This window comes from Varanus komodoensis, unplaced genomic scaffold (assembly GCF_004798865.1).
Source record: "Varanus komodoensis strain SLA01 unplaced genomic scaffold, ASM479886v1 scaffold8, whole genome shotgun sequence".
Lineage (NCBI taxonomy): Eukaryota > Metazoa > Chordata > Lepidosauria > Squamata > Varanidae > Varanus > Varanus komodoensis.
The window spans coordinates 16,896,936-17,041,114 of record NW_025336481.1 but is presented as its reverse complement, the minus strand read 5'-3'; the positions used below and the strand labels follow the sequence as shown (position 1 = coordinate 17,041,114).

At 44.1% G+C, this 144,179-nt stretch overlaps 3 protein-coding genes across 5 annotated transcripts in view; 1 reads left to right on the top strand and 2 right to left on the bottom strand.

The window, feature by feature from the left end:
• Nucleotides 1-75,497: 75,497 nt before the first annotated feature.
• On the bottom strand, nucleotides 75,498-86,177 carry TAB1 (TGF-beta activated kinase 1 (MAP3K7) binding protein 1). Its single transcript, XM_044454716.1, has 11 exons — nucleotides 86,120-86,177; nucleotides 84,184-84,320; nucleotides 83,863-84,016; nucleotides 82,109-82,195; nucleotides 81,403-81,541; nucleotides 80,962-81,075; nucleotides 78,346-78,457; nucleotides 78,088-78,232; nucleotides 77,472-77,694; nucleotides 76,860-77,016; nucleotides 75,498-76,141 (listed from the first exon to the last, which is right to left on the bottom strand). Exons 1-11 carry the CDS (start codon nucleotides 86,150-86,152, stop codon nucleotides 75,934-75,936), a joined length of 1,509 nt encoding a protein of 502 aa, XP_044310651.1. The 5' UTR covers nucleotides 86,153-86,177; the 3' UTR covers nucleotides 75,498-75,933.
• A 7,280-nt stretch (nucleotides 86,178-93,457) lies between these two features.
• Nucleotides 93,458-128,863, bottom strand: SYNGR1 (synaptogyrin 1). Of its 3 annotated transcripts, none has more exons than XM_044454720.1 (4): nucleotides 128,354-128,863; nucleotides 107,892-108,129; nucleotides 98,359-98,504; nucleotides 93,458-93,911 (listed from the first exon to the last, which is right to left on the bottom strand). In XM_044454720.1, the coding sequence occupies exons 1-4, from the start codon at nucleotides 128,450-128,452 to the stop codon at nucleotides 93,693-93,695; spliced, it is 702 nt and encodes a 233-aa protein (XP_044310655.1). In that variant the 5' UTR covers nucleotides 128,453-128,863; the 3' UTR covers nucleotides 93,458-93,692. The 3 variants fall into 3 exon arrangements, with proteins under 3 accessions (XP_044310655.1, XP_044310653.1, XP_044310654.1); XM_044454718.1 differs by having other exon boundaries at nucleotides 93,458-95,241; nucleotides 128,354-128,847; XM_044454719.1 differs by lacking the exon at nucleotides 93,458-93,911 and adding an exon at nucleotides 95,248-95,800 and having other exon boundaries at nucleotides 128,354-128,856.
• An 11,177-nt stretch (nucleotides 128,864-140,040) lies between these two features.
• Nucleotides 140,041-144,179, top strand: part of RPL3 (ribosomal protein L3) — an 8,742-nt gene continuing 4,603 nt past the window's right edge. The window contains exons 1-3 of the mRNA XM_044454717.1: nucleotides 140,041-140,069; nucleotides 142,155-142,347; nucleotides 143,262-143,430. Coding sequence (XP_044310652.1) covers nucleotides 140,067-140,069; nucleotides 142,155-142,347; nucleotides 143,262-143,430 — 365 coding nt within the window. The 5' untranslated portion in view covers nucleotides 140,041-140,066. The remainder of the gene's footprint in view (nucleotides 140,070-142,154; nucleotides 142,348-143,261; nucleotides 143,431-144,179) is intronic.

The following is a 144,179-nucleotide window of genomic DNA, read 5'->3' as shown; positions in this document are numbered from 1 at the left end:
ACCAAAATTATTCCAAAAAAAGACAGTGCTGTGCCCAGGATAGCAAATATGTCCACTTACTTGGGAATAAGCCTCATAAAAGACAGTGGGCCTTGCACAGCGTCACAGGCCTCACACTCTGAGTGAAAGGCTATGCAAACAACATTGTAACCCAATGTATGTATGCTCAGATGTATCAATGAGTTTCACTCCTAAGGAAGCATAGAAAGGATTTTAGCCTTAATGTAGGCACATATCAGATTAAGACACATTCAGCCAAAAGGAATCTTTTAGATGAAATGTCTTAAACCCAGAGAGTGATGCTATTTCAACACTCCAGTTTGGGATCCAAAAGTAGCCATTTCTGGAGGTGACAATGAATTCCTGCTGGGGTGTGACCCTCAGCAGATGTCCATGGATGCTCTCTGCTGATGCTGGCTGGACACATAAATATTCCGTCTCCTTGCCTGCACAAGCTGTATCCCTGTCCAAGCAGCAGCTCCTCTTGCCCCATCTTTTGCTGATCAGGGAGCTGCCATGCCATTTCTGACTACCCAAGAGTCCCCCAAATCCCTTCAGATCAGGGCCAGCCCTACCATTAAGCAGAGTGAAGCAACTACCTCAAGAGGCAGATGCTGGACAGCAGCAGTGGCAGATGAATGTGGCAGCTGCCAGGTGGTCCCTCAGGCACTCTTCTCACTTGGAAGCCAATCTCTTGGTTCAGCACAGGCTGTCCTGCCTCGTCCAAACTTGCCTGCTGGTATGCAGCAGTGGTAAAGTAAGATTCAAGTGCCAGTCTGGTTGGCTTCCACATGTGGAAGAGAGTGATGTCCTCAAGCAGCAAGAGATCTTGGGCAGATATTGGCACCAATTATTTACATTCATACATGCAATGCAATTTCTGAAGTTCAACAAACACCCAATGATGTACCTACTTTATTTAATATTTATGGTGATGGCTTACTACACCCTACTTTCAAAAAACTACAAGGGCATCTGGAGCCATCACTGCTGCCATTTTGAAAAAGTCACCTGAAATTTTGTAGCACCTGCCTGCTCTTCTGTTCATTAAATGTTTGAAGATACCAGAACAAACAAACAGGCAGAAGCATTCACAACCTGGGGAGCAGGGCAGTTTCACACATATAACTCAAGAGGCTTCACACCTGTTCAGCACCTCCTTGGCATTCAGCATCATGAAGGGTTGTGATATGGCTGAGAGAAATGGAGGCTGGGTTTCAATAACACAACAACCCACACTCAAGGGCTGAGTATGGGCTGAGAGTGAGTTGTCAGTGAACCATGGGCTGATGTCAAAATGTTTGTTATTGTGTTGTCTGAACCCAGCCATGCTAACAAAGCAAGGTTTGTTAGCCATCAACAACCTATAGGTCTCTGTACATGGGCTCTCTTCCTAGGTTGCTCACAGTCATTTCTCTATTTCCAATATTTCTCTTGGGAGTGTCATGACTCATAATGCATTTCTCATGCTGCCTGAAACTAGAGATGTAACGCACAAGGTATGCATGTTACAAACAATGCTTGTGTACACTCTGTCCCAGCAGAAATTTACAGTTGCAGCAGCAGGAGAGTATGTAAGAATGTGCCTTGTGTTCCTGGTCTTTAGACTTCATACTAACAGGCCAGCAATTAATTTGAAAGAAGAAATGAAGCACTACGTAGCCAGCATAGCTTTGGCCCAATTCTAACATTAAAGTCACTTGGTGGAAAATCCCTGAGAATTGTTCCCACATCGTGGCAGCAAGAAGAAATGTATAAGATTTGTGTAGCTATATTATGCATTGCCTAGGCTTATGCAGTCACACACCACTAAACACATTGTATTCAACAATAAGAACTCCCTTATTTCATATACTTAGATATGCAGAAATCTTTCTCTACAAACACTGAGGATCTGAAAAACTGTTTAAAAGAACTAAGTGGCATTAAGCTACCAGGCCACAACCCAGTGTGACCAGAACAAGTCAAGGACATCCCAATAAACAGAGGTGGGCCACTTGCAGCCCTCCCAGTGTTTTGGCCTACAGCTCCTACGATTCCTCACCACTAGCTATGCTGCCTAGAATTGAAAGCTGGAATATCTGGATGACTGCAATTTGCCCTCCCCGCCACATAATGTCCACATGCTCTGATGCACCCTTGCTACGACGTCAGAGTTTTCTGACATTCAGAATACACTTTGGGCTGAGCCCTGACATGGCTACCTAAAAGGACGTCCATTTTTGCCTCTCTGTCCTTTTCAGGTCTGATAACTGGTTTGCTAAATTGCAGCATATTCTAGCATAGGATGCATTGTACAAAAATGCAATTTAGAAGTATAAAAGTGTATTCATATCCTTATTTTAGTTTAGAAGTTATTCAGTTAGTTATGGTCCTGAAAGCTGGACAAGTCCACTACCTGAACACTTCAGTCTTGAGAACCGAAGTGCATACACTCCCTAAACACCTTTATCTCTGGAGTGACAGATGTGCCAGCCAAGGTTAGGCTAGAGGAAGCAATACTATGCTAGACAATGCAAGTAGATGATAGAATGTGGAGCTTGCTGGTTTGTTGTTTAGATTGTATGCCCTTGGGGGATAGAGAAATTTAACAGACTGTAATCCTATGGGGGGGTGAAGCTTTTCTTTGGCATCAGCCAAGGCTTCACCCTCCTGCAGCTGGTTTCTCAAAGAAAACCTCTTGATTCAAGAGTCATTGCTGTGTTAGCATCTCCCCTGAGATGAAATGGAATTTGGGATATTTTTCCGCTCAGGTAAAATGAACACGAGAATATTTTTGCAACAGATGTGAAACTCTGTTGCATTGACGGTGGCTAGATGTCACCCTTAATACAGTCTTACAGCTAAATAATAACCACAATCTAGTGCTGATTAATTTGTCCCTGTACAGTAATTTGTACAGTAAGAAGTGGGTGGGGAGGAAAGGGAAAGCAGAATTGTTAGAGGATATGCTGCTGATTATGGCTCATCACTGTCGATCTCCATGCAGGATGCTGGCCTGTAGTGGGAAACAGACCTCAGAATTCCAAAGAAACCTTGAATGAGATTGTGCAAAAAAGGGAGACTTTGCAACCCAATGACCAATTACAGTGCAGATGAATGTACTTTTCATTTTGCAGATGACAACATGAAAACATTGCTCACCTTTGCTAGTTTCATTAGCCATTCAATACTGCTGCTCATGATTTATTCTGCATGTTTTATCTGCTCTCAAAGAGTTTTAGTAAACAAGATAGGCCGGTATTTGATTCCCCCACCCCATGCACCCACCCAAATTACAAAAGGTGATAGACGCTGAGAGATTGCCTTGCCTACCGCCCCCCCCCCCCCCGGCAAGTTAAGACAAAGCTAAGATCTGAGCCAGGAACCTCTTGGTTCACACTCTGCAGCTGCCCTATCAGGAGTGAGGGGCACTTGAGGGCAACAGTGCTGATAGCATAAAAGAGAATTCTTTTCTCAGAGAGGCACTTCACTTCAGGGTCGGATGGCATTTTGAAGCCATCTAGCCCATTTTTCCTTTACCATTTCCTCAGGCCAAGACTGCCATGCAAGAAATGCCACAGACTTGCAGGTGCTTGATGCCAAAGTTCATTAGGAGATGAAACACCACCCCTGCAATTGAAGAGTAATAGGGTGCAGATTACTCCCCTTCCCAAAGCTTCTTGAATGATTCAGACAACTGACAACATTGCTTCAGTCTGGACTAAACCCCACTGATTGTCCCCATGGAGAAAGGTGGTGCCTGCAGCAGGAAGCATTCTTGATGCATCCTCAGAATAGGATCTGCACAGGGTGGCCAAATGCAAAAAGGGCCAAAAGTCCTGCCCTCTTTGTTAGTGGTGTAGAGATATTACTATATATGGCACCTCCCTGAACAGAACATTATGATGGGCCCAAGTGACAGTCTTCCAGATACAAGCTTCCCATTTTCCCCTGCTGTCTCATCTGCCTTTTTCCATGCCACAGAAAATACATTACGGAATAAAAGATGGAATAGCTGTGCACACAATGCTTCCTGAGTGTTACTGCTAGTCTACTAGTGGCGTGGGAGATGGAATTCGAGTGGGGGTAGCCTGCCACCGAAAGATCTCTCCTACACAACTACTAAATGTACACAGGCCCTGTCAGGCAACCCCAAGGAAACACCATCTCTTTATGAACCAAAACAGCTGCCTTTGCTTTTTATTATTTCCCTTTCCTATTGCATCATTTATTGATTTCAGCATTTAACCATGAATGGAACCAATTAAGAGATTAAATATATCTGCTTTCCCTATGATTTAGCAGTTGGATCGCACAACTTCCAGTGTGCTTATTACTAATGGGATTAACTATCCCAAAGTCCAGCTCTGTCCTGCAACCTGGTTACTTAGAAACAGAAGCTAGAATAGGACTACTGTTGGCAGGGACTGTATTGGTTTAGTTCCCATTGATGATGGTAAAACATTAAAAGGTATATGCAATGAGCAAACTTACACCCCCTGCTTTTAATTTATCTGTGCACAACCCAAAGAACTCTGGTTATTGGGTGGGCTAAAATTGCACCAAAATATATATGTGCCATCTTAGGAAGCATCAAGGTAAGACCAAGCTTGCTCCCCTCTGATAATGCTGAGTCTCACTGAGAAGGATCCTTGCAATACGTAGCTGGATTCTCTTTCCATCCTACCCAGTACACTGACAAGGATTTGCTCATTTCTTTCTATTCCCAAGGACTTGCCAGGAAATAAATATTTCCCTGTCAGAACTAGTCTGTTTAGTCCTGTTTAAATCCCTATTTAAAACGGAAGCCTTGTATTTCACAGATGTCAAAAGGAAGTTTTATCAAAAACAGTACAATACACTTTCCCCTTTTCTTGAACAACTAGAATCCTGGGTGAAATAATTGGGATCACTGGGAACTATGAGAGAAACACTTAAAATCCCTGAGGATCTTACTGGAAAGGAGAGAAAAAGTCTCCTAGCCCTTTTTGTGAGCAATGATCCCTCATCACTTTGCCTTCTCTTAACAGCTCATCTCCACATTTACATAAGACTGACAAAAATACAAATTTAAAAAGTTAACCAATTACGTGTGCAAATTTCTTGTGCATTTTTAAAAAGTAGAAACCCATTGACAGTCTTCAATGTGCTGCTTAGCCACTTTTTCAGTGGCTGTCAACTTAACAGATCGTGAACTAAGGATATGGGGAGAAAGCCACACATTAGAGAGATTCCCAGATGCAGTGAGGGGAAATGAACCTTGGATATTGGTAGGACAGCTGTTACACGTAAGCTCAGCTAGAACGGCAAGTGATTCTTGTTGCTCTTGCCAAATAGTCTGCCCAATGCTTCCTTGTACCTGTGACTGGGTTGGTCATCCTGGTTCAGGCAACACAGCAACTCGGTGTGCTATGGGTACACCAAGCCGTGAGTTGCTAGAATGGCTTGTTGCTCACAAACAAGACATCCTGCAGGATGTGGACATGGTTTGAATGATACGACAACCCACCATGATGGGGTTTCTGTCTCATACAATCTCAGTCAGTCAGTATCTTCAAATTACCTGCTGAGCTGAAACACTTGAACCCATTTTTGGTTTATAAGTTTTTGTTTAAGCTACACAACCTTAAAAATGTATTCAGTTTTCACTTCTAATTGGTGCAAGAAAGAAAAGTTTAGAACCTGCCTTCTTTGAATCTAAGTTATTATACATCTCTGCTTCTAGCCATCTTCCCATGCAGTTAGCAAATGAGGCCAAGTGTGGTATACACTAGAGATTCTCTTTCCCCTCCTCAAAACTTGCTCTGCTTTTTTGTTTAGAGCTGTCAAGTGATTTATATCATCCTGTACTCACATCCAGGATATAAAGGAACTTAAGAAAACAGGTCAGCAATTACTGGCATTACAGTTACGTTTGGGAGCTAGACAACTGGAGGATGCAGACCATACAAACAACTTTGTTATTCTTTATCTGGGCATTGGCAACTGCTTAAAATGATCTTCAGCAGTTCCTATTTTATGCCTTTGGATCATATCCATACAGCTCAAACGATGGTGCATTGCTGCTGCGACCACTGATGCAGTCAAAAGAGCTTAGACCTTCTTCTTAGTCACCATTTAGGACACTTCAGAAATGAAACAAAGTTGAGACCACAATACCTTCAGGCACATCATACAAAAGTCAGTTTAGAACAGTATTCTGATTAAAGATATTTTTGGCACTTAAGGAAGAAAAGCAGGTGCCTGGCCATTTTTCCCCAGATTATTTTTGCTCTAAAAAGTTTGTTTCTGCACTATCGAATAGATAATGCCCTCCACAGAGTTTACCAAACAGATTAAAACCAAAAGATTTAAGTACATAATTAAATCTACCATACAAAATTGAACAGCCACAGAATACGACCAAAGTAAAGTAGGGTATATAGTGGAGCAAAGATCTAAAAAGTATTAAAACATTTTAGCACTAGCACAACTAAAAAGCTAGGTAGAATAAAAATGGTTTTCATCTGGCACTGAAAATGCTATGATGCAGGCACCAGGCAAACCTCCCTGGAGAGGACATTCCATAGCTAGTGTCCCACCACTGAAAAGGCACTTTTCTTCATAAAATCTAATAAAAATAATAAAACATATCTATGGATTACATGAGGGCTCTCTTTTGGCCTGATGCATACAATGTTAGAAAAATGATTTTAATTCATGCAAGAACAAAAACTTACAGAGTGCAATCTATGCTTCTGTGAGTAAGCCCCACTAGACACAGCTGGCTGAATCCAGATGTAGCCATGCTCAAAGCAGACCTATTGAAATCATGCAGTTTCCCCACTGAGTTGTATTTCCAGGTTACGACGCTGTTGTTCGCTGGTCTGTTCTGACTCAAGCATACGGAAGCTTCCTACGTTCTCCTTGCGATTGTTAGGATATTGCACATTGTCAGAGAGGGACCTTCACAGAGTCTGGCATTCAGACTCCGCCTGTACTTCATGCTGGTACAGGCAGATCGTTTCCTTAAAAATCACAAGCCTCATACGGTATGTCTTTTCTGAAGATAGTAAATGACTCCCACGTTGAAATGACTCCAGTATTTCCTGGTCAAAAGCCCTAGAAATTAAATTTGGATCACCAATTGTACCTTTACTCCAAAACTGCACAAGGGGAACAGTCTATGCAACCATGTCCTTCTTATTTTCAGTCACCTTTGCAGGAAGACTTTGCCCGGGTAAATTTTTATCCACAATCTGCAGTCTCTTTTAGGTGCTCCCTGGTCCCTCCTTCCAGAACCTGGAAGCACCTGGGCTTCTCTCTTCAGTTGCTTCTCCTTATCTCTAGCTGCTGCAGTCAAGGTTAATGAATAAAGAGGGACCTGTGCAGTCCATTCTGCTTGCTGCACCTTGGGAAGAGAGCTTTGCTGCGAAGAGTGAAGCTAAGCTGAATCAAGAGCTAAGCTAAAGGAGGAGGGAGTGCATGTGGAGGTTGAAGGACACCAAGCCCTGCACACTCAGCTTCTAGCTGCAGCCTTCCACAAGCTAGCATTCTCCAGATGCATTAGACTACAGATGCCATGATTTCAATTAATTCATCTGTTGTTCTGTATCAACCTGCCCCTTTGTAATGCCCTCCAGATAATTGGGATTTCAAGCGCTGACCAGCAGGGCCAATTGTCAGGAATGATAGAAGTTGTAGAGCTGAACATCAGGAAAATATTTTTATTTATTATTTACACTTGTATGCCACACCTCATAGCCATGAGGTTCTCTGAGTGTCATATATCACATTGAGCAGCAACAATTAAAGCAATTCCATATAAGTAATGCATAATAAAACAATAAAATAGAAGAAAAAATACTAATTTTAAAAAGTACCAGTCAGGGGAGACGAGCTCATACTATTTATAAACTCTGTGAAAAGGAGACAGCTGGAGACAAAACACAGAGGCTTCAAAATGGATAGAAATTGCCACTCCTGGATGCTCCAGACTGCTCAACCACACATTGCAAGCATTAGAATGTGTGCATTAAAACTGGCAGTGGCTACTTCTTGTAGGAAAAAAGCAGGTATGGGAAAGGACAATGTTTAGTGGAGAAGCAGATGGTGGATGTGTGTTTAAATATCCCTCCCAATGCACTTCATGTTTCTTCCCTCCTGGCACACATGCTGCTCCAGTGCTTTTTTCCTCATGATATTCCTCTAGATATGTTTCTTGCAAGAGATTTCATTATGACCAAAGAGGAACTGTGATCATTTGTGCTGCCCAAGTAGTTTCATCTTTGCTAGATATTAGAATACATGCAGTTCTCTCCTGTAAATTTCTGTTACATCAACTGAAAAGGCAGTCTTCAATTGGATGATGTAGCCCTCGCAGGTCAATTCAGGCTACCACCACCTTATTTTACTGCCATATTTATTGCAAATAATTCCATGTTTTCATTGTTTATTTCTTACTCTGCATTTGATGGAACAGCCTTTGGATTTAATGGGGCCATATATCTTCACTCTGGTACAGAAAGCTTAGTTGTATTTTAAAGACTGGTCCTTGGTGCCAGATATAAATTCAAAAAAATGTTTTTCTTAAGACAAAGCAGGAAGCTAGCTGTCCTTGTCTAAGCCCTACTTATTAATGAACACTCTTTAAAGACATTCATTCTCATTTTTCAAAGAAAGCGATCGTCTTGGCTTTCACGGAATTTGCTCTGTACAGCTATATAAGGTAAACATGATCAGTGCAGCAACTTTTTTTGTAATATAATTGTGCAAATGTCAGAAAGAAGGCCTGTGACAGTGGAGGAGGGGGAATTCAGTTGTAAAACTTTTTAGAGCGCCTTGGTGCAGAATTTCAGCAACATCAGTAGACAACGATACTACTTTCTAGATCAGTATTCCCCATCCTGGTGCCTTTCAGATATTTGCTCTACAGTTCCCATCTTCCCCAGATAGTCATATAGGCTGGGGTTGATGGGAGCTACAGTCCTAAACATCCAGAGGGCACTGATTTGGAGAAGGCTGTCTCATGCCATGCCATTCTGAAAGGCCTCCCGTTCTTCTGCTGTGACAAGCAGAGTGGGGCCCGGGGCAGGCTGAGGACTGTTATTCTTTTAAAGTGGGGTTTAGAAAGCAAAGCAGTAATGATTTTTGCTTTGTGTTGTTTTTTGGCTGGAGGGCTGATTCTGGTCGCAGGACTTGGAAAGAGAAAAGTGGCAGCGCTACAAACCCTAATGGCAGTACTACTGTGGGAAAAACAGGGGGGCAGACCTCTCTTCCCTCACACACTCACATGCACGCGCACACACAGGTCACCCCCTCACTTGAGGTTTGGCACCAGGCTCACTTTCCCACAGTAGCAGCTCTATTACTGCTCCCCCCCCCCCCTGCACAAACGCTTATTTCCCCTCTGTTTCAGGCCACAGGGGTCCCTGGCTTGGCAGGCTGCGGCTCCTTCTCTCAAGCAGTTCATGCTTGGTGAAGCCAGTCCTATGCAAAACACATTATCAGTCTCTCTCCAGCAGTCTCCCTCCACCCCCCACTGTCCCCCAGATTCAGTACACAGAAAGAGGGAAACCTGATGCCACAGTCTACTCTGGGGGGTCTCGCTCTCCTCTTCCCTCCCTTTCCCTCCAGTCACAGGCCAACTGCAGCAGGGTGAGCACAAAGCATTGCTTTTCCTCAAGGGAGTTTCACTTGATCAGAGAAGTGGCCTTATTTGTTTTCTCAGCCTTCTTTTGTTCTCCATTTCCTCCTGGGTTCTCCCAAGACCAGACAATCACCTCAATTCCAGCTTTATATGCAACAGTCCTTCCCTCCGGCCCCAGCTTTAACGAATCATACAGTTAGTCTAAGTGGAAAAGAATGAATATCCAGCAGCAACGTATGTGGTCAAGAAAGCTCGGGCCAGTTTGCTGAGATGACGCTCTCTGCCCACCAAGCATTTTCTGTTTGCCGGAGAGGCATTATCTGCAAATCATGCCCTCTGACTCAAGGGTGTGGAGAAAGCAGATTGGGATCTACTGTTAGGTCTCTGGATGATTTGCAGTAGCTCAACAAGCCTTTCTGACTCCTGTTTGTTTAACAATAGCAACAAATAAAAAAGGTTTCCCGTCCCTGAATTAGGCCACTGAAATGAAGAATGCTTGGGAGAAAACTGGGAGTGGGTTTTGTGAACCGTGCTAAAAACCAATTCAGTTCTGGTACCAAAAACAAATTCTTGGGCATGTGCCCAGAGGTACCCTTTCCTTCATCCTAGGCTTGATCCCTCTGCATTTCGATCTGGTTGGTGGATCTTGGGGTTCTAAGCAAAGAATCCAAAGCAGAACTTGTAAGCCTAAAACCTAGTACCCCGCCTTATCAATAGGATAAAATGTCTGCACAGGGTAGCTGATTACGAGTTTTTCCCACAATACTAATAGGCACAACACACCTGAACATAGATTTACAATTATTAAACTCAAAGCAAACATTTTGTAGCATGTAAACCTCACAAAGCTGTATATTGGGAAGCCCTCTTAATTCTTTTAAATGAAAAAATGAGTCAATATTTTAAGTGAGTTCATGGTTCAAAGCAGTATGTAGAACAGAGGGGAACATGTAGCTGCAGGGGTTTCTCATCTGGCCCACGGAGGTTTTGGCTCCCTCTGTCCTGCCCATGCTCTTCCCATCAGAAATCTACCAGGGGATTGGGAAGGGGAGGGGGATGAGTTTCTGATAACTGATCATGGGTAACAGGGATTCTCCTCTCCTAACTCCCTGCAGGCTACAAGAAGAGTCAAATGGAGTTTAGGTTTGACAAGGGCTCTCCAAAGCTGCTTTCTCAGCACACCAAATTTGGTCACATCAAGGAGCAACACATTCTCAGGCATTTGACCCTCCAGAAGTCATTAGACTGCAACTCCCATCATCCCCCTCTAATGGCTATGTTGACTTGGGCTGACAGGAGTTGCAGTCCACCAATATCTGTTCTACACACAGATACACACCCACTTTAGGGGAATTCAGGTTTTGCCTTCAGACCTAAACTTCTAGTAGTAGGCAATGAGAGAGCCAGGAGTAGGGTTCATATTCCTCAAGAAGCAATCAAGCACCCTTCCAGCAATTAGCATAAATCTGAGAAACTCATCTTTCATAGAGAAACAGTGTAAGGACACTGCTGTCCAGAAACTACATTTCAGGACAGGCACTGGACTCTCTCCCTCTCTCCATTAGGCAGGATGTTCTTTATCTCTTTAGAAATATAGAGTAAGATTGGGGTGTAGCTGGAATATTTGCTGTCTAAATAACATTGTGTTAAAAGCTTGTGCCTCCTCTATACTTTGTTGAATAAAATTTCCCTTCCTTTCTAGGTGTTGTGTGTGCTGCTGTGAATGCAAAACCAGAGCTTGTTCTCTCCCGCCATATACGTTAAGCTGCAGCTAAATATTCCAAACCATTTGAGACAATCTGGTGAGCAAGCACCTCCTTTTGAGGTGTGCTGCTCCCCACGACTACATGGCAAAACCATATGTACAACCACTCCAGAAATTACCGTATTTTTCACTCTATAAGACGCACCTGACCATAAGACGCACCTAGTTCTTAGAGGAGGGATCCATGGAAAGCTTCCTGATAATCACAGGCACATTCCCCATCACTTCCCCATGGGCTTCATTAAAAGACGGGTTGCCATTTGAAAACACACACTGACCTGTGATTAACAGCTCTCACCTGCGCTGGAGGAGGGGGGCGGAGCAGGGCGCGCCGAGCGCGTGCCAGCCAGGTGTGGTGCAGCCGGGCCGGCAGCGGTCTTCCGGGCAGCACGGCGGCAGGTCTTCCCAGGCGGTGGGGGTGAGTAGTCCTTCTCTCTGTGCAGCTGGCGGGTTAAAGCCCGTGGCTCCTCCTCCTCCACACCGCTCCCCAAGTGGCACAGCTCTCACCTGCGCTGGGGGGGGGGGGTGAAGCATCACGCGCCAAGCGCGTGCCAGCCACGTGGTGCAGGTGGGCCAGCAGCATCCCGGGCATCGGGCACACACACATTTGCTCTATAAGATGTACAGACATTTCCCCTTACTTTGGGGGGGGGGGAGTGAGTCTTATAGAGCGAAAAATACAGTAAATTGAAGAGCAGTTTGCACAGAGGAAATCGCATGGACAAAATTTGGCCCATATATACCCCTTCCCTTGTCTCAGCAGTTTCACTGGTGGGGTCAAGCAAGTGTCCCGCTAGCTGGGAAAGCTATTTGCAGGTGGGTCGTCATGGCTGAACACATGACTCAGCAGCAGGAGAGAGCTCTGGCATGAAAGCCACCTTTGTTTCCATAGCATGCCGATGCTTTGCTGAAATAGACCCATACATCATGTGTCATCGCCATAATGCAGCAGATGCCACATTTCTATGGCCCATAGACAGGTTTTTCTAGTGGTTTCACATCATCTGTGTGCCTGAAAGCTTGTGGTAAAACACACACTCATAAGCCTCAATTAAATTGCAGCTCCTGGCTGTGGGTTTACTTATTTTCAGATATACAAATGCCCTTCAGCTGCTGACAGAAAATGCAGCTGCAACTGTGGCAAAACAGCAAGGACCCATCTGGCAACGCAGACACTCCTTTAGAACAGAGCAACCACACGGCCCCACTTTACCTATTTTGGTAGCAACCCACTAGTAGCCAAGCAAATTGTTTCACCAAGCTCAAGAGAACCAAATTTATTTCCAAATACTGTTTTAGCAAGCCTCTTCTGCTTTTTTAGCAAGCCTCTTCTGCAATAAAGCAACCCTGTACATAAAGTAAACAAAATCCTTCACTGTGTCCATTCTGTTCCAAGATTCATGAATTCCATTATATGTATTCTCCAAAACAGCTTAGCTTGGCTGGGTGCCCTCAAGATATTTTGGACTTCAACTCCTATAGGCTCCAACTAGCACAGCCAATGGTCAAGAAGGGAACCTAAAATATAGCCTGGAGTGCTCCAGGTGGGGGAAGGCTGCTCTATAGTAACACTCCCACTCCGTCCCCAAGCTTTAGCAAACATTGTTAGGGAATGCAATGGAAGTATCCTGTGGTTACTGGATTTGTTCAGCTTGGGAATTCTTTCAAGAACACCTACTTCCACAAAGACGGCAAGTGGAAGAGAAAGTTCAAGTAGACAGCAAAGCCTCTATGATTCCAATTGCTGAGATAGAAATCAACAGGACCAAAGAGTACTATCCCCAGAATTCCTCAATATTTACAGGAAACCAGAAAATGGCTCTTCTAACACACAGTCCGTGAATTATGAAAAAGCTATATATTTTTTTCTTTTAACTTAGGCAAAAGCCAACCTAGGCTCGGCCATTCCAAATGCAGGTGTGGTCCCAGAAACAATGTCAGGAACTGAGGGAAGAAGATTATCCATTGGGATCTTGAAATACAAAGAAATAATTCATAAAATAAACAGGTTGCTTAAGAAAATAGAGGCAAGCAGCAGTAGAAAAATAGCCAAGCACAAGCATGCAATGGTTCAAAGGGTGGGTCAACTCTGATTTGATTGCAACAGTACAACACACATTTCTCCCCATACTGCCTTACTTGGTCTTCTAGCACAGGGTTAGGGAACCTTCAGCAAATCTGGTTTCAAAGATGCTCTTGGAGGCAGCATTTCAGCGGTGGCCACAGGCGGAGGCAAGAGGTTACAGCCAAACTGCCGACACCTCCAGCATAGCTTGGCTTGAAGTTCTTACTGCCACTAACTAAACACTTCAGGATGAGTGGGTGGGAAACGGCAAAGCCAGGAGACCACAGTACAATTTTGGTTGGATAAAAGGGTGGATGAAAGGCGTGGGGCCAGAGAAAAGGGGGAAGCCATCTGAGGTGAGATCCCAGGGGAAGTGGATTTAGCCTGTATTACTATTACATCGCAATGCAATTATCTCCCAACATTTTTCCTCCTGTGAGGAGCCCAAGGCCAAGGCAGCTTATATTTATTTTTGAACTTATTGTCTGCTAAATCAGCCCAAAGACTCTCGGAGTGGATCTGAGGGTCTGTGACCCTGGGCCCAAAGACACCCAGTGAGCTTTATGGCTGAATGGGAACTAGAACCAGGTCCCCAGTCCAAAACATTAACCACCACCACACTGGTTCTCATAGAACAAAGGCTCCCCACCCTGTCCTAGGATTGCAGCCTAGCACTGAAGATGATGGAATCAGTGGGAAGGTGGGCTGGATGAAGCTCCCAACTTATTTAATGAGGGTTCTATGTAAGGAACAAGAGAAACCATGCAAGACAGACAGGTGCAAACATCACAGACATCCACTTACTAGATAGTGCGAGGCCCACTTCACTCAGTGCAGAAGAGAACAGCCTCCAGATCACCACCACTACCTGAAAGCACCTTTGCTGCACTGCTTCAAGGGCCTTTGTATATTCAGAACACCAATAAATATATTCTGCAGTACCTCAGCCTTTGCAGATTCCTGCCCTTTTCTGCACTTTGCATACCTATTTTGCTTGCAGAAGAGTTCTGAAAGAACCAAGAGGCTTTCACATGCTCAATTTGTGCATTGGCTAGCCCAACAGCTGCATCCCTAAGAGGAGTGTGTGGGTGGGTGTTTGTATGTGTGTAGCATAGCACCCAATTTATTAGGATCAGCTTGACAGTCACAGAATCATGAACTGGAAAAGAACAGAATATTGAGTAGCATGCTGGATTTGGGGAGACCTGCCATTTCGTAAGACAAGAAAAAAAAATGGACACATGTCCCCAAGCATCCAGGAATTTGTTGTCCTAGCACAAGTAGTAACATTTTATCTCAGTGTCAACAAGCCAGTTTTAGCAATGCTCATGTTCACAGGAGCAGGACTTCTGTAAAGCAAATAATCTTAATTGGCCCTGCAAGACTAAGCCATCCCAAAATATTTTGCAGCAGGGATAACTCACAATAATATATGGTTGCTGGGCAAATCCATTTGCCCGCCCCAGCTAAGCTCAAAGGAAGCAATGAAGTCTTGGGACAGGGGTGGCAGCTGATATCACTGCCCTGCTGAATTCAAAGTACCCAGCATGTCAACTCTCAGCCATGACTGGGTACAACTCCTATGGTGGTTGCAAACTTGGAGCAAATTCAACCTCTGAGCAGCTTTTCACCATTACAGCACCATGATACCAGAGTCTGTAGCTGTCTTTTAAGTTCTCTCTTGAAGTATTAAAGTCCACAAGTAGTAAAAAACACCCCACATTCTCCCCAGCACAGCATTTTGAAATGGCACTCCCAGGAAAAGTAGTTTCAGCAGTTTTACTGGTAGGCTCCATTGGTAAAATAGGGAGAAACTGCTGAGCTAAGCAAGCAGGGAAGAATTGGAAAGGGCAGGGTTATCTCTCCCACTAATAAAAAAAACCCAATCTATGAAGATCTTGATATGGTGAACAAAGAAGGGAAGAGGAATAGCTAACAGCACTGTTAATTAATAACTATGCAGCACTTAATTGCACTGCCTCTGGGGCAAAGAAGTTTGGTTCAACCCTGAAGTTTAGTCATTAGCTTCCTTTATGAGGGTACCCATGGTCAAAGAATGCTTGGCCTTCTTCTAAAGGGCTACCACAGCTCTCCAAGGACTCCAAAATTACTCCAACTAGAATGTGGCCAAGCCTGCTAACTTCCTCCTGTCACTAATCACAGCATGCAGATAACACCATGGCAGGTTTGACAAGGACATTTCTCAAGTCTCCACGGTTTTACCCTCTTCCTCAGGGCCAGGGGGCAGAATAAGGCTGCTCTGATGTGGTGGAGAAAGCTTTTGCTACAGGGTCCTTTCTCATGTGCAACAGACCCTACCTCTTCGGTTGCAAAGCTCTGCCATGTCTCAGGGTCCAGATTAGGGAAGACACCATGGGTAGGCATGGCTGGGCATTTGCCAAGGGTCCATACCTCAGCAGGGGCCCACTGACAAGATTCCCCTCCCCACCAATCTTGAACCTTCTTCCTGCTATTGTAACCTGCCTGTTCACCAGCCTGTCACTCTGGGCTAGGCAACAGTGGAGGGAAAATGGAGGAGCAGAAGCTGCAGCCGACTAGTTCCCTGGCTCTCTGGTTGTCCAGCAAGCAGGTGGTGAGGATGGCAGTAAGAAGGCAGGCTCACGGATGGATGGAGACCTTTGCGATGTCTCGTACAGTGGCAGCCCAAAACTCAGAACTGCTCCAGATACCCAATGCTCCCATTTAGTACTGAAGCACTAAGCCAGACAAAAAAGGTAGGGGAGGTAACAATTTATGCAGTGGGGGCTGTGTACTGTCCACAGAGAATATAGTTAATGGAGGGAGTTTGTCTGAGCACCAGAAAATAGATTTTATCAGAGGAGGAAGATTAAGATAACAAACAGTATGTTACTCATCCTAACTCTGCCATTTGGAGCACCAAGGATTATCTCCACCCCCATGTGGCTTTAGAGGTGCCTGGAGCATCAAGACACCTGATGCTACACTTACCTTCTTCAGCCATAATGCAGTCAACCATGACCTTCACCCTTTATCAATCCCAATAATCCTACACCTGTTCCTGAACACCCCATTAAGCAAGATAAGGGAATACCACCTTCCCAGGAAACCTCCCAATTGTTCCGTTAGGAGGTAAGGGATCTTTAACACTTTAACCCTTACAGCACAGTTCCCAGGACTCTTTGGGGGCAAAACCATAACATCACAGTGGTGTCAACAAGCCCTAGCATTCAAATGGGACAAATCCAATACTTAGCACTCTTCCTGAGCTAGTTAACAAGGTACATGGAAGATTCAGCTGGCTTTTCAAGGCAGATCAAGGTTTGCTAGAGAGTTGTTTTCTCATAGCCTTGTTTGCAGTTCAGCCCTAATTATTCTTAATGTTATAATAAGTATCCTAATGTAACTAAAAGCAACATAGCAATTACACAAAAAAGATTGTAGACTAGCAAAGGGATTTTATGCAGCGTGGCTATTTTAACGGGTGTCTCCAACACTGTGGCTTTTGAAATTAGCAACAGGTGCACTTCAAGGAAACGTCCTTCAAACCCAAACATATTTATAGGCAGGCAAGTCCATCCCACTAATTTTGACAAAACTTACTGTTAACAAGGGTTAGTAGTGCCTGAGGTCATTGATTTTAATAGGCTTAGGTGCACCCAACCCTGCACAGGAGTAGACTGCAATTGTGCTCACTTGCTTTTGAGACCAAGCACAGTGCCATGGAAACCAACAGAATTGCCTCCCTGGGAATTAGTGGAGGTGGGAAGATGAATTCTGGCTTCAGGAGCAACTTTAGAATCATTTCTATACTGGACAATCTGCACTCACCACTTTTCCCTCCCAAACTCCTGCATTCTTAATCACTTCTATGATTTTATGCAGTAGATTTCCCTCAGGGCCAAAGATTTGGACCAGATGATCTTTGAGGATGCTATGAACACTCTTATCTACCTCCCTGGCAGATAGAATAAATTCATTTGCTCTGTTTGCTTGTGGCTGACCTACGCCTGTTAAAAGCATAAAAGCCTGCCTTGAAGTTGTCTAATTACTTTGTAAACAGTTTAAGGATCAGGTTCCTGAAAAACAAAACATACCAGTCTTCAAACTAGGTAGCACTACCGGTGTCTAATGAATTGCTCCCTCTTAATAACAGCATATGGCGCACCTAACATATGTACCTTTGAGACCTCCCAGCAGGGATGCATAATTTGCAGCCCTCCAGATGTTTGGACCTGTAGCTCACATTTGTCAAGAATAAAGAACATGCCAATGAGAAAGGATGGCCACTCTCAGGCTCTGGAACTCCCTGCTGAGGAAGGATCTGTTGTCTTTGCTGTCTTTCTGCAGGCATGTACATACATTTTTATTCAGGCATATAAACTGTTCCACTGCTGGAAGGGTTTTCATGGGTTGGCGCTGTTTATTTCTTTGTTATGTTTTCAGTTGAGTTATAATTTTTGTCTAAAGGTTATGCTTTAGTTATGATTTTTTAAATCTGCATGATGCTGGTAGTCCACCATCTTGAATACCATTTTTTGGCAGAAAGTATTGTAGCTTCCCAGATGTTTTGGTCTACAAGTTGCCCACCTCTGCCTTTGTATGATTACCAGGAAATGCCTCATTAAGTTAAATGGGACCCCATTAATTAAATAGGTGTATGGCAGTATTCCAAGCCAGCCCTCTTCACCTTGCTGCCTTCCAGACATGTCAGAGTGCAGCTCCCATCATCCCCAGCTGGTATGAACTTCACACTCATTAATGGTATTACTGGATACAGAATTTCCTGTACCCTTAAAAGGAGAAAGACTTACAATAAAAGGAACCGACCAATATCTGCTCCTAGTTGATTGCTTTCAATATGTAATATCTCCCAATTAAGATTATTTAATTGTGGGATAAACTTCTGAGGCAATCGAGTGAGGAATCTGGGACAAATCTTTTGACAGACAGAAGAATTATTAAAACAGTATAGAGTTTACAGGGTAACAAATCTTACTTAGTCTTATCCACAAACATGTCTATTGCTTGGATGAAGCCAGCACCCAGAAACTTAATAAAACTCCTAGATGTTGTTCCTGGCTTTAGTTCTGGTATTCTGTTAGCAGTTTTGTTTCACTGCTTGCCATTCTGTAAAATGGCGGTACTACAAGCACTGCTTCCTTCCCGTGGGACCGATTAATGCAAATTGGGCACAAACACAAGATTCCTTCATTAATTATGCTTCCTTCGTGAATGCTTATTAATTGGTTTGCATTGCCCCAATACACCAGGGCAGCCTTCTTCAACCTGGTGCTCTCCAGCCGTGCTACACCCATCATTCCCAGCCAGCATGGCCATGAGTGTGAGGAAAGGCTGTAGGACTTAAACAATTTTTTTTTAATCAAGGGAGGTCCTGTACTGAGTTCCATGAGTGTAGACCTTTACAAAAAAATACATTCAAATGAAAGACTGAGAAGAAGGAATTGCCCAGAGATAATTTGACATACAAAAACATGGCCTTTACTTTTCTGAATCCAGCTCACTTCCTTATATGCACTTCATTTGAATTATTCATTACATATCCTACCAGCTTAGCTGAAGACAATGCATTGGCCATAAAAGGTTTGTAGGATTCGCACACTAGAAAGACATTTCAGACAAGTGTGTCTAACAGCAGGCTCCTTGCTTTGTCTATTAAATAACTATTGTAAATATTAAATCAACATTATTTTCCAGCAAAACTAATAACAGGAGGCCACATGTGCTTGGAGGTCAGGGCTGAAGTTCCCTAATTTTGAAAACAGCTACAGGCATGAGAACAGTCTCCCACCTAAAAGGATCGATAGGATCCTGGCTTATTTCTCCCAAATGGGCTGGGGAACCTGTCTCTGGATGGTTCCCCTTCAGACTGCAACTGGGAGCTCATGGCATCAGAAGTTGCCGCATGGAGGGACCCCCCTCCATAAACAGATAAAAAACTAAGATGTCAAGGTAAAGGCTGCTATAGCATCTTGACATTTAGTTTTCTGTGAGTAGAGATTCTTCCAGATGGAGAAGCATTTGTTTTAAAAAGAGGAAATGCACCATCCCAAACAGAGGGCAAAGCAGATTTGCATCTGTTGATTTATATGTATATGTGCACATTTAAAATTATACTAATTAAAATAGAAAAACAAGCTGCTAAGCAGGGATGTCATGGATAGGACTTTGTGGAGGGCTTTCCACAGAGTTGCCATAAGTCAGAGAGGACTTGATGGCACAAAGTCACAACAAAGAGAAAAACAGTCCATCTTGCCTTAGTGTAGAAGCCTGGGATGAAGTGATCTGTGTGCTGCCTCTTCCCTGTACAGCACAGGCCAGGCTGACTGCCTGCGTGCAAAAACAAAGCCAACCTACTTAGGCGGAAGTGGGCTCTGTTATGGGACACTTTAACTACCATCTTCAATTTGTTCCCATCATTTTAAATCAATTGCTTTTTTGTTAGCTGCTTTGGACATTTTATAGAGAAACATGGGATACAAATGCTTTTAATTAATTAATTAAAGGATTGATGTTTCCCAAATATCTGCTAGCTCAGGCACAGCTCTTGGCTCCACTCCCTCCCAAATTACTATTCCAGAGTCATGTCATTCTTTTAGCTGAAAAGGTTTGCTTTTAGCACTTGTTAAAAGCAAGAATTCCCTGTCCTCCAGCACCATCTATGTGGAATATTCTGAGTAAGTGACTGTTCTGGGTAAGCTTTCTGACCAGAAGGAGGCAAGTGCCATCTAGCACCCCCAGACAGAGGCATAACAGGCAATCTCCTACAGGGACTGATCAGAGAATAAGGGGGCAGCTTCTTCTAGAAAGCGCCTTCTGGATACCAAGAGTCTTTAACAGCGCAATTCTGAGCATGCTTACTCAGACATATGCCCCACCATGGGACTTTCCTCCAAGGACTACAGCCTGAGGGTGCTATTCTATGCATGTTTAGGCAGACAAAAGTCCTCTAACTACCAAGCATTTTCCAGCCCGCCATGCTTATTTTTCACAACGCACCTGCTGTTTTCCAATAGCACAGCAGAATACCTCCACTCACAGTTTAGGACCAACTGGTTTAAACTTTAGAAATGACCTGGAGTTCTCCACCTGCCACCCATGGATTCTGATTTGTCTAGGACACTGTACAGCCTGTGACCAAGACTCAGTGCCACACCTAAACAAAAGGTATACTCAAACTGGAAAAGGTACAAGAAAGGTGATCAGCAAACTGGAGGAATTCCCCTATCGGCAAACTGGAGGAATTCCTGGGACAAAATAGTTTAGAAAAGAGATGTCAGGGAAGACATGATAGAGGTATGAAAACTCATGCATGGTGTGGAGAAAGCAGACAGGGAGATGGGTGACGTGGCAAGGCAGAAGGCTTTGGCAGCTCTTCTCTGCTGGAGGACACCTGGATGAGCACCATCCTGTCAGTCCTCCACCCATGAAAGCAGCTGCCCTCCGTTGTGGTGGAGGATGCTGTTCCATCACCCATGCTGAAGACAGGGCCAGATGAATCTGGCAAGCTCCATGTTGTTCAGATTTTCGTTTTTCCACTGTTAAGGTTTGTTCTGTCTCGTTTCTGCACTGGAGTCCAAAGTACTTTTTGTCCACAGATTTTTGTACACATTTGGGGAAAAGGCATATTTTTGTATACATTTTTGGCCCCTGAAGCCCATCAAGTGGAGATACCTGGGTTCAACCGTGGGACTTCCTACAGTGCACATGCACCACTGAACTATGGCCGCAGAGAGGTCTGCCACATTTTATCTCTCACCAGTAAAGGGTTTGACTTGCCTCCAAGCTCACCTGCGCAATCTGTTTCTAGTTCCAGGGCACCGTCCTGCAATACCCATAATAATAAAAGGGGGTGTAGGCCTGCTTATCAATTCACCCACACCATAGCAACAAGGCCATGACGCCAAAACATCTCAGCCTTAGAATGAAAATGAAAGGGTTCAGAGAGGAGTGCAGCTCTGGGTTTTAAGTAAAACATTAATTGGTGTTAATCATTTGCATGTGTCCCTGTGGTTGTATAGGGACTGCAGGTGGTGCAGTGGTTTAATCCGCTGTGCTGTTGAGCTGGTAGATCGAAAGGTCACCAGTTCGAATCTGCACAACGGAGTGAGTTCCCGTTGCTCCGTCCCAGCTCCTGCCAACCTTGCAGTTCGAAAGCATGCAAATGCAAGTGGATGAAAAGGTACCACTTCAGTGGGCAGGTAACAGTGTTCCGTGCACCTTGGTGTTCAGTCATGCCAGCCACATGACCACGGAGACTGTCTGGGGACAAACGCTGGCTCCCTCGGCTAGGAAATGGAGATGAGCACTGCCCCCTAGAGTCAGGCATGACTGGACTTAATGTCAAGGGGAAACCTTTACCTTTACCTTTTACCTGTGGTTGTAGCCTGCAGTAATGTATTCGCCACTAGGGGCAGACTTCCCCAACCATACAGTCTCGATCCATGGAAAACTGGTAGATTAGGAACTGTTACCTGCCCTGCCCCTTTCCTTTGCTGTTGAGGAATTCCTGCTCAGAGAACATACCTTTCCCTTACAAGAATTCCCCATGACAGGGGCTGTGCCAAGAGGTGCCAAAGGTCAGTTGGACTGACACAAGGTGTCAAATTCTGACTGCCAAAAAGGCTTTGCTGCATCAAACAAAGGGTTATTTCAGCCACTGAGAAGCTGGGTCCATTTCCTAGGGTGAAATAAAGATAGATAAGCACTTCTGAGCATAGGCAGAGTGCTTTCTCCTTATCAGTGGCTAATCTCCAACTCTCCCCAACATCTTAAGGGAAAAAAATAAGTAAATTAAGTGCTGAAATAATAGAAAGTTGCATGGTGCTCAGGTGTCAAATGATGGATGCCATTAATTATGTTTAAAGGGTCAGGCATTAGTGTTGATGCTGCCTAGCTCCTTAAGCAAACAAATATAATGACCGTCCCCCCTAACCGCTCAACGAGGGAGAAAGGATATTTTTTCTACTTGGAATCTCTTGGCTGATGCAACCCTTTCCTTCCGGAACCTATGAGTCATTAGTCAGGGTCAGGGAAGGTAAGGAACAAGCAAAGTAAGATTCTTTCCTGGGCGGGGAGCAATGCTGATGGACCCCTGCCATATCCTCCCCAAGGAAGACTTTGGGCATCTTTTCTTTCTGCGAAACAGCAATGCAGCAAGGCTCAACAGCTTTGATAACCATTTATGTATTACATTTGATTGTCTCTCACCCTTGCCCTGAAGAATTTAGGGAAGCAAGGTGAGCTTTTTCTCATTTTATCTTCACAACAACCCTATCTTATGCTGACACTGTTTACTCCGAGACCACCAAGAGCAAAGCAATGATTTGAACACAGATCTATCCACATTTAGGACCCTTAGCCACTATCTTCACATGTTGCTATTGTATCATAATGAGAAATTTAACTAGGACAGCATTTTTGTGCACTGGTAATAATAATTAGGGACACTACACCTGTTAGAAGCATAGGTCCCACTACTGCTGGGAAAGAAGTAGTGGAAGACTTTTAGTTGTCCCCATTCTACAATGGGTAAAGTTTCTGTGAATGACAAAGGCCAGGGGGAAAAAAAATTGGGCAAGGCACTTTTTCTTGCCCTCACAGTTTGGAACATAACAAGACAGAACCGCAAAAAGTCCATCTTCTGTCCAGCTGCCCTGTTGCATCTCATCACCCCATGGCAGGGGGGAACAAGTTGTGGCCCTCCAGAAGGTTTGACCTACAACTTTCATCAGTCCTGGACAGCGTAGCCAATGGGAGTTACAGACAAAAGGATCCGGAGGGCCACAAATTACCCATCCCTGATAAGTTAAGGTTAGACAAACAAACCATAAAAGTGCCTCTGTCTTTAAAAGGGATCTGCTTCATCTGCTGCATTCTTAGGGCGTTTTTTTCTGCCCAGTTTTTCTCCAACACCAGCCTTGCCTAAACTGGTACATCCAGATGTTTTGACCATGCGAGCTGGGAATAATGGCAGCTGCAGTTCTGCACAACTTGAGGGCACTACATTGGGAGAGGTTGGTCCCATCGGACGATGGCCAGTACTTCCTGAGCTATCTCTGCCACTTTGAGCACTACCAACCTTTGTGTTCCCACCTTTCTATCTCTTTGCTCTCCAAATGTTTTGTTGTCCATAAGGCCGGACCTGGCAATCCTGTCCACCTCTTTCAATTCCCCTCTTCAAAAAGTCTATTATCATGACTTTGGAAACTCCTCCCTCCTCCCCAGGAACTACTAAACCTTCTTGCATCAAATAAAGTGAAGCCTCTAGACCACGAAAGCCGATGCCACAATAAACGTGTTAGACTCTGAATATGCCACAGAAGTCTTTTTGGGGTGGGGAGTGGGGGGATTTGCTACAACAAATACAGCTCCTCTTCTGGAAATTCCTTCTGTTTATTTCTCAAAGTTACAGTCTGCCCTTTGATGTCCAGCTAGCATTGTAGGATAGCAAAATTTAAAAAATCAACAGGGCTCCTGTTTCTTTAATGGTTGTGCAGAGGAGGGAATTTCAGCAAGTATAACCTACTTCTTCTACACAACTCTTAATGGTGTAGCCCTGTCCAGTTTTGCTTCCAGCCACCCTACAGTGTTCCTAGATTGGCTCACAAAAAAGGGACAGCACAACATCTGCAACAAGAATAAAAGAGCATTGTAAATCTCCAATTCATAAGCATTTGCAACAACTTAAAAGAACATTTATCATATTAAAAGTCAGCAACATTAACAAGTCTGAGGCAATAAAAAGTGGATTTTACCCTAAAAGTGGTCCAAAATGTTTAAATAAATTGTTTTCCCTAGTGCCAATATGAGAGCAAAGCAGGTATCCAACAAGCCTGCTGGAGGAGGGCCATCCTCAAGTGACACATCACCAGCAAAATGGCTCTCTTGCTGCTTTCTACCTTCCTAACATCCTATGGCAGAAGCACCTAGAGGAAAAAACTGAGTGTGCAGGCAGACTGATATGGGAGAAGCGCTTACCTGGCTCCTAAGCACTATATGGCTTTAAAGAGCAACAGCAGCACTCTCAGCTGAGCTCCAAATCCAGCAGGGAACCAATGAGGTGGTTACCAGACAGCCCTCATGTAGGATCCCACCTGCTCAGCTGCTGTTTAGTAGCTGCCATGACCAGACAGGGAGTTGACATCCAGAGCATGTTAACTGGGACCTTTGTCCCCACACAGGGCTGGGCAAGGTGTGCCTTTCTTTGCAGCCTTTCTTTCATTCATTCATTTTTCGATTTATATCCTGCCTTTTCCCTACAAAGGGCTCAAGGCAGCTTACATCATTCTCCTCCTCCATCTTATCCCCACAACAACAACCCTGTGAGGTAGGTTGGGCTGAGAGTCTGTGACTGGCCCAAAATCACCCAGCTGGCTCCATGGCCAAACAGGGACTAGAACCAGATCGTCTGAGTCCCAGTCCCAGCTCTTAACCACTACACCACATTCTGGCCCATCACTCCGATCTCCCCACACCACTTGGCTGTGCTGGCCAGGGCAAGTAGGAGCTGTCTGCCCAAATAGCCAGAGGGCCACAAGGCAGGGACATAAGGAAGAGCAGCTCTGGAACAGGTAAGAGCTAGTGCTGGAACAGGACCGGACACGGTTTGTACATTCCTGCTGGGATGGGTAGGCTAAATGTCTTGCAGCACCAACAGTATCACCATCTCTTGGCTTGTCTCTCCACTAGTGCAAGTCCATGTTTACCTGTGATGCAGATCAACATGTTTTATCTGGACCTCCAAACTGGAGAAGCTGTTGCTTGCCTAGTCCCAGGCAGGAGTGGGACACGGTGCAGAGACTTTCAAGTCTGCACTGTCCCTGGATTAAAAAGGGACAAAGTGCACCAACCTTTTCCTTTTTATTACAAAGTTAAAGGGGAAGCAGGAAAAACTGGTAACTCCTAACACACACCTGTGCATCTACTTTCTCTCTCTTACCACCCTCACCCAACATACACACACAAATACAGAAATGAAAGTAACTGTCCCCCTGCTTTGGACTTGCCTGCAGTGCAAACGGGAAAGGGAGCTGGAAGCTAAGTGAGCATTGCCCACTCCCAAATGTGAAACCGCAGGCAATGCCTTTTGAGTGTAAACCAGACTTTGGTGTGCATGATCTGATGTAGAGATATGAGTTCGGTGTTGTCACTGGGCAATATTTCACCATGTTCTCTAGCACAGCACACCCTGGGCACCAACACAGGCTGTACCAACCTGCAATGGCAATGCTTCCTCCTTCAAGCCGCATCCCATTCTCTGTCTTGGTCCTAGATTTCAACAATGCATAAAGAGCCTGTTTCAGAGCAAACAATGCCCCTGCCAGCCTTGGCAAACATTCATCAGGCTGCAGACTGGGAAGTCTTGCCCGCTGCTCCTATTCATTTCAATGGGGCTTTTGCAGGAGAATTTTCCCAGTGGATGGTGGTGCCTGCTGGAGCTCATCCTGTACCCTCCCCTCCACCCTTCTTCACTAGAGCTACCCTTTATCTAATGTGAGGCTGGGACAGGAGAGGGCAGATGCCACATAGCACAAGGAAGGCAAATCCATGCCCTCCAGATATTTTGGCCTGCAACTCTGCCTTATCCTGAGTGGCCCATTGAGACCAGTACTGCTGACTGGCACTAACAACTCTCCAGAGTTCCAGGCTGGATTTCTCCCTCGTCATACATGGAGATGTCAGGGACTGAACCTGGGGCCTCCTCCAAGCCAAACACTTCTACGGAGCTAGGGGCCCCCTTCTCTCAGGGCAAAAATTTCTCTCCTGACTGGATGATGGATGCACAGCTGTGCCTAAGAGAAGGGATGCAGCCTGCCATCAAATTACACATACTCATAATTTGCCCTAAGGCATATCTCGAGTATAAAACTTGTAGCAGCTCACTGTCTAAAAACAGCTACAACTACTGCAAGCCTATGAGTGTTTAAACAGAAAAAAAGTGCTGCTACTCCCAGCATGCCTGGCTGGGGAATGCTGGAAATTGTAGGCCATTTTTTCTGGGAGACCTGCATAGGATTCCTCCCTAAGGATTTGGTTAGGACCAAGAGTATGCTGGATGTTTCACAGATGTGATTTGGTGGCTGCCCAGGTGTGAATTAGCCTTCCTCAGTCTAACCCCCTTCAGATGTTTTGAACTTCAACACTCATTATCCATGGCCACTGGCCCTGCTTACTGGAGCTGATAGGAGCTGTAGCCCCAAGCATTGGGAGGGTATTGGACTGGGGAGGTTTTGTAGTCTGACAAAGTATGGAGAGAAAGCTTTAAGTGCTATATTCTGGAAAGGAGAGAGAGACAGCTGGCAGTGAACAAGAAATGGAATCCTACTCCTACAAAAGTCAGATACTTTTACTAAAAACGGGCTGAGGCAGATGTGTCTGCTGAAAATGGTCTTTCTTTGAATATAACCTCATGCTGCAATGTTAGCGGACTGTTCAGTCTTTCTTTTAAAACCGACAAAATGGAAAATGCTGGAAGCAGTTGCTTTCCTATTAGAGAACTGCTCTTAGAGTCACCCCTCCCACTCCACTCCTGTCGGACTGCCTGAGCCTTTATCAGTTGCACGGCAAACACAAATTCAGCAGGTGAAGTTCTTCCCAGCACGTGCATGCAGAGAGGAAAGGACACTCACTGGCCAAATTTCTCTCAGTCCCATAACTGCAGAACAAGGAAGGCACCATGTGGCCTTCCAGCAGTTTTGACCCACAACTTCAATCAGGCACAGCCAGCATAGCCAATGCTGAGATGATGGGAGTTGTAGGCCAAACCATCTGGGAGGCCTACAACTTGGGTTGAAGGTGGAGAATCCCTGCCATGAACAACTTGGCAATCTTAGTTCAATAGCTAAAACATATTTAATCCCAGGCTCCATATGCCTGCCACAGTAATGTGCAAGTGCCAATTTCAGCTCACACTGCAAGCTTGTACACAAACAATATATGCATCCTCTGTGCAGGGCACAAAATCAGCATTGCAAACTTGCACACAGGGTAAGTAGAAACAGAAGTGCAACCCCAAAATATGTGCAAGGCAGCACTCTGAAAATCATATGCAGCCACCTTCTTCAGAGTCATATTCCTGGTACAGCACCTAATCCTATGAAGGCAACTGAAGGTAGGCAACCTAGTGCTCTTCAGATGGTTTGGATTGTAACTCCCAACCTCTTTGACTGTTGGCTGGGTGGCCTGTGATTAGCTGGACAAAACAGCTGCATGGTACCAGGTTGCCTAGAGCTGCCTTCTCCAAACTGGTCCCTTCAATTGATTTGGACTACACCTTTCACCTGCCCCAACTAGCATGATGAGCGATAGAGTTCAGAGTCCAAATTACCTGGAGGGCACCAAGTTGGAGAAAACTGGGCTAGGTACAGGCTTACTTTTGTGCAGATATGTATGCTCCCTTCATTTCTCATTGTGCACTCTCTCTCTCTCACACTCTCCCTCCCTATTTATTTATTCCCCCCTCCCCAGGCCACAGCACAGAAACCTTTAAAAATATGGTTTTCTGACATGCTGCATGAGGAAGAAGCCATTGTGTATCCATGAAGCAGCAAAAAGTGCTCAGGGGATGCCATGGCATTTCAGGCAGGCATCACGAATCCATAGAAATATGTTTGTATTAGAAGCAGCTGCTTGGACACCAATGGAGGGGAGTCCTCAAGATGAGCAGAGCTGACATCTACAGGAAAAGTGCTCAGGTTGCCCGTGACAGTCAGCTGTGTCCACTGTGTCGAGGCTCCAGCTGGGTCTTCTCTGTCTTCATAGGATCCACACCAAGGGATGTGGCTATACAGCTGGAAAGGATGTCACACCTGCAAGGCTTGCCTAGGTCTCTACTGCAAAGCCACTTGGAGGCAGGAAGTCCAGATACTAGATTGGGAGTTTAGCCATGGCAGGTGGTAGCCTCAGGCTCCATTCCAAATCTGTTGTTTACAAGCCTTTACTGCAAAGACTCAAGAATTCTCAAAGGACTTCTAGAAGGGCTTTTTGCCCTCCAACAAAAGACACAAAGGGATGTATTTTTCCAGACACCAGTTTAAAATGTCCCTGCTTTTATTATCTTGCCCTAACAATGTCACGTGGCTTAACCAACTATTATTTCTGTACTAAGAATGGAAATTATTTCGGAGATGGCTTTGTTATGTGCCTTCCCTTCCTCCACCCTACTCTGGCTGAGTACAATGACAACCTTCCCAAGATTTAAAGTAAGTACAATAGAGCAATAAACCACCTGCAAAATCATTTTTTTGCTGTTCCACTATGGCCCCTGCATCAAACATGTCTTGCATACTTCTGAAGCAATACAAAACCTGTTTGACCACAGGCTAATGGGACAGAAGAAGAAGTATACCTGCAGGCATCCCTACTGCAACTCTTTAAAAAAAATCCCTTGTGGTCTGTGTTCCCAGATAGTTCCTAGATGAATTCAGATCAGATCCCAGATTTTCTTTATACATGTGTGTGTAGCTTTATTTTAGACTACAGGCAGGAGCTGATCCCAGATTTTTCTAGTGATACAACAGGCAACATGATGGCTGTGGGGGAGCTGATGCCTGTACAGGGTGGGAAATTAAGTAAAGATTTGTTTTTCAGAGATGGGAAAGATGTTAATAATAGAAAACGTTGACCAGGAAGTTTTGGGTAACAGGAAGTTTTTGTTTTGGTATAAGTACTAAGGGAGTGGTTGGCAAGTTTTATTGACATGGTGGCATAAAGTTAATGCTCTTTGGAATTACAAATTCTTTCTCAGTGTTCTGAGCTCTGCTCTGCAGGAAAGTGGTGCATGTGATCTGAGGTGCAATCCTGTACAGGTTGCCCGACTCTCACCATTCCTCATCCAACACATATAGTTTTGCATCTTTAGCTTCTGATTGTGTGTGTGTGTCTGCAAGCCTGTAAATGCTTTGGGATTCAGAGATGACTCCATTCTGTCCAGTTCACAGGATGCAACATTACTGGCTCAAGCACCATTCTCTAAAGACAAAGGCCTGATTCACACCTGTATGCTGATCCCATGGTGAACTGCACCATCAGATGCTGACTGACATGTATGAATGAGTCAGCTCAAATTGAACCCTCCCGCAAAAAACCCTTCCCACTTGCAAAGTGTCCACCCCCATTCAAATGCAATACTTTTTCATCAAATGCTGATTCATATGAGATGAATGCACATACAGATGGGCCAGTCCATCGATATCGTCAAGCAAGCCGTTTCAAATTTGCAATAAACTCACCAGGTAGTCTTGGGCAAGCTGCTATCAGTCTCAGCTTCTCGCCTACAGCATGGAGATAATAATAGTGCCCTACCTCTCAGGACCGTTGTAAAGATTACTGAGATAATCCATGGAACATAGTCAAGTGCTGCATACTTCTCTCCTAATAAATCGAAGACTCCTGTTTGGAATTTCTCATTCTTGCCAAGTTCTTTATCCTTCCTTAAGGTAATATCTTAATCATAATATCTCTGCAGCTGTCCCAAAATATCCCTGAATAACAGAAGGTAAAGGCAGCCCAATTTTCTCCCTCTTCTGCTTGCCCTCCTTCTCTTTCTGTCCCTGTTTCTGTAACATTACCCAAACAGGGCTACAGCTGCAGCGCATGCACACTCCCCCCTCCTCAACACCTTTGCTGTGCTCCTGCAGACAATCACATCTCTCAGGGAGAGACAGAGCTACCCCAGATGCTGCTGCCTCACCACAATGGATGGATGGATGGAGAGCACTGGCAATTCTTGAAGAGCTACCAGTGGCCCTATAAACCTAGCACAGCTTGGGTATTTAAAAAACCAGTAAGGAAATATTATTTTTTTTAAAAAACGGGGTACCCAAGGCAGTAGAGAGGACTGCAAGACGGACCATCTTAAAGCTTGCTTATTGTATACAAATCGTGATCCTCCGACACACCAACTACCATTTCCTGCCTATAGAATGCTGCAGGCTTCGCACGGACGCACCATCAGTGCCCTCCTGGCACAGAGAACCTGGGCAGCAGATGGGCTGTTGCGGCAGTGCCTGCGCTTGTAGCTTCCCCAGCTTTGCTTGAGGTGTGTGGGGAGAGGGAGAGGCTTTGTGGACTGGTCACTGCACCTCTGCTTTGCATTGCCCGAGTTCTCCTCAAGCTCCCCAGGAAGACTCTGGGGTAACACGGTCATTCGCAGAGGGAGCATCGCTGCTCCTTTTGGGTCGTGGATGTCCCTGCAGATACAGGTGGGTTGTTTCTGTGACAGCTGATAAAGCAAAACACCCTCGACTAGTTCCATCAGTGCTACTGAACTACAGATGCCACTGCTGCAGGAATTGGGGGGGGGGGTGAAAGGGTTATGCTATGCTCTTTGCCATCCCTTCCCCTCCCAACCCCTCCCCAAAAACATTTCAAAGTCTCAAAGGTAAGAGAGTGGAAACACTCTGGGGATTCCACTCTCAGTGGACAGGTGGTCCAGGAGGGCTGAATCAGAATCCCCAAGCTGGCCTGATTCAGGGAATGGGGCCAGGAATGGTGACCTTTTCCTTGATTCTTCTCTCCCCCCCCCCCCGAGCGCCCCACTAATAGGTACAGTCTAAAATCATTTATCCTTCCTGCTCACTCCCCTTCGCACTCTCTTGATCAAGCACAAAGAGGGTCGGGGATAGGAGAGGGCGGCGGGAGAAAAGGCATTTGCGGAAAAGGATACCCGAAAGAGGAGGTGGAGCAGAGAAAGGGCTCAGAGCAAGTGGAAAGCAGGGCACGGGAGTGGGGACCGCGGGGAAGACAAAAGGGAAGCTTGATGGACAGAAGGTCTCCGGAACGAGAAGGGTGATGGGGAACGGAGAGCAAGGCAAATGGGGAGGGCGGGGAAGCCAGGCTGGTAGGGCCGGGGATCGGTCCCTGGGGAGGGGAAGTAATACGGGGGGGGGGCTTCTCACACTTACCCATCGCCCGTTGTCTATCAGCAGCAGCGGCGGCGGCGGCGGCTCCTCGGCTTCTTGGGCCCCCGGTAGGGAGATGCTGGGATCCGCAGCAGCAGCGGCGTCTCGCCCCATCCCTGATTCCGGCAGCCGCGGCCGCCCCCCGGCATGGCTCAGCTCGGGCGAAAGCCCTCCACCTCCTCCACGCCTCCTCCTCCTCCTCCTCCTCGCCCCCAGCAGCAGCAGCAGCAGCAGCAGCAGCAGCCTCTGCAGGGGCGGAGGGGAGGGGGGCCGAGCGACCGAGCAGCCCACAAACAGCGGTGCGGGGCGTGTTGGCGGCGGCCCCCACCCCACGCAGAGGCGGCGAGCGGGATGGTGATGAAGGCGCGGAGAAGAGCGGCGGCCGAGGAACTGGGGTAGAAGCAGGGAACTGCGGGAAGCGGGAGGAGGAAAATCACCTCGCCGCGCAAGAATAATACTAATACTTCTAATAATAATGTGGTCAAGGCCCCTCCTCCGTCTCCTCCCCCCGCCCCCCCGCAAGCTTTGCAGCAAGCAAAGCAGCCAGATGCTAACGGGATAGGAGAGATCAGGTTGGGAGGGCTTCTCCTTTTCTCCTCGGCTTGCAGAGCTTGGCAGGTCCGCCCGCTGCTGCAGTCATTCAAAGACAGGCGTGCGTGCGTGCGTGTTTCCCTGCTCCTCCCTCCCTCCCTGGCTCGCTCGCTCCCTCCGCCGCTCTGCCCCAAGCTTCCTTTCTCCCCGGTCCCCGAATCGAGCGCTGCCAGGACCGATCGCAACCGCTCGTCCCCACTACAGTTTAAAAATATCCCTGCCACCACCCCCAGTCGCAAAACACAGGGTGGGGGGGCGGATGAGTTTCAAGGCCCGCTCATCGGGAGGGTGGACGTGGGGGGAGAGATTAAGTCATCCCAGCATCATCACCATAACCATCCCAGCCTTTTTATCTAGGTAGAGCTCTAGTGTGTGGGTCCCCCCTCCATTTTTTTCTGCTTCAAAGCAACCCCCTGTCGCCGTCATTAGCAAAAATAAACATTACAAATCGACGGGCACCGGAGCGCTATTACAGAAATTTGCACCCTGCAATCTGCAACGGGCGGCAGCTTTGCAGCCAAAGAAGGGACCCTTCTCTTTCTCGCCGCGCGCCTGCTCTGCCTCTGCAATGGGAAGGAATACAAAGGAGCGCCTTGTGCTGAGAAGCCGACTTGGAAAGCTGCGGGGGAGCGGCGGCCGGGAGGGGCGGAAACCGCTGGGTGGGCTTAGGGAGTGTCTGAACTGGGCAGCCACTTGCTCTAGACCGGGGTGGGGGGAAATGCATCCAGCAGCCCAGCCCCCAGGAGAAAGGGGAGGGAGGCAGACATGGGCCCCCTTGCACAAGGCACCTGAAAGGGCAGGGAGAGGCAAGGGAGCCAGGGCAGGGCCTAGAGCTAGAGTGGAAGGCCTGCCTGGATTTCCAGCTCTGCTGGTCTCTGCACTATCTATAAAATGGGCATAAGGGGGACCAGCATCAAGGCCGACAAGAGCCCTCTGGGATTGTTCCTCTTCGCCAGTGCAGGCTGCTGCTTCATCTTTCTCTTGCTCTGGCGGTGACTGCAATGGTGGCGCGGAGGGGGAGGGGGTGCTACGGCCTCCTTGCTCCCCGGTTCTCAGCACATCAAGCAAGCCCGTGGTAGTGATGCAGAGAAAGGGGGTGAGGGGCCAGAGCAGCTGGTGCCAAGAGCAGTGAGAAAGTGGCAAGTTAAGGATGTGTCTGGGCCACAACGCCTCCCTGCTGCTCAGGCACCTGGCTCAGAGGCACTCCATGTTGGAAAAACATTTTAGGGGTTTTCCCAGAAGGCCAGCCCCAGCCCCAGGCAATATGAGTAGCTGTCCCTTTTTTTGTTTGGCTGGGGTTTTTCTGCCTTTTAAAAAGTTCTTGCTGTGGGAATATCACATTTTAGTCCCTAGTGCACAAACTCTATTGTTTAGTCACTATGAAAATGCACTTTTTTCTCCTCCATTCCTAACTCTGCAAATGCAATGTGGAAATTTTGTTACCAAACGTGGTAACAAAATGGAGCAATGACTACTATCTCTAGTATGAAATCATCATTCCTTCCCTACAGGATCGTATAATTAACACTTTAAAGTGCATCCATTAACTCACTACTTGAAAGAAGCTGGGAGCCTTCCACCATACTGTTCAAACCCAGGAGAGCTTATGCCAGCCCTCCCTGTGCTGACTGGGACATGCTGGGATTTGTAGGCCTTTTGTCTGCCTAAACATGCCTTTTACCTTGGAATTGCATTGATTTTAGTGGTAGTAAAGCATGCTTCCACTATGCACACACTCTGCAATCAGCCTGAATGCTGTGGGGCTGGAACATTTTTGAAGGAGGGGAGGGTTACCCATTCCCTCTGCATCGGTGGCACCCTCCAAAATGGCCCTGCATTGGAGTTAGGCTTTTTTAAAAGCTCTAGAGGCACCTGTGGGTGGTTTTTTTTTAAAAGCCTGTGTATGTTGCAGTGCCAGCAAAGGTGGGGGAGCAGGGGAAATGTCTCACCTTGGAATCAGCTGCTGACGATGAGAGACAAACATTTTTCAGCTTGGGGGAAAGCAATGGGGACTAAGGAGATGCAGCAGTGTAGATGGCTGCTAATTCCCCATCCCTGTTAACCACTTAACCAGGACATGTGTTTGAGAAGACATGTATAGGGTTGAATCCTGTCTCAATCCTGGGATGTTTCCCACTTCCTCATTTCACTCTTTCTCCTACTTTTGCAAGAGATTGGCCGAAAGGCAAGGAATTTACAGTGCAAAGGAAAGAGAACTGAGCTTGTTTGCAGTCTAGGCTTGCATGACCTGCAGCCCCTGCGGTGTCTCAGCAACAGCACCCTTCATTAATTTCTCCATAGGCCAATCTTCATAAGAACATGAAAGAGCCTGCTGCATTAGACCAAAGGCCTCTCTGATGCAGCCGCCTGCTTCCCACAGTAGCCAACCAGATGCCACTGGGAAGCCCACACAAGCAACACACCAGGGCCATAGCCCTTTTCTGCTGCTGTTGCCCAGCAACTGGCATTCAGAGGCACCGTGTCTCTGAATCTAGAAGTGGAACACTGCAGGCCTCAGTGCTGCTGTGCCCCGTGGCCTCTGAGGACTTGCCCTGCCTTGAGCTCATTAGAGAAAGCAGAGGGTAATAATGCAACACATGGACAGGAGGCATCTGAGTGGGGAATATGCATGTGCCACTACCTGAGCTGGCCTGTGCAGACACATTTCTGTGCTACATTTCAAGGAGGAGCTTCAGGAGCCCTGTTGCAGCACAAACAGGAGCGATGCATGGTACTTTAAACGTTAGCAAATGCATTACAGCACCAATGTATGTTATTTATGTATATGTATGTATATTTCCATTAGTTTTCAAGGTACCCCAAACCTGTTGTTTTCACATACCCACATCATAGGAACACAAGAAAAGCCATGCTGGATCAGACCAAGGGTCCAACTTGTCCAGCAGTGGCCAAGCCCAGCGGATCCCTCAAGCAGGGTGGGTGCAAGACCTCCTGCCCGAGCGCCTCAGCAACTGGTGCATGCAGGCAGGCCGCCTCTGGTAAAAACGGCGAAGCCACTGATCGCCTCCCACCTCATGAATCTGCCCAATCCCTTTTTAAAGCCATCCACATTGATGGACATCACCACTTCACCGCCAGTGAATTCCACAGTTTAATTATATTTTGTGTGAAGAAGTACTTCTTTTATCTGTGCTAAATTTCCTACCAGTCAGCTTTATGGGATGACCCTAAGTTCGAATGTTATGGGAAAGGGAGAAACATGTCTCCCTCTCTACTTTCTCCACACCGTGCATTATTTTAAATACCTCTATCCTTTCTCCCCTTACACTCTTTTTTTATAAGCTGAGAAGTCCTGGTTGTCATAGCTGCTCCTCACAGGGTGCAGTCTCCTAATCATTCTCATTGCCCTTTTCTGTACTTTTTCCAACTCAGTAATGTCCTTTTTCAGGAAGGCGACCAGAATGGGAGACAACATTCTAAGTGTGGTTGCACCAAAGATTTGTATAAGGAAAGTAAGATTTTGGCAGTTCTGTTTTCTGTTCTGTTCCTAATTAATGCCTGCACATCAAATGTACATGTTTGTTAATGAAACATAGTGGCAATATGAGACAGTGTAAGTTATGTGCTTGAAGTCCACCAAAGTTCTGATTGCTCAGTTTTCTAAGCCAGTGGCGGGCAAAACAGTTCTTGATCTAGAACAGAGGTGGACAAGGGCCAAATTCTGTTTTGGAGCGGCATTCCAGTGGTAGGTGGGGCCGAAAGTGAAAAGGACGGGGTCTTATTTAAAGGTCCGACTGCCAGTGCCACTTAGCATAAGAGTCTTTCTGCCTGTAGTTAAGCTGAAGGAAAGGCTTTTAGAACAGGAAAAATTTGCGGAAGCTGAGAATCCGGCAAAGAATTGATAGCCTGGTAAAAGAAGACAGGGCCAGGGAAGGAGGCGTGGTCATCTAGGGGGCCTTGGAGGACTGGACTGGGGCCTCAGGAAGGCCAGATGTGGTTCATAGGTCAAAGCTCCCCCACCTTTGATGTATAGATAGATCTCTGGGTGATTTGTAACAGATTGGCAGCACTTTCTGACTGGTTTAACTTGCTTGACAATCACAACAATGAAACGACCTTCCTTCTACTCAATTACAGGGCTGAAAAGAAAAATGTTGGGGCATGTGAATATACACAGAGCCATGCTGGATCCAACCACTGGCTCATCCAGTCCAGCATGGTGTTCATACAGTGGCTAATCAGCTGTCTCTGGGGTCCCATAACTGTCACAGCACCTTCCCACCAAAGTGTATCTTTGTATGGAGGGACTGTGAAGTACATTAAATTCTGGTACTGAAAACCTTTTCTTGGACTTAGAATTCTCTCATTCTAAACCATTTCTTGGGCTTAGAATTCTCTATTTATGCCTTTTACACATAATAATCTTTTCGGCCTTTCTCACTCCCCAACTTCTTTGCCTTCCATGTGTTGCAAAGATGAAGATCTTGTGAGGGAGCTTTCCAAAGTATGCAGCAAGCCTCCATGGACAGAGGTGCTCGCCTTCCCAGCAGAAGACCACAAGACAGGCTTTTTTCAGTAATGCAGAACCACATGAGTTGATGACATTTGGAGAACCTCAATCTCTGAAAGGTCCCATCCATTAAAAACTGGTCCCTCTTCATATCATGCCTTTCAGTCTTGCACACCCTTTGGAACTTCAGCAGCCATGTGTTAGGAGAGCGAGGCTCTCTTTTACTTTCTGAGCAAATGAAAAATGATTTAATGTCCAATCCTATGCAAGTTTAGACCAAAAAGTAGATCTCTTTTCCATCTAAGCAGATGTCCTTGCTGTTTGCTATAGCCTGCAACAGCTCAGCTAGATGAACATGTTAGCATAGCAGCCTTTTAATGGTCTTTTTCTGATATGGCAGGTTTTGTACCCTCTTCTGTTTTTTGCATTAACTAGTCAAAACCTCTAGCTCAGGCTTCTAAGTACTGGGTTCTTTTACAACCTGGATACTATTTGGCAGAAGGGAAGAGGTTGGTTTGAAAAGCACCATGTATTAAAATAGAAAGGGGTCAACAACTTCCTACTGGCATGACTCAAGTGCTTTTTAGACCACGTGGGAAGTCTGTGGCAAGACGTGCAAATTTGTTTTCATGCGTGTACTGGGAGGGTTTGTGTTGAGAAGCAACAGTACTGACCAACTGTGACAGGCTTGGGGAGGAGGCTGTGGGTGTATGCCCCTTGGTGTGACAGTAGAAATAGATGGCCTCCCTTTTGCCTACCAGTTCTGTGATCCAAAGGGAAAATGAAACCACTGCTACCAATGCACTTGCTCTTGAGCATCTGCCATGGAGTCATAGAGCTAGGAGGGATCTTGGAGATCATCCAGTTCAGCCCCCTGACTGTACAATGCAGGATGCAGCCACAGCATCCCTAGGAGGTAGCCATTCAGCCTTTGCTTAAATGTCTCCAGGGGAAGACCCCACTACACAGTAGGCATAACTGGGCACCTGCCAAGGCCCACACCCAGGCTGAGGCCCACTGCAAATAGCCCCCTGGAGTTGCTGCTCTTCTGCACCTTGCCAGGTTGCTTGTTCAACTGCCTCTCACACTGGCCATCAACCACAGTGGTGGCCAGACCGAGGAGGAGCAACTGCAGCAGTGACAACGGCAGAAAGATGGTTGTGTCACTGAGAAGGGGGCCCATGGAGGGTGGCTTTCCAAGGTCCCTCCGAAACCTGGAGCCAGCACTGCCAATCCCTGGAGCAATCTTGTCCCCGGTCAAACAGCTCTTACTGTTGGAAAGTTTCTCATAGCAATTTGCCAAAATCTTATTCTCTGATATTTCTACCTGTTAGTCCTAGCTCTGTCCCTGGAGGAACAACAGATTTAAACCCACACATGTCTAAAAAAATCTGTTGTCTAGCAATAGGAAAAATATAAGAAAATCCAAGAAACTGTGGGAATGTTCTTGCCTATTTTGGGATGCTATTTCAACTTTGGTATGCTATTGTAACAGGGACTGTTTCCTTCTAATAACAAGCTGTAGCTTTTGTTTAACGAATTGTAAATGATCTTTTTAAAAGACAGCAATGTGAAAGTGTTAATGATATGGAAATATATTTGAAAATTGGATGAATGAATGAATGAATGAATGAATGAATGAATGAATGGTAATTAAGGGCACAATCCTATACAATGAATAATAGAGCAAAAAATCTTACAACTGGCTGGTGTGTGCTGGCATTTGTAGGACATTTCTGTCTATACTTGCAAAGGATTGTACCTTAGGTCTGAAATCCAATGGACACTTACTAGAGAATAAGTTCCGTTACAGACTCACTTCCAAACAAACAAATGTAGACTGGTACTGTTAGTAAGCTACATTGTTTTTATCGAATTAACAGCTCTCGTTGGCGTGTATACAAGTTTTAAAGTACCAGAGAGTGCAATCTTACGTGTATTTAGACGGTATAAAAGTACTACAACTCTCAGCATGTCCCAGCCAGTATGCTGGGAGTTGAAGGACTTTTATGCTGTCAAAACATACATAGGATTGCCTTGTAAGTGAATGCAATAAGATACATTCAAAACTCTCTGGATGACAAACCCACTCCATACCTGCAAAACCAGAGTTCTGGTAACATTAAATAGTAGAGATGATGCAGCAGGCAAAGAAATGAATGCAAATGGGATGGAAAGGGGGTTCCTGAGTTAAAATACGGTTTCACAGGCTGGTTCCAGACTAAAATATTTGGACGTTTGCACGGGAACTTTTTGTTTAGATTGCACTTGTGCCTTCTGTGTCATATTGCCTTATGCATTGTATACATTTAGGTGTCCTGCCCCAAAGTGATAATTGATTAATCAATAAAACAATTGATTAAATGGTTTTGCTGCATATTCTAAATATAGCTTTAGACAAGCAGCTACAAAATGGGTTCTCAACAGAATGCATGGACCAGTTGATTCAAGAAATTATTATTAATAAGATCATAATTGAATCAATTGTAATGATTCTAATAACAATTTCCAAATGTAACTCATAGATTTGAGCAACAGATTACTCGAATGATAAATACAATTATTAATGAATGACTCAATCACGTAAGTAAGACTCTATTACTTGAATCTGTTGCTCAGATTTGCTTATGAGTAGAACCATTTCCTGGGGCAAAGGCATGTTTTGCTTTTAAATGATGTTATCATTTATCATCTTAAATTATACCATCTTAGAAGAGGCATTCAGCTCATCTAGGAAGAAAGTATGCCTCTTCTAATAAGAGTGCTTGCCAGCTGCAGTTTTATAACACTGAAACCCCGTGGGCCTATTTAGAAGCATGCGCCACTGATTGCAGTGGGCTCAGATCCCCGACTACAGCATTCCAGCCTTCTTGAGCAACCCTGTACATGCCTGCCCACTATGTTCGATGGGACTTTCATGGAAGCAAGTAGAGGACTGCAGCCTAAAAGTCTTTTATAACACAATCCCATGTATGTCAGCTCATGTGTAGCTACTGAGCTGAGTAGGGTATACACAGCTGACTTCTCCAGTGTGGTGCCCCCAAATGTTTTAGGCTTTCATTCGCATTCCCATCCAGCATGGTCAATGGTCAGGAATCCTGGGAGATGTTCATCAACTTGGGGGCACTGGGTTGGGCAAGGCTGGCATGTGGAATTGCAACCTTAATGTATTACTCTAGCTGGTTATTCCATTCACTGTGTGATGCTGATGCTGATGGGGGAACCATCACCAAGGTAGCCAAGGTTACATGCCAAAAATGAGAAAATTAATCCCTGAAAACGTGGGTAGAGCTTTTCATGAATTTTGTGAATGCTCCTGTATAAATATGGATGTACATTCAGAAAGAATTACTATAATTTAGCAGAAATGCACAACTCACCATTGTGTGGCTGGCTGTGACCAGGTGAGCTCTGTGCTTGCTCAGCCTGCTATGCAGGTGTTCCCTCTGGATGGGAAATTTCAAGGTGCCCCCTGGCTCGCCCTTCTTGCGGCTCTGCAGACGTGGTTTGCAGTAGCCCTTGAAATACAGCCCTGTCCTCGGCGAAGCAGGCCACATGGCTACTCTAATCCACCACTCTTCATCCACTAGAAGCAAATCAGTTTAACTACAGACATTTCACTGTAGGGAAAGCTGAGACCCAGGCACAAATAAACGTTAGAGGATGGATTGTTAGAAAGTACAAAGCAGAGCCAGGAATAGAAGCAGATGTGCTGACTTGCAGTATGAGGTTTTGAAGGCAGACTAACGCATTCAACTTTCCATGTCCCCCCCACCCCCTGCCTTCTTAATTCAATGGGAAGATGCTGCACAGAGGAAAAGAAGCTATTACTGCTCAGGTCCTCTTGGTCGCAAGCACATCAAGACAGAGGTCCACTTGGAAGGCGAAGGTGGGCATTTAAGCATGAAATGCTGCAACAACTCCTTCCTTTATGGTTTTATATTACTTTTTGATACATGGAAATTTAATAAGACAGGAAAGGAAGGCATATCTCGGCTGATACAGTAATTTGCTTTAATTATTTGCTGGTAACAATGTTCACACAGCTCAGAGATGGTATAGGAGTGAGAACAAGTTCCAGCAATCCCTTCCACAGCAGGTGAATGGCAAACCCATCTGAATAACTGGGTTTCCATGAGATGACCACTAACCAATAACAGTTGACAGTTGCAAAGCCAGCATAGGTTACCTACCACAGGTACCGTTATCAAAGTGCCCATGAGGAGAACCCATGGACTAGTGCAGGGTTTGTTTACCCCATAGTGGGTTGTTGTTCCAAGAGACCCCTGGCTGCTTTGTGGGTGACTGTCACTAGCTTCCCTCATCCCCATCACAATACTGAGACTTGGCTTTTTTCATGTGTGTGTTTGTGTGTGGATGCTCACGGGGGGGGGGGGGGAGAGAGATTGGGACAGTTGGCTTGACACCTCCAATCTCTGGGCAGCCATTGGCATCTCTGCCAAAAATGCCCCAGCATCACCTTGGAAGGGGCTGCCCAGTATCTATTTTTAAAAAATGTTTCTGGGACCAAAAATGTTTGTATCCCCATTAGCACAAAGTCACTGCAGAAGTGCTGATGGGAACTTTTCAGTCGTCTGCATGGAGGTTCCCACTGGCCAAGGACAACTGGCACCTTCCAGGATTGGTGCTCAGGGGAAGCCTGAACAGCTTCACCCCACCCCAAAGGCTCTCTTTTCATGGGGGGAAAAGCCATTTGGCCAAGAAAAACCGAAGCCTCGGTATTTCAGGAGATTCCTCAGCAACTTCCTCATCTTCTCAAGTTTTCCTACTTTACTGCCCACAAGGAAGACCCTTTTGCATTTCCACCAACCTTTTAAGGGCTAAGGAGAGCTAAAAGTGCATACGCCCACTTAGGAAGTAAAACTAAGCTGGCTTTTAAAATGAAATAAGTCGCTTCTCAAAAGGGGAAGCAGTTGAATGAGAACTGGCTGGATTTGTACTGGAACATACCTCAGAGTAAGTCTCAGCACAAATCTCCAAGATCAACCAACCCACCCTGGTTACATATGGGTTGCAATGTATGAACTTCTAGGAAGACAAAGAAAGGAAACCTCAGAAAAAGAATGTCTAAAGGACGCTCTCTTCCTCCTATAAATAAAATGAAAAATATACCTCAGTTTGGTTAAACAGCTCATGTAGAGAAGTATTTAGAAAGGCAAAGAAAGAAAAACTCTGGGGGGAAACATGCATAATTTTAATTCCACAAAGAATCTGGAAGCCTCAGTACAGTGCTGGGTTGACTGCTTCATGCAGAAAAGGTCTGCAAATTTTATTATCTCAGGAACGCGCGTGCGCGCGCACACACACACACATGTGTATGTGCAAGACTGTCATTTACAACTGGGGAGATATATATATAATGTTTACACCTTTTAAGAAACATATCCAACTTTGAACTAATATCTGGTATTAGTTTTACATGCAACAGTAAGATGTTTCCATTTCAACCTACAAAACTGTTTGAACTGGCTGCACTGAGATTTTTGAAAATAATTTCATTTTTTCTATAATAAGTTCACAGGCCTCCAAAAAGTAAAATAAATAAATACAGCGGAAATGTCAGGGAAAACAAATATCCTCATTTTAAGTTCATATTCAGCCAGGACTAAAAGTCAGTGTGGGCGAAGCCAAAGTCCAAAACGGGCAGAGTTTGCAGAAATTACCAGCTGACATTTCTTTCTCTTTCTGTCTCTCTCGGTGCCCCACATTATGAAATTAAGCTGAGGCTCATGTGGCATAAGAGATGCATGTTCCCCACCCCATTTTGAAGCCATTAATAGTTTAGAGTGCAATCCAATGCCCCACAGCCTTGCTGCAGAGAAACTTCCAAATTTGAAGGCTGACTTGCATCCAAAGCATAATAAAGAGGCAGGGAGAGGGAAGGAAGGAAGCTTGAGTGCAGACAGGAATTGGTATAAGGAAACAGTTCCCACCTCCTCCCTTCCCTACTCCCTGCACCCCTCTTTTCTCCTGCCAGGGCTCTTCTTTCCACTGGGATGGGAGCAGGGTGGGAGCCTAGCTTTGCAGTCTCAGCACCGAGTTTGGACTCCAAGGAATCCTGTGGCCACCCCAATGTTAGGAGGCCACAAGGCTGCAGCCCTAGAGGAGAACATCAGCAGAAAGAGCTTTTCCCGTTTCTGTAGCACTACGGCATAGTGTGCTGTATGTTTCACTCTTCTACACAACTACTGAAGGCACAGGACACCCTGTACCTCTTCATGTCACATCATGTCTACACTGACATGTAGGGATATGGCACACTATCTCTGGAAGCAAACATATAACCGCCTCTCATTTAGTTCTGAAAAAGGTACATCAAGAGAAAACAACTGTTTTTTTCAGCTTGCCCCAGAATGCAAAAACTCACTTTGAAAAGCATTTTGATGGTGTTGGAAAAATTTGGATAAATCCTGTCAGAAAAACATTACTTCTGTGTGCTGTTGCATTGTGGGATCAAATCCTGTCTTCCTTCTCAAAACCAAGCTGTCACTGTTTAAAATGGCATTCCCCCGCTCCTTTCTCTCACCTTTAGCTGTAAGCTACAGTAGACAGGCCATTCAGTCCAAATATACATTGTAAATAGTCATTGTTGGAATTCAGTTTACAATAATCTTTTGATAGCCCAGAGGGCTTCATGTGCCCTGATCATGCAGAATGTTTAGAGTCGAGATAAGGGTCTGAGCTTATCATGAATAGTTTCTAGTAGCTTGAATTTACCTGTCTAAGCAGACCTGGAGATGGGTTCAAGCTACTGAACTAAAGTGTCAATACAGGCAATTAGAAATATTGTAATCTCATTGTTACTGTGTGATTGACTGACATTTCTTTATCTGTTCTGTATTTGATGACCTCAGAATCTTATTGTAATTTCTGCATTCTGTCATCAATTGCCCTGTACCTGTGTACCTATAAATGCCCTGTAATGGTGTTGAAGCTTGGCAGCAGAGTTCACCTCTACCTGCCCGGTAATGTATGCATTATCGTGAGTACCGCGGGAACCTTGGGGTAAATACAATAAAGCCTCAGATGGTCTGGACGCTTGGTCTTTCCCACGAACCCGAGTTTTATTCCCTCTTCTCAAATTGAGATTCTGGGATTCTGACAATGGATTTCTATTTTCAGTTTTGGCGTGTCTTTCAGCTCTTGATCAGAGGTGTGTATTTGGAACTGTGCACATATTGTGTACACAAAGGTTTGTGTAAAATTGAACAGTAAAATGTGCATCTTGAATTTAAAAAGTGCACATTTCTGTGTGTATTTTTCAAAAGTGTGTATTCCCCCCACAGATAATAGACTGAATCTCCCACTTTCTATTTCACAGTGAAAATGCTTAAAAGCACACTGTTTTTAAATGTAATTGCAAATTTGGGAATTTGCAGAGACTACAGAGAAAGAGTGCTCCCGTTTATGTTCAGGGCTATGAGTGAGACGTATCCACAGGGCTTGAGAGCAGAAATCAAATTCTAGTACACCCAAAACATAAGCTACTCTTCAGAATGGAGACCACTGCTCCACATTCCCCTGCAGTCAAGATCACTGCCTTCCATGAACAAAGATGAGTCCACACAAATATGTTCAGTTCTCTGCGGCTGCGGCTGTGGCTGCCATCAGATGGTAACTGAAGACGGCCACTGCAGATCTGCCACTGTAAATTGTTCTAAGTAAGGCTACCCTTGAAAAGCATTCTGAAACTACAACAGGTGCATAATCCAATTGCTACAGTGTTGACTACATGATGGCCTTTTTCTGAGTAGCACCGCTTGCAGGTTTGTTTCTGGGCTCAATTCAAGGTGCTGGTTTTAATCTTCGTAATCCTACAAGGCTTGGGATTTGAAAATCTTCAGGGCTGTGTTTTGCCTGCTTTCCTCTCTGCATATTCTGTTCAGTACTTGAAGTTTAGCTCCAGATTCCCTAGTCCTCTGAGGTGCAGCGGATCACAAAAGACAGCAGGATCTTTTTTCATGGTTACCTTCATTTCATGGAATGCCCTGGGAGGTAAGATCTCTCAGACAACCAATTCAAAAAACTAGGTTATTTCAGAAGGCCTTTATTGCACTCTCTCTCTTTTTTATAATTATCTTATATAATTTCTTATAATTATCACTGAAGATTTTTCGTTTTCATTTTGATTCTATGAACTGCTGCTTTTGTTGTGATTTAAAGCTCATATTTTATACATGTTTTATTTCCATTCTGCAAAAAAGAAAGAAAGAAAGTTAATGTTAGCTGCAAAGAGGGTCATTTCAAGCCCCAGACCAAGCAAATGATGCATCTGAAAGGCTTGTGTTCTAACTGAACGTTTCCTCTGGAGGTTTCCATCAGTATAAGAATGGCTTTCAGGTTTCAGCTAGTGCTGGTAATTTAGGAGTTTATACATAACAATAAAATGTGCATAACAGTGCCTATCCTATTAAACTCCATTGTGCATAGTTTGGCCTATAAACTTTAAACCAGCGTCAAAAAGCTTTCCTTCGATGGATTTTAATTTAATTCTGTTTGCTGGAGGTTTTAGGTCAGACTCTTGGCTTAAATTTTAGGCCAATAGAGACTAAGATAAGCTGTACTTAACTTTCTTCCCCTTTGTTTGGAACTTTTTGGAGGGTACAAAGTACCCCACAGAACTATTCTTATGTACATTTGGGGACATTTTGTTGCCCAGACATGTTTTAGTTATAGAAAGAAACCCATAAAAGGCAGGAGAATGAAATCTGGGGACATTTTTAAGTGGGCAGATTTTGACAAGGTTCTAGGAGGACTAGATGATAGCTCTACCTATGTTTAAATTATATAACTGAATGTCAGGTTAGGCCCATTATGAACATGTGGGATAAACATTTAGTTCACTTTACTATGTAGTCTATTTATTATGAGGCTTATTAATAAGGTTTATTATGATTCAACAGGAACTTACGTTCCCACTCCTTCTGATCTGCCCTGGATTCTGCTAACCCTCTGAGTTCAGGGAGTTACGGGCACTCAGACTGGATTACATCATGAGTGAATAAAATTGTTTTGCCTTTTACCTTAAAAAAGTCTGTGCTAGTGCTGGGTCAGCCTCCTGTATGAGGGCACTCCACTGCCTCTACAAAGGATACAAAAGTTTGCAGACCTGACTACCTGAGATGATAGCACACAATGAATAAGGATGCTTCAGACAATCACAATTTTATCAATGCTCTGAAAGAACCACTGTCAGTCTGCTGCTTAAAGGAACCTCATAGAAGGAGATGCTGTATCTGGCAGTATCCAGATTTGTCATGTTACAAGTACAAATGATGCTGCACTAGCAGAATTAGCTGCTGTACTCTGAGCAAAAGAAGGTGCCACCTAAGTCGCATTAGTACAAGTATGATTGCACAAGCAGTTGCACGTGATGCTTGTACACCCCATTATACAAGCCCCTGTATAACCAGTTGCACAAATGTAATGTGTACCTGCTTGCATAACAGAAAGACTCAGTGAAGCTCCACTACTGCTCTTTGCGTTTGTGGAATGATGCCGTTGGATGCAGCCTTTTGCCGCCTTCTACAAAGTGGTACCTGCCAGAAAGATTAGTGTTCTGGTTAACTCAATGAACAGAGCTTGAAATCACAAATACACTTGCTGTGCAAAGCAAGCATAGATTAAAATTGCCCACATTCTGTTCTCAAATATTTTCCCTGTATGACCTGTCTTTTCCTAATCTCTTCCTGCTCTTCTTAAACAGACACTCTCCCACTGGAAGCCATCCTCCCTCTGGAAGGCTGTCCAGCCCAAGTCCAGTTGCAAGACACAGACCCACGAGGAGAGAGCTAGCAGAGACCTTGGTGCCGGCCTCAGCAGGAAGCTCCTGGCAGATCCCTGAGCAAGCACGTAACTCATCTGGTCATAGGCTGTGGCCAAATTCACTATGATGAGGTGCCTTATATTACTGTTGAGACTCAGTGTGGCTCGGGAGATCTAGATTCAAGTCCCCACTTACTGGGCAACTTGGGGTCAGCTTTCCCTCAACCTAACCTATCTCACAGGGTTGTTTTTGTGAGAATAAAATGGAGTAGAGGAGACCCTTGTGTGTCACCTTACAAGAGGGAGAAGGCTGGGATATAACTAATGCAAACAGTAACTATTCATATGATAATATATTTATTCCAAATGTTCATAAGTGCCAATATTATGTAAACCAATGTCCATTTTCATTGCCTGTTTTGGTGATGCATCAGTGGCCACCCTGGGCATATTCATGACCTGTATAGGACATTGCAGAGTGTACTAAATAAATAATAAATAACAATCACTAACAATAATAATTAAAACAGTGCCTTAAGGAGGCACTGATGAGGCTCCTCAGCTGTGTGGCAGTGCTACTGCCCTGGCTCTCTCTTCACCCGGGGCCTCCTATTATTATTATTATTATTATTATTATTATTATTATTATTATTATTATTATATTACCATCATCACCATCACATTGCATTTATACCCCGCTTCTTTGCTCTTATTAGGAACTGTGAAGTAGGTCAGGATGAAAGGCAGTGACTGGCCCAAAGTCACCCAATGAGGTTCATGGCCAAGCAAGGACTAGACCTCCCTGGGGCCCCAGTCCAACACTTTCGCCACCACATCACAATGGTTCTCGAGATCTACCCAGATCAGAGGCATTTGGTCCTAGCTCCTAGCTGCCCAAGACTATTGGATTCTTCTCCTGCAAGACATACCTGAGCCCACTAGTTCACCTATCCTACTCTTTTCCTTTGGCTGAACCTCAGTTTTTTCTTACGCTCTGCAAAACAATGCTAAGGAGTTTTCCACACCCAAACTGCCCTCCAGAAGCTGAATCCGCTCTGAGTGACATTGCTTGTTTCTGGGTCACAGTGACTCTTTCTGCTCCTGCACTGCCAAGCGCGGAATGTATTGTAAAACGCCTATGGGCAACTCTGTAAGTTTCTTGTAGTCCAGCTTTGCAAATATGTCATCATCAGCATATCTGCCCATTTTTTAAAATAGCTCATTATTAGCAATGCAAACACTTTGAACCACATGGCTCAATTATACCCAAAACACTGTTTCCTTTCTATTCTTCCTGATGACAAGTTCTGCCAAACTTGAAGGCTTGTGTGTAATTTTATCCAGTATGCTACGCTGTTCTGCCACAAGAATTAATTTCTCCTATTTTGTATTGCCTTTCTTTGAGACTATACAGCAATTATTCTTTGCTGATCAACTTGATTTATGATATGAAAAGTGTGTGTAGGCTGGGGGGGACTTTTTGGGGTGTACAATCCCATATCTGCATGCTATCTGGGAATGATGGGAACTGTAGTCAAGCACAACTGGACATTGTGCTTGACTACAGTTGACTACACCAGATTATAGAAGCATCATCTACATGATAACTGTGCCAAAAACATTCTCAAAAATGTTAGTGCTTTTGCAGTATTAGTTTTGCAAAGAATTTCCCCCACCAGTGTTGTGTTTTCAGCCTCCTTATTTTGCTACCTGATTGTGACAGTGTTGCTACTGGCTGTCCTTCCTACTCATAAGCAAAACAAAGAGAAGGCTGCAGCTGGAATAAAAAACCAAACAATGCTGAAAAGCACATAACTAATATGTGCTCTAATATGTATACAAAAGTTTGGCAAGTATTTTATTCCATGCTGTAATCATGTGTTACATCACATGGAACCCAAACATAAACATATAATAGATGATATTCCCCCAAGAAGAGATCCAGCAATTTAATTGCACTCATAGAATGCTGTAATGGGGCACAAGAATTGAAAATCTACAAGCACCTGGTAATCTCCCATTTTGTAGAACTTTACCTGGCAATGACAATAAATGAGCAAAGTTCTTCCTTCACATAGTGAAAGATATTTTTTAATCCTCATTTAAGTGTTCAGATAATTCAGAAAGAAGCACATTAATGCATATTAATATACAGACATGTCCTTATGTAAGAGTACACAAACAGACAACAACTATTTCAGAAGCCAGAGTAATGTATCCTTAAAGTTTTTCTTCAAAGTTGTATCTTTATTCAACTTGTTTATCATTCTGTCTACTCAAAAGTTGGTCTTATTCAGTTCAAGTATACTTACTCCAAGGAACACTCACAAAATACCTCACCCTTCATCACAATAATAAAACAAAAGTATCTTGACATTTTTTAAGGAATTGTTGGAGTTCCTTTTAAAAATTTATATAAGATGCCACTTTGCTTATATGCCTTAAGGCAAGAAAGCTGGAATTTGGGCAAATGCATGGCAAGCACTAAAAAGGCTTGCCTTCAGAGAATTACCCAATAATCATCATTTGACCACCCTCTAAATTAATATTCATTGCATAATTACTGATATGCATATTTTGGTGGTCCCCATAATATCATAGAATCATAAAATAGTAGAGTTGGAAGGGGGCAGAGGGCCACTGGCCCAACCCCCTGCTCGGTGCCAGACTCCAACTCAAACCATCCCTCCCAAATGGCTGTCCAGTTGCATCCTGAATGCCTCTAGTGTGGGTCAGCCACAACTTCCCTGGGTAATTGGTTCCACTGTAATCCTGATCTAACAGCTGGGACATTTTTCCTGATACCTGGCCAGAATAACTTGATTACTCTGTGTCCTGTATTCTGGGATGACCAAGAAGAGATCCTGTCCTTCATCTCTGTGAGGGCCTTTCAAGTGCACACATCTATCCTGTGTTGTGGTCTCTCTCACAAAGCGTGAGCAGCCCGCTTGCCCCTCCCTCAGAGCAAACGGTGCTACGTTTTACCACTGTTGGAACTTTGCTCACTGCTGTGGTTCCCAGGGTCATGCAACCACAAGCAGCATTTCAGAGGAGGAGTGTTGCAAACGAGGCCTCCTGGGTCTCAGTCTAGTGGCTTATCAGCATGAGAACCAAAGGCACCCATTCTCTCTCCGGGTAAGATAATTACATCCCTTTAAACTGGGAAAGGTAAAAGCATGAGACTTCCTTCCTGTAACTTTCTGTCCATTACAAGTGTCAGGCTCTGGGCTACTCTGGGGCTCTGTCTGGTATCCAGGAGCCAAACTCCTACTACAGTATTTGCAGGATCAGTCCCAGACCCTACCAGAGCACTCAGCCTCCCGAGGAGTGCCAGCTGAGAGCCCTGGGGAAAGAGCAAGTGCTTTCTCCAGACCTTGCCTCAGTAATGCAAGTCTTTCCTCCTGGCCTGCTCTGTTAGTAAGCCTTGCTATTGAACCTCACTAATGGACACTGGGCTCTGTGTTGCCTTGGGTTCTGTTGCCCTGGTCCTGGCATCTCTGCCTTGTCTCTTGCCACCTGTGCCCTGACCCTGACTACAAGTAGGGCACCAGGAACATGTGTGGTCATGAGATGATCTTATCTGCAGAGCTTATGGCCTTTCTGTTGACCTAGATACCTGCTTACTAACAGATGTATCTCTATGTTTTGAGCCATCAAGCGCTGCCACAAAAACAAGTCTAGGTGCAGTTTGTGGTTTTGCCCCTTAAGAATGGAACAGTCCCCAGGGTGGGGTTGTGGGAGGCCTATGCAGCATACCTTGGCTGCATCCTGAATAAAGCTTTTGCACGGGCAGTCTGTGTTTGGTGTGGGTCTTGAAATTCCCAGGATAGAACTCCAAACCTGCATAGCCAGTTGGCCCCTGAGAAAACCCTGACACCATCATGAGGGTCTGGGGCCCGCAGGATAGCCCTCCTGAAGAGGCAGGGAGCTCCACTTTTGAGGCCAGTGGAGAGATGATGTTGAGCCAGCAAGCTCCCAAATTCAGGGAAGCCATCAGGGACCATGTTCACTCTGCAGGCAGGGAGGGCATGAGGAGGGCAGGGCCCAAGACAAAAGGAGAAGGGCCAAAAATACAAAAAAGGCCAGTGCAATCCTAGGCATTTTATGCATGCCTGTGCAAGTCTTTTCATGTGCACAGACAAAGGGCCTATAACTGGCGGCATTCCCCAGCCAGTTGTAAGGCTTTTTCTGTCTAAAAATGCATGAGATTATGCCCTAAACATGTTAGTAGAGTTGGGATGAATCTTTTTGGAATCTTCCTCTCTAGCATCCATGGACTTCCTCTGGTGCTCAGGCTGGTCCTGCAAAGCAAGCTGGGGCGAGAGGAAGTCCGCGAACAGCCACAGGCCCCACGGTTGTGTAACCAGCAACCTTCCCCATCAGCTGCTGCCGGAGGTGGAAGGGGGTGCTGCAAGTGGGTGTGTCAGGCACCATTCCCTGAAATCCACCCCCTTTCCCTCTTCCTCCTTCAGCCAGTGGCGGCAGCAGCAGCGGCAGAAGGGCCGTGCTTTCACAGCACATGGGACTCAAGTTGTGGTGAGCACCCCACAAATTTTATTTATTTATTTATTTATTTTTCGATTTGTATCCTGCCTTTTTCCTACAAAGGGCTCAAGGCAGCTTACATCATTCTCCTCCTCCATCCTACCCCACAACAAGAACCCTGTGAGGTAGGTTGGGCTGAGAGTCTGTGACTGGCCCAAAGTCACCCAGTTGGCTCCATGGCTGAGTGGGGACTCGAACCCAGGTCGTCTGAGTCCCAGTCCCATGCTCTTAACCACGACACCACACTGGCGGGGATTGCGTTCCAGCAACGTGGACTCAGCAAAGAGGACTGGCGTCTGGGGATTCCCACCCCCAAATGGATTCCTTGCACATCCCTAGCTGTCAGTACCACTGACTAGGCCTGAGGAGAAAAGGCATCTGTTAAAAGGCCAGGAAACCACCAAAAGATGGGCATTTGGGGAACCAGAGAAAGGCCTCTGGCCCCACCCTGTTGTAGATCATAATTTCCCCAACAGTTCATATATGCAAGATGCTTGAGCCTTCAGAACCAATGTGAAGGCTCCAGATCCCTAACCCTTTCCTTGCCCACCACATGGGTGCTGCCATTGCCTGTATGCCTGAGAAAATGACCTCTTTATCTTCCTGCTCTGGAGTGTCATGTTGCGGTGCGGAACTAGCCCCTTCCAGAGCTTGAATTGTGTGAGAGGAAGAATGGGCGGGGGGCATCCTCCCTGACTAGTTTTAGGACAAAGCTATAAATGGAAACCCCCTAACAGGTTAACACTGTTCCATAGCACTTGGTTGTCTTTCCCTCTATGTTTAATTTATTCATCACCCAGAAAGAGGAGATGCTTCACACACACACGTGCTCAAAAAGAGGGCAGGTGTGCATAAACTGTGCACATTATGATTGGCCACTTGAAAGACCCTCCGGACCCTTCCTTCTGATAGGTTTGTATCTTTGTATTGGACTTTGTGGAGGAGTGCCCTCTATAAAGCAGGGTGCGAGTTCAGTTTAGAATTCTTCCAAGAGGATATTTCCACTTTATCCTAAAGACCCTCAGCAAGACAAAGCATCCACACCCCTTCCTTTAAGTGATAATGTTTTCCCCTTTGAACAGTTGCTATAGTTAGGACCTTTGCCCAATATCAGAACAGCATTTCCTGTCCTATTTCAATTCACCGTGGCTGACCACAGAGTTGATTATTGCATCTACACGCTGACAGACTGTTGTCCCAGACCCAGAGGAAGTGTTAACTGCCATTGCTCTGATGGAGTCATTAAATTTTACAGTGGGGAGAGGGTGGTTCAGAAGTCATCTTCCCCTTGTAACTGTTTGGTTTTTTTTTCCTACTGTTTCTTTCATCTTTTTTTCTTACTGCAAAAAAGCCATTAAAAAACAATTGCTGCGCAATGCTTTCTAATTGTTAGTAGCAATGCTACTGCATTTGTAATCAGTCAGTTCACTGGTTGTAGTTCGCCTGCTCATAATGCTTACCTTTTAACAAGCATTAAAAGGTGTTTTGCAAATTCATTATTAAGTTTGGAATCAATTCTGGGCCTGCAAGGTCTGTATCTGAACAGCACCATTTCTGTACATGTGCTGAGTTTGCTAGACAAACCCTTTTCTTGCTTGAGATAAATTGTAGCAATGTCACATCTCTTACTTTCATTAGAACAGAGCTGGGTCATGATTGTTTTTATAGTACTTTTATTTTGTTCAATAAGTGTACATGTACTAGCTGCCGCTCATGGGTGGAAAGTTTCCGTGAGTGGTCACATGAAAACCCATCATGAAACAAGTACATTACTTAGTGATGCATGTATTTCCAAACTACAGCTCCCAAGATGCCCTTGCTATTCCACAATGGTAAAAGTATAGCAAATGTAAGTGTGCTTTAAGGGAGAAAGCTCTTCTGAGGTTTCATGGCTAAGTTCAGTATTATTCAAAAAATATCACAGATTCATCCAGAGTAAGTTTGCCCATCACTGCTTCTTAGCAATGGAACCCTTCCATCCGGAAGCACCTTCAGTCTTAGAAAAAACTTTGAGGGAAGTTCCTTTATGTGGGGCTGTGCACACCTTCTGCTTATATTGTACAAAGAGTTGTTTTTGGGAGCTAGAGGCCTCTTTGTTCTTTCCACAGAGTGGGTTACTTATCTTACTGAACCGATCCTAGCAGTTACTGTTACTGCCAGTTTAATATAATTTCCAAGAAATGAATACCCAAAGTTACCCTTAGTAGCTTGTCCAATTGCCTAACTGTTCCTACTTCTTCCACCTTCTTGCTAAATAAATCATAAATCACAGCCCCCTCACGACAACTGTACAGCCCCCTAGCCCACCTTGCAGTAGGTCAGTGTGCTGACAGGCGCACAACTGTGGGGAGAGTCAAGACTTCCTAATGGGCACAGCCTTGAGTTGTGAGACAAGTGCCCACTTCCACTCAGGCTTCCTGAACCCGGCACCCTCCAGAAGTGCTTAGCTGCCACTCTCTTCATCTTGCAGGAAGCATTTTCAGCATTTTTTCAGCAACACACTGGTCTTGCTCACATGTAATGACAATGCAGAGTATGAGCTGAGGTTGAATTATGGTTGTTGTGATATGTGAACTATGTTTAACTATGAGTTGTGAAACACAAAGAACTCAAGAAGAATAGCCATGGTTGGTTGTTGTGATGTGGAAAGTCTGGGTTGTTTGTGGTTAACAACCCATAATTAAACTTGCATGTAATGCACAATGCATGATTCAACAACAACACACAATTCAACAACAGTATGCATTTTCTGGTCACTGCGGAAAAAGAAACAATGCACAATACGAACCTGGTCACTGCAGAAAAAGAAAAAAGCAGAAAATCTGTAACTTAGACTTGGACAGAAAAGAAGCTACAGGCTATTCTAATTGCATGTTTCCAAGTGGTTTAGGAAGGAAGAAACAGCTCCCTGGAGTCCCAATACTTCCTGTATCATTATAATACTAGAGTGCAAATTTGTTTATTTGGGTGTATTATTAAGGGAAGAGTAAGTTTATGTGTATTTGAATGAGCAGGAGAGAATTCCACTTGTCCTGTTCAATTAGATTCAGTAGGAGTGCACCCTGGTAGATGGAAATAGAACTACAAGTGTTTGGATTTTAATACAGTGTATCATTGGAGAGGGAAAGTCCAGGAGAGGGAAAGCAGAAGGTAGGCAAAAAGACTACATACATCCACTGGTGAGATGGAGCAAAGTTTCTGCAGCTACATGTAATTCTTTACAAGGGGGTCTGAAAGTGAAAATGTATCTGTTAATTAATTATATTGTCTGTGTCCTGCCTTTCCACTAAGGATCTTCAAGTCAGCTCACAACAAGAAGTTAAAGGCTGCTTTACGCCCTGCAAACAGAACCCACCTTCTCCTGAAACAAGCTATCCTACGGCAAAGCAATCCTCCCTGTTTGGTACTTTCTTCTAATATTTAGCCAAAATCTGCTTCCTTGCAATGTCTAACTATTTGCTGTAGTTCTACCTTCAGAACTACTGAGAAACTCCGCTCCATCTCCTGCATGCCAGCCTTTCAGAAACTGGAAGATCTTTATCCTATCACCTCTTGAGCTTCTGTTCTCCAGGCTAAACAGCACCCAGCACTCTCAACTTTCCCTCACAGGATTTGGTTTCCAGAGCCGTCTGTTGTACAAAGTGTGCAAGTCAGTCCTAACAAAAAGAAAGGGCCCCTAAGGTACCCTGTTTCAAGACCATGCAGCCTTAAAGGTTAAGATTAGCACTTGTAATTGGACCTAGAAGCAAACTGGAAATAGCACGGGGATAATGTCATCAGTGTATTTACACCAAACAGGAGCAGGGCTGCTGCATTCTCAACTACTCAGCCTTGCAGCTTTTATGGTGGTGGTTGTTTCATTGCTGTTCTCTGAACTACCCTAACAGTTGGTGGTACAAATCAATTCAGGGCCATCCTAAGCCATCATGCTTGGTTGAAACGCCTTAACTCTTCACACTTTCCTTTTTTTCAAAAAGGGACAAACTCTGGAGGTGGTTCGAGTTTCCTTTGCACAGTGTATAAATATCCAATAACACTCATTAACACATGGTGCAATGGTAATGTGGGGGTGGGGACATAGCTTTGTGGTAGAGGACCTGCTTTGTATGCAGAAGTTGCAAGCCTTTCAGGTACCAGGGTTGGGAAAGGATCTTTGCTTTGCCCAGCAACAAACCTTGGAGACAAAGAGTTGATTCACCTGATAAGATTCTGTACAGGGCAGCTTCATTGAGACACAGAATACTATTCCAGAAAAGGACCATCAGTGATCCCAACACTGGCATTTCTTTTCTATGATCCTTCAGAGAATCGCAGGGACAGAGATTCCCTGAAATTCCAACTTAGTAGCTATCCATGATCTGGAGTCAATGACAAAAAGGGAACATCTGACCCAACAAACGTCTAGATAACAACTGAGGGCTCTTATACATACTGTCAACTATCTCTCTTCCTGGTTCAGCAGTTGCAGCTGGATCTGCTTTTTTAATGTCTGCAACAAGGTCTTTTCCTTCCTCCTGAAAAGAGCCTTGTTGCAGGAGTCTTCTGGCTACCAGGCAGGTTCTCTGACACCCTGGCCCACCACCTGTGTTCTGGAGAGCCGCAAGATGAGGGAGGGGAAATCAAGACAGAGGTCAGGATGCAACCAAAGAACCCTTTAGGACCTTGGCCGAGACATCCAGGTGATGGGACTCTCCAGGCTGCCTGAATCCTGTGTGGGACTGAAGTTTGCAGTGGAAATCCAGTTTCGTTCTCTAATAGGTCTCCCGTGAGCTCAGGTTGGCCAGGGGCCTGACCTGTAATGTCCTTTACCTTTTATCTGAAGTCCCATTTCATCCCTGGTTGTACCCCTAAATGGACTTGAGTGCAATCATACTCCCTTCATTACTATCCATCTCCACAGTGTCTTGGTCACAGCCATGAACTCCAAGCCACAGGAAGATGAGTCAGTGGCAGCTGCTGTCCACTGATGGGGGACTGGGTCACACTTCCGCCACGGAGCATGGTCCAGAGCCTGCCAAAGCTGCAACTGGTGGTGTGGAAGCCAGGGCCTCACAAATGCTTCCTCCCAAGCTGCAGTCACCAAAAAGTCAAGTACTTCTGGTACTGCTTTGCCTGCCCAGGGATATGGGAAGTTGCCATGCAGCAGTCAGGTGGCATTATTCCAGTGGATGCTGCTCTATCATTCAGTGTGCATGAAATGTCATCATCAAGCTATTGATATATCTCAGGTTATTCTAAAGAGGTTATATGGGCTTGTCATACTACTGATTTAGATGTGCTCAGTTTTTTGTGATACAATAGCAAGTATGTTGAGTCACCAATGCTAAGCTGGAAAGGCGTGGGTCTGTGGCTGAACAGATGACCGCAGGTGGATGCTGACTGCTATAAGTAATTCATGTAAGGAAGGAAGGAAGGTCCATACCAAGCTGTATGAAATAAACAAGTTGTTGGCAGTATAATATTTGCCTCAAATTACTGTAATTCACAAAAGTATTTCCTGTTTCTCAAAAGGAAAAAAAAGTCCAGTTGTGCAATCTACACAAATGCTGACATTAAGTCATTGATCACAGTATTTTTAACTGCTCAATTATTTTAAGATGTTATACTGTAAACATGAAGCATCATGAAATGAAAGCTTTCTGGGCCAACAGAACATACAATTGTTTAACATGTTAGAAATGCTGCTTGGTCCCCACTGTGTACACAATCTGCCACACATCTTAATTCATGGTAAGCATGCATGCAGATAAATTCCAGAGCCAGATCCCCTCAAATGCACAAGCGTTTGATCGAGTAGGATGGATCGAGACATGACACTGCTGTGTGATCATGCTGTCCCTTCATCTGTGTACAGTTGGGGATGGGATAGTTGGTTATGGATCATCAGCACAGACCCCAAACATTCTCTCATAATAGCCCTTCTCTTCACACATTTTCCCAAAGCTAGGGATGAAGCTCTGCATGTTGACCCTACCCCATGTGCTTGTGTGTGCTGCACTCTCAGATCCTAACTTTAGCAGGCTGAGCAGCAAGGTCTTCAAGGGAATTCTTCAAGGTCTTCAGGGGAACAACACTCCAACGGACTTAACATTTGGAAATTTGGGGCAATCTAGGGGATAGGAACAGCATGTGCAGCCTGTTCCCATCACCAACATGCATTTGGGAAAGGGTGCATGAAGAGAGTTAATAAGCTCTTGAGATGTGTTGTTGTGGAGTTTTATTAGTTGAAGGAGGTTTCTCCTCTTTGGCATGTTTCTGTGTAAATCAGGTGCAGAACCTCAGGAGTGAGAACCAAATCCAGGCTGCCTGTAATTCCCTAAATGGCTTCACCCACTTTTCTCTGATTACTGCATCATTTGGTGGCTTCCCAGTTTTTGTGCTGCATTTCCCCCTTTCTAATGGTTAAAATGTCTCTCCTAAGTCTTAGTTCTGGCCGCAAGAGCCTTAAGCTGACACATGCTGGCATTTGGGGTATTTTGATCCTGCTTCTTTTGCCTCTGGCCCTACCCATTGCTGGAATGCCACCCCACCCTCACTCCTTGAGCTTCCCCAAGATGGAATTCAGCTCTCAGTCTGAAAGAGTTTCAACAACCCAAACATAAACAGATGCCAACAGAATTCAGATGTTTTTCCATACCATGTGCTATAGCCATCAAGACATAGAAATCTCAGCAGAGTCTCAACTGTTTCATCACATGGGAGGCCTGCTTCATGGCCTATGTCTGAAACACACAATTAATCTGTGGCTCGGAGGTCAGAAATGTTTTGAAGCAGATATGCCAGAATAGTCATTGCCTACGCCAGAAAAGTTGTTGACTGTGTCAGTGAAAGCCAAGGATCTTGGATCTTTGCTTGCCTGGGGCTTGATATATGAGCTGAACTGGGGCAATGAATGCTGAGGAGTCATTTGCTGAGATTCACTAATTGTACACAACCAAAGCACCAACAGCGACTAGAAGACATCAGTTGTAGGTGAACCCATCTCCATTTTTCTTTGAAGGGACATTGAGACATCAGTGACACAAAGAAGATTTTTTTTTGTCAGCTTCTCCACAGTTATATTAATATACAATCCTATGTATGTGTAGACTAAGAATTGATCTACAACTCCCAGCATGCTCCAGTCAACATGGCTGCCTGGGGCATGCTGGGAGCTGAAGGACTTCTTCTGTCTAAACAAGTATAGGATTGTGTCCTAAGACTGTCTGCCAGGGCTGCAATGTGCTACTGTTCCTGGCACAACCACAAATTCTATATCAATATGTTTGAAAAGACTAGCAGAGATGTCTCAGTCAGAACCTTTGCTAGCTCTGGCTTTGCTGCCATGTGAGACAGAAAGTGCTTCCATGGAGTGGAATGTTACTAATAATTACACGGTTGGCCAAATGGTACACCATGGCCTCCTCACACCACATGCACTTATTCCTTTTCTTCCCTTTTGAAAAACTGCACAGATCTACTGGATCTCAATTTCACTGTCTTGTCACCATTTGGTACCTGAACAACATTTGCTATGAAATTAGCCACAAAGTCTTGGTATGTTCATTCTTGCTGTTTTACTTATCGGTACCATTCTATCCAATGGTATGATCCTTTTCCAAGGTTGTGGGGCCATGCTGGACATCTGTTAGCTGATGGGTACATCACATCAGTTCTTCCAGGGCAAGGGTGGGCAAACTCACATGACCCAACCCTCTTTCTCCCAACCACTGACTGGTGGCTTTCTGGCTTTTTTGTGCAGCTGGTTTTACACTAAAATATGATGGTACTTATTTAAGTTTTTGTCCCCACTGCTTTCTTCAGTCCTACCCACTACTGACTGGAGTGACCCAAGAGTTTCCCTGAACTAGAATTCATCCCATGGAATAAAAGAGATGCAGAACCCCTAGCCTATGGTCCTAATCTATTTCACTGCAGAGGCTCCAGGGAAAGGGCTTGCCCCCTGGAGGTCCCCCTGGATTCCCCACAATGAGGAGCCCCCTTCTTATGGAGGATATCAATATGTATAGGTGGAAACATCTGAAGAGCCTCTTCATGTGCCCATGGAACAATAAGTGCTGGAGTTGAGAACATGAGGTGTGTGGGAAGAAGCTGGCCTACATGTCCCTGTGGAACCCCCCAAATATGCCCTGGGGATTCCTGCCATAGACACTCCTTCCCACTTTCCCAACCAATACCTGCTATAATGACAGGTACGAGCACTAGTGCAAATAGGAGGACTGGTGAGAGGGAAAAAAGAAAGGCATCTTCCAAGAAACTAATCCTAGCAAGTCTCTTCTATTTAGGGGTGCATTAGCAACGCTTCTGGTTTTTATTTATCCACAACTATTGTACAATGGATGTTTCTCATATGGAATGACTCTGTTGTCCCATGCAGGATTTTGTCCTCATCAGGAGCTGCTGGCAGATTGGCAGCTCTTGGCAGGCAACTTGAGTAACATTCCAGAGCTCATTTAAATAAATAAATGACTCTGACGCCTTTGCCTTCAACAATTGCTTTTGATTTGAGCATTCAGGCATTAAATACCTCTGAGATTTTTTGGGATTGTCGGCTGCAGTGGTATTTTCTTTTTTCCTTTCAGCGACTTCTTTCTCTGTTTCTTTTTTGAACCATTTCCCCCCTCTGATATAGTAAAGGAATCTCTTTCAGGCTTAGTAAAGAGAATTATAATGAGGTACATTTTGGGATGTGATGGTGTTATATTCCCTTTAAAGAAAAAAGTAGCAGGGCTGGTGAATATCTCTCTGCCTGCCTGCCATGATCCATTCTTATGATTCCTGCAGCACATCTAGCTGTCCACTTTTGGCCACAAAGTTTTGACCTGATTCAGCAACACAATTCTTATGCTGTTACTGCAAGTGGATGCACAGCTACATTTTGGGAATCTCTGCTCTGAAGTAAAGAGATGCTACTCCCAATCCCGCCACATACATAATAGCTCAGATATTGGTAGGGGAGAACTTCCTAACATGGTGCCATCTAGATGAGTTTGACTGCTCCTCTTATCATCCTCAGCTAACATACCCCCAACCAAATATGCTGAGGATGGTGGGAGTTATAGTCCAGCACATCTGAACAGCATAAGATGGCTGCCAGTCCTTATTTACATCAGGCAGTCCTCTCTTGGAAGGGTCGCCCTGTCCATGTCCAGTTTAAAGATGAAGAACCATTGGAAGAGCTAACACAGGTGGGAACCACTTCTTGGCTTCCTGTCTCACTGACCAACTAATCAACCCACCGGATGTGTTGATGAAGAAGCCCATAAGCTGGCTTTCTCTAACCTAGTACCTTTCAGATGAAGGTTTCAATGGCCATTCTGGCTGGGGTTGCTGAAGCTGATGTCCAAAACATCTGGAAGGCACCGAACTGGGAAGAATTTCCTGGGAGAAAAACTCTTGGTTCATTTCTGCTTATGATACATTTTCATGCAAAGCTGAAGTTGTGTGAAGAAAAAGAACTCTGGTAAAATTGTGGTCTTTGGCTTTCTTCATAATTCAAAATGAAGAAAATCAACTCCAGAAAGATCAAGACCTCCAACACTAGCAGAGTTATTACCTTAGTTGTTAAGGGTTCAAAGTTTCCTGGATAAACACAGTGACCTGGGAATATCCCAAGATAGCAAGGATGGAGAAAGAAAGGTGGAAAAAAGAGGGCAGTGATTTGCATAAAATGTACGTATCATAATTGATATGCATAGATACAAATATAGACATACTTGTAAAATTTAAACAGAAATACAGTAAATCTCACTATACTGCTGCAGACTGTGACCTGCAGGCCTTAAGTCCCATCTGCTGCCTGTGTTGCTGATGGGCAGCTTCAAGACCCAGCTCTCACCTGTTCTCTCTGGACAGCCCTCCAGAGAGAAGATGCTTTCAGAACAGAAGACAATCTAATGACAATTCTTCAAATGAGGAATATCCTCTGTAAAAGACAAAGCGTGGCCACCCTAGCACAAATTACGGGAAACTACATCCCAGCAAATCCCTCTCCAGGATGAAGAGGCCTTCTGTGTGAAGGCTTTAAGAATCCATACCCAGTGATCAAGGTTTTGGCCAGGTAGACAGTCCTGAACTCAATGGGTCAATGTTCTGGCTCATAATTAAACAATTTCACAAGTTCAAACAATCAGGAATTCCTCTTTTGTGTGGATGTGGGTTTGTTCCTTCAGCATAAATCAGCCCTGAAGTTTGGTTGCATTAGCAAAGCAGAATTCTTACTGGAATTTATTGGATGAAGGGCCTCCATTTTTTTGGCTGTTTTCTTGCTATATTTATAAGCTGACATCATCTTTTTCAGCGTTTGTTCTTTGCATCAAGGAAAGCAGGTGTTATTTCCATAGAAGCTCATGGCAAAATTCCTGTGGTTTGCAGCAGGAAGAAAACCAACCCCCCCACCCGCACGACTTTTGCAAAAAAAAAAATCATCACAGAGCTGCTGAGATTAGCGGCTAAACAGTACTTAGGAAAAGGTCAAAAGGCTTGTGAGTTTCAAAGATACATGTTTCCCACCTCTGCAAATGAAGAAGGCACATGCTTGAGAGCAGTTAAGTCTTTTAAGCTTTAACAGCCGATTCATTCCCTAGCTGGGGGAAACTGTAGTTCTGCCAGGAGTGGGGTGGAAAGGTGGTGGCAAATGATTTTGTCACAGAATTTTCAACACCCCACCAAACTACAAGTCTCTTAACGAATCCTTGTGGAAAACCATCACAGTGAAACTGAAAACCTATGTGAGAGTCAGTGTGGTGCAGAGGTTAGAGTGCTAGACTAAGACTGGAGAGACCGGGTTTCTTCATGACCAAGTTCTTGCTTGGTCATGAAGCTCAGTGGTCCGTTTTGGGCCAGTCACTGGCTCACAGCCTGACCTACCTCACAGGGTTGTTGTGGAGATAAAATAGAGACAAAGAGGACCCTGTGAACTACCCTGGAGAAAAAAGCAAGATATAAATGTAATGAATGGATCAAATAACTTGGGGCACAATCCACTCTGGATGCCATAGCACTCCAAACTCAGAGATTTATGGTTATCAAATGAATGGCAGCAGGAGAATGAAAGGGAAGGTCGTTATTGTGCTCCTTCTGCCCTGCTAAGTGGAGCTGCTTGGAGTGTAAAGGAAAGAGGCTGAGATGCTACCAGGATAGGCCCTATCTTGGCAGTGTTGGTTACCTCCCCTCCTGTCCCACCAGAACACCCCTGAAACCTTATCTCCAAAGTCACTCTTGCAGCCTCTGAAATACAGCCAGCAGGGCTCTTTCCTGACCTTGCAGGTAGGTCTCTGAAAAACCCCTTGGCTGTCCAGTGGCTGTAGGATTGTGTTGCTACACGTTGCGTGGTGCTTCCAGACGGAGAGGGCCTAGTGCCAACAGTCTCAGAAGGCATTGGGTGGCTATTCTGACCTTTGTTCCTTTTCAGGTTTTCTGCTATAAGGAAATAAATCAGGAGTGGTGAGAAAATACGGGCAGTGCATGTTTGGATTGAAAGACAATGACTTCTGCACTGCACCTTGGGAAAAAACTCCACCTGCAAGCAAAACCGGAGGGTTGTATTCTTGCTTTAAGAGCCCTAGACAACCATGAGAAACCAAACAAGGACACACAGTACCTGTCTCCTCCTCTAGAAAAGTGCTGGGTCTCCAGAAATGTGATGTTTGAGGGTTTGAAAAGATTTGATCCCACAAAACACATACAAAAGTAGTGAGAGTTTTGAGCTGTTTGTTTGTTTTGCACTAATCAGTGGAGAAGCTCTTTGAAAGTTCCAGCCTGCCATCCACATTTGTTTTACCTGCCCCTACCTCACTGATATAGTAGCCGACTCTTCCCCAACCCAGGGCCTCCAGATCTGTTGGGCTACTATTCCCATTACTCCAGCCAGCAGGCTGGATGGTATTGACGTGAGTTGAAGGCCAATACAGCTTGCAAGCCTCAGGTTGAAGAGGGCTCTAGTTTAGATGCCCTCTGCAGTCCAAGAATGGAGCAATCATGCAGCTTTGGGGAAAAGGAGCTGAAATGATGCTGAAGTACGAACAGCTGGATCTGTCACAGTTGCAGGTGTTGCATCTTCGCTGCTTCCCAGGCATTTCATATCTGGGGCACAGTTTGTTCCTTCTGGAGTAAAAGTGGAGTCACTGGTGTGACAGGACACTGTATGCTCAAAAGTTGAGAGGTTGTTTTCTCCAGGTTCTAGGACAAATGGCAGGCCTCCTCTTTGCAGCTGCACGGGAGCCCAGTCAACATTGCCTTCCAGCCAACATCCTGCACTTTTATACCCTGGGATGAAACAGACTACAATTTCTAGCCAACAGTGGTGCTTCTGGGGGTCTCCTTTGCCTGGAATATTGTGCTGGAGAATTTTGGCACATCCCTATGCTTATAGCCACAGTATGTGATTGCCCATATGTTGACAAAAGGGGGACGTGTTCAGTGCTTCATAGATCTTTCCACCCAAAAGGACAAAGGGTGTAGTAGGCAAAATCAACAATTCAGCTTCCTTTTTCAAGGCATGCTGCCTCTTGGGGCATGGAACATGGCTTGGAATGGCTGTGCTAACACATGGATTTACCACAAACTTTGAATGAGAAGACTGCTCAGGGAAATTCACACTGTCTTTTTGTTGTTGTCATTTTAAATCACTGTTTAATTCTTTTTTGTTTTATTTTGAGGGGGTATTTTTATTGTGTATTGATATCTCTTATTGATTGTTTGTTTCAAGTCATCTCTGACTTAGGTACCTTGTGTACCTTATGTTAAAAAGGGGGGATATATATGAAATAGTGCTACTATTACTAATTATAATTACATCTGTGCAAAATACCAGGCCCGAATTAGACTCCATATGCACCTATAACATTAGACGTTATTCAACTCTGTCCTGACAACATACACCATCCCTATTCGAAATACATTTTTGTGGCTTGGGTCCCTGCCAAAGTATTTGCAATCATTCATTTTTCAAATGAATAACCAGAGAATACACAAGTGTGAGAACACAGCAAATAAAAGGGTTGCAAAATATTTTCTTGAAAAAGACTCCAGTACAATTGAATAGACTTTCTGCCAGACTTTTGAGTGGTCCCACTAAGGTTTGGTAGTGTATACAAAGCTTGGACTCTAAAGAGCAACATTGAGAAACCTGCACACAGATTAGTCCCATAAAAGGTGTGGGTGCAATTTAGCTATGGATGAGCATTTTCAGGCTCTGCTTATTTCTGCTGTTATGTGCCATCAAGTCGTCTCTGACTCAGCGGGATCCTTCAAAATATCCTGTCCTTGACAGATCTGTCCCACTCTTGTAAACACAAGGCTGTGGCTTCCTTTATGGAATCGATCCATCTCACAATCATCTTCCTTTTTTTCCTCCACTTTTGACTTTCCCTAGCATGATTGTCTTCTCCAGGGAGTCCTGTCCTCTCATGATGTGTCTGAACTACAAGAGACTTAGTTACGTCATTTTTTCTTCCAGGAAAATATCTGGCTTGATTTGATCTAGGATCCATTTGTTTGTCTTTCTATCTGACCAGATTATTCACAAAGCGCTCTTTGGGCACCATGCTTTAATCACATCAATTTGCTTTTTGTCAGCTTTCTTCACTGTCCAGTTTCACCTGGTTCATCTCTTTCCACTGAAATCAACGGGCGTTTAAAGTGTTCCATGTCTGACGGCCTGTGCCCCATCAAAACTCTTGCTTCAGAAACTTTGTCACTTGTGCTGTGGGACTACAAGAACTGCAGCAAATGCTAGCCAGTGTTCTTAGAATCCATTACAACAGACTTGCCTAACTTGGTGCTGTTCTCATGTTTCAGACTACAACTCCCAGCATTCGTCATCATTAACCATGCTGGTTTGGTCTGATTGGAGCTGAAGTGAAAACAGCTAGAGCAAAGTTGGGCAGAAAGCTGATCTCCAGATGTCTGGGACATCAAGTCTGAGAAGCTTCTGCCAGCAACTCAATGAACAGGAATGCTAGGAGAAGAAATCCAAAAAATCTGGATATCTACTTATTGCCAGTCTCTGATCTACTGAGCACCAGATTGGGGAAGCTGCAAGGGATAAATAGTTTTTGACTGTTATGCCCACTTACCACTGAACTCTGTAGGGCTTATTTCTAAGTAGACACATATAGGATTGTATTCTTTGGCAATCAAGTTCACCTTATTAGAGCATCGAGCAAGGGGCTTCACTAGCATAAAAAACATAAGAGCAACATATTTTTCCTTAATACGCAGCATGGAAAAACTATTTAACAATTAGAACAATTTTAATACCAACTAGATTGGTCAAAAGCAGCTCACACAAATGCCACATCATTCCCTATATAGACAGCCTTCCTCAATCAAACACCTGCCATTTACACTACAACTCACATCATCCCCACCAACCCAGCCAGCTCATTGGCCATGCTGGTTGGAAGTTGTAGTCCAAGCTATCTGGAGGATAGTGGTCTAAGGGTCAGCTCTGAAGTTCAGACCCTCATCATGGCAGCCCCTGTAACCATGCTGTGTGTGGGTACATGTAAATATTTTTCTTATGCCGGTTGATAAACGAGTTCTGGCAGTTTGCATCTTCATCAGGAGCTGCTCTTTTGTAAATGCAAAACAGCCTTAATGGGTATGCTGGACCGGGCCAACTCAGAATCCTTTGCAGCATGAGAGAGAGCTCTCAAAATATATATTTTTGCTGAGGAAACACATTTCCTCTGTAACTACTGTGCAGACTGCAACTAAACTCTGTGGGAACAGAGAAGTCTCAGGGGTCAGCAGATCAGAAAGTCTTGGTACTTCGATCCTGGCTTCACTAAAAGCTGCTAAAGAGCACCAGGATGAAGGAGGGTGGGACTTAAGCAACACCATGGCTGGAAGTCAGATTAAATACCTGGCTTCTGAAGCAATTGAACTATTGAACTCAAGCCTCTTCAGCAAGAGCTGTTCCATTTTTGAAAGGAAAGATTTGCTTTGTGTTGTTTATATATTGATTTTGGACTCAAGACTTGTGTGCGAGCACTCAGCTGAAACCACGTATGCTTTTCACCCTGTTTGTGTTGAATTCCGTCTTTGCTGGGTCAAACCTTGTGCTGGTTTGTGAGACTTTGGCTCACCCCACGCATTGCTAGGCTCAGCTTCTCGGGGTTGCCTAAAACTCATTTCACTGTGTCTTCTGCTACAACTCTGACAGCATCTTTTAGGTAAAATACTTCTGGGGCTGTGGAGTGTGCAGAGAAAGTGTGTTACACAAAACACTAATCTAGTCATCACTTCAAAATCTGGGACAGGCTAGAAAGGTTTTGAAAGCTTCTAAAATCAATGTGTTGCCACTGACAAATGTGCTGATACACAATGGCAGCCAGTACTGAGAAAAGAGGTGGGATGCTTTGGGCACCCAATTCAGTGGCACTAATGATGCACTCAGTAAATGAACGAAATATTACCTAGAGTTACTTTTTAGGTATGGTGCCATTATTGCACAGCTTTCCCCAACCTAGTGTTCTCCAGATGTCTTGGACTTCAGTTCTGAGCAGTTTCAGTTTCAGCCATCAAGGCTAATGGTCAGGAATAGCTGGAGTTGTAGTTCAAAAATCTGAAGGACACCAGGACTAGAAGTAGGTCTAGTTAATATTTTATTTATGCAGTGCTTCATAGGTGCTCTAAAGTGGGGGACAAATCAGCTAGGGAAGTCAGGGAACATGACTTGCTTTCTCAACTTGGATATTACCTATTTAGTACCAAGAAAAACCATAGGCCTTTACTGATAGAGACCGTTGGTCTATCTACTGCAGACCAACCTGTCTTCATGAGCATTCCCAGCTGGTACCCTGTGGATGATAACAGAGTTGTAGTCCAACCCATCTGCAGGGCATCTGGTAGGGGAAGGGTGAGCCACACTGACTGGCAGGAACTCTCCAGGGATAGGTTGGACTTCACGAACCCCTAAAGACTGCATGTGAGGTGTGATAGCAATGAGGTCCTGCTCTTGCCTCATGGCCTCACTAAAAGAACCATTGAGAGTGCAGTTCAGGTGCAGAGCAGTGTGCAAATGTTCCCAGGTTCAGTTCCCAGTACTTCCAGGTAGGACCTGACGCCCTGAAGAGCTTCTGCCATGTACTGCAGACAAGACTGGGATGGGTGCAGAAAAGGGCACTCCAGTGCAGAAATGAATGGCAGGGATCAAGAGGATGAAGCAATTCCACTGTGAGGAAAGGTTACAACAAATGAGATCCTTTAGCTTAGATAAAAAGTGAGTGAGAGGAGACATTACAGAAGTGCGCAAAATTATTCATCACGTGGAGAAAATGGTTAGAGAGGCATTTATTTCTCTCTCTCTCTCTCAGCATACTAGAACCTGAGGTCATGCTATAAAGCCAGTTGGTAGGTGATTCAAGACAGTCAAAAGGAAGCGCTTCCTCCTACAGTGCAAAGTTCAAGTATGGGATTCACACAAGGTCACAATGGCCACCAATTTGGATAGCTTTAAAATGGAACAGGACAAATTCATAGGGGAAAAAGCTATGAATGGCAGCTTGTCCTGATGGCTATTCAATATCAGAGGCAACATGCCCATGTAGAACAGTTGCTGGGGAACATGGGCAGCAGGGTGCTGTTGCTGTTTGTAGCAAAAATGGGGCCACAACCTGATGCCTTCTAGTTGTCTCGGACTTTGGTGCTTCAATATGGCTCACGGTCAGGAGTAGTGGGAGTTGTAGTTCAAAAGTTCAGGTTGGGGCAGATGGAGCTAGAATGCAGTGCAGTCACGAGGACTAAATTCATCCATGGAGGCCACCAGGGAGTCCTGTACCGACCACTGCTCGCTAAAATATGGCCCACCCTTCAGGGGAAGGGCAAGCTAAAGAGAAGCTCTGCAACTCTGAGAAGAATTTGCCTTCCAGTGACCGAAGCGCAGCAATTCCATAACTTGAGGCATCAGGACTATTGCTTGCTCCAAGCTCAACTCAGAGGTAAAGCCTTTCTGTTCAAGCCCTCACTTGCTTTCAGGCCCAGCCTCAGCTGCAGCCGACTGCTCCTGAGATGAGCTCACCGTGGTGAGTTACATGGGCTGTCACAAAGCACCTCTACAGCTCCGTTTTCTATCCAGGAGCTGGAAGTAGGTCCTGGCTTCTTTAATAACCCATTTTCAGATCTGCATTCCCATAACATTGTTTTTGCTTTGGGCACATTATACTTTTTGCCTCTCGCTCCTGAAAAAAGAGAGCAAGTTCGAGGAATCTCTCTTCAAGATTTATGCCCCTCCAAGACCACAAGGTGCTCGGAGACTGCATTTATCTTTGTGCCAGTGGCCCCCTCCAGCAGCACCTGGTTTAGATTACAAACACTGAGTGCCTCCATCTCTGAGCCTTATATCAATTTACATTTTCTACTACAGGAGTTATTCTGAAGAGAACTGTACCCCTCCCTCCCTCCCTCTTACCCCTTACTCACCCCCCTCCCATTTTGAGGTTACTGACTAGGCTGTTTGGACACTGCTTGGAACTATTTAGAGCAAAGCAAAGTATTTGCTGTCATATTTTTAATTTGGGGCTTGAGGAGACCACCAGCATTGGCCAGCGTGTTCCCCATTGGGTTGGCACATTCTCTAAAGTCGTAGAAAGCTGTCCCAAACTGTGCAGCTGTGCCTTTGTTTTTCTCCCCTCCTGAGCAGGACATTTATCTTTCTGTGAGATTGAATTTCATCACATTGCATTACAGGCCTAGCCTCCAGCCTCCCCAGGCTCATATTTTAAGCAGGGTCCACCCTCCTGTGTGCTTGAGATGGATCAGATATCTTTGCAATCGTTTTTAGAAATCTGACCACCACTTTTGTCAATCTCTTCTTGTACCTCTTTAATGAAAGAAATTAAAACATGGATCTCTCAATGATATCCTATTTTTTGCAGTTCTCCTGCTCCCTCCTTTCAGTCCCATTACTGAAATGTCTTTAAAACCTCTGCAATGTTTAGTGGAAGAGCTATTTCTCCATGTTCTTCTAATGGTACTATGTGAATGCATTTGTGCATCCTCCATGCTGTTATTAAAGCCATGTTTGTGCTTGTATTTACTAAGCAGGCAATTAAGCTGAAGAATTGAGCATAACCTGACCTACATTTACCCTATGTTTTAACAGTTCTTGCACCTTGTCTCTGAAACTGCTAATCACTGGCTGTCTCATTTCATGGATAACTGTGCTAAAGTGAAAATAAGACACATTAATTAGACATTAGCAACATACCTAATGAACAGCCTGTACAAGGGCGGGACATACTGTGTGTGTGAAAAGTGTCCAAATCCTATGAGAAGGAGAGAAAAAATCTGCTCGAAAGAAATTGTGCAAATCATGTTATTATTCTGTTTGCATAAATTACTCTCTGGTTGCAATGCCTGAGGTTTCAGAGATATCTGAGTATTTTTTGGCAGGGACAAGGACAGACACAGCGTGAGACCAGAGGAAAGGAATAGGGTCACTGGTGAGTGCTGGAAAATTTAAGGATTCTGTGAAGTCAAAACAGTTTTTCAAAAGAATCCTATGGCTCCTGTCAGATGCTTGCTAGACTCTTTTGAAGTGCTATACTCTCTGGAATTGGCAATAGACAAACTGAATATTTTCATGCACCCATAGTTCCTTGGACAGTTGTGGTATGTCATGGGTTTTGTACTCTATTAAACATGCTGCTGCTGCTGCTGCTACTCCTTACTCCCTGTTTGACAAGCAAGTTGGTAGTAGCACCAATGAAGAAAAGAAGGAGCAGCTGCTGAAGGTAATGCTGGTGAGCAGCTAGACTCACCAAGAGGGGAGGGTTCTTTGGGTGTTTTGCTCAAAGGACTCCAAAACATGGAACTGAGCTTTCTAGGCAATCTGAATCCTCAACAGCAGCTTGAATTTCTGGGAGGTACTTCTATGCAGCTGAAGGAATGCTGAACTCAATCTGACAAACAAGGCCTACTCACTGGTGCCCATAAGCTGCATGGGCTGGAAAGCACAGTTGTCAGTCCACAGTGACTTCCCTCTTTCCTTACCACCTAATTTTGGGTAGCAATGATACCAGCATCCTCACTTCCCACCCCAAGGAACCAAAAGAAAAAACTCAGTCCAAAGTGCTGATATCTCATGTCTTTGGCACCTCTTCTTGTTCTGTTCCTCATTTCTCAGCACCTGAATCAGCATGAGAAGTGGCTGCTTCCATCAAAGTTCTGTACTTATAAGGGAGCTGTGGCAAGAGAAGTGCTTCTTTCTGCTGTGAATGCTGCAATGACTAGCCCAAGGTTCTCAACTGCTGTTGCACAATTTCCTATATGCTGCAGGTGGAGGAAAGAGGCAGAGCCAGGTGCCTTTTTCAGACCGGCACAAGAAGGACAAGAGGTCTGCGGGGAATGCAAATGTCTGACTCTGTGGAAGGAGACCCAGATGCCACAGTTGCTGTGGTGGAGGAACTCGCCTCAGACAGCTGTGTTGTCAGTGCACCTGTGCACTTAAGCCATTTTGATTCTGGATGTGGCTGCTTAAAATGATGCTAGATTTTGAATGTCCTGGGCTACTTTTGAAATCATGTACTTGGAAAATCACTGTAATCCGATGTTCAAATCCAGTAATGCAGAAATCCAAATCCATACCAGTAAAAAAAAAAAAAAGAAAAAGCTGAGGTTAACAACTTGGCACTAACTTTTGTTGGGAGTATGCAGTGAGAAGATGTCAACCCGCAGAAAGAGTTTTTAGAATATCTCCTTGAAAGAGTTCAGGGAAACTTGTGAAGGTAAGTTAAGGTAAGGGAGAAACCAATCAAGTCAAAGGGCAGGGTTCAGCAGGATGAACCACAATTGTTTCAGGTGAGGGAATTTTGCAGGTTGCCTAGCAACAAGTTCATACTCTATCCTCTCTCTGTCTGACAGGCCAGCTGAAAGTTAATGGTTTCAGCTGATGCTCGGTTGGTTTCCAAAGGGATTTGTCCCGTTGCTTTCCTTTCCTCACAGTCTAAATAACATTGAAGAAATTGCACTTACAAAGTCTGTCACACTTAAAACACCCAAGAAATCATATGTTATGGTTGTTTAAGAAGCCTCCACTTAGAAGGAAGCCTCTTGTATGTGAGTATTTGATGAACTCCGCTATTATGCTCTGCATCTTTGGACTAGGGAAATCTACCATGTGTAAAATCTTCAGACAGTGCATGTTCTGAGTAAGCTGTGCCTTGCTGACCTCATAAAAGTGGGGAATAAGAGAAGGAACAGTGTCAGAAACCCTAGATTCCTTGCATGTACTTGTTTTAACTTCTCCTAGGTAGAGTGAGAACCTCTACAAACTTCTACAGCATAGTCCTCCAGATGTTTGGGGACTCCACATGGAGATTTATGGATGTATATACAGGAATTTTAGAGAGAAGTCATGACACAGCCAACTTCTGGAACTCACTTTTGGCAGGAAAACTAACCATGGGCAGATATCTCCCGCCCCCGCCTCCCATATCTGAGTGAATCTGGATGCATTATTCACATGTGTACCATCAGTAAAGAGGACTTGCAGCTACTAAAGTGCCTCACCCATCATGTTGTACCTGCTATAACAATGTAGAATAATGTAGCCTTGCCCCATCCTCCAGACAGGCCTCCCTTCCCTCTAAGCCTCAGCTCAAGCACAGCATCCCCTGCGTAGTCCCCAATCCATACTGTTGCTGAACCCTGATTTTCTTTCATCACACTGCACCTCACAGGTGAGTAGACCAGTTCTCTGTATTTTCCATTTAAAACCAGGACTGAACCCACCTCACCATTACCCCTTGGACCAGCAATGCCCCTGAGCGCCTTCCGAAGGAAATCTTGGATTTTAGCTGTTCTTATGGTGGCAACAGAAACTGCCCAAAACTCGTATTTCTCATTAGAAGCCTTCTGTGGAGTTGCTACACACTGGGGTCCTTTCTGGGGGAAAATAGGCTAGTAGGGTTGTAGAGATGATTTACCAGAAGGGGGAAGAGGCTTCAGTGCAAAATCTACTCAAGATGTAGGGAAAGATCTGGCAGGTGAGTTCAGTGGTATTCCTTATCTTTATTATATTATTATTATTATTAAAACATTTCTATGCCGCCCCTTGCTGAAGCCTCGGGGCAGCTTACAACACAATAAAATACAATAAAATACAAAAATAACAATATAAAATTAACAATATAAAATAAATAACAATGTAAAAGAAGTTATCTGTAGTAACCAAGCAGGAGGGAGGGCAAGTTTCACTGATAGGCCTGTGCAAGGGGGGCACTACCTCCAGAATCGGACAGCAGCGTGGTGGTAATACTGGGTGAGAACCGCCTCAGAGACAGGAAGGAAGGAAGGGGAGACTCGATGAACAAAGCAGGTAGCATGGCTGTGGGAAGGCAGCCAGCGGCGTGCGCATTAAAAAACACACACAAGGGCATCAAAAGGTTTTTATTGGAGCAGAGACAGGTTCTGGCAAGGGGTTGGGGTGGAATGAGAAAACTGATGGCAGCCAGCAAAGGCAAAACATGCCACAAATATGCAGTGAGCAACAGGTAAAAGGCTGGTGATGGAGAAACAGAGCAAGAGATGCTCGGGAAGTGGATGCTGCCCCTAAGTGCCCCTAGGCTAAGTGCTGTAGCCTAGTGGAGGATGTGAGAGGGGCAGAGGAAGAAGCCAAGTCATGGCAAGCCCATCAGTCTCTTCCATATACCACGGGCTCTCTGTGAACAACCCACACGATATAGTTACTCACAGGGTGGCTTAGCATGTCCGAACCCACTCAGTGTTTCCAGCATTCTCAGCCTATCAGCCACTTCCCTTTCACAAGTGGCACCCTGGAAATACAACTGATTAGGCTGTCAGAGCTTAGCCTCAATCACAGCTTTGGTTACTTTAGCTTTTTAAGTATTAAAAAGCCTATATCACCCTTAACTTCGTTTTCCAGGCAGCCCTGAGTGCCCGTTTCTCTTGAAAGATGGGGTCAGTAAGACTGCTCAGTCCGATGATAGGGTATTCAACAGGCACAGTTTCTGCAGCTCTGTTGTTTAAAGGCATCCACATTTCTCACTGTGATTTCCTTGCTGGGTTCAGCAGCATTGGCGAGGAGAAAGCGTGGGCATGCTTGGTCCTGCCCAGCTGTCCTCATGTCACTTGAGGGGAGGGCAGGGAAGTGAATTTCTCAACACTACTGAATCAGCAAAAGCAATCAGAGGTTGTGATCCATAGCTTTGGTGGCAATCCAAGCTCAGTGAGATGCAGCCAACTATGCTCACATTTGGAAGTCACAAGGCCCACCACCCACACAGGCTCCGAGGGCGCATTTCTTTTGTCTGTCTCAATAGAAACACAGTGTGGCTTGCTAGGCTAAGTCCAGCCCACTCATCTATGATTGTGCCCGTGCAGCACGTCTTGCTTATCTCAGTATTCCTGATCCTGACCCAGTAACACCCACTTGCCAGTGTTCAGGCAGGTGTTGCTAAAGCGACCTCCAGCCTACTGCAAATCACAAAGCCACCTTCACTGACTGTATTTTACTAGTGCCATCTTCTGGCTCAACTTTTTATCCTAACCTTTCCAAAGGTGTGTTTGGTTTTTTTTAAGTAGCTCTTATATTCTACTTTGCCTTTGCCAGCACTCCTATTTGTATCACAGGACCACATGAATGGTGGGTCTGTGTGGCAGCTTTCTTGGAAGTAATTATTACTTAGCAACTGCCCACTGGCAATATTGCTACTCTCTCCATCTGGAGTCTCCCACTAGGTTACCTGCTTCTCTTGAGTTTTTGAATTAACTTTCTAACTAAGAGGCTGACATACTACAAAACGTTTGACTCCAACAGGGGTCAAATGAATTGTTTGGAACACAGGGACACACCTCTGTCTTATACTTAGATTCCTGGGCATATTTTATTTTAGCCTCACCAGTTTGCCTTTGGGGAAGTGAGTGTTTTGTAATCATCCATGACCACTATGGAGCTGGTTTAAGAATGAGCAAGACTCATGAGGACACCCATGACATTCAAAATCCCAAATGTGCTCAGCAACCACAAAAGATTGGGAAGTTCTACATTGTGATGAGCCAAATGGAAATCTGGCACTTATCAACTTAAGAAATGTCAACACTGATTACTTTTTAATCTGGAAGTGGTTTGATTATTTTTTATTAGTTCTGGCCAATTTTCATTAATTCATATTGTATAAGATGTTGTCGGCAAGGTCATAGGATTATTTGGAGTCCCAGCTCTGAGATCCTGAGATCTTGGATCTAGAACGCCACAGGCTGAGCCCCTGACCTACTCCCCGAAGCCCACATGGAAAGACTGCACTGGTGCCCCCCACCATACACACATGGAAGTTGCAACTCAGCCTTGGAGGGGGGAAGCTTCTCTCAAAAAGAGAAAGAGAAACATTAACCTTATTTTTCCTTTATAACATGTTGTTTGATTTTGTGCATTCTATCGTGTTTTTGCAAATTCTCTGGAAGCTCTTCTGAGTGCTATACAAATCAAATATACAATGGCAGTATTGTCCTAATATTGGGAAATGAAAGCATTTTCCAGTCAAGGACCCAAAATTGGGTAGTTCCGGGTTCTCAAGGTAGCCTTTATTTCTTGCTTTTATATCCAGCCTTGAGATACTTTCAACTCTCTGCAGATTTTATGGATGAATGGTTTCAATGCTTCCTGATTGGGAGAAATTGGCTATGAAATGGGCATTGTTCTAACCAAGGCTAAAATTTTTACTGAATGCCACCTCCTTAAAATAGATTCATTGCACTTATCATGATGTTATGCCCAGATTTTCCTTCTTCAACTTGCTAACCCTCAGGGTCATTAGTATAAATGACACCTTTAGCCATGCATTCCTAGATGGGTAGAACAGATCTTGTTCTGCTCACCTCTAGCTTGTTAGCCATAAAGAGAGGCTGTATTGACTGTCCCCAAGTGTTTTGGAAGATTTTCAGCTCATGACTTGGTTAAGAAAATCCTCTCTCATGTTCAGGGCAGATCCTCTCAGAAACAGTACAAGATGAGCAAGATAGCTGGACACGGTTTTCTGCACAGCAACTATTCTGATGGTCTCAAAACAATGACTTGGCAAAGTAAAACACACACAGTGGATGTTCTGAGCCCTGGATCTCTCAGTTCAAGGAGCATCAGGACCAGCCCGGGAGTTAGGAGGGTAGCTATCACAGGGGATGGTAGACATCCTTACTCCCAAAGGGCTAGCATGAATAATTATCCCTCACTTAGTGTTTTCAAATTGTTATCAGGAAATAACCATTCCTTATAATCTCCAGAAGTACATTTTAAGGTACGCGCAAATATCGGACGTCACTTCTTCAGAGAAATAGAGGGAAATCTAACAACTCAGCTACAAGGCAGATTATTTCTAGGGCCAAGCCTCCCTGAGACTGTCTTTCTCTTCCCATTCTAGGTTTAGGTGCAAAGGTTACATTTAGTGGTAGCCAGGGCACAGTGGGTACCAAAGCAGAAGACCAGATCACAAGGTTGCTTCTCAGACTGCACACTAACTGGACAAGTTGCTACTGATGCACTTGATCACCTACTTGAGAAGATATGTGCATTTACTTGCATGTGTGCACACATCCCTGAGCGAGCGAGTGAGCGAGCAAGCAAGCATGTACAGCTTACTCCCTCATATGGTGACTCTACCACTTGCCCCCCAAAGATGGGGAAGACCAAGTGGCCATAAACTCATCAGGAGCCCTACACATGAGGGAACTGAGGTGTTCTTATGCCCTTATGAGAGACCATCAATCCTACAATCCACTTCACAAAAACAAAGAGCAGCTATAAGTTACCATTTATTCTGCAGAACAGAGGTATATCCATGGAGTTAACACATCAGTACTGTGATGCAGTATTTCCAGCCTTAAATCTTGAACAGCAGCATATATACACACACACAAACACACACTGTACATCCCTTGACAGACCCATGTCTTCTCCACAACAGAGCCCTGATTGCCGACCGCCTAGAATACCAGAAGTGCAGGAATTCACAGCCCCCTCTGATGCCCACATGGTTTCATAGGGAAAGGGGCAAATAGACTGAGGTAACATGCCCAACAAGAGGGTGAGAAAAACCTGTCTCATCGTCAGCATCATCCCCAAAAGAGGATCGTGCTTTATGGCAGAATGTGGCTGGCAGGGAGAAGAGCCTTTCCCGGCTCACTTAGTTCCATTTCCCCACCTAATGGGAGTTCATGGGGCTTGATTGCCATTCATTATGACACAGTGAGTGCCCCCTGTTCACTGTGATCCATGTTCCAGAGGCGGTAGAACTCCGCAAAGTCCACATAAGGCTCAACACGCCCATCTTCATCCGGCTGGAGAGAGTGAGAGGGGCGGGAACGGAAGAGCCCCCCATCGGAGCTTGAGCTGCTACTCTGGGTGTGTGTGTTGGTAGACTGGAGGGTCACTGTTGGGCTTTGACTGCAGGTGGGGCCGGGGAGATGGAAAGAAAAAGAGAGAGGGGCACATTTCAGTCAGCGTAAGTAGCAAATCAGCAGTAGTTATGATTCACAGCAGAGGCATTGAATCGCTTTCAGCCTGAGGGTTGAATTCCATTTTGAAGAAACTCTGGAGGACTTCATTCCAGTGGCTGGCAGGGCTGAAGACAAACTGGGGTGGCTCCAAAAGAGCAGCATTATTTGTATATAGCTCTTACTGCCAGTAACTTAACCTTAGGCTTACACTACCTAGATTACCACAACTTATGCACACTCCCTCATTTATCTGAATAGCCTGGGATATATCCAAAATGTTTGGATACTCTGGTGTTAGGCTAAATGAAAGGCTCACTGATTAGAAATGGCTATAATGACGTGGCACTACCCAGATGAGAGATAGATTTAGGTAACTGAGATTGAGATACAAAATGGCAGCTATACCTTCAAGATATTCTGGAATACAACTCCCAGCATTCCTGACTTTAATGGCTGGGGCTGATGGGAGTTAAAGTTCAAAATGACTGGAGGACAGGAAGCTGGGGGGAGGCCATACAGGGTTACAAGTGTGCAGAAACATGAACACAATGCTGAAGTTAAGGATGTTTGCAAGTTTAGGGTTAAGAAGTGTGAAATGCTAATTCTTCCAATGTTTCAGCTGTAAGGGAAAGGGAGAGCACAAAGTCTGACCATAAGAAAATTACTTAGTGAGGGTGGGTGTGGCTTCATCCAGCGTGGAGCTACTGTGGGCACCATTGACCATCTGACCTTGGGAAGGCATGACAAGAGATAACGTTACACTGGTCTTGCTTGTGCTCTGGGTACTGGAATAGGGCACCGAGACAGGATACACCCGGCCACCTGGAGATGTGGAATAAAAACACATCAGTAGACAAGGATGAGTGAGGTAGCTTGAAAAGTTTGATACCTGTGTTAATTCAGTAACTGACAGGAGTTTCCCTGCAGATCACAGAGAATCGTGCTTCTATAACTCAGTGGTGAATGACTTGCAAAGCCCACTTGAGGACACGCTGGGTTCTGCATTGCATTCCCTATGACAACAAGCATCTCTCAAAATGAATACAATACTTTCATCAGTGTAATGTTAGCCCTGAGTACCTCCTTCCAAAATGTGTTAGCTTACAACTGCCATACTCCCAGTGGTTACGTGGACTAACATTAATGGGGGTTGATAACGAAAACATATGGAAGGGAACAAGTTGTCCACCTTTGCAATAGATCATTACAGTTTAGGCAGAACAGTTTCGATCTGTCTTCTTTACACAGATAATTTTACCACCCATCCAGTCTCATACCTTGTGTTGGGGTCAGTGTGGGCTGGCTCATCTCACCCAACGGGTACCCAAAATTCCTCACCAGCAGTGTCATGTCCTCATGCCGAGAGCAGAGCTTGGACCGTTCACCACCACTGGCATGTGTGTCACAGTGAATGCGCTTCACTCGATCTACCACAGCTTGAGCCACGGAGTCCAGTGAGGTTTGCTTAGCAAACTCCGTGGCAATCATGGCTGCAATCTCCTGGAAAAGAATGCGTTTAGGGGAAGTTGCAATTATTCAGTACCCCAGATGTTCACCCACCCATATGCAGGCCACTCATTCATGGGCAGTTCCTGCAGAGTAACCTCAAGCCTGGGGACCACATCCAGGCCTCCAAACTTCTGGAGGCTTAGCATCTCTTAGGTGGTCTACCCTAAAATACATGGGTAATGCAATTAAAACTAATAGAAAAGTAGAAATTAAAAACATTTCAGCAGACGCAGGAAAAGCACTTCAAATGGCATTTGAATCCTGCTACAGATTCTGCCTCTCTGCATTGGAGATCTAACTGTTCCACACCACACAGGAACAACCACCCTGAAGGAATTAATGTGATGCAAAGGCCAATGTTTGAAACTGCTCTGGACTTCTCACCTGATTGGCTTGCCCAGGCCCATGAGCTGCTTCCAGTGCTTTATAGAGCCCTTCTGACATCAGAACAAGAAAGCCTGTGACTCCATCTAGTGGATGCCCTCCGTGAATTTCAGGCTCTGCTATGATTGGTTTAGATTTTGCAGCACTTCACCGGAGAAAGCAAGACAGAGAAAGCGAAGTTAGTATTCGACACAATGGAAAAGGACTTGCCCTCCAAAAAAAAAAAAAAAAACCAGGGAAAGACAGGTCATGCCTCACCTCAGAAGCTCAATATCACTGTAGCCATATTTGACCTTATAATCCCCGATGCGCCGGGTACTCTCCTGCCCACATATGGTTCCTACTTGCTTTATTTTTGCAGCATCCAGACCTGCCAGGTAAAGAACCAACTTTGGTGCACAGGCTAGAGATCACATATCTGCATTTCAAGACTGGAAGAGCGAAATGCCCTCGCCTACACAGGTAGGTTAACTGAAGGAAGACACTGTGGACTCAGTAATGAGCGGAGGACAGCGAGCAGCTTTTCAACACAGACAATTTTCTCTTTGATGGGACCAGAGACCTTCTGCATTTGACACAAGCTGATTTAAGCCACAATCCTATGCATGCTGAGACAGAGTAAACAACCAAAACTCCTAGCGTGCCCCATCCGCTTATGGGAGATGCTGGGAGTGGTGGGCATTTTCTCTAAACTTGCAAGACACAAAGCTTAAAAGCAGAGGTCCTGCAAAGGAGGTAGGTACTTATGTTGGGGAAACAACTCTTTGGGTGAGAGCTGGCTAGCAATGGGCATTAAGCCCTACTTCAAGCTGAACCTGCATTCAAGGGGGTGTGAATGGAGCTCAAAATGGCATAGAGTTTTTTATGCTGAATTAAGTCTGAATCTCCAACTCCCTTCAATTGCCAAATTAGCCCTGGTACTAATTATACAGCACTTCAGTTCACTTTATAGTCTATATCTCCATCATTTTCGCTGAGTAGCTTGACCAAAGCTTCATTAACGACTTCATGAATGAAGTTTCCAACTCAGATTATCTTTCTACATAATTCAAGGAACTTAAAGACACGATAATGTATCTTGCTCATATCTCTTATCCTACCTTACAGCAGCCTAACCAATCTAGAACTGAAATGTCAGTTAAGCACACATACCATGACTTGTTCATGTTATCTAGTCAGCATTGTAGATGAGAAGCACACTGACACTGTTTGCGTCCAAAGCCAGCATAGTACTCTATATGCAGGAGCCCAGTTTTCGAGAGCAACAAAATGCATGTGTTACTTTCCAATCTGAAGCTGAATATTGGCACTTGACTGTTTTCTGTCCAACTTTAGGTTAATATGAAATACTACCTTCATGCATAATTTCAATCCAAACCTGACAAATACCACAATCTTGAATCTGACATGAACAGGCATGTGAATCCAAGAGCAAAAATGTGTGGAAAGACACAATTTTCACAGGGAGAGACCACAGATCAGTGGTCCAGCCCATGCTTTGCATGCAGGAGATCCTAGATTAGCTTTCTCCAGCCTGATGCACACTAAATGTTTTTGATGTCCATTCTCATCAGCAGCCAGCAACGATCAAGAATGCTCAGAGCTGTAGTGCAAAACACTTGGAGGGCATCTAATGTTCATTCCCTTGCACTTCCAGTTAGAAGAACCAAAAGAGAGAGAGAGGGAGGGAGAGCGAGCGAGCGTGCAGGGAGAGCCATTGCTCATCAGGGTAGACCAGCCTTCCTCAGCCTCATACCATCCAGGTGTTTTAGAATACAACTCCCATGATTCTTGAGTACTGGTCTTGCTTGCTAGGTCTGATGGCAGCTGCAGTTTCCAAAATCTGGAGGACACCAGGTTAGGGAAGATTGCAGCTGACTAAAACACACTAGATGGACCAATAGTCTGACTCAGTCTAAGGCAGCTTCATGTGCTGCTTTTCTCCTCTAATAGCAGCAGGACAGGGCTGAAGTTTAGTCTGAGGCTGACTTAATTCAGTTGATATGACTGTCAGTTGATATGATGTACAGCTCAGGGGTCTCTTGGTGCCAGCTGTGCCTGACAACAACAATGCTTCTGTCATGGGCTCATACAGTTTAGCCCAGCAGCCATATTTTGTAAGGACTATCACTAAATAAAGGTCCTTGGAATGTGGCTGCAGGCTGCCAAATGCCAACCAAATTGTATCAGACAAAGAGTGAGGAAAACAGTTTCATTTCTTGTGGTGTTTGAATAAGTCAAGCACGAGATACAGGAATATAAGGGGCTGGGTAAGAACACCAGATCTCAGGTGTTTTTTTCTTACTTTCTGAATTCTGTGAAGTAAGGAAGCTCATTATTTAACTGTGTTTAAAGTTACCATTCCTACCTTCCTCCTGTTGCTCTCAGGAGGAAGGCAGGAATAATTTGTTCTCACAATTTGCCACATAAAAATGATTTCCAGACATATTCAAGCACATTCTTGGCTGGGCAGAAATATTTTGTGTTGACAGCTACCATGACAAATAAATTATTTTCTTTTCCTTTCTATCACCTTGTAAGCTCAGCAAGAAAGAAACTTCTTCAGCAGTGACCTTCATGAACTGTGAGATCATGCAGAAGGGCCCTTTGCAGCTTGGTCACCCCTCAGATGCAGAACTCTTTTTCCAGCTGTCAAGTCAATGACCAGGCCTGGGTGCCCTTGGAAACAATGCAAGAGCTTAACTGACACAGGTCAGTGCAAAGCAGAGATAGCTGATTAATTTGGACACTGGCTTGAGAGTGGCAACTTAGGTGCAGTTCCCACTACAACAGCTGTGCTGTGGCAGCCCTTTCCCCACGCGGCTTTGCATTGCCACCTATCCTCTTCTGCCGTGGCCAGCACTCAGTACTCACCCAGCTGGGAAAAACGGAATAGCTCATCCTCATTCTCTGTGGTGTGATCCATGTTGAGCTGTGTCACTTGCAACCCATCCACGGTAGATTTGCACAGAAGTGCACGGTTGGTTCCTGTGGAGGAGTGCATGACACAAAGGTGTAAAGAGAGAAATGTGAAGCACCTAGAAAGCACATGTTTTTAGTGCGACCCATCACCACCACATGGGAAAACTTTGGCCAGGTTTGTGAACAACGAAGTCTTCCATCTTCCCCAGTCTCCCAAAACACTGCCTAGTTTGGGGCAAGTCCTAGCAGCAAGCTTCAGCAATCCTGAAAGAAGCCACTGCAGTATTTCTCTCATACAAGGAAGATGACATACTCCTAACTGCCTTACTCTTCATCCCTCGTTGCTGCATCTAGGAAGTGACCAAATCAAACCAGCACTGAAGAGGAACACACCTACATTGGCGATGTAGAGCTTGTTGTTAAGAATGACTGCCACAATAGCCATAGCTCCTCCAGAGATTTCCTTTTCTAACGCCTTTAACCGTTCCAAAATTTTCTGGTACTGAGAAGGCAGCTGGTGATGGGGGACCCCCTAGAACATGGGGTTATAGAAATCTGTGTTACATTTATTAGCACAAAACTTCTGGAAACTTCTATGTACCACACACCAAAACAACCAACCTAACTTTTAACAATGTTTTTCTCTACACTCATTTGTATGCATACCTGCCAGCAGAAAATAACACTTCATGCTCTAGTCCACAAATGCTTATGTCATAATAAATACCTGTGTCTTCAGGTATTCCCAGCTGGGTGAGTACTGTGTTTCAGGCACACTAGTGCAGCAGGGCTGAAGGGGATAGGTTGCAATAGCTGCCTGGGGAATGCTGGGAGGTGTAGAACTTATTTCTCTCTAAGCATACGTAGTATTGTGCCCTAAGTGTTTCTGAAGCAACTAACAAGTCTCCAAAGAGTTTCATTGAGGACGATAGTTTGAAACATGAGAACATTAGAAATGGGAAAGAAACTGTATCCCATACAACACCCCCCCCCCACAAGTTAGTTCAGCAGTACACATGGGTCCTTGCAGAAAAAAAAAGCACCATTAATGTTTCCTTAATTCAACAAAGTTTCTTTTAAGGTCAGGGGAAGAGGTTACCTCTGGCAATTGGGATTGTAGGCTGGCTTTCTCTGCCAATGTATCGTCGATGGATTCTAAGAAACTCCTTTCTACCACATCAAAAGCCTGGGGTATCAGAAGGAAAGAATTACAAAAATATTATCAGAACAGAAACTTTGTATGGCCAGCTATGCAGACTCTATCATGTGTATTTCTTCAACCACGGTGCTCAGATACTACCTATGATTTCAGAAGTTCTACAACAGATCCGTTATTGTGTTCATACCAAGAAGAATTTTAGCACCAAGGTGAGCTTGTAGTCCCAACCCATTGCCAAACCTCTCCACCCCACCCACCATTACAATTCCACAGACCAATGTGCTGTTTTTTCCCCTATAGCAGCCTTCCCCAACCTGGCACCATCCAGATGTGTTGGACTGCAACTTCCAGAATCTGCAAATGAGCACCAGACTGGGGAAGATTGCTCCAAGGTGAAGAGAGTGCCTTGTTCCCATTGACTCCTACCCATGGCATTCTCTCTTAATCTGTCCTGTTATATTAGGTCTCAGTTACATTCTTCCCACAGAGACCATTCTGACATAGCATAATAACTCCAAGTGTGAGATATGAGCAAGGATGTCTCTGGGACAAACTCCATTTCAACCACAAATTCAGTGTGGTCATAGATAAGTTGCCTCAATCCCAAATTTGCAGTAGCAGCAGCAGCAAACTGCTTGATCCTGCGTATACCGAATACCAAGATAGTCATGTGGTGGACATAACAATGTGGAATGTCTGCTATAAATGCTATATATTTTTATGTCCACTGACTACTCTATTAGTCTGCTAAATAAAGAAAGAAATAAATATTATCCAAGCATTCTTTGTTGCCAGTTTTCTTTTTGTCATACTGAATAGTGATCCTTGATCCCTGAATTTTGGCAGGCTACTCAGTTATCACCTCACTCACACCCCCAAGATTCCTCATTGTCCCCTTCTTGCTCCTGCTGCAGCCTTTAGAATATAGAAACATAGAAACAGAGTGAGTCAGAAGGGGTCTCCTGGGCCATCTAGTCTGACTCCTGGCTCCAGCCAGCTCTGCTCATGACATGCCTACCATGCTTATCTTCATGTTTCTTTGCCTTCGTACCCTACTACATGGCTATGCCCTTCTTTTGGCACTGGCATTTGCTCAATGGTAAAAAGCACATGAAAAAGTCACCACTGTTATATGGAGAGTGTTGCCTCAGGCAGCTACTTAGAGATGCTAAGTGCATCTGTCTGCTTATATTCAGAGCTTCAGTAGAAATATTCTCCCCATGACTGAAAGCAAGAAGGTATTAGAGAGAGAGCCTTCTCAAATGGGGGTGTGCCAATGATGGAATACTCTCTCAGGGAGGTCCAGCTGGCAGCTGTTTTATTTTCTTTTTGGTGCCAGGCAAATCCTTATCTATTTTCCCAATACTTCTAGTCACCACTATAGCCCCTGATCATAGTCCCACAGATGGACTCTTGAAGATTTTGCTGCTATTTCATCCATGCATGTTATAACTCTTTATATCTATTTTATTTAAATTGCTTTTTAAATGAAAACCACTCTGAAAACTCCTATTGAAGGCTGGTATGACATTATTGGAAAATAAATAGATAAAACACAGGGGGTGCAGAATGCATCAAGCTGAGGATGTTAGCAGATTGTGCACACTGTCAGTTACAAAGAAAAGACACGGCCCTGTGGTAGGGAAATAGGATTGGATCGATGCCCGATGTCTCTGCAGACAGAACTCCATTACCTGCAGCAAGACTCTGCGCACATCAGCATCATCATGGTCTGCATTCAGTTGGCCCAATAGGAGCTCTGCTGAGAGTCTCTCTCCCACAAAGTTCGTGATCCGGTTGCCATCATAGCCATTGAAGACTCCATAGAGGTAGCAGTTGTTCTCACTCCTGCCAAAGGGGACCAGGGTAGGAAGGGAAGATTAAGAGACCGGCATTTACTGGCGGCTTAAAGTAGAAACTGGCATGCAGTCAGGCTTCTCAAGCAAAAAGGTAAGAGGTGTCCAAATTGGCAGTATGTTGCTGCACCGTTCCACCCAAACTTGCAAGCTACTTACGTGAATTTCAACCAGTTGTCCTCTAAGGGGTGGGCTTCTGTTCCCTTTCCATCTGTAGTGTAGGAACGGTTAGGGGCTGAACCCACACCAGAGAGGTGGCAGAGGGGCAAGTCATCTGTCCAGCTTGATAGCTGCTCCTGGGTAATAAAGGAAAAGTCCCCAATAAACTTCTCCCACCAGATGCGGCAGCATTATTTGATGCCAGTTGAAATCTTATCCTCTGAATTAGGATGCTACAGCAAACTAGTTAATATACACTGATAGATTCCCCTTTCTCACCAGAATCTGAACTGCAGTTGCCATTTTTGGATGATTTTTCCAGTTGTCCTAATAAACATACTGGAATCATACGGATTTCAATTTTTTTCTTATGGCCAACTTGGCTTGTCTTTCATGAAAGAGATTCCTGTTTACATGGGTCTGTTGTTACTGTCACTGGACTTGTATGACCATTCTCCCCTTGTAGGAAACCTATTAGTATATTTGAATCCTTCGTGATCAGGCTAGGGAGGGGCTCCATTCCTTTCTCACATGTGAATGTATGGCATGTCAGCATGGCAATCTTCCAAACAAGTGCAACAACATGTTAGGGAAGCCAAATTTAAAGCAGGATTGCACAAAGGAAAAAAAGCGTGCACAACCCACCAGCCCACTGTGATTCCTTGTTTCCCAGCTGTTTGACAACCCATTGCTTGTCTAGACAAACAGATTTCGGGTGCAATCAAGAATAGCCCCATTATGACTACTTTGTGGAACACAGGGAGGTGAGGTAAAACATAAGCAAAACATATTAAATGTTGAATAAGCACACCCTATGAGGTCTTCTGATACTTAACCAAGCAGACAATTATGCCCTCATTCCTCTTTCATAAAAATATAATCAAAGGAGGAATTATAAGATATATTGTCCTTTCCTGTGCTATTTGCAGAATCCAACTTTGGGACATAAAATGCTCATAGGTGGGGAAAACCCTCTTTTTTGCACATCTCTGCAAAGAATGCAAGCATGAACTGCCTCTCCAAGGGCAACAAACTTGCAGCACACATCTCAGATTGCCAGACCCAAACCCCATCAGGCTGAGAGAAATTTGACTAAGGGAAGTCCATCTGCCCACCCACAGACGCAAAAGTACCATCAGGGGGAAAGAGTTCCTTCTCTGAAACTCTTAAAGCACAACCCCATGCATGTTTAGACAAAGTGGGGGGGGGGAGCCTACAACTCCCAGCATGTCCCCAACAGCCACTCTGTCTTGGGCTTGTTGGGAGTTGTAGGCCTTTGTTTAAACCAGTAGCAAATTGCGCGTTTAGATATGCAACAACACGTTTCAAGACAGGCACGGGCAACTTTACATCCATCCTATCCCAGCTTTCTCTAAGCTGGTGCCCAGCAGATGCTTCTGGCTACAACTTCCTCAGCATTCCGGACCACTGGCAAAACTGGTTTGGGTTGCTCGGAGTTGTTCAAGTCCACAACACCTGATCGCGAAGTAGGAGACGGTTGCCCTATGCATTTCCCGTCAGTGGCGAGTCAAAGGTAACCAGAGAGGCACAGGACAGAGCTCCTGTCTCGGTTGCAATTTTGTAGCAGAGAGAATTCAGGCAGGTGCAGCTTCCCTCACTGCTGCTGCTCGGAAACCACACCTGCCAACATGCCTACTCTTGCGAAAGTACCGTTAAAGGCACAGAGGCCTAGTTTTCCTTGCCTCTGGTCCCCCCACAGCCAAAAATGAAAGCAACACCTCCTTTCTCTTGCTTGCACGCTCCCTACCTATTCCCTGTATCTTATAACAGAGTGTCTTTCCCAAGAGGGCGCGCCGCAGAAAGAAGGGAGGCTCAGAACCCCCGACCCTTCCCTTGAGCCCAGGGGGTGGCATTTTCCTCCCTCCCCCTCACCTACCCCTCCCATGCTCCCCATGGAACAGGCTGGGCTACTTACGCTCTGCAGGAGACTCCTCCTCGCCGCCGCCATGTTTAAGCAGAAGCGGCATCCTCCGCCCTTCCCCTGGCAAGAGATGAAAAAGCGCAGGAAAGGACCAGAGCGCCCGTCGGAAGGAACGTGGGGGTGGGGGGTTACTGGGTCACAGTGCCCCCAGGAGGACGGAGGGAAGCATTGCAGGCTATTGACCGCAATGGGTTCATTGTCAGACGTAAATAGAAAAGAAAAACCAATTGCAGACATTAAAGGTAGATTATACCTGGGCGAGTATATCCGGGGAATCAGTGAGGCGCCCTTCTCGAGGCAGTTCTCGGGAGAGGTGGGGTAGGGATAAGAGAGGCTATGCTATGCGGCATTTTGAAAATACTGCATTTGAGGGAGAGAGAGCGCAGCAGTCTGGAAGACTGCAGTGGGCAGTAATGACAAGTTTCTCCTGCATCTGAAGTGATGATTTCTGAAATCAAAGAAGCTGCCCTCTAGCGGCTCCGACCATTCATTGGTCCGGCTTGTTCAGTCGTGCCTTCTACTTCCAGTAGCAACGGCACGCCAGGGCTTGAGATCAGAGCCTTTATTAGCGATGCCTGTCAGAGATTGAAGTGGGAATGTGTGCATACAAAAACAAGCGCTCTATTCCTAAGCTAAGGATGTGGGTTTTTCCCCATCTTTTGTATTTTAAATAACCGATCGTGTTCGTGCTATTGAAAGGTTCAGTGCTGGTTCAACTGCAAGCGTTAACCCTTCTCTATTCCTTTGGTGGGCTACCTGGTTTTCTATTTTTTAAGCCCTGCATATGCATTTAACTATTCATTGTCTTGTAATTTTAAAACAAACCGCACATTGCTGGAAGGTGAGAAAAGGAGAGCCCACTGTGTGTACCTGGCCATCTATCCCATCCCCATGATATGGAACCTTGTGCAATCTGGGTGCCACATTGGGGGCAGGGACTTTATGCATAGTGCAGGCTCCCCTCTTCAGGCTTTCCCTCTCCATGTGTGGACACGAAGAAGCTGGGCCACACCATAAGAAACGGCAGGAAAGGGGCCAGCAGCTACAGGATTGCCCTTCTGGTAATTGCAACTGCTTAATTTTGAAAGCCCAGACAGACTACTGTGAAAGGTGAATTTTTAAATCTAAAACCACCTGATGGGTTTCTTGATAACATGATGTTATCAAGAAAATGGTACAAAAAGGTCAAGCCAGTCACTGCATACCATATTATGCTTGTGAAATCCTTTTTTCAATGTTAACCAAAGTTCAACTCAGATGAGGAAAAATCTGCTTGGATTACATTCAATGAGGAAACTCGAATTTACTGCTTTAAAAGTAAATGCTGTCTTGTCTTCACCTCTTCTTTGAAATTCTTCTAGGAGTCTATCAATGTCAAGGCCATGATGTCATTCAGAGACTTCCCAGGCCACTTTTATTCAAGCTGGCATGTAAAAAAGCTGCATGATTATTTCAGCTGTTTAACTGCAATGTGTGGTGAATCAGTTGCAATACTCAAATTTTCAAATACAGGTATAATATTTTAATGCCAGATACAAAGCATATAAGACCACCATTACAATTGTTTTGAATGTAATAACTTTATTGATAAGACACACCAGTAGTTACCACCTTCACTTTTTTTAACCACAAATATACAGGACGTCGTAAACACAGGTGCCAAGATGGCAGGATTTATGTTAGTTGGTGAAGGGGACATAGCGGAGGAGAGAGAACAGGTCAGTGGGGGGTAGAGCTTAGAATCAAGTGGACACTATGGGGATCCTTTATGTAGCAGGCCACCTTTTCATTGTCACAAATGTGTGTATGTATAGTTTTAGGTTATACATCTTTCTGTATAATGTATATACTATACACAAGCTGTAATGCTGACGGGTGCAGGGATCCCAGTTTTTTGCCAACGTCCCAGAGGCAGTGAGATTGTCTCAACAAATAATTTGTGTGCATGCATGAGGCAATATGGGCTGACCTGTGAATCCCTAATTGCAAACATGTTCCAGTTTAGATTCCCTAGACCAGACTCCCTCTCCTGGCATCTGAGATTTCATCTGCATGAACAAACAAGGAGTTGGCTGTATCTAATTATCAAGGCTCTCATCTGATTACCACCAAGATGAGAGGAAAAGAAATGCAGTGAATGCAAAGTTAGACCTTACTTTGGCTGTGATAGGAGCTAGAGAAACTGGACTGACAACTGGAGCTGGTACATGCTCGCTTACCTGATTGTGCACCAAAATGGCATTTACTGAGCGATGGGTACGCAAGTGCATGATCTGCCTTCATTCTGTGAGGAGTGTTTAGAAGCCTACAGAAGAGCCATGTATCTTCTGGTCCATCACTCCAAAGACAGCTCTCTAGCTTACAGACCAGGGGATGAACCAAACTCCCGTTTTTTTTTTTTCCTGGCTAAGACTTTTCATTGAGTAGGTCCCAGATTTGATCATCAGCATCTTCAGGAAGGCTGAGGAAATTCCTGCCTGAAACCCTGGAGCACTGCTGCTGATCAATGTCAATAATACTGGTAAGATCATTCAATGCTCCGACCCCATATAAAGCTTCCTGTGTTTCTGTGACTAAAAGCACCCGGCTATCCTGGATTTGGCTTGTGTGGTTCAGAGGTTATACAGGCCTGGCTGATGGTATTGAGAGGGAGCAATCCCACACGCGGGCAGGTTTTTTTAAAGCAATATGTCTGCCTTGCACATGACTTAAGTTCCCTCTATCCAAGTAATTCAGCGGTTACATTCATGCTTGAGAAATGTCATGCAGCATTTTAAGCATAATACAAGCTTTTACTATCACTTTTAAAGCTGTTTTATATTTGACACAACAGCCAAATTGCACCAGTGTTTCTCACTCAGGAAACACGAAGTGTGAAAAGCAAGAGTGCGCTGCTAGCAACATAGGGACATGAGGCAGGAAGCTGTGCTTCGCCAGTTTCCTGAACGCCTATCATGTGCCATGTGGCCTTTTCCAAGCTGGTGTCCTCTGACATGTTGTACTCTCAGCACAGAAGCCTGATGCAATCTGTCCCACACACTTCACCTGTCAACTGTGGGACACACCAGTGTGATCCAGCGTCTCTATGAAGCAATGTGGACATCACATGGTAAAATATTTATGTGCAGTACTACTGCAGTACACCTTCACAGGAGGCAACTGTGTTGCAGCAGCAGGATCAAAGGTCAAAGTAGTGCAACTTCTCAGTAGCCAGAATGTGCCACTTGACCCATGCAATCCTGTGCCCACAAAAGGATGCCTTCTTATAATCCAAAAATGGCTCACAGTGCCAACACAATTACAAATGTGTTTCTTGTAGTATGGACACTCTCCTTGTGTAATTAATACACTAGTGTGATACCCTGAAGCAAAATAGAAAATCTTCTAACAGAAAACATAACAGCTTGGAACTCTTTATGAGATGGAAGAAGAAAGGTAGTGATGAGCCATTATTCAAGAAACATGAGCAAAATGTTTATTCCTCTATGGAAGATTTCCCCTCCAATGGCAGCAATGGCCATTGCACAGTTAGATGTGCCAAAGCTAACTGCAAGCAATTGTCCAACTTACACCTAATCTCTGAGTTGCGGCCATTAACTTTACATGCTCCGCTTTAGTTGTGCGTGGAGTTTTTGCCTAGCTTTGTGAGGGGCACTGTATGCACATGGGTAACATATTAAGAATCCATCCATATGTGACAAGGAAAGGGCATAAAAACAATCCCCATAAGAAGTTGGGGTCCATTCTTTTTGTATACAGTTCCACATAGTCTGACATACCCCAAGGCAGAAGCCAGTTTTAATCTCTGGAAAGAAAACAGAACAAATGTTGAGGAATGAAAAACCTCCCTTTCCACCTCCATGTGAAACCATGCAATTGACACAGAATTTGCAACGCTGGATTTCCCACCCTCCCTACCCTCCAGTCCCACAATTCTCTTTCCCTCCAGGGGGAAGAGATGAAAAGGAAGGACCTCGCCCTGACCTCCGGTATAAAGAAACCCACTGATAATATCCCCACTCACCCACCCACCCACAAGCCTAAATATTAGGCCATCCTAATAGAAGAGGAACTTTTGGGTGGAGAACCTATCCTCTCCACCCCCCAAAGCCCTATATAATATTGCTTTTACTTGGGACCACAAAGCAAGAGACTTAGTTCCTCTTTGTGCTTTATGCAAATAAGAGACTACCACATCTCTCTTCTCACTCGCTGCTAGCCACACACTGTACATAGTGAATCTCAGCAAAGAAGGTGCCATTGGAAAGGATGGAGAAGTAATTCCACATATATACACAAGCATGCAGACTGCGTATCAGGGCAACGCCTGATACCACTACAGCAGTTCCTCTGCCCCTTTACTTCTTGCTAGAAGCCCCAAGCATCCCATTTTGCAGTTAAAGTATATGTGGGGAGAAATGCAGGTGTTCAATTTCTTAAAGGAAGGGCTCCCTCTTCATGGGAAGCCTGTATGCCAAACTGAGCTGATTTCACAGCATCCTTTTGCACAAAGACTTATTTCAAATCTTCAGTTTCCCTACTCTCATTTTAAAATGTATATAGCAAAGCAACTTCCAATTGGACAAGTGAACGTATTGCTGTAAAGGTCAGCTGAACGGACATTTAGTAAGGTCAAAATTGTTGGAACTTTGTAAAAGGCAGGGACACGTGCCTAATTCTTTCAGCAGTACAAAGATGTGCATTAGGTTTCTTTTCACACAGGTGGGGAAGTGTATTGCTGGAAATGGCTTGGCGTATTAGGGCTGATCACTGCCTCTTCACTCTTGAGGTTTGTACTCTGCCATTTCTTGGCTCTGGACAGTTGGTGTTCTGTTCTTCTGACTGTGAGCACCACACTTTAAGGCTCCAAGTAAGTTGTATTTCGGCCCTGTTAAATCTTAAGTGTTCTATGCTTACCTCTATGAGGGAACTGGACTTGCTGAACTAAGGAATGTTTGCAGTGGACTGGAGGGATGGGTTGTCACAATAACACATAAATCAATATGAGTTTATGAACTGGATCTGACCAAATGCTTATCACTGGGATATGTTACAACTAGAAGCAGAAGAGCATTTCTACAAAAGGGTGATGATCAATGTCCAAAGAACTAATTGATGTTTGGTAGCTTTTCTGCAATGTGAACAGTATGCAGCTCTGAGCAGACTGAAGTACTCTTTTGTCCGTTCTGACTTGTGTTCCTCTACCATGATGGTAAACATTAACCCAAGGACAGGATAGAATCTTTACGGAGCCCTTTCATGCTTTCTCTGTAGTTTTCTTTGTGCTTTCTTTACCTCTCCCAGCCATTTTGAAATGGTCATGAAGGCTTAAGATCAGGTAAACTGCATGCATGCATAATAATACAGATTGACTTGATCTTGTCAAGTCTAGGCTTTTACTTAACTAACCCAACAAACTTTCTTTTCTCCCAGCATAGCCAAGTTGTAGCTGTAGTTTGTTCTTAAGCACAAAGATGGTAGGTGGGGACTTTGTGTGCCAAATTATCTGTTTAGCACTACAGCAAAATAAGGTTCTGTTTCATTCCTGCAAAGTCACAGAATATATCCAGGGGAACAGAGTTCTCCCTGTCCTGTCCCACTTGGCAAAAGTCATGGTAGTCACGAGGCCAAAGGGCAATATCTCCCCAACAAGCCAGTCCCATGAATTCTCCATTGTGCTATTGCGTACCAAAAGGGCTGAGCCTCCACATGGCAAGTTAAGAAGCAGTGGAATTTTGCTTTATTATTAATGTGGCACATGCTAATGTGGCTCCACAGAAAGGTTACTGCATGTTTGCTAATGCCATGAATGTGACTTATAGGGAGTTTTTGATTCTGGCACCACTCTTTAGGAATTCATTTACATGTATGTGTGAAAACATCTCCAGTCAGAATCCCATACGCACATTTTCTCAGAAATCCGTCCCACTGCAGTGACTGGGGCTTACTTCTGAGTAAACCTGCAGTAGATCAGGCTGACCTAGACCTGTAACTTATTCCTGGGAAACCATTCCAATTATTGCCTCCTTTTCACTATTATTTCAACTCAGGAAAATGAGCTCCATAGAAACAAAGAGCAACAGATAGCTTTTGAGGACAGAGTTTGCCTAATGCACTAGGATATAGCCATAGTAATTTTGTTCAACGATGGCTTGATTCAGAGTCAGGATGGGTTAATGTTTTCAGGGGGATTTTCAGACCACTGTTGGCAGCAGATGGCCATTTCCCCAACTTAACTCTGTTGTCCACAAGTTATTCCTGGAAGGTATTAGCTGGAAATCTGAATCAGAAGAGAATGAATGATTTTGGTCCTGGGGCTGCCATTCTATGTCATTCCAGTCCAACACTGATAAGCCAGGATCAGGATTCACAAACCAAAATTTACTGGGGGAAATGTCATCACACAAAATAATCAACCCTAGACTGGGACAGAAAGTGTTCCCACATGCTTCCAACATACATGCTTTCAACACCTTTCCCCCATTCATATATATATGAATATATATAAATTAAAACAACATAAATTTGCCACATGGCTTTGCTGAAAAACGGGTAAAGATTACATGCATCCCCCAGGGTCAAGAGCTGTCTCGGACCCAAAACAAATGCTCACACCCAGTTTGCCTGTACTTTATCCACTGGCAGTACCTTTCACTTGCATTTTGCCCTTGATGAAGCAGGTCAGCAAGACTTCTGCCAGGGGTTCAAACTAGAGATGGCCACTCCAATCAACTCTCCAAAAGGCAAGCTGAGGAAAAGAACACCCAACTACAATCTAAGATTGTGGTGGGCCCCAGCCACAGTCAATTTCCAACAGGCAAAATGCAGACAAAAGGTAAAGGAAACTAGACTAAAAAGTAGTCCAGCATGGTCAAAATGTTCACGACAATGTTCATGCCAGTCATGTTCACATCAGATCAATGTTTGCTTTGGCCCAGTACTGCCAACCCTGGCAAGACTGGCTGTGCGTCTTAAGCCGACCTCCATGGTCTCAGTTAAAGGATTTCAAAGCTATCTGAGATCTATTTGCACACCACAGACGCCTTCCTGGTGCCATGCATGTCACCCACTCTTGCATGCCCGCATGCTCGCTCACCCACACCCCTCACTGTGTTCGCTCTCGTCCTCCCAGGTTCTGCCCTCCCTTCTTGCTGCAGAAACGGCAGCCTTTGGCTCCATCTCACCTAGTCACCCTCACCTGTCCGACAGCTTGCCTTTCATCACCAAAGCCATCTTGAGGTCCTTTCCCTCTTCCCCCTATGGAGAGCGCAAGCTGGATTCCTGCCCGCAGCAGCTCCCCAAGGACAGAGAACGCAGTCTCACCACAACATGGACAGTAGAATGTTTTGCAATCAACAATTTGGTTTTGGATGAGTATTCAGAAGAGGGCAGAGGTGGTGTTGGGATTTTTTGTTTAAAAAATAAGAAATAAAAACAGAGACCCTAGAAGGCTGGAGAGTGGCTGAGAGCCACCCGTTGCTCTGGAACACACGTGTCTGTTTTGCACCTTGGTTTGTTGGTGGCAGAGGGGAACGGGTGAGGGGGGAGGGAAGGGATCCACCAGCTCTCAGTAGTCCTGTGCTTGGTACCCCTGTGTCTCAGCATCAAACGCATCTGCTGAAGGGGGCTGTTGGTACGTCCCCATGCTATCTGCAGTGTCATCCTCATTTGTGTAGGGTGCGTAAGGCATGCCGGCCTCCTGGCTTGGGTCCGTGTAGTCCTGGGAGAAGAGGGCTGAATCGGCTCCAAGTTGGTAACGCTGATATGCCAGGAATGACTGACCCACCTTTAAGGGAGGATGCAGCAGCGTAGGTGAGTTTTGGGAGAATGGGAAGGAGGAAGACATGGGGAAAAGAGAGGGGGGAAACATACCAAGGAAAAACAAACAGAAGCCAGGTTAGTAGCATTTAGTGCACAAGGCTTAAATTAGTGTGTGAGACATACTGGAATTGACAAGTTAAATGTAAACACATTCTGCAAACAGCAGAAGGAGTCAGTGCACCCCACAGAGAGAACAAGTTGAGATAAGAAGCTACAGAGTGATCAGGAACAAGTGGGACAAAACACTAATTCCAAGGAGAGACCTACTATGGTTCTATAGCCTAATGCTTTGAGAAACTGCTGGCAGAAACAAGCAGTTTCCATGCAGAAACAAGCATGGTCCAATTCACCATGCAAAACAAGGGGCCTGCTCTGGGGATCAGATGTGTTCATTCAGCATATCCAAGCCTCCTTAGCCCAGGCACACCAAGGGCTTCAGCCTGGGTCAGTCTCCTCATTCATGTGGATGGCAGGAGCAAGAACAGGGTCAATGCAGGACAGGATGACTTTGCACTGCTGATATTGGGACCACCACCAGCAGCAGAATAATGTCAACCTTTCTCAGGACGTGCCCTGCACTTGCAGATGCCTCTGTAGCAGCTGTGGGTGACTGAGCATAGGCTGAGAAGGCAGAGCACCATCTTCAATGCACAAGATGGAGAAAAGCAGTGGTTGAGAGAAGCTCAACCTCCACACAAAAGTTTTTACTTGTGTGATGCTCTTTGGTAATACTAGGCCAGAGAAAGGCCAAGGGAGGTTCAAGGACTGCAGTTTTTCAGCTGCTTTCCAACCTATTAGCTTGTGAATTGTGCCAAAGGAAGAATAAACCAAGAGGACACAAGGATGAGAGGAAGCAGGAAATGCATTTTGACAATTGTGGTGTGGTTAAGTGGCTGAAAGAAAGGCACATCAGTGTTATTTGGCATTAGTTTGGGTGAGGGGTCAGGAGAGCACAAAGGACTGAGGCACCAGAGGACTGAATAATACACTTTCTATTTTGCAACTATTTGGGGCTAAAGGGTGGGTGAAGGGGAGCCTTCCAAAACAGTGAAGAAGGCAGGTGTCCTCCTCACCACCACATCGGCTGCACAAGAATCCTATCTTATCTTCCCTCCTGCCCCTGAGCTGGAGAATCAGAAATACTTCCACTTCCAAAATTTCCTCCCTGATATGCCCAGTTTTCATGAGTACTGGAATTAAGGGAGCACTGGTGGAGAACTGGGGAACAGTGTGTTGTATTCTTCCTGAAAAGTAATTTCTCCAAGTCTCCGAAAGCCCAGATATGTCAGGAAGACCTGTAAGGAGAGAAGAGGATGGAATGTGGGGCATTAGAGAACAGTCAGTCTGGGAAAGATCTGCACGGCCATAATAAATAAATCAAAGGAGGTGGGTCTCTCATATCATTAGGCAGAGAGGAGAGAACTGGGGCGCTATCAGAGATCCTCCCTGCTTTTTACAAAATGCCAAAATATTTACAAGATGGTAAATCTTTCTGCAATTAGTCCCTGGTCTCTGCTCTAGCTAAGCAGGACCAATATAGGGCAGAGTTTAGAATGGGGTGGGTAACACATGGCTTGTGGGATGCATGTGCCCCATTACTTCCTTAGTGCAGCCCCATCAGGTTGAGTTTTGCTGTTACCAAGCTCTGTGTTACCTGTAAAAAGAGGATCAAATTTCACCCTTTCTTCATGTGGTGCCCAACTGAGAGTGACCCCCAAAGGGTTGAGAGATAAAAATGACCCACTCATTGTAGTCGCTCACCCCAGAATTAGAAGCTGACTGATGAAAAGGTAATAAGGAAGCCAAAAACATGAAAGCAAGGCAACTGGAGCATGGAGAGTGTCACTGAGAGTACTGGAAAAGAAGGAGAAGAGTGCTTCAACTGCCAAGGAAATCCTGCAGTTTTGTAACTGGATAAAATATAAATGAGCTACAGCTGCCAGATCAGGAAGTAGTGAAGACAGTGGAACGCATCCTATGCCAAAAAGCCCACCTTTGGTTCACTGAGACAGTTCAGGCAGCCTGGGGTTGTTCATCTCTGCTTCCTGTTCTTCTTTTTTCAAAGGTGTATCCCGCCCCAGTTGAGTATTATACGTACATGTGTACAGAGTTCAACATACACCTACAAATGAGTCTAGATGGCTTTTTCCTGTAGGCCACGTGGGAACACTGCAGGGTGGCTATTCCTTTGGTGTGCTTCCCAGTTCTGACAAAAAGGTAACATATAAAGCAAAGGAAAACAGCCATTCGAGATCAGTGTTTGTTATGCAGTACTGTCAAGGAATGCTGGGCTTTGGGAGACTGGGTTCCCTTTTCAAACCACCCTCAGCCATTTTGGTATTATACAATTTTTATTGGGTTTTGTTTTCATAAGCCATCAACTTCATAGCCAAATAAGGGGCAAATTAAAATAAATTAAATTGAATTAAGACCTACAAATGTACAATAGATGGGTGTAACACTAGCTGCAGTTAATTATATGTTACTTCTGATGCTTTATAGAGAAACAATATATAAGCTATATACATGTATAAAACACTAACCAGAAGTGTTAGCTACTATATCACCAGATTTGGTCATTTTTAATAAGGCCCCCAAGACAATTCTACATGATTACGAATTTTAGCAGTTTTGTTATGTTCATCAGTGAAAACATGTTTGCTTTCTAAGCTATTAAAGATAGCTATTAAAGTTTATTTAAGCTATTAAAGATAACAAGAAACCATGACAAGTTCATTAAAAGGTTTTGTGCGGGAGACACAGTTCTGACTTTGTAGGAGATTTTTTTCTGAATCCACAGGTGGCTTTTTTCTGGAATGACAGGGCACAATTCCAGGGTGTTGAGCACTTATTTAGGTACAGGTATGCCACAAAAAATAGGACTGCAGGAAAGTGAGAAGCCTCACCCACCATGAATACATCTAATCCCTTTTCAAAATTGCCCTAGCCCCAGGCCATTACTGCATCCATGCACTGTGAGAAGAAGTACTTCCCTTTAAACATCCCACCATTCAAATTAATTGGATGAGCCCAGGTTCGAGATACAAAAGTAATAGAACACAAGCAGAGTTGAAAGGGGCATATAAGGCCATTGAATCCAACCCCCTGCTCCTCTTCCATAGGTGGTCATCCATCCAGCTGCAGGCCTATGCCTCTCCATCTTAGCAAAGGTGATGCAACATGCTAGCTATGCAGGTGGGCTAAATATTTTTCATCTGAGAGTGCAACTTCATGCTCCCAGACTATTTAGGCAGTCCTCCCCAGTCTGCTGGCCCAACCAGCATGCCATCACTGGTGAAGGTCACCTTGTTCTCCCTGGACTTGTGTGCAACTGCCAACTGGGGGCATCCAGACACTGGGGCTGTGCAGCTTGGACAAGGCCACACAGGTGGCCAGGTGCATAACCCCATCAGCCACACTCTTAGGGTACTCTCAGCTGAACCTCTCCTGGGAGCACACAGCAGGGATCAAACTCATGCCTGCTACCCTCACACGCATGAGCCTTACCTACCGTGCTCCACAGTTGGTAGAATGGAGGAAAATACCTCTATCATGTCTTCCCTTATTCACTTTCTTTCTAAGCTAAACACCCCTCATTGTAACCCTTCTTTAAAGGACAGTTGATCCAGCCCCATGATCATCTGGGTTGCTCTCATCTTCACAGTGCCTCTTCTAAGCTACTGCTGCAGACACAGGAACAATGTCCTATATAGCAGCCAATTCCTTCCCTTCATCATTGCTATGCTGGGGGCAACCCTCCAAGAAGTACGGAGCAAGAAGTAGGGCTAGGGAGGATTCAGATTCTGAGTACCACAGCCTGGGGAAATTCGTAGCACCCTACTGCAGCAGTGGCTTTGGCCTGTTACGTCCTCCCAACCTTCATGGCAGCCTTCCACAATAGGTGTCCCACAGGTGCATTAGACTACAACTTCCATCAACAGTAGTCATGCTGGCTGGGGATGGTGGAAATCATAGTCCAACACATCTGGAAAACACTAGGCTGGGTAATGCTACTTCACAAATGTAGTCCTGTAGGTTTCAGAAGCTGTGTAAATGGTAAAGGACAAGGGCATCCCTCTTCCTTGCCAGGATGGGGTTGAGTTCCTGTGTGGCAATGCTATCTTCATTAGGGAAGCCCTCATTTAAAGTGATACAAAGAGATATGAAAAGGATAAAATGTTTGGATTACATAACAGTAAAACTGACTGTCAAATCATTGTGTGTTTGTTTTTCTTCTGTAGACCAGCTGTTTATTTGGACCCATGAGATGACATTCTGGTCAGTGGCAGAGCAGGCAACAAGCAGGGGGCAGGAGCTGCACTGCATATAACAGAACTAGAAGCCGAGGCAACAGGAGAATCCATAGATGGCCTCCATTATTATTACCATGGGTCCAAGGCTAGATTACTTACCCAGGTGAAGATGGAGAAAAAGGAGAATGCAATGGCTGCTCGGGCTGCATCTGCTCCTTCATTCAGCGGGTTGTCTTCCTTCTTTGAAACACGCCATTGGTCAGCCAGGAAACAAAAACTGACAAACCAGAGAAAAGCCCAGAAGCCTGAGAGAGACCAACATCAAAACAAGAGGAAAGGACAGAGGTGAGGGGTGTACAAAGTACACATATGTATTTTAGTTCTCACACTTCTCCAGAAAATTCAGCCTTATGGGATCACCAAGTATTTCGCAGACTAGCAAATTCCAATTGTGCAGCTCATTGCAAGAACCTATAAGCTGGAACCTTTAGGTGAAATGATAAATATGATATTCCAGACCTTGTGTTTCTCTCAGCACACTAACTTGGAAACTGGGAGGAATTTAAAGGGGAGAAATGGTTGGTGGGTGTGTCTTCTCCCCATCTTCTAGAGGCTAAAACCATGCCGGCTATTTTTAGCTTCTCTTCTGCAGTTGGGGGTCCAAGTTCTCCTCTTCAAATGTTCCCCTCCACCTCTGAAAACTGGTAGAGACCATGTGCGGTTCTGCCTTAAGTGAAGCAGAACTAACATGTATGAAATAGTAAGGGAAGCCAGTTTCATCAGCATTGGAACTATTGCATTCATCACAGCTGGTAGAGCCAGTACATAAGGGAGGTCTACTGAGCATCCCAATAGTAGTGCCACTTGCTCATTAATTCCCGAAATACAGCCTCCCTGCAAAACTGAGCCATGGAAGGAGACTTTGTCTTGGAATGGGAATGGAAAAGGCAGAAGGAGGGTAAAAGTCTCCAAAATCAATTGCAGAAGAACTCTCTAATCTGCAAAAAATAGTCACTGGAATCTTGGCAAACTCTAAGGCAGCCTTCCCCAACCAGGTAACCTCCAGCAGTGTTCATGCACAATGCCTTTTCAGTGGTAGCCCCCTCTTCTAGTTATGGAATAAGCTGCCTACTGAGGCTCCCCTGGTGCCAACTTTAATATCTTTTGAGCACCAGGTTAAGACTGTCCTCTAACCCAGGGCATTTAATTTTTTTACTATTCTGCAGGGGCTGTATTAGCTGCTTAAACAGGTCTTATGATTTAATTTATATGAACTATTACAGTTTTTATATTTATTTCACAAATTGTTTTTAAATTTTGTATTGTAACCTTCTATGGTTTTACTGCTATCTGTATTTTCTGTTGCATTGCATGTGCTGTTGTAACCTTCCCAGTGAGCTTCAGCTATGATAGCGCAGAAATGTTGTTGTTGTTACTACTATTATTAATATTGCAGTAGTAGTAGTAGTAATTAATCACCACCACCAGATATTTTTGAAAGGCCCTAGAATGACCTGTGCTTCATACTGCGTGGAAAATTTGAGTTTCATGTACACTGGGAATGCAGAGAACAGTAACATGAGAGTTGTAACAGAGAAAAGAAGGGGATACTTCTATTCAAGTACTACAGGAAGAAGAGAGGTCTATGTGGGAGAAGACAGATATCGGCAATGTTCATATGTCACTCTAAACCATAATGTACTGCCCTATGCATGCACAGAAACAAGAAAGAAGCTTGCATGTAGTCTTGGGTTCTCATGCTCACCCCTCCTCCTAAGTGATCAGAAAGAGAAGGAATAAGCCAAAATTTAGCTTCACCTTAGCAATTACCTGGCATGTTGTTACCTGTGGACTAAAAATGAAGTTTCAAGTAAACAATAAAGTTTAATTACACACACACACCAAAAAAAAAAAAAAAAAAACCCGACAACAGAAAAACAACCCATGGTTTGCTGCTGCCTTGTTCCATATGCTGGATGTCATAGTCCAAGCATCTGCTAAACTGAAACTGAATTTGGTTTATTCCTCTCCCTAGTTTCAGGAAAGACTGAAAGCAGAATATGCAACCTAAACACTATTCACAGTGTTAAACTATGAATAAATAGTATACAAGAATGCCACCAGTGTATTTTTAAAACTCCTGAAGGAAGTTCAGAAAAAGGATTCTGCTTACACTATATATAATCATCCCAGTTTTACCTCTAGTAAATGAGTTTTGAATTGTTCCAAAAAGGTGCAAGACCTGTTTCACTAAAAACATCAGGGCAAAAGAAATATGCAGCTCAGGAAGCAAAACCTCTCTCAAATCACAGGAATTCATTACCAATTTGCTTGAAACCTATTTTCTGCCTCCAGACTTACAATGGCCAATGTACCATTAGTGCAATAAACCTCACTAGTGGAAGTAAAGATGCACCCACATTTATGTATTCATTTTTATACTGCCCTGAGAAAGCCAACAGTTTTGGGTGGAGGAACTTGACCTGGTGGCTTGTGGAGACATGAAGAATTAAATTGCCCCTAAATTCCACCTGACCTTGGGCAGCGGCAGCAGCATCAGTACCAAGCAGGGGCAGAGGCAAGGGATGTCTATGGGGTTCCAGTATGGAGAACTGCAGGTGAAAAGGTAGCCAGCATAATCAGCCATAGTGCTGTAATATAGCAGGCCATGGAAAACCACCACATTATACCCATCATGGCTAAACACATATCTAAAGATTGTCCAGCCATGATGATGCCCAACTTCAAGCAAAAGATTGTCCTTCTTCAAAACTGTTTCCTAATCTGGTTATCCGCCATCTTCCTGAGGGTTGCATCCCTCACTGCATTTTAACAGACATAAACATATTTTTGCAGCACACATTTTCTTTAAAAGGACATAGGGTGAACAACACGAGAGAACATTCCTTTGTCATAAATATGCATAAGAAAGCACCTCAAATGGAGCTAGATATTTTTGGAACAGTAACTACATCAGTCTCTTACAGCAAATAATGACAGCCTTGTGGCAACTTAAATTATGGTGTGGTTTCATGGACCAGAGACCACAACATGAAATGCTTGAAGCATTATCTTCAACTGCCAGGTGTTTCTATAAGCAAGGAGTACAGAAAAAGGCATAGATCAGGGTGTTTGCCATTCTATATTGCACATAGCCTGCTATTCTAAGCATAATCTAGCTCTTGAGAGCATTTAAAGCACTTTGCACCCACTATGTCAGTTATCCTTACAACAGCCCTGTAAGGTAGCACAGCAGTGTTACTCTCTTCACATTTGCAGATGGGGGTGAGGTCAAGAGAGAACAGCTTGCCTAGGGCCACTCTGGATGGGAAAAGATTTAAACTGGAAACTCCCTAGTTCACAGTGCAGCCTGAGCCATGCCACTCTACTAGCTCCCAGGCAAGCACAATCCCCTGGAAGTCATGCTGAAATCAGAGGCACTTACTTCCACGTAAGCATGGCTAGGGAAGACTGGGCTGTTATCCAAATTCTGCTTCCTTCTATTTATTTTTGTTCTATTAAAGTGCATTTACATCCTGCTTTTTTCCCTCCAGGGAACCCAAGGCAGCTTATATAATCTTCCTGCTCTCTATATTCTCTTCTCAACAATACTGTGAGGTAGGTTAGGCTAAGAGTCAGTGACTGGCTCAAAGGTAACTGGAAAGGGAGGACTAGAACCTGTACCTCTCAAGGCCCAGTTTAACACTCTAGCCACTACACCACAAGACTCTCAGCTTTCACTGGCTATTACTATTCACTTCATCATAGTTCTTACTAATATAGTGTTCCCTGGCTATATGATGTCTGGCTGCTCTACAGAATTTGCAAAAAGGGAAGAGAACTCACCTTAGGTAACTTGTAGACATGATTACAAAACCAAGAAGAGGGAAGTGAATGAACATTGAGCCAATGTCCTTCACATGCTGTTCTGGTCTGTGCTGACGTCATTAACATCAGGAGAGATGTGTCTAGAATGTACACTTTGGTGCAAAAGAATCAGCTCCTTTGAATGAAGATGCTGCTTTTAGAATGAGTGGATGACTTACTTCTAGGATTGCAGTGGGCACATTATGAAAGAGAATGCATGTGGCCTGCCATAGCTATGAAATTAACTGAAAAGGCACATATATTTCATTAAAGGCACTACTGAGACCCAAGCACATCCTATAAATCAGCCCTGTGCCTGAAAAGTCATAGGGAAAGATATACAACATTATCTTCCTCTCTGAGAAATATTTAAGAGCTGCAAAACTGCCTCTACTTTCTTGTAAAATCTAAGTTTCTTTCACTGTGTTATTCATTGTTTGTTGAACCTTCCAGATTCTCAAGAGTGCATTAAAGTTTACTTTCCCTTTCTTAACTTGTGCTTTTTTAAAGATCCTGACTATTCACTGAATATGTTTTTCAGTTATGAAATTATGATGGTTATACTCAACTTTATATAGTGGTTCCTTGGCTCACGAACTTAATCCGTTCCAGGACTCTGGTCATGACCCAAATTGGTCCTGAGCCAAGTCAAATTTCCCAATAAGGGTCAGTGTAAATAAGGTTAATCCGTTCTGCAACTATTTTTTTACTCACAAAAATTTGAAGCAAAGTGACAAAGAACAACAAAGATCATGGCCACCCCCCAATCTCAACAATCGTGTGGGGGGCGGGGGGAGATGGGCGCAATTGTGGGCATGCTGGGGGAGGTGGGCAGGGAGGCAGACGCGGGTGCATGGGGGTGAGGTGGGCGCAGGCATGCTTGGGCAGGGAACACGGGCGCAATCGTGGCCATCTCCCCCCACCCAGCACGACCGTGATTGCGCCCATGTAGGGAAGGCAGGCACACCTGTGACTGTCACCCGATGCAGAGTTCACGACCTACAGCAAATTTTTTATGAAATTTCTGTTTGCGACCCAATTTGGTCGTGAACTGAGGCGTTCGTGAGCAGAGGGACCACTGTACTCTTGCTTTAAAAAGAAATGCAAAATCATCACATAAATGTGTGACTCAAAATTGAGATTTTAAAGTAAACATTCTAAATATTTGCCCGTTGGACTTGGAACTTACGTATTCAGAAGCTGTTCCAAATGGGAAGAAAAAGGATAAATAAAAATAAGGAGTAGAACCACTTTGCAATAAGCCTACTTGGTATGGAAAATGGCTACTCTTAGAACAAATGGATCCAGTGATCAACAATTGGAATTTGCACTGCCAAGGCAGCTTTGGGAGTCTGAGATTTGTCAGCAGATGCATTTACAGGCCTCTAATTTAATGATGGTTGGTTTGGTCAATATACGAAGTGGTTACCTGAGGACTAAGTTGCTAGAGCAAACTCCCTCTGCAGCCTATCAAGTGCTTGCATTTCGAAATGGATTTTAGAATTCAACAGGGTCATAATTCTAAAAGCAGAGTAATCTGACTTACACTCCAAATCCCACTCTAGAGTTTGAAAATGCTAAATCTATTGTCTTGATTGCTTAAAACTATTTCAGACCCACTTGGTCTGCTTGGATGAGCACTGAGTATAAAAGAAGCCACTGTGCTGTTTCATCCTCAGTGCCTGCTAACACATGCAGGACATGATTTGTCCAATTACCCACCCAAACACATTTTGTTGTGCTTCCTGAATAACAGGTCATGGATTATTTGCAGGTTGCTTTTCCCTCCAGGAAGCCACAGTGCTTGGCTTCAGACAGCACAACAAGCTGCACCTGGGTAATGAATATGTAACTCTCATTCCACACATGCCATTAAGCACTAGTTTAACCTTTGGTGATCATGTGAACCAGGTCAGTGTGGTGCAGCAGAAAAGGAACTGCACTTAGACATGGAGACCCAACTTCTAATCCCTGCTAAACCACCTTCTTACTGAGTGACCCTGGCTCAGTCACCCCCTCTTCAACCTAGCCTACCCCTTAAGAATTGCAGGGATAGAAATGGAGAATTTTGAGCTCCTTGGAGGACAAGCAGGATAAGCATATAATAAATATTTACAAGGCTGATCTAGAATCTCCAATGCCAAACATCTAATCAAAGACTATGGAAGATACACTGTCAATGGCTATTATTCCTGATGGTGCTATGCCACCTCCACTATCAAAGGCAGTATGCCTACGGACACCAGTTGCTGGGGAACTTAGGCAGAAGGGTGCTGCTGCAGTCACAGCCGGAATGCAAGAGCCAGTGGACAACTGTTTGGCCACTGGGTGAACAGAATGCTAGATGGGCCTTTTGTCTGATGCAACATGGTGGTTCTTACATTCTGAAGGCTGCAACTATGAGTTTACTGTGCAGGGCTTGACCTCAACTGAATTTATGTTTTACAAGCAAGTAAATAGAACAAATATTAATCAACACTTATTGAGACCTTGAAGAGTAATGCTGCCTTGTAGAAGATATATAAGATATAGACTAGAATATGACTTCCCCTGGCAAAGAGCAGAGAAAATAGTATTCATTATTACCCTTTTTACTAAAAGATTTAATGTTAACAGGGAAGCAAATGGGGCTATTTTTGAGGAAACTCTTGTTTACCCTTCAAAAGTAGAAGCAAGCATTTGACAGTATGCTTTCCAAGGCATATAAGAGTATTTTGTTATCAGTGACTCTATGAAAAAGATAACTTTCTGGGAGGAGATGCAGGAAGCTAAATGCCTGAAACTTGACCTGCAACCTAAAGAGATCCTGTGCAGTTTGTTTTCTAACACAGCTGAATTTGAATTAATTTAAATGTGTCCATGTAGCTGAAGCCTGTATTAACCTGGAATTTACCCTTACTGCCCATTCAGTTGAAACCAGGTGAGATTAGATTAGTTATGTCTGACACCTGGTGTGGGATAGCTCCCCTCAGGGGAATGGGTTCAATAAATCCCCTCCCTCAGGGATGCCAGCAAGCATGGCTTCACTTAGATGAGGTGAGCACAAAACATCCAACTCTTGCAAGTATGTATGTTTACTTGAAGACTTTGCTATATCAAATTAAGGACTATTTCAGCCAGCTCAGAACTGGGTGCATTTGCCAGTTTATAATAACAGTAAATCAAATAGTCTCGATTAGCTGCCTTTTCAGAACCTAAGATCAGTTGCCTGGTGTGGCAGCTTCATTCTTAAGACTGGGCTTGAGTTTTTCTACTTCTATGTTACTAATAGGCTATGACTATATTACTCCTTTCTTCTGACTTACATTTATTTTCTGAAATTCAAAACAGTGGGATTCATGGGACTTTGCCCACCTCTTAATATGGAAATCATCCAACCTCTATAGTTTTATGCTTTGAAAGACTTTTGTGTGCATATGTGGTAGAGGAGAGGCAGAAAGGCTACGAGTTGGGGCAGCTTTGGCAGGGCTTGCAAATGGCTTTCCAGGGAAACCTGTGGTCCTGTATTTTCATCAGTAGTTCTTCGCTAAGATCTGCCAAGACAGACCGGTTTCTCTGACAGACAGATCACCCACCAGTAATCCTGCTACATGCAGCCAGAAGGAAGCTTTATGGGTTCTTTTTTGTGTCACTCAGCCCATGTGGAGCAGTTGCGCTGCCAAACAGACCTGCCCTGTGGGAACCAAGGAGGACCTTAGAATGGGCCTATTGCCAGCACCTGACCTCCTTGGGCAGTTGCCGAGGCCCTAGGACCCTGGCACAGCTCACAGCTGATGCCCACCTTGGGTTTCCTTTAAACAATTTTCTTTGAGCCGGAGAACCCTCAGAAACAAATTTCTGGTAGAGACAACAGTGTGGAATCAGTTCCCTGATGGCAGAACATGCCCAAACAAGTAGACTGTTGAATTATATACAGCCAAACCCTATCTTGTGGGCATTTGCCTTCTTGTCAGAATCACCTGTTCAGACTTGTGACTAATGCTTACAGAGACAGAGAATGATCAAATTTATCACATGAAAATGACTTTGAATCCAAACTTACAGCCTTCCCCAACCTGATGTCTTCCAGATTTTTACATTACAACTCTCAAGATTCCCAACCCCCTGGCCATGCTGGCTGGAGCTGATGGTAATTTGAGTCCAAAACATCTTGAAAGCACCAGGTTGAAGAAGTCGGAAGTAGACCAATTGGAGTCAATGAGATTTAAGCTGGTCGTGATTCATTTAAGTCACACTGATGACTGAGTACACCCAAATTTGCACTGCAACCCAGACTGAAAAAGAGTTAAATGACGAAAACATAGCAGGGCAGAAGAAATTACAATGAGACTAGTGGAAGGAGGGAGGGAGAGAATATGAAGGCTAGCATACAGTGAATGATATGGTACAAGCACAAGGATTTTCCTCATGACTCCACAACCCTCCAGCTCAAACTATCAGGCGCACATAGGCTGTGCAAAATGCTTGCAGTGGTTTTCCGTTCCACTCCAAAGCACTTGGCTGCTGTTCTAGAGAATATTCCCTGTGTGGAATATGAGTTCTATCATAGCCCTGGGCTGATGATGGCCTCCAAGTTCCCTACAACACCCCACTTTAATTTTAGTTTGGCTCTCTTGGTTCACAGGAAGCAGGAAATGTGAGCTGCTGTGAGTGTTGGTCTTGCAAAGTTTTAGAAAGCACTGGGAAGAAGAGTGGTTTGCAAGGGTTTGAATATGGTGTATTTGAACTGGGCTTGAGAGGTTTCTCTACTGGTTAGAAAAGTTAATCAGCAATCAGGCTGATACACAAGTTCTGCCACTCTGCCTATCTCATCTCTTTGTATATAGAAGGTGGAACGTAGCTGCTTCCATTTTGTCCAAGAGCTCTTACACAACACTCACCATCTCTTGAAAGGAAAAAATAAATAAGGGGTGCTGGTGATTGCAAAGTCTTTTGGGCTCCTCCTCTGGGTGCTTCTGGATGGAGGGCACCTAGCACTACCAATCAAAACACAAGCAAGCTCTCTCTGCCAGGACTGCCCCTGCCCCTGCCTGCCGTTTTGGGCTGGTGGCAGCAATGGGGAAGAGGGTCCTCCTGCCACTGCAGTCTGCCCTTTGGTGATAGGAGATTCCCCTTGCTTTTCGTGGTTTCCTCAAGAGTTGGCTCAAATGATTGACACTCCCCTCTTACCACGCCCCCCTCCATACACCATCAAGTAGTGACAGGGAGGGGGAACCTTTGGAGTGCCCACAGAAATAGAGAAGATGTGGGAAGGAGGCATACAACCCTTAAAGTGCCTGCTCATCTGTCTGGCACACTGGGGTGGGTCATATGCTGCGCCATGCAGCTCTTGACACAGCATGGCTCACGGTGTTGTGCAAATCTTCCCAATTGCTTCACCTAGCCTAGTATTGTTTCCTTCAACTGTTTCCTCTAAGAGATCCTTTTAGCTGGAATTGCTGGAGACTGAAATGTGAACATGCAACATGTGTTCTACCCCTGAACTGTAGGGTTCTTCCCCAAACAAGACTTGGTAAAAGAATAACATGGTGAAAATGGTGGCACCATAGAAATCTAAGGGGGGAAAGGGAGCAAAGAGGATGGTCAAATGGTAGAGAAAGAGGTACTTCCTATTGCAGTGGCTCATCAGTTAATTGATAAAATATCAATTGTGAAAATATCAATATGAAACCTGAGCAACACACTCCCGTGCATGATGAAGTAGTATTTGTGCAATGGAACTTGCTCCCATGTAAGTGTGCACAGGACTGCAGCCTCATTCACAAACAGCCACACACACAACTCCTACAGAAGCCCAAGTAGTGTTGATCCATGAGAAAGCTCACCAGATACACCAATATCAGAGAGCACAGCTTTCTTGCGGTCCTTGACGCTGCTGATCTGCGGAAAGTAGACATCTAGCGCCAGGTAAAGAAGGCAGCTGAGGAAGGAAAGGACTCCCACGGTGATACCATAGTTGCAGGCATTCTGGTTGCTGTTGTAGATGCAGTACTCCTTCGATTCAGTTGGCTTGTTGATGTAGCCTTCATTCACAATACAGCTAAAGACAACGATGGAGAAAATCTGGATTCAAGGAAGTGAGAAAAGAAGATTCGCTATAGAAACACAGACTCTCCACCAGCAACAAGCTCTTTCAAACCCCATTGATAGAGTTAAGCAGCTTGCTAACTAAGATTTGGTGTTTTAGCACAGCATTCTAATGCCCTCCAGCCCATTAGATTTAAGTAGCTCCTGTTTTCTCAACTGGTAATTTATCTGCCAGAAATATGCTTGAAATATGCTAGTAGAAGTAGCAGTGCTATTCCCACATTACTCAGATCTAGTAACATTACACTACAATGATGCCATAATCCAACCTTCCCTCTGTATTCTCTTCCCACATGTCCAATCTATTCAAATTTTACTATAAATGTTCTTTACCTCCAATTACTTTTTAAATTATGGATTCGGGGTTTTCATCACATTCATCACATATCCTTCCTTTTCAATTTCCTTATCTTTTCTGTCATTTTGCCAGATGTTGGTACCTGGTATGGTCTAGAAATACTTACATGAACCCAACACTAGTGCTGCACAATCAGCTTTTGATAACGGATGAACAGGATTGAGATCTCTCACACCTGTTCTTTGAAAAGATCTTGGAAATCTCCCCCAGCATCTTTCCTTTTTTCCCTTCTTCATTATAGTAATATTTGAACTGTCAGTGCTATAAATAGATTGTGTATGTGAATTACAATGATTGCTCTGTGGTAGAACTGCAGGCTTGGGGACCACGTGAGTTACCTAGTGTCCTAATCTGGCCATTCAGAGTTTCCCAGATAGCAACTCCCTCTCTACCTCTCCAGGCTCTACCTCCTTTCTCCAGTTATTTATCTTTTGGGGGTTTCCAGGCTTTGAGCAGTTCTTTCTCTATCCTAAGTGGTTAGAACACCTCACTTAAGGCTTAATTACTAGCCATAAAAACTTGAAGGCAAAATACGCATGGTTATTTGGGCCTGGCCCCCTTTGCTGTGGGTCTTGCCTATGCTGGAAAGCAGCCCCCAAGTGTTTCCCCAAAAATGGGATTTAGCTCTCAGACTTTGACAAATTTGGTAACTATGACAGGAAAAATCATGGCCTAGAATTGGCGGAGGGGAGAGCATGGCTTCTTTCCAGGAGCTTCAGTACCTCTTACCCTTTCAAACTGCAGTACATAACCTCACACACAGACCTACCACACTAAAATAGCTATTCTGTGATGGTCTGACAAAGCTATTGATGACATACCACCACAACTTGTTCATCTACATCTAATCCAACAGAGCCTCTCTTCATCTACACCCCTTATACTGAGTGTTTTGACTTTTCAACATGATTGTAATGGCAAGAAGTTTCTGAAACGGTCGTGTTTGCTGGCCTGGGCAATTTTAATATAAAACTATGGTTCCTGACAGAGATGAAAAAACCTGCATGAAGTACACCCAGATGCCTGAGACTGCTCTTTGCAAGGGGAAGTGCTTCCCCAGCCTGTTATCAGGAAGGAGGAATAACGGGTGGGGGTTGCTTCATCATCTTGGGAGAAGGCTAACCTCCGCACAAATACTGGGAGAAGCACAAAGGCCGTTAAAGCTATGGAATCATCCCGGCAACAGGAACCATGCAGGCACAGCACCCTTGTATGTGTGATGCACAGAGATCACGATGAAGAATGCAAGAGTTAACCTGCTGAATATGGACATACATTTACTGTCTGGCTAAATTCTTCACAGAAATGAAGGTTTCCTTTGTATTCCCTTCCTGTTCGGAATCCAAAGCAATGCTGGAGCATCTGCATCCTACCATTGCTATACTTTAATGCCATGCAACATATCCATCCATTTGCAAGTCATGCAAAACATATAATATACAACACACACACACAAACATACTTATTTAAAATAATATCAAATTCTGCTTTATCAAGAAAAATCCTCTTGGAGCAGCTAATGCATGGTTTTTAAAATGGCAACAATTCCTCTTTAAAAGATAAAGAACGCTCAAGATAAAGATCTAATGTAGCAATATAAGCCAGGTTAAAAATAGTATTTTAAAATGCAGCCGTCAAGGCTGCAATCCTATGTACACTCACTGAAATAATAGAAACAGGTTCCTGAATGAATGCGACTGACTTCCAAGCAAACATATATAAGGATTATGCAGGGAAAGATCCAATTAGAAAAGATCTGGTACCGGAAAAACAGCTTCAGAACTAGGTGAGTCTTCCTGGAGACATTCTAAAGTTTGGGTGTCACAGCTGAAAAAGCCCTTTCCCAGTGCCCCTAATTTCTGAAGACAGCAGGAACCAAAAAGCAGCCTCTAATGAACATTTCAATAGTCAAACAGACTCATTGGGAGGCAGTGTTTCTTAGGATAGTCTCATGTTTAAGTTTTATTTGCCTCTAGAAAATGTTCATGCAATTGGTATTGCAGGTATCTGCAGTTACATTGGTATCTCCACTTACTAACTGGAGAGAGTTCCATAACCATGAAGCAATCTCCAATAATAATTGTATGCAAGCCTTTTCCTCTGAACCACTCTCACTGTAGAATCTTGCTAGTATACATACCTTGCTTAGAGGCTAACTGTAGTTATTAAATGGTGATGAATAGATGCATATTCACATAATCATTTGGAGAATCAAAATCGAAATCTACATTTAGATAGAGAAGGAAATAATTCCAGATGAACCTTGATATCGGAAATTCTGAAATTCCACGGTTAGCTCATACCAAAACACTACTAATGATTCTGAGTACCATGGTATGCTTACACCTGAAGTAAGAAGTCAAAAATAGTAACATTCTACTCCAGACCACAGTTTTTATATGACACACAAAGGAATTAGAGGCAGGAAAACTACATTTAGATTTAGATATCTGAAACAAGTGCTTTGCAAGATCAAGGGCAATATCGTTTCTGTTTTCATTGCTGAAAAAAAAAATCAGATCACAGTAACATCCCCTAGTTCAGTGGTGGCAAACCTATGGCACGCATGCCGCAGAGAGCATGCAGAGCCCTCTGTGTCGGCACACAAGCCAAGTTGCCCCAGCATCGCCCCAGCAGCCGAGCATCAGATAACAGCGCACACAGGGGCCATGCACATGCTCAGAAAGGAGTAGTGGCACCAGGCAATGACATCACAAGCCGCGACTCATTAGCCGCAACCCCTCCAAGTGTTTGCATGGCCAGTCAGTGTGCTGCCAAGGAGAGATATACATATATATTTGCATGGACTGGCTGTGAGGTGTTTTTTCTAAACTAAAACCTCAGTTTTCAGGTTTTATTATAGTGTTGGCACATTGCAATAAATAAGCGGGTTTTGGATTGCCGTTTGGCACTCGCTTTCTAAAAGGTTCGCCATCAGTGCCCTAGTTATTGACAGAGAGCCAATTCATTGTCTTCCTGGTCTCCTGAACCAACCGATGCAAGAACAAAACAAAAATCAGACACAAGAGTCTCGAAAAAGCACATAGTCCCCCCCTCCCCTCCATAGTCACTTAAGTACATAGTACTTTACACATAGTACTAGGAGAAAGTATGTTCCAACCAGTTTTAAGAATTCGGGATAGGGAACAGGGAATGAAGACCATGGGCAAAATTATAAATCGTATAGGCACCAAAGTTACATTCTCTTTCCATTGGAAATCTTGCTCAGGTCCCATGTGACTTTCATAACACCACTAGATATTTTCCTTGAAGTGGCATTCCACAATCATTGGCTGCAAATGTGAACTCCCTTCTGGCCCCAACATTACACAGTGAATTGAGCAGACACCATAGACAGTAAACCTCTTGAATGCCATGTGACGCTTGTAGCGTGATACCAATTTCCAGAAGTCTGTTAGGCCCTCCTGAGTATCATGTGAGGCCTCTGCAATTCAGACTATTAATGTTTCTTAAACACCACAGGAAGGAAATGATGATTCTGCTCCAATGTCCTACTGCTTAATTTTAGAAGATGCTACCTTGTTTTGGCTGGAATGTGCATGCATTTCTCTTTCCTTCCAACCCTCAACACCATGATCCCTGTCATTAATGAGCCTGTTTCTACACCAGCCCATTCTTCCTTGTTCCTTTTTAAATTAAATTTTAAAAAGGAAATTATTCTTTTACATAATGTTCCCTACTGGATTTATAATCTAATCTGCATCATGCAAAATAAAAAGCAAATATTTCTTGTGTTTGAAATAGCCAATATTTTATAAGTGTTATATATATAGGCAGTCCCTGGGTTATGAACAAATTATGTGCCCAGGAAAACAGAAATTCATATTTAAACTGAATCTTTACGTTAAGTTGGATCTCGTGTAGTTGTCACTCCACATTCAGGTGGGTTGGGGCACGAGGAACCTGCAAAAGTGGAAAAACCGCTAATATCTCTTAGCTCCCACCTCCCCCCAAATTCAGCAGTACCTCCTCTTTGCAGCAAGGGAATCTTATTGTCTAATGTGGCAGGATAACAATCCAACAAATGCTGGAGAGATTTCCAACTCAGGATGGGTAGGATAGGAAGGCATGCTTTGGAGGCTCTCCCTCTCTTCCATTTGCTTCCTCTCTCTCTATGGTGATTACCATTTTTGCAGTAATTTTTTAAAAAAATTAATAGGATGTATGGCAGTTTATTCATAAATACAGCTTAACACAGACATTTGTAACTCAGGGACTGCCTGTATTCTTATTTATCATTACATTTTAAAAGAAAATGATTACTACTACTATATGAATTGGACAATAATAAATTTTAAAGATAAAGAAATAAATTCAAAAGTCATGACTTTAATATTGCCTTCATGGAGTATTGTCTTCTATATACACTGCTAGTCACCCTGGGCTCTTTGTGAAAAATGACATTCAGCAGCTGCAGCTGTTCCAGGTGTGGCCAAGGAAGACTCTTGCCTGAATTCCTGGAGAGCTGCTGCCAATCACTATAATGAAAGCTAACATGGACCATCATCCCAACCTACTGCACTTTGGTAAATGGGGTTAAACTGTACTTTGTGAGCTGCTTCTTCTACTGCTGCAGTTTGTGAAGTGCCACAGAGGAGTCAGATTAAAGGACACAGGCGTTTTCCCAGGAGGAGGAAGCAGTGAAGTAGCCAAATTTGTTTATGAAACTCTTTCGGGTGGTTAAAATAAAAAGGAATGCTCAGCAGCTCCAATGGGATCTCTCAAAACTGGAAGAATGGACAGCAAAATGGCAAATTCAAATCAATGTAAACAAGTGCAAAGTAATGCACTTCCCAATTTCAAGTATAAGCTGATGGGATCAGAGGTAGTGTTGACTGACCAAGAAAAGGATCATGAGGTTATGGCGGGCATCTTAGTGAAAACGTCAAGCCAGTGCGCAGTGGCTGTGAAAGGCAAACTCCCTGTTAGGCATAATTAAGAAAGCATTGAAAGTTTTACTTTCATCAATAAGTTCAATATGACACAGCATCATATTGCCCTTACACAAATCTATGGTTAACCACATCTAAAATATTGTGCACAATTCTGGTTGCAGAACCTTAAAAGGAGCATTACTGTGTTGGGAAAAGTGCAGAAAAGTTTGACTAAAATGATCAAAGGTGTACAAAACTATGCATGGTGCAGAGAAGGTAGGAGACATTTTTCTCCCTCTCCCATAGTACTAGAAACTGGGGGAAGCCCAGCATCTTAAACAGTACATAATTAAACTACAGCATTCACTTCCACAAAATTTGGCTTTTGAGGGGATTAGAAAAATTCACAGAGGAGAAGGCTCTCAATGGCTACTAGTCCTGATGGCTATACACTACCTCTAGTGCATCACATGTCTCCTACCTATGCCTGGGGCACTTGGGCAGAGGGGGGCTGTTGCATTCATATCCTGCTTGTGGGATCCTGTAAGTAACTGCTTGACCACTGTATGAACAGAATGGTAGACCAGATGGAGCACTGGTCTCATCCATAATGCTGCTTCTTCTGTTCTGTTCTGTTCTTCATTCTTCATTTCACTTTGAAGTTTCACTTACGCAATACTTTGACTGATTACTAGGCAGGATAGGCCCACACAGTCCTGGAAACAGTGTTGTACTAACAAAAGTGAATCTGGAAGAGGCAGTGTGCCTTAGGGTATATAGAAGTGTTAATGTCTTATGCCAGTCACAAGACTAGGCTGCATGTTTTATTAAGCATTCACTACATTCACTACTCCTTCATGGATCACTGCCTTGTCGTGGCGAAGGGGCTTGCGTAGCTCAATGAAGCTATGAGCTATGCCGTGCAGGGCCACCCAAGAGGGACAGGTCATAGGAGAGAGCTCTGACAAGACGTGATCCACTGGAGAAGGAAATGGCAACCCACTCCGGTATCTTTGCCATGAAAACCCCATGGACAGTACCAAAAGGCAAAAAGATATGACGCCGGAAGATGAGCCCCTCAGGTCGGAAGGTGTCCAATATGCTACTGGGGAAGAGCGGAGGGCTAGTACTAGTAGCGCCAGAAAGAATGAAGCGACTGGGTCAAAGCCGAAAGGACACTCAGTTGCCGATGTATCTGGTGGTGAAAGGAGAGTCCGATACTGCAAAGATCTATACTCCATAGGAACCTGGAATGTAAGATCCATGAATCAAGGCAAGCTGGATGTGGTCAAACAAGAGGTGACAAGACTGAACATCGACATCTTAGGAATCAGTGATCTAAAATGGACAGGAATGGGTGAATTTAATTCAGAGGACCATCAGGTATACTACTGCGGGCAAGAATCCCTCTGAAGAAATGGAGTAGCCTTCATAGTCAATAAAAGAGTAGGAAAAGCAGTACTGGGATACAATCTCCAAAATGACAGAATGATCTCAGTTTGAATCCAAGGCAAACCATTCAACATCACAGTAGTCCAAGTCGATGCCCCAACCACTGGTGCTGAAGAGGCTGAAGTTGACCAGTTCTATGAAGGCCTACAACACTTTCTAGAATTAACACCAAAAAATGATGTCCTTATCATCATGGGGGATTGGAATGCTAAAGTAGGAAGCCAAAAGATAACCGGAATAACAGGCAAGTTTGGCCTTGGAGTACAAAATGAAGCAGGGCACAGGCTGGTAGAATTTTGTCAAGAGAATATGATGGTCATAGCAAACACTCTTTTCCAGCAATCCAAGAGACGACTCTACACATGGACATCACCAGATGGTCAACACAGAAATCAGATTGACTATGTGCTCTGCAGCCAAAGATGGAGAAGCTCTATACAGTCAGTAAAAACTAGACCAGGAGCTGACTGTGGCTCAGTTCATGAGCTTCTCGTTGCAAAATTTAGGCTTAAATTGAAGAAAGTAGGGAAAAGCACTAGGCTACTCAGGTATGACCTAAATCATATCCCTGATGAATATACAGCAGAGGTGACAAATAGAATTAAGGAATTAGATCTGATAGACAGAGTGCCTGAAGAACTACGGACGGAGGTTCACAACATTGTACAAGAGGTAACAACTAAAACCATCCCAAAGAAAAAGAAATGCAAGAAAGCAAAATGGCTGTCTGAGGAAGCTTTACAAATAGCTGAGGAAAGAAGGGAAGCAAAAGGCAAGGGAGAAAAGGAAAGATACACCCAATTGAATGCAGAATTCCAGAGAATAGCTAGAAGAGATAAGAATGCCTTCTTAAATGAACAGTGCAAAGAAATAGAAGAAAACAATAGAATAGGGAGGACCAGAGATCTCTTCAAGAAAATTGAAGATATGAAGGGAACATTTCATGCAAAGATGGGCATGATAAAGGACCAAAATGGCAGGGACCTAACAGAGGCAGAAGAGATTAAGAAGAGGTGGCAAGATTACACAGTGGAACTATACAAGAAAGAGCTTAACATCCCTGATAACCACGATGGGGTGGTCACTGACTTCGAGTGAGACATCCTGGAATGTGAAGGCAAATGGGCCTTAGGAAGTCTGAGCAACAACAAAGCTAGTGGAGGTGACAGTATTCCAGCTGAGCTATTCAAAATCTTAAAAGACGATGCAGTAAAAGTGCTACACTCAATATGCCAGCAAATTTGGAAAACTCAACAGTGGCCACAGGATTGGAAAAGGTCAGTTTACATTCCGATACCAAAGAAGGGCAATGCCAAAGAATGTTCAAACTACCGCACCATTGCACTCATTTCACATGCTAGCAAAGTGATGCTCAAAATCCTACAAGCTAGGCTCCAGCAGTATGTGGACTGAGAGCTACCAGAAGTACAGGCAGGATTTCGAAGAGGGAGAGGAACTAGAGATCAAATTGCCAACATACACTGGATCATGGAGAAAGCTAGGGAGTTCCAGAAAAACATCTACTTCTGCTTCATTGACTATGCTAAAGCCGTTGATTGTGTGGATCACAACAAATTGTGGCAAGTTCTTAAAGAGATGGGAGTACCTGACCATCTTATTTGTCTCTTGAGAAACCTATATGTGGGTCAAGAAGCAACAGTGAGAACTGGGCACGGAACCACTGATTGGTTCAAAATTGAGAAAGGAGTTTGGCAAGGCTGTATACTGTCGCCCTGCCTATTTAACTTATATGCAGAGCACATCATGAGAAAGGTGGGGCTAGATGAATCAGCAGTTGGAATTAAGATTGCTGGGAGAAATATCAACAACTTCAGATATGCAGATGATACCACTCTCCTGGCAGAAAGTGAAGAGGAACTAAAGAGCCTCTTGATGCAGGTGAAGGAGGAGAGCACAAAAGCTGGCTTGAAACTCAACATTAAGAAAACTAAGATCATGGCATCCGGTCCTCTCACTTCCTGGCAAATAGATGGGGAAGAAATGGAGGTAGTGACAGATTTTATTTTCCTGGGCTCCAAGATCACTGCAGATGGGGACTGCAGCCAAGAAATTAAAAGACGCTTGCTCCTGGGGAGGAAAGCTATGGCAAATCTAGACAGCATACTAAAAAGCAGAGGCATCACCCTGCCAACAAAAGTGCGTAAAGTCAGGGCTATGGTTTTCCCAGTTGCAATGTATGGCTGTGAAAGTTGGACCATAAGGAAGGCTGAGCGCTGAAGAATTGAGGCCTTTGAATTGTGGTGCTGGCGGAGACTCCTGCGAGTCCCTTGGACAGCAAGGTGATCAAACCGGTCCGTCCTAGAGGAGATCAACCCTGACTGCTCTTTAGAAGGCCAGATCCTGAAGATGAAACTCAAATACTTTGGCCACCTAATGAGAAGGAAGGACTCCCTGGAGAAGAGTCTAATGCTGGGAACAATAGATGGCAAAAGGAGAAGGGGGCAGCAGAGAATGAGGTGGTTAGATGGAGTCACTGAAGCAGTTGGTGTGAGCTTGAGTGGACTTCAGGGAATGGTGGTGGACAGGAAGGTCTGGAGGAATGTTGTCCATGGGGTCACAATGGGCCGAACACGACTTTGTGACTAACAACAACAACACATTAAAGTATCTTTTGCAAGCTGTACCCTCCAGATCTGTCAGACTACAATCCCATCGTCCTCAGCCAGCATGGTACTGCATATTTGGTGGATGATACTTTGTGGCAGCAAAGAACAAGGCTTAAGCTATCACAACAGTGTTTAAAAATATAAGCACATCATAAAATGGAAAAGAATGCTTTTATTACTGTTGTTGCCGGGTCAACCATTAAGGATTGTTGCCGGGTCAACCATTTGGAAAAATGTTATCCATTTACACACAGAATCAGTAAGTGTTCAGCCAGGGAAAGCTTCACACACACACACACACAACACTTCCCTGATAAAATGTGCGAACCACAGCCTGGAATAACCAGTGTGAGAGGAGTTCATATTTCATACCCCATTTTGCCTTCAAGAGTTCTTAGACTAACTGTACTTTTCACATATTGGCTGTGCATTTTCAGAATAAAAAGTGAAGAGAAACCACCAATCCTGCACTTTTCAGAATCACCTGTTCTGCATTAATATGGATTCATATTGACTGGATATTGATGGCAGGAGGTTTCAGTGCTGCAACCCAAAAGACACTCCTGAGGACAACTTGGGACCGGAACATTTGAGAAAGCACCTTCTCCAATGACCAACCTACCTAGTGCTGAGGTCATTGGAGGACATGCTCTTGGCATTCCACATGGACTTAAGGCCTGAGTGGAATCCACAAGAACAGTCTTTAGGGTGTTAGCTCCACTTCTATAGCACTCGCTGCCTCTGGAGGTCAGGCAAACTCTACATTGTTAAATTATATTACTATACTGTTAAATTATATTGTTTTATATTATGTTATTTATTTATGATTGTGAGCCGCCCCGAGGCTTCAGCAAATGGGACGGCATAGAAGTTCCCTACATACATACATACGTACATAGTTTTTTGGCACCTACTGAAAACATCTTTATTTCAGGAAGTGTTTCTTGGTTGAGAAGCCAATGTTTTACTATTCTCCTATTCTTAATACATTGCTTTATGTTTTATGTTTTGTTTACCTATGAAGCTGAATATGGCTGGTTTGCCAAAACAAAACAAAACAAAACCCCCAACATCCATCTGGAAACCTTGACTGGGCCAAGATTCTAGGGGTATGTATAGCATTCAGGTTATATGACTGCTCTATGAAATACCAATATGGAACAATCATTGCTTGTATATAGAGCTACTAGGAGAAATGCAGGATTACTTCATATCATTTCAATCCACTTTATTATTCTTTAAGGCATCCTTCCCCACCCTAGTGCCTTCCGGACGTATTGGACTACAACTCTCAGCATCCCCAAGCCAAGTTATTAGTTCTATAATAAAAATTATTGCCTCCCTTGTGTTCCACTCCAAATGTAAAAACCTCTGTTGTCTATAAACAGTGGGCAACATAACCGCAATGAACAACAAGGAACAGAACTACTCTCTAATCAACATTTTGACATTTTTCTGTGTCTTTCAAAAGCATTACAAGTTGCTGAAACTGGCCCTGTACCCCTGCCCATTTCCCAAACTCAGCTGCTGATTAACTGGTTTGCCTCCTACTGGGAGAGGTCAAACCAATGACGCAGACACATAGCCAAAGTTCTGCTTCCTTGGAGTTTCCTTGACTAGTCTCCACTGAGGCGGACAGCTTTGCAAATTGAGTTATCTCACTTTAACTCTTTTTAAGACAGAAGTTAGAACTGTGCTGAAAATTGGTCCAGATCCCAACCTACCTATAACAATTACACAGAAGTGCCATTCTACCATATGGTAGAGGACTACTCCCATCATTGCAGCACTGCCATTGGAAAAGGCATAATGTGGAAAACTGTCATTCCATGCAGTCCTGGAAGTTTCCTACTGGAGTTCCTATAGGAAGCAATCACAGCTCAGCAGCAGAGCACATGCAGGTGCCCAATGCAGTCCCTGATATCTCCATCAGACATCATGTGATGCAAAAGACCGGAGGCCCTGGCCAGCCACTGCCAGTAGACCATGGACCATAAAGGACACTGTGGCCTGAACAGACAAATACACTGACCTGGAATAAGACCATTTCTTGTGATTTTGTATCTGGATGCATGACAAACAGAAACCCTGCAGGTGAAGCTCTCCTCATCACAGTACCTCCATCCTATGTAAAACATTGCTTGCAGAATGTATCCTTGTATTAAACAGCACCTGCTCTTATTCCGAAGATTCCATGCATGTCTTGCCAAAGAGATTAATAGTGCATCTCTTGAAAGCAGAGAAAAGTTACTCTGGTAAATTCTTACCTGACTTTGCCCAGTGTGATCCTAAAGAATGTGTGAGCAGAAATAATTATTCCCAACGTATCTGTACAGGACTATCTAACTGCATTGCATACAATGCAGCAATGTGCACATGAAGCCCTTTGCACCCCCTTCAATCTGTCCATGCATAGTTTGTTGATATGTCTTGCATGAGCCATTCACTGCTTTCTTTGGAAGACGCCTGCAATTCTCTGCAATTCTCACCAGCCCCAGCCAGCACTGCCAACCATGAGGGACTGTATGCAGCCCAACCACAGCTGGAGGGCCCTAAGTTGTGTAATCCTGCTTTAGACATTACATGTTGAGGGAGGATTGTTGCCCAAATCATCTAGACTGAATCTCAAACAGAAATAAGACATATAAATCCCTGCCTCCAATGGCAATGTTAATAACCATATTCTAACCTAATGTTTTGGCAGTTAAATCCTTGCATGCATGTTCTGGAATGCAGAAGAAATGGGTGACAGGCACTGGTCCTCAAACTGTGATAATATTTTTATTGGCTGGCTTTTGAGGTAGTATCCAAGAGGCAGCATCTTGGTACATAAAGCTGGCAGAGTGCCTAGCAGGAAATAAGACTGTGGTATTTTCTATTGTTGCTATGGACACTAATGACCAAACACACCTGCCTTGGGCAGCCCTTAAGGATATTCATCACCTGAGGACTGGTCTGGTTAATTTCTTTAAAACAAGAGTCTCTGAATCCCCCTAATTTGTGTTGAAGAATTCCAAGTTAACATTGCACATGGAGCAGCAGTTGCTTTGCTGCTCTTTTAGAAAACAAGACAAAACAAACACAAAACCAAACCAAACCAAACCAAAGAGCCATCTATGTGCTCTACATTCATCTGTGATCTGGAAGTTCATCTGTGCTTCTAGTTTAGTGCCAAATAAGGAATGAGACTGAGACCTGGATTTTTCGGACCTTTAAGAGCTGCAGGGGTGGTAAAGAAAAAACACCCCAATTCATCTGTCAATGCAAAAAGAAAAGCAGTTCCTGGTGAAACTCTACCTTCTATGTAATTCCTTAATTCAGTCTTGAGTTCCAACACTAGCAGACATATGCTGCTTAAATAAATACCTAAATGCCCTTCAAATGCTCTTGTGGCATAATGGCTTTTCCATTTTGTTGCCATTCAAAAGCAGTGAGAATGGTTTCAGTGGGTACATCAAGCAGTTACTTATTAATACAATTGTCTTCAATGTTGAGCATTTTAGTCTTCATCTGGGGAATATCTGATGAGGCTACTTATTTTTTTATTCCTCCCCTTCACATTTTATCCAGATCCACCCTGTCAGGTAGCCTAGATTGAGAGTTAGTTACTGGCTGTAAGCATCCAATAAGCACCATATCAGAGTGAGAATATGAATGGATCTTTCCAGTCCTGATCCAGAATAAATACGGTATTACACAAACTGTCTTGCCTCATGAGGTTACTCTACCAAGTAGATTCTAAAGTTATTCCAAAACATGCTGACAACACAGGTATACCTTAAAAAGCATTCCCCTGGTGAAGACTTAAGGGAGTGGAATGCACTGGGACCAGTGTTGTACTGCATATTGCTTCCTGCACCCATCCAACTGATTCTCTTTGTATTTGGATTTATAGTGCTGTCCACTACATTATAATTTGGTAATTCAAATAAGGTTAACACTATTTCTCTCTGGATCTTTCTTTACATAGAGAACAATTCACAAAAGCCATATGGTAAGGTTAATATTGCTTAGACTATCCTACTACAACATCTGTAACTTGTAGGCCAATCCCCTGTATGTATCAAACAAAACCTATCTAGTTCAATGGTTCTTAGTCGATGGATTGCATTCTAAGAGGATCAAAACATTGAACAAAACATTCTCAGACACAGCGGGAAGGTGCACATTTTTCACTCAATTATGTTTATTACATTACATTTATATCCCATTTTTTCCTCTTGCAAAGAAGCCAAAACAATAATGCATACTTCTGCATAAGTTGCTTAGAACAAGGGGCTATCTCTGCTGCCACATCTTACTGCGAGTTCCTGCGAGTTCACATTTAATTCACAGTACAGCTGCCACCTCCAATTTTTCTTTCTCACCATTTAATCTCATGCCACAAGCCCTCCTTGTTCTGGAGTGTTTCCCTGCAGTTCCTGAAAGCAAATCCAATATATCCCTATTTCCCCCAAAAGGACTCCCTTTGTGCTATTTTTTCTGTACTGCACTGATAAATTCAGCTCTGCTCCCTTTAGAATATAGCCAAGAAATGCCATATAAGAGCTTCTAGTTAAAAAGAGGTCTTTAAATATGGACTGGATTTTGTTTACTAACCCTGTTCCACAAACCAATCAACAAACTGAAGCTTATGTATTTATTAGCATATAACAATTTTTCCAAACTGCGATTTTCCTACTCTCACGACACAGTTCCCATCTTAGAGCTTTTAAAGAAATGTCAGCAGTCAGATTTCCCAAGATGACACAATGTTTTAATAAACTGTGAATGCATGACATACAGGGCTATGATTTTCTCATACCAAAGTTGCTTAATCTCAAGAAACAAAACACAAATAGTAAGGACAGCATTGAAGTAGATTACTTGATAAAAAAGGATGCCAACTTCCTTCCCTGGCAGGACTCCTGTGCCTTGAACAGCTCTTTCATACAACTTTTTTTTTTTTTTTACAAAGAGTGAAACAGATTACTCTTTTTCCTGGCAGTGATGTGGGAAAAGCATTTTACACCAGGGTGCAATTCACCTGCTGAATTTTTGCTTGCCACACAGTTGTAAAGGACTCAGCTCTACTGGGGAGCAGGCAGAGAAATGAAGCCTTTGTGTTTGGAGGCTGCTGGAGGCAGAGGAGTAAGGCCAATAAAAAGCTGGCAGTCTTACTCTCTTCTGAGCATTAGGGTGCATCTTGCATTTGAAAAATAGCTGTTCAGTCACATGGAACTGTCTCACATACTAGCTTGCTTGAACATATGTTATTTCAAACGGCTCTGCATTCTAAGACAAAAAACACCCCAAAGCTGTTTGATTATTTTAAATGGAACAGTCCAGGTGTCAGCAGAAAGAACAGCTCCCCAGGCAATCTGGAAATCCTGAATATGCAACAGGCACACCTCATTACAACAAAGCATTTCATTTGCTGATGGGAGACTAAAAGCTTTCCTCAAAGCATCCATGCCACATTTCACCTTGACACCACAGAAAAAATATTTAGAAAGCTGGACTGACCCTTCCTAGGGATTTAGCTACCATCATTCTGTTCATGGATTAAGTGAAACATATAACACTTGCATCCAAAAATTGTATTAAAGGTTAAAAATAAGGGAATTCTGTCTGTCCATGTCTCTCTTATTAACAATAATACCCGTTTGTCTTTGCTTGTGTGAATGCAGCCTTAGCAGCAGGACTACTGCTGATGAATTATGACATGGACATTCTCCTTTATAAGAGCTGGCACCAGAAATGGAGTAACTAAAGTTGCTGTTTGATCTCAGGTGTAAACAGGTGACTTGCCTGGCAACCTTTGACAAGTTAAAAGAGTTCTCCCTGGATGACCAAGCAGGAAAGCTTTTGAAAATGTAGAAAGTAGTGGATCTTTTGCTATGGCTGTTGCTTAGGCCGTCTGTGTGCTAAAAGTGACTAAAAATGCCTGCAGTTAGGGTAGGTTACTAACTTTTGCTGCCTTTTTGGAAGTCAATTCTAATCAACTGTGCATATAGACACTATTCCTCTATCATTCTGGTTGTGTGTATGGTGTACTTGCTGGGGCTACTTCCAAACAGAGAAATGCTCTCACATGAACCTCAAATCTAGGTTGCTTACAATCTAGAGTTCTGATGAATATTAGACAATAAAAAATATAAAAGGCACAATGGGAGACCAAATCAAAGGCCGATCTAGTCCAGTATTCTTTCCACACAGCTCCAGCTTGATGACTTCAGGAAGTTCATGAGCAGAATAGGAGTGCAATACCACCTTTCAGTTAATGATCCCAGCAATCTGTGCACCGAGGCATATGCAAGTCATACTAGTAGCCACCTGATAGACAAATTCATTCAGGATAAGGCTAATCTCTTTTACTGTCTCCTGTGCATTTTCTATGAACAAAGACTAGGCTTTGTTTCAGAACTATTTTTTACTGAGACATAGAAGTATGTGCAGATTTAATTAACTGAAAGATATGCAAGTAATTGACTAAAGTTTATTTAACTGGTGACAGTCCAAATATGATCTTACCTACCCATGTTCAGGATAAACTTTAAAGGAAGTCATGCTTCCTTTTTTTCCTAAAAAATATTTAAGCAGCTGTGGGCAACTTGTGACCCTCCAGATGTTTGGACCTACAATTTACTTTATTTCTCATCTTAAATAGACCCAATATTTATTCTGGCATAAGCTTTCATGGACACTGCTGTTCATCTGATACATGAAATGTTAACCTCAGATGTTTTTAAATATCTGCCCATCAACCTGCTGTTAAATGAACAACTGCAGTGGCCAGTTGGAAAATCAACAACCTGCAAAGCATTACTCTCTATCTCACAGCTTGGTTCTTATCATATTTACTCAGAAATCCTAATTCTACATAAGTATAATTTAAGCAATACATACTTCATTACATTCATTACTGCCTAGAGTGGGAGTGCTTTTAAGCTATCCAGTTCATACAAAAGTGTGCTTATCTAGGGTTGCCAGCTTTTATTCCTATGAGCCTCCTCTGCCTTTCAAAATACTGTGGGAAGCAAAAATGCAGCAGGTGAAGCTTTTCTTAGCATAGAAATAAGAAAAGTGTATTGACTTTCTGCTTGCTGAGTAGCTGTTCAAGACAAAGAAGTCCTATCAAAAAAGGTTTAACAAGGTTGGGTCTAGTCTAGTGGATGCATTTTCACTGAAAGCTTGTTATGTAACAGGTTAATCTGCATATACTACACCCACTTTGCATCTGCTTGTTACTGTACACATTCAAGGGGAATGTTACAGCCTCAAGATGTTGTACTAGCCTGACCTGGGGTAACTCAGCTCAGCTCCACATGTTATCACCAGAAGAACATCTATGTTGTCATGCCTGTTTGAGAAGGAGGGACATGTGAGATAGCCTAGTATTGGAAAAATGACTCCTCCTTTTAGTCCATTTCAGTTCACATCATACATGATATGAAGGGGCTATTCCATTATTTTACTCTATAATTATCTAGTGCTAATGGTAAAGACTTGGATTACTCCCTTAAAGGTCATGAACTGGTTTTGAAAGTAGTGATAGATGGAAATCTAAACTTAGCTCTTACATTCTGCTTTCTGGGCCATTAACAGACATTCTCATTGCATTTTTATCATGCTGATCATAAGGACTAGCACTCTGCTTTTTTAAAAGGCTGTTGTAAGCAGCCACCACAGGAATCTGAGCGGGCTTAGCACTACAGGGTAATAAATAAAACAGTCTCCATCATGCAGGTTTGTGAACAACATTGTGGTGCAAAGACTAACATGTTACCAAGAGGAAGAAAAATAATGGAAAAGAATTCAAATAAGGAAGAAAAGAGGCCATATTCAAACAGTTCCCTCTCAATTTGTTCCTCTAAGCAAGAGTTCCAGTTCCCGAGACTTTAGTCCTATGCATATGTGCTTGAGAGTAAACCTACTGACCTCAGTGGGACTTGCTCCCAGCAAACATGCCCAGGAATAGCATGTAAGTGTTTTCACTGTTCTGCACCTGATGTGTTTATCAAGCAAATTAACACCATGACATGAAATAGAAGAGTAGCAAAGTCACTTCCAAGGTCAAGGTACAGAAGGCAGCTGATGGCTCTGGGGAAACAGGACCACATCCAAGAAAAATTGGATGTTGGGTATCTTCCTGCAGCTGGGAAGTTGTCTAATTTCATAAAGAGAGCCAATAAGGTGGTATCCTGAAGCAGAAAGCAGCACACTGCAGAAACCCTCTCTCTTCTCCTGTACTTGGGAAGCCCTGCAGTGATAGAATGAAGTCACAGCTTTAAAGAGGAGAACATTCTGTCCCAGATTATCAAGGACAGAAGTATCTAGCATTACATCATGTCACTCATAATTGGCTACTGCTTTATTGTCACCTATGCTCTCTACAGCTTTACCTCATTCAGTTTTCAAGTGCTGATGCAATAAAGGGTTCTCCCACCATGCTGAATTTTAGGAACAGATGTGAGCCAAGAGAGCATTGTTTGAGTGTTTTTCACCGTCTGGTATGAACCATAGTGCACTGCATTATAAAATAAACCCAGACAGACACCAACCAACTAGATTAATATCATCTTGTTTTCCCAAGGCACTGCTAGCATGTCTGCAAGACTCATCTCATTCTCTCCTGCCACCCCTCCTCCAACCCTTCCCAAAGTCATACGCAATCAAGCATCCAGAGTAATATGGGCAGCAGCACACTGACAATACAAGTGCAGCATTCCCAGCCAGATGTGCCTTCCAAATGTGCTGAATTATAATGCTCATCCTTTCTGGCCAGCATGGATAGGGTGATAGGAGTTGTAGTCCAGCACATCTGGAGAATGCAAGACTAGGGAGAGGGTGAGAAATAAATGACTCTTGCACAAGAGAAAAACTCCTTAGGGAGGGGTTATAGCTCAGCAGGAGAGCACAGGCTTTGCACACAAAGGGACCCTAATCTGAACTCTGGTGTCATCAAGAAGAGCTGAGAAAGACTCCTGCCAGGAATCCCAGCACTCAGTAAAAGTTTAAGCACCATTCTTGGGGAGGGGGAATAAATTGAATAAATAAATATAAATGCTGAATTAGAATTCTCAGAAACTCTAACAATTGAACATACTGGCTGGGGCTGATGGAAGTGGAAATCCAGAACATCTGGAGGGCATCAGATTCAGGAAGGCTGCCTTGAAAGTTGCTGCCATTCAATGTGCATAATATTAGGCCACACAGAGAAACAGCTGCATTGAATGTTCCTCCCTCTTCTAGGTTAATCCAATTTCTTCAGGGGTGATGAAAGGCCAGCCAAGCTAACCAAACAAATTCTCCTCTCCCCATTTCTATTGAAACAGAAGCTTCCCGTTTATAATGTCTGTTTGCCTTCCTGGCCTATTGTGGGAAGGTAGAGAACAGCATCTCATTTTCATTATCCATTCTTTCCTTTTCCAGGCAAACTCCCACAGGAGACAACTCTTCCTAGCTTTGTGTTTGCAGCTTGTTCTCTTAATCCCAATGACCTTCTTGCATATGCTACAGGCGCAGAGGCAGCCATGGCAAAGGTGTCACAAGATAAAGTGACCTCCCACACTACAGCCATTCCAAAGCAGAGAGGGAGAAAGAAAGAGAAAACAACCCAGCCAGTTGCTGACTAAGCCCATTCACTCCATCACACAAATATGCTCTTATCTAAAATCTGCCACACATTAAAGTGGAGGTGGAAATAAATTTAAACTGAATGTGGGGGTGGGGAGTTTTCAGCCCTCTTCTCTACCTCTTCCCTGTGCCTTACCCTCGATCTTCCCTAGAAACATGCAGAATTAAGCAGCTCACAAGTTAAGCGAAATTAAGGGTGGGGTTAGGAAAAGGCAGATAATTCATAATCACTTTGGTAATTCCCTCTTCCAACTTCCCCTCCAAGTTTCCCACCACTCCCTATGTTTTATGTAAACTCTATTTTTTCACATTTTGAATAGACAACAGTGTAAAGGGTGGAGCAGCAATCGAGCCCCTTCTTCTAAAAAGTGGAGGAAGTGGTTTGGAGGAAATAAGGAGAAAGGGAGCCTCCAGAAAGAGAGGCGGGGGAGCGGTTTCTCAATCAAAAACATTTTACCCTGGTAGATCTTATGACAGCAGAAAGGAAAGCGGGAGTGGATCATGACATTCCGCCAGCCGGGCTTGCTTTACTCCATGCCTTCTCCCGCTTGCCTGCCGCCCCCAACACACGCTCAGCGCCACCAATTTACAAACACTGCGCCTTCGCTGCAACGCCAACGACCTGCTAGGAAGGAAATCGAGAGGGCAGAGGCAACCCGAGCCAGCGGTTCCATGAGACACCGCCGCAGCGTCGCTCCCATCTTAGACGTCACTTTGCGGGGAGGCACCGGCGCTGTCTTCTTCACCCCACACTGTCCCTACTTGGACGTCAACCTGCAATCTCTTTCTCCCAACTGGAAAAATGGGGGGAAGAGAGAAGAGCCACTGGATTGTTCTCCACCTTGAGAGGTGTGCGTAAAAAGGCGGCCAAAGGCGCTGCAAACACAGTCCTAATCCGTTTTCTGCATGAGCTCTTTCTCACGCACACTGGCTGGGAAGGGCATTATTCCCTTTCCTCCAAGCTCGATGAATGTCAGATATAGCCTGCCCTGGGGCGAGAGAACTCGCCCTTAAGCACCCGGGGGAGGGAGCAATATAGGGATCTGCTCAGCCTCTTCCAGTCAAGCCTCACCAGGGCCGTCGCTTTTCCGCAAATGATCTCTCCTCCTCCTCCCCATCCTCTGACATGTATTTTAAACGGGGCAGCAGATAGCTTCGCACGTGTTTGGGCGAAATACAGGTATGTAAAACCGGCCCTCGTAATCCAGACACCCACCCCATCCAAACAGCTCAAGATGCCTCCGCCTTACCCAAGAAACCATCCGGAGGATCGTGTGAGGTTGCCGGAGGAAGGTCTGAGGGTCGAAGGCGCCTCCGGCTTTGCCCGCTCCATACGCGCCCGCTTCCATCCTCGGAGCTGCCCCGTAGCAAGATCCGCCGAGCTGCCGCCGCCGCCGCCGCCGCCGCTTCTCGCAGCTCTCCTCCTCGGCAGCTAAAGTTTATCGCACGGGCAGGGGGATGGTAAGAGAGAAGAAAACCAGCGCAGCAGTGAGCGCACGGCGGCGTCAACGGAGGCAGCGCAGAGGCCAACGCAACACCAGGGGGGCCTCTGAGGGACCGCTAGCCGAGCATGGCCGGCCGGGCGTCGCTTCCCTCCGTCACCTCCTGCTTGACTTCCCCGGCTAGAGGGGATACACAAACGCGGTCGCGGCCAGGGCGGCAGCGGCGGGCTCCGGTTCAGCAGTAAGTAGTAAGCAAGCAAGGGGCGCTCCCGCTTAGCAGCAGTCCAGGGACGGGCGCGAGCGCCGGAGACCAGAGCGCGCGGACGCCCCGCCTCGGCGCCCTGCCGCTTGGGAGGGGGCGGGGCGAGGGGAGCGTGGCCGGGACGCCGCAGAGCTCCTCTGGACAACGGCCTCTTCGCAGGCCTCTTCAGGCGCGGGACCTACTTTCCACTCAAGCAGTGCATTGTGGGGCCCAGTTAGGTACCATCCTAATCCTATGAGCACTAGACGTACATAGAACTGCACTATTATCAATTAGTTAATATTACCACCTGCCAGGAACATCCAATTGTGGGACTTGACCTACCAGCGAAGAACCAGTGCCTGAAAACGAAATAGATTCTGCCAACAAATGTCAGGGTTAAAGCCTTTTTTTAAGGATTTACAGCCTGCCTTTTTACAAATGCCTGGAGGCAGCTGACAAGATTGGAAGAAGAGAACATTGAGCCAAGGAAGCACTCATCTGTCACAAAAGTTAAAAACAGCAGGAAAAATGCATGGTAAAAGCACTTCTAGAGATTTGCTGGGTATTTTTGTGTGCTTTGTGCAACATCAGTGATGCCACAAATTCTGCCTAATGTGTACCCATGACAATAGTACAATGCCTGCGGGTAAACAGCAGGTTAGCTTTGGTTCAGCAATAGTGATTAACCACTTAAGGAATCTTCCATGATTCAGCAGGTACCTGTTGGAAATACCTTGGCCTGAGAGGATATGAGATTGTTCTCATTATATAATCTTACATTTATATCCCACTATTTTCTCCTTGCAAGGAACCCAAGGCAGCTGACATAGTTCCATTTTATCCTCACAACAACCCTGCGAGGTAGGTTGTGTGACTGGCCCAAAGTCATCCAGTGTGCTTCATGGTGCAGTAGGGACTTGAACCTGGATCACCCAGGTCTCCAATCTCCATGCTAACCACCATACTGGCTCTGGAACAGAAGAGATGCAACAGACTGGGCCTGAACAGAAAAGAAAAACTGCAGAAAATAAGAGGAGCAGGCTGGCAAAGAACAGGCCACACCAATTGGACAATAGATGCAGCTTATATTTTAGTTCCATCCATCTGGGCAACTGAATTTGAACAGCAAACTTCCCCTCTCCTCCCTCCTTGACTGTTTCCTTTCTTGTAATTTGTTCTGGGAGTCTTGAATAAAAACCAGTACTTCAATGCTATGAAGAAATAATTTCATCACCAGTTCGCTAATACCTGTTCAGGATTGCAAAACCAGTTAGCCAATTAGGAACATGCAACAGTAAAAGAATATGTATTTTATCTTCTACAACTAAAAGGGAAGAACACATCTGCATCCTCCAGCTTAAACACAGGTTAAAAATCAGGTGAAACACCTTATAAGGGCTGACTCTCTTTAAAATCTTAAAATTCAATTGATCAAGAGCAACCACTGAAAATTACTTACTGTATGTCCTTATTTTATGAAACTGTTCACCCAGCCATATGCTTCAGGTGCTATTACTAACAGATCCTAGAGCTTGTGTTACTAAGAAAGGAAGTAAGCTTTAAGGTACTTGCAAGTGACTAGGTATGATACACAAGCTTCTGCCTTCCTTCCAAACCACCTTGGAAAAGTATGACCCTCTTAAAGAGCTTGAAGTTGCCTGCCCGGACTGCTGGAAATAGCCATGAAAATGCAAGGTGAATTAATAAGTAGAAATGTCACGAGCCTAGGAACTTGTGTAATGACCTTGGGAATACTAGCATGCATTGATTGATCTTATAGACTGCTTCAATAGTCCTACTGGATTCCCTAAGTGGTTCACAATTAACTAATTATTAACAGGTCATCATCACTAATTAACAGGTCATCTTTTCAACAAGAAGCCAGGACACTGTTTTGCAGAAAGAGGTGTGCTAATTGTTGCAACATTTGGGAAAGAAACATTACTTGATTTGTCAGCCATTCACTGAATTTTCAGCAAGACAGTAGGGTAGAATTGGGAGAGGACAGGAAAGGTCAATCCTAATCTGTCCTAGACACAAAATGAATTTCAGAAAGTCAGGCTGGGCAAGTGATGTGCTGTGAAACAAAGCTGTGGTTAAATTTTATTATGTTCAGAATGAGCATCTGTTCATTAAATGTCCTATACATCCACTTTCATTGATGCAGAAACAGACTAAAGTTACCCCAGCACAGAGTTGCCAAATTTTATTGACTTTGCTCCTGTGTCTTTAATTATAGCAGGCTGACAGACAGACATTGAGCAGGAGAATTTCCCCTCATCACTAATCTGTGTACTAGAAAAATCCACCCAGACCCCTGTTAATGCACATCAGCATGCCTAGTATAAGCTGGCAGCCCAATCCTTACCACATGATTTCATGTGTGATGTTCTAAGGTTATCCTGAAAAGGGCAACTTCTACTCAACCACTGGAAGCTCGGATACAATTCCTACCAATATCTGATTATGTGCAGCTGATTATGAATTAATTCAAATATTTTCTAGAGATTATAAAACTGCACCGCCTTGGAATTTAGATTCTGAGAAAATGTATGGTAATTCACTTAGGGAACAACTATGCAGATGAAACTGACCACAAAAGAAAAACTTCGGAAATCACTTTTCAAAATTAATTGAACGTTAGCCTTCAAATATGACAAAACTTCCAAATTACAAGAAGTGACCTTTCAGGTCAAATGCTTACCATTCATATAGAAAGTTAAGTAAACTGAATTTGTGGCTAGAACACCTGTTTTAATGCTTTGAGTACAAACTGCTCTGTCCTTGCTAAAATAGCCATGACTTGGTACGTTAAGAGGGGGCGAAGGGAGCGGCATATAAGCTGTCTAAATAAATAAATAATGCTCGAATCTCACTGCTTTTGTATCATAATATGCATGAACTGACTACGCTATTCTTCCAGTGCCATTTTTCCTTTGCTGACTATCATAATATGCAGTGCAGATTGCTGGGTGAAACATGATGGGATGTTGCCAATAGTAGAAAGTCCATTTAAGCACTCAGGGCCTGCCCACAGCACTGTAGCACCACCAACAACACAAACCTGTGTTGTTGAGAGCCAGTGTGGTGTGGTGGTTAAGAGCATGGGATGGGGATTCAGGCGACCTGAGTTCGAGTCCCCGCTCAGCCATGGAGCCAACTGGGTGACTTTGGGCCAGTCACAGGCTCTCAGCCCAACCTACCTCACAAGGTTGTTGTTGTGGGGATAAGATGGAGGAGGAGAGATGATGTAAGCTGCCTTGAGCCCTTTGTAGGAAAAAGGCAGGATATAAATCCGAAAAAAAAAAAAAACCTTTCTGTATGTAGGTATCAGGTTGTTGAACAAAAAAACCCCACAGGCACAATTCCTGCATCCATAACACCTGTGGCCACAGAGATACAGTGAAAGTCACAAAGCAATATTTTTACAAGAGAAGATAGAAGGAAGTTTTGGGAGCACATATACCTTTTGCATAAGTTTGAAAGTCCACTCCTCTTCCCAAAAAGCAAAGTAAAGCCTGCCCTACCAACCATAGCTGCCCCCCTACCAGTGCGCCACTGTGAGCATTCCTGCTCCCATGTTTCATGGCCACAAGTACACAACTGGAGATTCCAAGTTATTTTCCCTGTTAAATATGTGCTGAATTTGTGTGTTGGGGTGGTGTGTCTTGTGGAGTCCATTCTTCATTCAAAAAGCAGAATAATGCTTGCCCTCTTGAGCATGCCTACCTTCCTTTCACCCATACCTTGAAAGATCACTCACAGATTTCAAGCCTCTGCTCTGTTAAGCCTCTACTCTATTAAGTATGCGTTGAATTTGGGGCAGCATTCAAGTACAGTGTGGTTATACCCATGTGCAACCATCCCCTTAGCAATATTTAAGAGATCCACTATTCCCCCAACCCTCCATATAACTAGCATATCCAGGGTTTCCTGCTATTCTGATAAAAACCCCTTTGCCACTGGCTATTTCACATAAGGTTAGACTTGGCAAAAGTAAAACTGAGCCTAACACAGTTTTGCCAAAAATGCATTGCTCAGGTACAGAGCAACAAGAATAAAGGTACACCTCCCATGAGAAAGGAGTACCACCTTCCAAGGATTAATACTGCTGTGGAACTTCTGTATTTTTAGAACACAGTAGTACTGTTGTGGGACTTTAAAAAAACAAACAAGATTTGCAGTGAAAAGAGGGGTGAGAACTAGTAAGATGTGGACTGTTTTTAAATCTGTTGACAATGTCCTGTGTTCTGCATGTGAAAACACAGAAACAAACCATTACAATTGCACAAGAAAAGCCTTGTGTGGAAAAGCCCTTGGGTTAGTAGCAACAAGCTCTATCAAAGATTTTGTAGGGAACAGGCAGTGTCAAACTACAAACAAAGGCAAAACCTGCCTGATTATCAGAGGCAGATGCCTGTGTGTATCAGTTGGGGGGGAGCATGAGCAGAAGGGTGCTATTTATACTGTTAATTTATATTATTTTAACGAAGTTTATTTATGTCTGTGAGCCGCCCTGAGGCTTCGGCGAATGGGGCGGCATAGAAGTTAAATAAACAAACAAACAAACAAACAAACAAATAAATAAATTGCATGTAAGTCCTACCCGTGGATCTCCCCGCAAATCCTACTTGTGGCTTAGCCACTGTGTCTGCAGCATACTGGACCAGATGGACCCTTGCCAGGATCCAGCAAGACTGTCTTGCATTCTTCTATCATAAATATTTGCATATTCCTTAGATCCACATAAGATCATAAGGTAAGCACAGAACAGTATAACATTATGCCCCGTCTATGAGATTGACAGATTAAAGAACAACTTCAGTCTTTGTCATCCACAGCAACTAGTAAGAAAATTGTGCTCAGGATAGTGCATTATACTCATACACTTGCCATGCATGCATATGAAGTGGGATGGCTGAAACAGAGGTTGCGCTAAAAAGTGGCTGCAGTGCAGCCCATCTAAACCAATATAAGAGGGATCACCTTGTCTGGGTATACCTTGCCCTCAGCATTATCTTCCATTTGGCAACAGAAGAATTAATAATTGATCACAATCCTCTAGTTGTCAGTTAATACCTGTGCAAGATTGCAATCCTGATCCATTTAGCCCACATTATACACAATGCCTTATCAGAAAATTTCAGGTTTAAATCAGTGAAGGAAACAATTATATCTAGCCTCAATCAATTATATTGCTGATGTATAGCACATCTGTTTTGTACACTGCAAAATATGATGAGGAAGCTAATATTACCATGTTGTACTTATTTTACATTGTAAAGGCAGTAACACTATAGTTCTGAGTGCTGCAGTCATGTTTCACTCTGAGTTTTATTTTCATTCCCTCCTTTAGCCTCTCCTTGTGCAATCGTTAATATTTACGGAAATGGAAATGTTGAGGATAGAGTTGGGTTTGGCATCACATTGTGCAATGTGCCTTACAGAATGCTACTTGATCATGCCAATTAGCAGGGCTTAGGACCACAATACCTGATAGAACACCTCTCCCAACTGCAATCTATCCAGACACGTCAAACAAGACCTGGGGCCTGCCTCCAACTGCCATCTCCAAGGGACACTTGGCTGGTAGCAACAAGGAGAGGGCCTTTTCAGTGATGGGCCCCAGTTACGGCACAAGCTCTCTTCTGAACCCTGCCTGGCACCAGTTTCACTATCTTTAGAGCACCAGATGGAGATTGTCTGCTACCACAGGTGCCGGGACAAAATGAGCAAAAGCTCTGCCATAATATGGCTGCTAAAAACCTGACACTGTAAGAACAGCTTTAGATTTAAGATGGGATTCCTGATCTGATCAAGAATGCACGTTGCGAATCTTGCTCCCTACATGCACCATAGGTATGCTATTGTGCCTTCTTGAAAGGTCTTCCTTTCAGGACACAGGCAAGACATGCTAACATTTGCCTGTTCTGAAGGTTCTTCTCTTTGTGCTGTGCGGCTCAGTCACATTCAATCCTATTGTTTTACCCTATTGTGCCTCTAGCAAACTGCCTAGGAGATCCCCCACAACTCCAAACCGTGTATGTAACCGAGATGTTATAAAAGCATCTTGTACAGACTCCAACTTGGTAGCCCAGAAGGGGCTGCCTGCATGGTGCATGTATTTCCTATATGTCTGAATAAATGGTGTTATTTTGATTGTACACCCCCTATGCACCTGCTGTCTTTTCTTGTCACAGGGCAATTAATCAGTTTATTGGGACTTATACGAGCTGTTTAAACTGGTCTTATAATTTGTATAGGCTGCTATAGCCTACACTATACAACACTTTATACTTGTTTTAAATTTGGTTTTAAAATTTTGTATAGTAATTTAATTATTTTCATGTTATATGTATTTTATATTGTATTTTATGTGGTGGTGTAAATTGCCCAGAGAGCTTCAACTATTGGGTGGCATAGAAATAAAATTAACAATAATAATATTACTATTACACTTTGAAAGGGGAAAATACTGTGTGTGATAACTAGAATGTATTATTGGCAACAAAAAGATCTGGATAAGGACTGAGATTTTGCCAGGGGTATTGGAACCCATTGCAGTTCTAAAAACAAGGAAAATTCAGGCAGGGAAAAATTTCTTCCCTTAAGACCACTTGGAGTTTTTTTTTCTCCTGAAAACCTGAACTGCCTCAGATTTTGAAATATTTACATTTTGAATTTAAGCATAGCACTTATTTATTATGCAGCCTTTCTTTCTCCCAAATGATTTCTTTTTTTTAACCCCTGTATAATAAGAGACGAAATCCTAAACATGCTTAGACAGAAAAAAAAGAGCTGCAACTCCTAGGATGCCTGGCTGAGACTTGGTGGGAGTGGAAGGACTTTGTTCTGTCTAAACTAGACTTTCATAGATAAAAGAGATGTAAACTGCCTGGAAATAGTGAAACCAAGGAGAAAGAAATTTTAATCCTCTAAGATTCCCAGCATTATTATTCCTTGGTTCCTTATTAAAGTTAATGATCAAATTTATCTTTTACTGGTATACAATTAGGGATGCAACAAATTTGGCTGTGTTCACCGAAATAGCAGAGTCACAATATCATAGCACAGGGAAAAGATGCATTCTTGAGAATGTGGGGTTCAGTGTACAGTACAAGATGACAGCCTTACTTTGTTTTGTGATGGCATTTGGCTTAGTCTTTATTTACACTCAAAAGATGGAAAATAGCAATGAGCATTGCATGAAACAGGAAATAATTTATACTGATACGTGAAGATCAAATGTTAAAGCAGGGGGTAGACTATAATTATGGGCATTTCCCATAGCAGACATGCTGCAGGTGTGCCCTCATCCTCAGGAGTTCATTGGTTTCCTCCAAGTGTGGACAGCGCAGAGGCACCATTGCCAGCACAATCCCTGCTTGGAGGGCCATGGAAATGTTTCTGGGGTCCTCTTGGCATGCCTGTCATTTTTAGCCTTTCTGAATTTTCCAGTTTCCCCTCCTAGCCTTGAGCTTACATTACATCCAACAGCTGGCTGACTAGTGTAGCAGGGGCTTATCTCTGATCCTAATGTGGGGCGTCTCTGTCTTCAGTTGTGCTGGCACTGTGTGTTATACATCCTGAAGGCACAAGCTTATGCATATTGAGACAGAAAAAAGTCCTACAACTGCCAACATGTAGGATTTTTATGTCTAATTATGTATAGGATTGTAGACCTTTTTAGTCTGCAAAGGAAGAACAGGCTGCTGTTGACTTTGGCAACATTGAACTTTAAAGCATTAATCATTACAAGGCAAAAATCTTCCTATGAGGGTGAGGGTAGAGTTGGTAAAGGAAGCTCAGTAAAGCTGCCTGCCAAATGCAACACAAACGACACGTTTATACATGCTTCCTTGAAAGTCATAAAAAGAGCCTGGCTGGATCAGACCAAACATCCATCCATCCATCCATCCACCTAATCTAGCATTAGATTAGTTTAGATTATCTAATATTCCCACAGTGACTAAAAAGCAGAGGGCAATAGCTCTCCGTTGTGGTGGCAGTGGTGATTCCTGTAATGCTCTGCAACTGAACCTCTCTGGGTGGTTTACAGCAGCACACAAAACTCAATAAAACACAATATAAAAATACACAGAACAGTAAATACATTATAAAAATACAGAACAAAAGTTAAACTTAAAACCAAAATTATAAAGCTACACAAATGAAATCACAAGATCTCTGAATAATATTTGCTGGAGTACCACAGCCCCTGGTACTTAAGGTGGCATTCAACCATCTTGACTAGTAGCCATTGAAATCCTTCGGTCTCACTAAATCCTGGAATATTGGAGAGGGACCAGAGCTGTCTTTAAATGCAGACAGTCCCAGTTTTAATCCCTGGCCCAGCCAGTCTAGTAGTAAGCGCTCTGAAAGGCCAAGGACCCTGAAAAAGCACTGCTGGTTACCTCCACAAAGGCAGCTTCCAAAGTCAGTGCTAACCATGTTTACTCAAAAGCAGGCCCAGATCCAGGATAGGCAAGAGGGCAGCTGCCTGCTAGCAGGAAATTAACTATTTTTTACATCTGCTGTGTGCAACATGGACAACCCCTCCCCCCAAGTTCCCCTGGATCTGGGCCTGTTCAGAACTTCCAGGGTGATCAATGGGATGAATTTGCTATTAATAGATGAATTTAGGATTGCAGCTTGTGTCCTCTTTCTCCAACTCCAGCACAATTTGGGTCAGAAGCTGTAGTTGGCACAGAATGTAGCAGCCAGATTGTTTGTTGGGGCTTCTTACTGTACTCATTGGACTCCTGTGCTGAAAAACTCTGCATTGGCTGCCAGTCAGTTACAGAGCCATATTCGAAGTGTTACTGCTGGCTTATAAAGCCCTGAACCATTCAGGACCAGGTTGTCTGAGAGACTGCCTTCCCTCATTCAGTCCACCCAGGTTCCTGTATTAAATAGGAGGACTTGGTTACCAAACTGCACTGCAGCTTGTTTGGCCATGGAGTGAAGAAGAGCCTTCTTAATCGGGGTGCCTAGCATTGAGATCATGCACACTTCCAGCTATCCTGTTATGTGAGCAGAGGTTGAGGAGAGAGTAGGGATCTAAGGAGATATTTCATAAAAGAGCCAGTGACATATAAAAGGTTGCATTTCTGGTCTGTTTATCTGATGTTCTTAATAACACTGAAGAACATGGAAAGGTAGAGTGTAATAAAGACCACACAGGCCACCTTCATTTGTTTCACTGTTGCATCTGTTTCTTGCATAGATAATGGTGCATTCTTCGTCCCACTCTTCTTCTGGAATCTCACATGAAGAGGGATATTGGTGACATCCAAACCATACTTGCCTGGTCCATCAACTATGCTCTCTGTGGCCACAACAAACTTAAGTGCTACAAAGCTCTGGGGTATGTCTTTGAGAATGGAACTAGCAGGACCATTAAAACGACTGCATAAGGGGATGCAGGAATGCGAGAGGACATGGGTGATGTCATCAAAGGTATTATTTTTGCAGCCTGAACACGATGTGGGCCTGATGGAGTAAAGACATTTGGTTAGGACATATTTCACTGCTTCTATTGACAGCTGAAAAGCATCCTGAACTCCATCAAGGAATCCGAGGAAGAGTGAGACAATGATTTGCTTCATGACCTGCCGTAACACTGCTTGATATGCTTCAGTGTTGTCTTGAAGAAAGGCGCACACAGAACAGCGGAGATGGTCCCCTGGAAATGGAATGTTTGGCAATGCAATGTGCTTGAAGAGTGCTAGTAGCAACCCTAGAGTCCATTTGGCAACACAGTCTTGCAAGGCACTGGCCAAGGAAATACCAAAGCTCCTTACAGCTGCCTGAAAATGCCACAGGAGATAGGCCACTGGAGCCAGCACTTCTCTCCAGAGCTTCCTCATGAGAATTAAATGCACAATACTTGCCAACTTTAGGCTGCTATACCACAGAGTGAGGATCCCAATCACATGAACAGTGACCCAGTATAAAACTAGCTTACCTATAGAGGTAAGGGAGAGCAGCAGTGGCCTGTAGACTTTCAGAAAGAGAGAGTACATCAAAAGGCAGAGCACCATAAACTGTGCTTGGGGAAACCTCAGTGTTTGCTGTGCCTTGTGCAGCATCATTTGCTCCCCAGTTGGCTGGTAAATCTTAAGTCTTTTCACAGCCATCATTTTGTTATCTTTGATCCCTTAGGTGTAAGGTCAGCATGGAAGTCTTCCTTTCCTTTCTCATTCCAGCATCTGTTCTGGGACTCCTCTTACATGACTGGGTGATGTCACCACAGTTGATTGCATCAGAAAGAGAGCTGAATGTGATCATGCTGAGACAGGTTGCTACCTTTGAGCTTCAGACTAATACATCACACTTAAAACACCACAACCACCACCACACTAACAGGTATGATTCAGATCCACTGCCTTCCCACATCCCTGCAGAAGGAGGTGCAGAGAGGTGTAACTAAAGATTCAGCAAAAGTGCTGAAAAGATGTGAGCCAGTACAAGACATTCACCCTAACCTTAAACCTAACGAATCCAGTGGGTCATGTATGAGTTCTCCGGTGATCTGGGATTTGAAAAATTCAAAGGTTTATAAACAGCTACCAGTGAGCTAAATGGAACCTCCAGATCCAGAAGCAGTCTAGCTCTCAATACCCCATACATCAGATGCTGGGGACAACAAGGAAAGTCTGCCACCTTCATGCCCTTCTTGTAACATTGCCACGCTTGACCCACGCTGCGTGGACTTGATGGAATCCTCTGATACCCTGCAACTGGCTCTGGAAGAAAGCATACACGGAAGAGAAGATCGAGCTCTATTATCTGAATCCAGCTGCTCAAAGCCAGGGAATGGAAAAGAGCAGCAGCTATCTTAAAATAAATGTTTCTCATAATTTAGTTTTTTAAATTGCACTTCTATCAGTCCGCATCAAAGTCCTATTGAAGTATACCTAGAATTACCTACAAATCTCACACGATGCGTTTCTACATGCACGCTTCCCTATAAGGAACTCCTACGACAGTGCAGTGAGGTTTACTACCTAAATACAACCTTCGTTATGATATTGCGCCTATTGATCATGATCCATCCTTCTCAGTATCCGTAACTCTTCCTTTTTCTCAAATGGCGTTATCATTTTTCCTGTCTCATCGCGAGGATCGCTCTACAAGTACACGAAGAGCCTTCGGATTTGGAAGGCGCATGCGCAAAAACGTTGGTTGTGCGTATCTACGTACATACGGGAGGCGAAGTGATAAATAGCGCATGCGCCGGTTTCTACTTCCCTTCTGCATCGACTCGGAGAGAAAATGGTAGGTTGGCTGAGAGGCTGGTGGAGATTCATAATCCGCGGCCATCCCTTCTTTAGTGATTCGGACCTTTCAGACATTATATTTTTCTTGTTCTAAGGTGTTTGCTGAAGGCACCCCCGGAACTATTTTGGGGCTTCTTACATCGCAATCGGTGTTGTAATCCTGGACCTTCTCGCGCCTGAATGTATTACTGGCCTAGCTAGTCTGCCCTTTCTTATCCAATTCCCGCATGAGAGAGATGTGAACAGAGGTGGGCTTGGTGTGTCTGAAGCTTTTTGGTGTTACTTAGGCTGAAGTGCTCTGCTAGTAATCCAAGGTAGTTTAACCATTTTTCCAAGGTCTCGAAAAGTAGAATGCAGTGTAGGTAACCTTGTAAAGTCTAATAGTGTGGTGACTTCTTTGTGCACTGGGTGGCTGTAAGGGTAGTACATAAGCCTGGTAAGGCAACATGATTAACAATGGATAGAGAAGAGCCCTTAAAAATCTGGTTGGTTGTTTAGGGCACTTCAAATGGTGTTACCTGATCAGAGAACCCCAGTAGGTTGTAGGTTCCAGGAATAAAAGGCCCACTAGGCAGTACAACTAAAGCTTGCATAGGTTCCCAGGTTTTGGGTAACATTTCAAGGTGTAAAGCTATTCTGGTATGTAAGTTACTCCTGGTTCTTTCAGAAATAAAGTTCTTATCAGAGAAGTAGAACTAATAAGTAAGGAAAGTTTTATGGCAGTGATGACTGGGAATTATGGATGTTGCGGCCCAGTACATTTGGAATGCATCTGGTTGAGGAAGTGTGTGCAAAGCTGGTTATTTGTATGTCTGTTCATATGCTCCTGGTAAATACACCACTGGCTATTGATTGCAGGTGTGGGGGGGACTTTTGATTTTTATATAATAGTAAATCAAGTGCCTTATGCAACACATACTGTTCTTGTCCAAAGTTCAAAAGCACTCATATCTTAGATTATGATTTTAGAAGTTGCTTATAACAGGATTAGATTCTGCTATGAGGAGAAATATGTTGAACAGCACTATGGGATTAAACTGAAGGACCAGCTTGACTTTGGTTCTGGAGACAAACATCTGGTATGGTGGGTTGATAGTTTTAATATGTTGTTGTGATTTGTGGAACCAGTTTATTGGATTTATATTCTCCTTTTTCCTTACAACAAAACTAGACAGTTTACATAATTATGCTGCTCTCAATCTTCACAGCAACAATCCTGTGAAGTAGGTTGGACTGAGAATTTGTGACTGGCTGGAAATCACCCAAGTTGACTTCATTGTTGAGCAGGAACTAGAACCCAGATCACTTGAGCACCAGTACCGTGCTCTTAACTGCTACACCACACCAGCTCTCATTTGCAAGATTAGCACTAATTTTGCCTTTTTATCATACTGAGCCCTTGTGTGGTAGATTGAACATGACTGATCTGAAGCAGACCAAAGGCCTATATATTCCACTATTCTGATTGCGCAGTGGCCAGCCAACTGCCTGACTCCCAAAGTAGAGCATGAACACAATAGCACCCTCATGCTTGGGTTCCCCAGTACCTGGTTAACAGCGATACTGCTACTTACACTGGAGATAATACATAGCCATCATGGCCAGTAAGTAGATTGGCCTAGTGAGGTTAAGAGACTTAAAATGCGGCTTGATACTGGTTTTGTTGCTGCCTGGCCAGACATGATTTTAATGCAGTGTTTTAATTTTCTCAGAGTTATATTTTTTAATGTTTACTACTATGGAATTTATCTCCGTAGAACTATACAAATGCTGAAAATAAATTAAATGCACAGCAGAAGCACATTCTAGTGGGGTCTCTGGAACTTGTGAGTGCAGGATTGTTTTTTTGATTATTTAATTTCTATGCCTCCCAATAGCTGTAGCTGCCTGGGCAGTGCACAGGCAGCTTTAAACATTAAAGAGTACATTAAAAGTAATAATTAAAATGCATCATATTAAAACATAAAAAATCTCTTGTAAGGAGGTTGAGGTTATTGGTTGAGCCTCACAAGAACCCTATTGGGTTATGAGAGTGACTTACTCCAGGATGCCTAGTGAGCAAAATATGTCATTTATTTTCTAGTCTCACCGCAAGTTTTCAGCTCCCAGGCATGGATCTTTGGGCTTTCTGCCCCGCAAGCGCAGCCGTCGCCATCGTGGCAAGGTGAAGAGCTTTCCTAAAGATGACCCCAGCAAGCCCATTCACCTCACTGCATTTCTTGGGTACAAGGCTGGCATGACTCACATTGTCCGTGAAGTTGACAGGCCTGGATCCAGTATGTATGACTTTTTCTTGTGATATTAATTCAATGTGAGGGAAATGTTACTGATGCTTAGCACTTGTATAGCACTTTTATATGTTCTCAGTAGTTCTTAAAGATGTGGTATTATTACCCCTATAATTGGGTGCGAGCCTGAGGATGGAAAATGGTTCATCTAAGCCTGTTTGGTCCGTAACTGAGGTGAAGCTTACACCAAGAATGTTTTGGCATTCATTCATTATCCCTTAATGGCTTGGGTATCTAAAGGAGCGCTTGCATCCATATCTGCCTTCCCACCCCTTGAGATCGGCGGCAGAGGCCCTTCTCCAGGAACCCTCCGTGAACCGGAGGAGGGCCTTCTCTGCGGTGGCGCCCCACTTATGGAATACACTCCCCAGAGAGGTCCGCCTGGCGCTGTCGTTATTTGTTTTTCGGCACCAGGCCAAGACCTTTTTATTTAAACGTTATTTTAATTGTTGAATTTTTTTATTGATTTTATATTTATGCCGGGATGTTTCCAGTTTTTATGTATTCGTATAACCATTTATTTGTATTGGAAGCCGCCCTGAGGCTTTTGCGAATGGGGTGGCATATAAGTATTTCAAATAAATACATAAATACATACCCCCCCACAATACTTTATTAATTAATAGGTGAGAGGTAGGAGAAGATAGTCTGGCCCCCAGTGTTAATGTTCTGTTGTGAAGATCAGGCATAAGAACGTGTGTTGTATTTATTCCAAGCCTCTATTTAAATACTTAGCTGTTCAGCATAGCATTCACATTCCAGCTTGTGCTAAGAGGCTTAATCTGACTTCCAGGCCTGAAAGTTTAGGTTCCTTCTTGGTGCAGTGATTTGCAGTTTCCCTCTGGTACCAAAAATAAAGCTTTGTTCCTGTCTTTAGTGCTAACCCATACTCTTTTTCTCAGAGGTGAACAAGAAAGAAGTTGTTGAAGCAGTTACTGTGGTGGAAACCCCTCCCATGGTGATAGTTGGAATCGTGGGCTACGTGCAAACTCCTCGTGGCCTTCGCACCTTCAAGACCATATTTGCTGAGCACATCAGTGATGAATGCAAACGTCGTTTCTACAAGAACTGGTATGATGATTAAAATGGAAAGGTGCAGAAATCATTAAGACTTTCTTGGAAGAATGAGAGTTCTCCTGGGTCATAGTTCTTTAGGGAAGGGATTACTGGTAACCCTAAGCTTTGATCGCAGTGCCAGTAGAAAAACATGTCTTAAATGGGAGAAATGAAAATGTTTTAAAGAGCTTGTTCATATTGAGGTGGGAGGGTCTTGCTTAGGAACCCTTTTGTACATGGAATGCTACACATGATGATTTCCTCGACGGGCGGACATAAATAAAACGCGTTTGGCGTTTGTTGCTGATTGTCGAGTAACTGAGTGTAGTTTGCTGTTTCGGCCAATTGTACAATTTTGCTTTCTCCACTGGTGGGACTAACTCTCCAATGAGTTTCCTGGGACTGGGATAACCTTACCATAGACTCTGGGAACCATAGACCCCCCCCCCCACCCCCTGATACTATGACAGAGCTCATTGCGGGGGAAATCATTCTGAATCTAAGGTAGCATCAGTAAATGTATACCACCATCTTGTTAAACAGAGCGGGGGTTTGCCTTTTATGCTAAGAATATAACACCCAGCACTAATATTGTGAGATAAGACTTTGGAACTTTAAATTAAAATTAAGAGAATTGCTTTGAATATAATATCTGAAGTACAGAAGGTTTTCTGAGCTGCGTTCCTTTAATTACAGTTTTGAACAGTGCATATTAATATTATTTGGATTATTTATGGCAGCTCCGCTCAGCTCTGGCAGGTTTG

Bases quoted from the DNA above. Each gene is read 5' to 3' on its own strand.
- SYNGR1 (XM_044454720.1), bottom strand. From the start codon at position 128,452: ATGGAAGCGGGCGCGTATGGAGCGGGCAAAGCCGGAGGCGCCTTCGAC. The intron at 108,130-128,353 runs GTAAGGCGGAGG...CCTTGAATCCAG, and splicing joins TCCTCCGGATGGTTTCTTGG to ATTTTCTCCATCGTTGTCTT. The intron at 93,912-98,358 runs GTAAGTAATCTA...CCTCCCTTAAAG, and splicing joins TTTTCTCCATCTTCACCTGG to GTGGGTCAGTCATTCCTGGC.
- TAB1 (XM_044454716.1), bottom strand. From the start codon at position 86,152: ATGGCGGCGGCGAGGAGGAGTCTCCTGCAGAGC. The intron at 81,542-82,108 runs GTAACCTCTTCC...CCCATGTTCTAG, and splicing joins TACAATCCCAATTGCCAGAG to GGGGTCCCCCATCACCAGCT. The intron at 76,142-76,859 runs GTAATTTTCTTA...CCCCACCTGCAG, and splicing joins GCCACACCCACCCTCACTAA to TCAAAGCCCAACAGTGACCC.